General features: G+C 39.8%; 6 protein-coding genes across 6 annotated transcripts; 5 read left to right on the plus strand and 1 right to left on the minus strand.

Moving 5' to 3' along the window:
- The first annotated feature begins 8,068 nt into the window (after positions 1-8,068).
- LOC128382246 (rho GTPase-activating protein 21) lies at positions 8,069-53,706 on the plus strand. Its single transcript, XM_053342237.1, has 24 exons — positions 8,069-8,470; positions 14,970-15,158; positions 19,260-19,281; positions 29,710-29,802; positions 30,752-30,830; positions 31,201-31,255; positions 35,636-37,625; positions 41,075-41,221; positions 41,332-41,434; positions 41,555-41,591; positions 41,969-42,088; positions 42,691-42,990; positions 44,062-44,126; positions 44,269-44,417; positions 44,526-44,668; positions 44,845-45,003; positions 45,299-45,377; positions 45,499-45,572; positions 45,663-45,752; positions 45,842-45,967; positions 46,076-46,117; positions 46,577-46,682; positions 49,476-49,507; positions 51,058-53,706. The coding sequence occupies exons 1-24, from the start codon at positions 8,159-8,161 to the stop codon at positions 52,759-52,761; spliced, it is 6,216 nt and encodes a 2,071-aa protein (XP_053198212.1). The 5' UTR covers positions 8,069-8,158; the 3' UTR covers positions 52,762-53,706.
- A 3,625-nt stretch (positions 53,707-57,331) lies between these two features.
- apodb (apolipoprotein Db) lies at positions 57,332-60,386 on the plus strand. The gene is made up of 4 exons (XM_053342551.1): positions 57,332-57,442; positions 57,837-57,958; positions 58,516-58,601; positions 60,154-60,386. The coding sequence occupies exons 1-4, from the start codon at positions 57,332-57,334 to the stop codon at positions 60,384-60,386; spliced, it is 552 nt and encodes a 183-aa protein (XP_053198526.1).
- A 1,841-nt stretch (positions 60,387-62,227) lies between these two features.
- otos (otospiralin) lies at positions 62,228-63,887 on the plus strand. The gene is made up of 3 exons (XM_053342606.1): positions 62,228-62,285; positions 62,781-62,804; positions 63,694-63,887. Exons 1-3 carry the CDS (start codon positions 62,228-62,230, stop codon positions 63,879-63,881), a joined length of 270 nt encoding a protein of 89 aa, XP_053198581.1. The 3' UTR covers positions 63,882-63,887.
- Positions 63,888-64,956: 1,069 nt separating this feature from the next.
- cops9 (COP9 signalosome subunit 9) lies at positions 64,957-67,596 on the plus strand. Its single transcript, XM_053342224.1, has 3 exons — positions 64,957-65,105; positions 66,002-66,074; positions 67,407-67,596. The coding sequence occupies exons 1-3, from the start codon at positions 65,043-65,045 to the stop codon at positions 67,442-67,444; spliced, it is 174 nt and encodes a 57-aa protein (XP_053198199.1). The 5' UTR covers positions 64,957-65,042; the 3' UTR covers positions 67,445-67,596.
- A 3,229-nt stretch (positions 67,597-70,825) lies between these two features.
- On the plus strand, positions 70,826-75,929 carry and1 (actinodin1). Its single transcript, XM_053342846.1, has 7 exons — positions 70,826-70,898; positions 72,956-73,000; positions 73,256-73,401; positions 73,914-74,321; positions 74,572-74,820; positions 74,931-75,143; positions 75,339-75,929. Exons 1-7 carry the CDS (start codon positions 70,826-70,828, stop codon positions 75,927-75,929), a joined length of 1,725 nt encoding a protein of 574 aa, XP_053198821.1.
- A 33,515-nt stretch (positions 75,930-109,444) lies between these two features.
- tmtopsb (teleost multiple tissue opsin b) lies at positions 109,445-140,208 on the minus strand. The gene is made up of 4 exons (XM_053342223.1): positions 139,821-140,208; positions 131,000-131,328; positions 118,096-118,329; positions 109,445-109,741 (listed from the first exon to the last, which is right to left on the minus strand). Exons 1-4 carry the CDS (start codon positions 140,206-140,208, stop codon positions 109,445-109,447), a joined length of 1,248 nt encoding a protein of 415 aa, XP_053198198.1.
- Between the last annotated feature and the right edge of the window lie 3,971 nt (positions 140,209-144,179).

Consider the following 144,179-nt stretch of genomic DNA (forward strand, 5'->3'; position numbering starts at 1 on the left):
TTGGTGTCAAATATACTGACTCATCATTTCAACATTAACATCAGTCCTTTAATAATTATAAGCAGTTTATCACAAATGCATGTTTTCCTCCTTTTAAACCTGCGTTGTACTGGAGCTGGGTTTCAAAGCCGTGTCGGATAAAGCACGTTGACCTTTTGAGATTGACCTCAAACAACCGGTTTATCTCACATCACTGTCAGTCTGAAAGGAGGATAACTGTGTCTTCATTAGCGCTTTGTGATGATTTGAAGCACAGAAGAGCTGCTGCCGAGCCTCTTTCTCCCATCACCTCTCCTCAACCATGTGGTATCTCCCTGAGGGGAAACTGAGCCAAGAGGAGAGAGATGCAATAATTAAGCATCGACAGAGAGGCTTATTTTGAGTTGGATTGGGGTACGGCTGTCATCAGAAACATATTTGCTCCTTTTTCTGCTGTCTGAGAGCAGCTGCTGAGGAGTGAATGAGCCCGGCGACTGAATGCTTGATTGGCAGAGGCATTTGTCTGCGAGTGTCTAGGGACCTTTGGAGACAATTGTCCAGATCAAGCAGGGCTCCTTCACCGGGGAGCTCGCTAATACACCAAGCTCCTGCGAACACCCCCTCCCCCTTTTGTGTTCCTCCCGTTAGTTTTTGGGTGAGAGTCCAACCCACAACCTCTCCTCACTGTGGCCACAGCTCCTTTTCTTGAAGGAAATCCCCTCTATTTTTTTTTCTCCTTTTTTCTCCCAGAAGTTTGACGGTGTATTTCTTTTCTTTGCTGCTCCACAGATGGTCTCCATAGCAAACTGTGAATTTTGGACTGTTGTTTTTGCCAGTGGAATAGAAGCGATGCACTAGCTCATAAATACTGTATGTCGTGGTGGGCATGAGTCACGGCGAGTTAAGCTGGTAGCTTTTGAAGTTGTTGCGTCATGACTTTTGTGTTTGATTTGGATACTTTTTAAAATGAAAACAAAGCTGGCGCCAGCGTTGTCCCCCAAATGCATGAGGGAACACTGTCAGTGTATTGTTAGTGGACTGTAGTCTTGAAGTAATTTGACATTTGTTGTAACATTAGACTTTTTTTTTTGTAGATAGGGTATTGGAATTAAAATTGTAGTACTGTATATAGTCATAGCCTTTCGAAGTCCAATATTTTGAATGTATGTTTATAATGAAATGATATTGAAAATGTGCAAGTTTTGCTCAACAATCTCTACTCATAATAGACCCACAGTCCAGTGAACAGTCAACCTCTTCACACTACAAAACACTAGGGGCTGATTATAGGAGCTGCAATGATTCATTGATTAGTTTATAGGACAGAAAATTGATTGGCAACTATTATAATCATCATTTCAACTGTTTTTCAAGCAAAATTCCTTCAATTTCTGGTCAATTGATTATCTTACTTGAGACTGTTAGTGGGACCAAAACAGTGAAATTGAAGAGCTGGCCTGACCTGAAAGACCTCTAAGAAACTGTGAATGCAATTTCTCTTCAGTTTTCTTTTTCCACTGTCAGGCAGCCTGTTCGTAATATCCCCCGAATGCAAACAACTTCTCTCATTCACTTTATTTTTCCTCCTTTACTGTCTTATTTTCTTCCCTCCAGGAAAGAAAGTTTGGCTCCGCACACCAAAACACCCTCCCTTCCTCCCTCCCTTCCTTCCTCCCTCTTCCAGTGTGCTGGCAGATGAGAGTGCAGTGAAATTGTATTATAGCCTCTCAGATACAGTACCTGACAACATCATTTGCCTCCTGGACTCAATTTGAAGCATTCGGGTGTCTGAAATAAGATCAGTGTGCTTCAGTATCTGCATGATGAGCTTGCGGGCAGCCTGCTACCTCCCCGCCGCAGTCGATGGTGGGGTTCAGACCCCTTGGTACCCCCTGAGGGCTGCATGAAGAAGGGCCTTTATGGGTGTGCAGCGGTGTGGGCGTATAGCGGGAGCAGTCTGTTCCCTGGCCCTCATTAGCCAGCCCTTTGTTACAGTAAGCCATACCTCGCGGAGCCCAGATGCAGCATGTCCAGATTAGATCTTACACCCGCCAGGAGTCCTGAAAAGCCACCCATGAATCGAACCTAATCCTCCTGCAAGACTTTTTTCTTTTCTTCTCGCCCTCTGCACCACACACATACATACACACACACACACATTCACAGCCGCAGATACATACAAGTTAGTCACACACGAGCACCAATTGGAGACTTCAAAATTACTTATTGTAGTTTTTAGAGCCCTGTCGGTGCCTTGTGTCTTTAATCCCCATCCAGAGATCCTGTCAGCTGCTTACAGACCGCGGGCCTTTTTTTTTTTTTTCTCTCCCCCCATTGTTACACAAATCAGAGCTGCAGATAATCATCTAATAAATCCTAGACTCCAAGATTTTGAGTGGATTAAAATGAAACGGCATCATGAAACAACCTGGTTTCCATTGTGTTGTGTTCTCCAGAAATGTAAACATCTGAGAAACGTTTCACAACTCGGGGGAACACGACTTTGGCTGTTAAGCTTTTGGGGTTTTTTAAGGATTTTTTTTTTTTTTTTTTTTTTGCTGTGGTGAGAGTTTGGCGTTCTGCTTGAAATGTAAATGTAAAACATTGAGCAGAAACTTTTACTTCTTACCAGTTCTTGCTACATTAAGCTTTTCCAAATCCACAAACTGGACTTGTGTCTACCCAATGGGAGGGAGGGAGGGGGGTGGGGGGGTTTAACACACCGCTAATGTGATTTCAGCTTAAAGACTCATGAGCGGTCTTTAAAATCTCCGCTCCAGTTCCTAAAAAGCTTGTCGATTTCTCCATCCTTGTCTTTTATTTCACCACAGCCGCAGTTTAGATGTTGTCTTTGGCCCTGCATGAGATGTTGTGTGAAGCCACAAGGCCATTTGCAGAATTATCAGCAGGGGGACTCCCAAGACCAAACTGCGCTGTGTCGGGTCCAGCCACGAGCGGTAACGCTGCAGAACGAGACAACAAAGACCTCCTAAATGTTACAACACATACTTAGGCAAAACCCCTCTCTCTGTCTACTGGTCAGTTATTCATAGTACCACCCTCCACACCCAGTGGTCGAATCTCACAGGCGTCTGTGGACACACTCGAGTCCATTTTATTGAACTGGATCACACTGGTACTATGTTATTGCTGTTTTTTTGTTTTTTCGAGATGGGCAGCGATGCTTACAATTTACACCTGTGTGTTACCTCATAAAGTTCTTCAAAGCATTTTCCTAGCTGGTGTTAAAGAGCTGTGGCTGTTTTTTTTGGGTTTTTTTACTGTGTGTTTGAACATGGCCGTCAGCCCAGTTAACCTGTTGCTGCTTTTCTCTGTTTCATATGAGAGTAAATTGAATACATTTGGATTTTGTACAGTTGGACAGCCAAAACAAGCAATTTGAGAACATCACTGCGGGCTCTTGGAAAATGTGACGGGTCTTTAACATGCTTTTTTGATTTTCTGTCATTTCTATTATTGTCTAATTTCTATAATGTGGGATGTCTATGTTAAACATGTTAAAAGTTCCAAAACTTGAGGTGAATGGATGTAAAATGATCTTCAGTCTGCTCTGGATGCTTGCAAGGTTACCTCTAATTCACCCATCACCCAAAACAGCCCATCCCTTCTGTAGCCATTGTTTCTAAAATTGTTGACATCTACATTTTGTCCTTATTTAAGATCATATTTCAGCTAGAACATGTACAGATGTATTTGAGATGTTTATATTTTGGGTAAAGAACAAGAAAAAGAAACAAAATCCTACTATTACAGGAGCTAAAACGACCTATTTCGGACAGAGGCTGAACTGAGGACCTGCATAAAGGACCAGTATGAGTTAAATACATTTTTTTAACTGTAAATCATACAAAGATATTCCAGTAGAGCCACAGAATTACATTTTTAGACCTGGAAATGTCCATGATACATCCCCTTTATGGACTAACTAATAACCAATTGTCATAATAATCATTAATAGAGGCTGAGTTTCAGCGGTAGTCCTATATTTGTATTTGTGTATGTCAGAAGAGACCTTCTCAAGTCTATTGTCATGATACATCTCTATAAACAGGCAAAATCCTTGTGTTTACAGTTATTTCATCAATATACCAGAATGTGACCTCTCTGCTTTACTCTGCAACTTCAGTACCATAGATGGCCTGAATAATTCCTAAAGCTTCATCAATCCTGCCCACACATTAAAACACAACCCAGTTTCTCCATTAGTTAAACAAACGGGGCACAGCTAAATCCAGCACACGCGCACACACACACACACACACACACACACACACACAAATCCTTCCTTTCACTTTTGCCTCTGTATTTGCACATCGAGCCATAGCAAGGCATCCTTAACACCAACGTGTGTGACCGGTATTACAGGATAACGGCGTTCCTTCACATCAAAGGAAGTCAGAGGAAGTCAGATGGATGGTCAGTTCCAAATCTCAGATCACACCCTTTTCATACTATATACAGTGATCCACACACACACAGATACACACACACACACACACAGAAACGATGAAATCACATGAGTGCCCACGGAGAACACCCCCAGTCCAGCGGCTGACATTGTTGTGGTCAAGTTTGTAGCCACGACAACGGCATAATATTTCTGGGCAGCATGTCTAGTTTTTGTGTCTGCATGGCACCAAATCCACTTCCTAGCCAAGAGGAATTCCATTCAAACTTCCTGCCTCGGGATCTTTTTTTTTTTTCTCATCATGTGTTTTAGATTTACAGGAATTTAGAGACATATACGATGTGTTTTGAAACAGTCTGAAATCTATCAGAGGGGGTAATATGTATAGTTTGGTTGGAAATTGTACCTGTAATACTTTGTAAAAAAAAAAAAAAAATGGAAGCAACACACAAATTCACTCCTACATGAAGCAGACTGTACGGTTCTCATATATAGCCACGCTTGTAAGATTTAATCCTTGTTTTGGCTTCTTCTTGTCAAGTGTCTCAACTGGCTTCTATTTCTGCCGTCTTTTCCATACAGAATACCACATGCTATATCGAGCTGAGTGAATGTGGTAACAAGATGCTCATAACCAAATGCTGAGAGAGAACATTCCACGACTGGGTTCCTGATGTTGTTTTCACGGTCGCTTGCTGTCTCGGATGGCAAATATTCCTCAGAATCAAAATAGACCGGTATTTACGTTTGCTCTGTTTAGCAGACGCTCTGATCCACAGCGACTTTACAAACCACGCCGGCTGTTGACGGACGTGCATTAGCTGATGTTGGCAGCGAACCAGTACACTTACGATTACGGGACAATCTGTCTGACTTCCTGGAGATATAGTGAGCTGTTGAAATGCAGAATGAACTAAAGATGGATCCATTGTCATGGATTTATTCAAAATTTAGTAACAGGCCATGTAACAGCACAAATCCCTGCTGTTGCTGTTGGAGCAGCACAAATGCTCCAGAGAATTTTGAGATGAAAATGTGATTAAATATTAAATTGATGTTTTGGCCCCGTTATCTAACAGAGAGGGAGAAAGGTATCAGCGCCGAGACCATCCAGCTCCCCATCATCTCATCATCAACTGCTCCTGAAATAAAAAGCAGTTGCCAAGCTTCTGTGGAGTTTGTTTACCTCTAAAGATTTAGGAAGTATTCCCTTGTGACACAGTCAGCCTCTTATGTAATACACTGCAGTGAGTTTGAAGGGAGGACAGGTGGTTACAGGTGGTTTCACTGTTTAGATTTGCATGTTTGCTTAGGCTCTAATTCAATGCACAATGTCCCGGTGCAGGTAAAGTATCACTGACATCCTCAAGATTCCAGCTGTTATTATTGGACACACTGAGAGTTTTAGAGATTAAACATTTAAGTTTGTACCAGTAGACTTCACCTCTCACTGACATGATACCGGTTGGTGTCTGTACGCAGATGTCAGAGCTTGTTTAGCACGGAAGAGAAGGCAGTAGAACATTTGTGGAAGTAGTCCACATGAAACTCCACAATGAGTTTATGAGGGACATGTTTGGTCTAAAATGTAGTGTTTTTTACAGTGCTTACAGGCCCTGCACAGCTGCACCTGCACAGTCATGTTCAATAACTCAATCAATCAGGTTTAAGTCGGGTGGGGCTGTGTTTGTGAATAAGCATTGCCTATGAAGTAATAACAACGATAAGGTGGTTATTTGTCCTGCCCTAACAGGTGCAACAAAACTAACATAAGATTAAGAGCACTGCCAATCAGGCAACATTGGTGATAACACCTGTGTGAGTAAGAGATGCTGTGAGCAGTATTTCAAATCAATAGTTTGCTCTGGTCTAAATCAGTGGATAAGTTTGAAAACTTGGTGTCCTTGGTTTTGTTTCTTTTTACACAGAAAATAATCTAATTCTGTGTTAGTTCAGTTCGGAGCTCGATTCATTCATCTGCATCCCATAATGCAATGTACACCTGGCTCCAGGAGCTGTTTAGCTCAAACTTGCAGGATACACCCTGCGGTTGAGTTGGATCAAGATCGGATCACATTCCCACCAACAAGCTGAGACCGGAGTATCAAGTATAGAGTATATTTCATAATATCATTGGATTTTGTGAAATCGAAACATCATATACATTCAGTTGAATAATCCAATTGAGATATGTGGCTTTTGCTAAACTAATGAATTAAATACCTGACAAATCTGACAAACTTCTTAGAAAATCAATAATTCCTAAAAGTTGTTGTGCTCGTTGGTTTGCAAACTTTTTCACAATGACCTGAAATATTTTACAAGTACAAAATCCTCAGCATGACGTTATGTTTACTGTTAGTGTTACTCACCGAGACTGTCTTTGATGTTTAGCGTGATGAGTGTATTTCCCCACTCATAAAACATTTACACAATTCATTTTTTGACAGCTCAGATCCTACATTTAAGTACATGTTTGCTTGCTAGCAGTCTTCTTTTTCCATGCTTTCATTGGCACACTGTTACATGACATGGACCGCTCTGCTCCTAAAATGTTGATCAACAAAACAGTGTGATACCAATGGCTGGAATTTACTCAACTCCTCTTTTAAAAATAATATCAGATCTTTATAAATCTCATATCCCCAAACATTACTTAAGACTGTTTCATTATATCATTTTGCGCTTTGTTCTGTCTTCAATCATCTGACAAAGGAAGTATCCCATGAAATTGTAACTTAATTATCTTTTTTTTTCTCCCAACATCTGTCTCTTAATTAGTCATATCTGTCACATGTTACAGATAGTTAGGCTACATATAAGATCCATTTATGCAACCGCTGGTATTCTCTCAGACCACCATGCCTGCCGTCCAGACATTAGTTCTTTGTAGATGCCAGATGAGCTGCAGGCATGCAGAGGTGGGTGGGTTGCTGCTACATTTTTCTGTCTTATAGATTTTAAGGAACCCATATGCTTTCTTATCTGCACGAGCCCCACTTGACTTGTTCCTCCAGCAGTGAAAACAATCCAAGTTATTCTTGTCTCTCCTGGCAGATAACAACTTGCCTGTGCTTTCTAAGTTAAAAACGTCTTCAATATTCCTTACATTTAACTTTGCCTTGTGTGTGTGTGTGTGTGTGTGTGTGTGTGTGTGTGTATATCTTGTCTTCCCCTTTCGTTTGTTCTCATTTTTTATTGATCAGCCTCGACACGTGAGCGTTGTTGTGAGCGTGTGTCGGGCAGCTTTAAAAACAACTGGCAGCAAAAGAGGTAAGCAAGAAAGAGAGGGAGATGGAGCAGAGACAGGAAAGGGAGAAAGAGAATTCACTTACGGCTGCCTGGTGTGTGTGTGTGTGTGTGTGTGTGTGTGTGTGTGTGTGTGCATACTTCAGAGAGAGTTTTGTGTGGTGAGTGGGTGGGTGCGTCAGTCAGTCGGCCTGGGCTCTCTGCAGCGCACTCAGCCGCTGTGCTCTCCTCTCGGCTGAGTGGAAACATCATGTGTCTGTGGGACGCCCAGAGGAACAGCCCTGTTTCTCTGAGCTGAGAACAGAACAAGCAGTAAAAGGCAGACTGAGGGAAGAAGAGGGAGCGAGATGGACTCAAGCAGAAAGTTGTAGTAGGCTACGTGGAGTAGACTTTCCTGGGTGAAGGACAGAGTAACCAAAAGACACAGAAACAGGACGGGTTTTGAGGATAGTTTTCATCCTTTCTACCATCTGGTTCTACCACCTCAGACTTGGCTATGCCATGCTAGCCCAGAGGAACGGGCTACCTCCAGGCTGTAAGCCGGTTCCTCTGAAGGACCACCCTGACTTGCGGGATGTGGACGTTAGCGCCGAAGGCTGCTGCTCCCTCTCTCCTTCCTCATCATCTGGAGGTTGTCCCTGGGCTCGGCTGGCCGGGGTGGACGGCTGCTTGTCGGAGCCGTACTGTCTTTGGTTCCAGCTTTTGGCCAGAGCCTACTGGGGGGAAGTGGAACTGGGGCTCACCAGTCCCAACCGCAGCGTGTCCTGGGCTCGGCTACGAGAAGCCTCAAGAAAGAACTGTGTCCGATCTAGGGTAAGGATGGTTATGTATGATGTATGAAAGATGGAGAGCATCCATGCTTTTTTTGACATTTTGAGGAGGTGCAAGGCAACTTCCTGGAAAAGCGTAGCAGTTTTGAGGCTTTTAGGAACAGTCTGACTCGCTATCAGTGTCTGGCAGAGACGTATAGGTTTACATGGGAAGCATCTGACAGGGGAGAAGAGGTTAAGGGCGGCTACACTTTGTTGTGCTGCAAGGAATTTTGTGTGCGTCATCCTGCTCTCCAGCGGCAGGGTAGTCCTGTTTCACTGACCGATATCTTTTGTAATGTGAGTGTGTCTGTGTTGGTTGGGGTTTTAGGTTTCGTTTATTGTTGGCCCCTGTGGTAGTTTCAGGGTGACACTTTGCCATACGCTGTCAGACGACTATATTGTTGTTCTTTCCAGCCCTACATATATGAGTCTATGTGGTGTAGCCTCCAATTAAAAAAAAAAGAAACACTGACTGTATGTAGTGTGGAGGCTGAAGCACATGAAGTCAGTCATTGTTCAACACTGGACCAAACTAGGGCGTTAAAGACATATTTTCCTATGTTTAAGGGAAGAAAGGGTGACTAATGTTAAAGCCTGTGGTCAGACAGGGAGAGAGATTTGGAAAGAAAAAGCAAGAGGGGAGGGAGTGAAAGAGGTAGATCCATGAGGTCAGTCGCCCAGGGGTTACTCACAGGCAAAAACAAAACAAACAAAAAGAAAAATACTGTGGAGAAAAGCTGAGTCAACAAGTAATGCCATTCAAATTCACTCAAAGTACAGATCTCATATACATAAAGAAGCAGGAGCTGGCATGCAAATGCACCATCCTGCAGGCTGTGGCACCATATGGCAGCACACAGATCAAACCCTCAGCATGCACAATGGCATCTGTTTTGATGAACAGATTGCATGCATAAGTGAGTAGTTCCTATCAAATAATTGTAGGAGCTTGTTTGGGTCAGATTTACAGTATTATACAGTTGAAGATGACTGGGAGGCATTGTGGGAACCAATAGCAGCACTGTCCTATACTGCTGCTTCTCTTATTGGATAATTCAATATGAGATATATAGATAGAGAGAGAGAGAGAGAGAGAGAGCGAGAGAGATTGGAAAATGAGTGTGTGTGTGTCTCAGTCATAGGACATTTGTGCCAAACGGCTTAGCTATTGCATAATACATTAGATTTAAAGCATGAAAGCAAAACTAACAGCTGAGTTGGACTGTGTCAGCTCCCCTCCTCTTTGCTCTCTGTTACATTGTGAACTGTTGCTCACTTCCAGGCCCATACCGCTGGGTATTGGTGGTGATTTCACCAGTCATACCATTAAGCCCACACCCATCCCACTCTCTGGAGGCCTCTACATCTGCTGCTCCCAGACAGGCAAGCAGAAGAGTCGTGTAGAGAGAGAGAAAGAGAGAGAGGGAGAGAGAGAGAGAAGCCTGGAGGATAAAGAGAGAGGGGTGGTGGAGTCTTTGCTTTGGATCCATACCTAAGATGTATTTTGGTAGGAGATGAGCCTGCAGAGAGATCTGGGATGAGGCTGAGGCTATTGGCAGGCTCTCGTAGCCTGGATTCATGATAGTAATGTTAGCAATAACCGCTAACGCACGCCCTGCGGTGCAGTGGTTCAGCCTGATCGTGACTTTGATGATGGATGTGACACAAGTCTCGATTCTCAGACAGCTCACAGCAATGGGAGAAAGCTGAGTGTCAATCTCAACGTGGAGTTATTGTACAGAATAATTCCTGCTGTGTGATTTACTTTGACTTAAGCCCTTTGCTCCTCTGAAGAACATAGGCCACTGACAAATGTCTTTCACCTCATTTGTTTGTTGGCAGTTCTTTCTGCCTGGACACCACTTCTCCAGCTGTTCCTGGAGAGACATCTTTTACTTGTTCCTGGGGGGGATTTCAGGGTTGTTGGGTGATGTTTGTGGCAGGTTTTCTGAGGGTGTGTCCAATCCAAACTCCACTTTCTCCTTTGGATTCATAAATCAGTGAGATCCTGGCTTGTTCTTTTCTACAGGTCCATATTGATCGAGATGTGTTTTGAGCTACTGATCTTCCTGACGTTGTTAAACATCAGCCTAGCCTTATTGATCCTGATTTTTTTATGTCCACATCTGTCCCTCTGGTGACTTAAGTCTTGTGGTTGACTGGTTGATTAGTTGGTCGTCCGACAACATTTTTATGGTCAAATAATCACTGTGTTACTTTCATAAGGATTAAAGTGCTACATCAATAAACCAGCAGTGGGAAGGACAGACTAACAAATCACCTGCGAAAACACTGCTGTTGTTTTAACATCTACGAACGCCCAACCTAAATAGTGAATCACTATTTCACCTTTAATTGTACGGGTCAACAAGAACGCTCTTGGCTACATGGCTTGGGTTGTGGAGTGAATCTTCATCACCTGTGTCTTTGCTGTAAGACCAAGTTTTGCCGCAGCTTGTGACAGCCTGTCCGCCTTCTCCTGCATTCGTATCTGTGTGTGAAAGGAAATTTATGTCATCCACAAAGCCAAAATCATCGAGCTACTCCCACATTGTCCGCTGAATCCTGTTTCTTTTTCCAGTCAGCTGCTAGGAGGAACAGGAATGGTGAGAGTAGACGTCCCTGATTAATGCCCATCATGACATTAAAGCTCTGGGAGAGCTGGCCAGCATGCTTGACTTGCATGAGGTTTCATCATACGAGTTCTTAATTAAGTTTATGATCTTTGTGGGAACTCAATAGTTATTAGGGCAGCATAGTGTTGTCCTGTGTAAGCTGTCAAATGCTCTCTGAAAGTCGATGAAGTTAATGTAGAGGGACGTGGTCCATTCAATGACGATGTGTAGTCTTACTGTGTGGTCTGTGCATGAGTGATCTTCTCTGAATCCTGCATGCTGGTCCCAGATTCTCTTTCTTGGAGACAGCTGAAGAGAGTTTTACTGGGTACAGGTGCCAGCTTGAACCACTATGTTTACAAAAAAACCAACCGACCAAAAAAAACTGATTATGTCACACACAAATCACATCATGTTAATCACTCTGTCATCATCTGAGCGGACCTCTCATTCTCCTTCGTATGTGTTAGTGTGAGTGTTTCTTGAGAGAATAATCATCATGAATTGAAGTGACTCACTATATTTTCTGCAGTTGCCATTTGAGACTGAGTCAGCAAAAACACTCCCCCCCCCCCCCCCACCCTCCACCTTCTCCTCCCCATCATAAACAGCTTTTGTTGAAGAAACTTTTAAAATGAAGAGTTTCACAGTCGGCGCTGAGCACGTGTTGTGTTATATGTAGGCATAAATGTAATGTTACACAAGCTAAAGCTGCCAGGAGTTTAACGGTTGTTTTTATCCTGCGTTAGTCACAGTAGGAGTGTAGAAGATAAGTCTGTCATCATGCAAACACGCCAAATAGCCCTGCAAAGCCCCAAATGTGCAATAACTAAAGCCATATGTACAGTTGTGTGAAGCTTGGGGCAGTACAAATATGATTTAAGTGGCAAACTTGATTATTTTGACAGATACTATAATCACTGACGTCAACCACAATTCAAAAACACATTCAATATGACTGTATTTTTGTCTCCTATCACCAACATTTTTACAGTTTTCATCTAAGGACACGAGGAATGAACTGTTTCTGTGTTTGCAGACAAGCTATACTGTAGATATAAATAAAAGCCTGATGTAAGGAAGGTGAAACACATCTAATGCCTTAACCAGCAGCTTTTGGTGGATGTGATGTAATTCTTGCAGTTCAGACACATCACAGTGGCAGAGGTTGGACTTTTCATTATAAATTAATCTGCAGATTATTATTTTCTCCATTAATTAATTGTTTAGACCATAAAAAAGAAGTGGAAAACATCCCAGAGCTCAAAGTGCTGTCCTAAAATTGCCTTCTTTTGTCAGACCCAAATCCAAAAAGCAATTATTAAAATAGTTGCTGATTAGTTTTGTTTTGAAACGACTAGGTAATTGTTGCAGCTCTATGATAATTAAATAAACGTTTAAGTAATATTTCAAGCCAAAAAGCCAAACATTTTCTGGTCCAACACTCATAATATAAAAATGAGTTGTTTTTCTTGGTCTTAAATTACTGTAAATGTAATATTTTGGGTTGTTTAACTATAAGTTGGACAGAATAAGACGTGATGGCCTCAAGGTAGACTCTAGGATGTTGTAATGGGCATTTTTACGTAATTTACTGATGTTCTACCATAGACTGTACAAAAGAAATGGACGTAACATCCGTGACGCCCATTGGTTTGTGGACTGCTGCTCTGAAGCCAATAGTTTCAAATCTGGGCAGCGACATCTTTAAACTTTCAGGTGCATGCTGGGAAAAATAAAAACACGGATTCTACTTAAATGGGCATGAGGCGGTGCCATGGGTGGAGCCAACAGCGGAGCGGGGAGGTTGCGATAGGTTGCAAGAGCTGGATCTTTAGGACATTAGGCAGTCAACCTGTCAATCACGACGTAGCCACGCCCTAATGCATACCCTGCTTTATCGTCAAATATAAAATCAGGGAGGCCAAAATTTCACAAATGAACATCATACTGCATTGAAGAAGGCTTTAAACTAGCGATTGAGACTATAAACACATTTTGAAAACGTTTACAATCAAGTGAGAAGTTGGTGAATTCTCCATTGACTTGTACTGAGACGGAAGTCCTTTTGACACCAAAACGATCGCCCCCTGGTGGCCTTTTGCTAGAATGCAGTTCTAAGTTACTTCCGCGTTGGCCTCATTTCAGAGGACCGGAACTCCTCGCCTGTGTTTTACTCACAAAATGTTTAATCCATTAATCTGGAAAGTAATTGGTAGATAAATCAAGTTTAAAAAAAATGTTTGTGTTGTTATGTACATGTAAGTACGATACAAGTATACAAGTGTTGTGAGTTTATGTGATTGCAGAAAGGAAACAGTTTCTCTGTGTTTAAAGAGACAGCACCACTTAAGCACTTGTAAACCCTCCACTGATAGTCATTGTGTAATTGCGACCTGTTGTATTGTTTGTGCTGACAGAAAAATAAGCACCAAATGTCAATAAATTTTAGTTGGAGAGCTCGAAACAACAGCAGAGCACTTTACTTGAGAGGAATGTTCAAACAAAAACGTTTTAGCCTTTTCCGCAGAAGTTCACAGTCAAGAACCAAAATGTTGAATAATTGATGTAGTATTACTCAACGCTGCACAACCCTACAAATCTGTCTTTTAACAGCGAGCCCTCTTGTTTACTTTGTCCTTCTTATTCCTGAAAGCACAGAGCCTCACCACAAAATGACACCTTGTTATTCAGCAGAAACAATCTACCCAACTCTTGATAACTGTGAAGAATCACCAACAGGGGGATTTCTTGTGTTTTTTAAATCAAGTTGATTAATAATATCTATGCTTAGCCATGGGCTGTTTCATCTGTGAAAACACACTTTTCATTATTTTAGAGTGAAAAAACTCTACGTAATTACCAGGGGTGAGGTGAACTGAGTGCTTTTTAGATTTCCTCATTGTGCATCATTTTAAAGTAGGGGTTCCCAATCTGGGTGTCAAGCCAACGATAAATCAGAGAGGAATGACAATGATTAAATTGAAAAGAAAAAAAATACATTCCTCTTACTTAATATTGTGTTTGTTTTTAAAGCATTCGCCAAGTTTTTTGCTTTTCTTTTTTTTTTTTTACTGTTAAATACTTGTTAATGTCACTCCATTAGGCCTCTAAAATCATCAGATCTTGAAAAAATGAAACTGCTCACAGCTCATGGACACACTTAAGTCATAATCTGCAATGAGGGGCACAAGTAGTAGTCACAACCCAAAAAATGAGAGTGAGAACCGCTAATCTGGTGCCATTTTTTGCATGAGATTGAGTAATAAGGGTAACCAAGAACATTTCACATGCTGCAAGCTTTCTTAAAGGGGATATAACATGTATTTTTGTGATTTTCTGTCATTATATGGTTATGATGTCTGTGTAGAAGTTCTAAAACTTGATGAAAACGTATTTACAAAATGGCAATTTGCCCTGAACGCTCCATTTGCGATATTATTTGAACTTCCTCTTCGTGATGACATCAGGTTGTTCGCCCCGGTTGTCTCCGTTGCTATGGTTGTTTTGCATTGTCCACTCGTATATTTCAGAACAAATTTGGGCTTGAATATGTATGGATGTATTTGAGAAGTTGATATATTTCAAGTAAAGAACAACAACAACAAAAAAAGAAGCAAAATCTTGACTACTACCGTTTGTTTTCATAGCCTCCGAAGCTGGTGGAAGTCTGCCGAGGGGGAAATAGTTTTTTTTTGAACATGCAAAGATATTCCAGCTGAGCCCCAGAATATAAACACAGACCTGGAAATGTGCATGTAATTTCCCCCCTTTCTCAGTTATGTTCTGTATCAACTAAAACTGTGTATGTTCTGCTTTCTGGGTATGTTTCAAGAATTAATACTGACATTCCTGTTTATTTGTCTCCCCCCACCCTCTTTTCAGGCCAAGCAGAAGGATGGACGCGATCAGAGCGAGGCTTCGGCTACGGCCTCTCCAGGTGCGGAAGAGGAACCTTTCTCCTGGCCGGGACCCAAGACGCTTCACCTGCGCCGAACCTCTCAAGGCTTCGGCTTCACGCTGCGACACTTCATCGTCTACCCACCTGAGTCCGCCGTCCACAACTCTCTGAAGGTTAGAACGTCAATCCTTTTTGCCGGAGCCCTAAATATACAAAAACATGTCTAATCCAATTTAGAGCTGAATAATTTTTTAAATAAGCAAAAAATTTCAGAGAGTTGGGGTAAGAAAATACACTCATGTTTCCAGAGTAAATAAACTTTTGTTGAATCAAGTGGTATAAGCTCGAGGCAAGAAGGAGGATCCACTTTAATTTAAGACACTGTCATAAAAATCTGTGTCAGCTGGGACATTATATTAGAAACAGATGAAATAATCCCAGACCACTGCCAGGGTTCTTACATTTATTTTAGGAAATGAAACAAGATTATGACACAGTTTAAGGTAAAATGGACTTTTGGGGTTGAAATGCATTATCGTAAAGCTCACAAATACCTCTCTACTGAGTTAGTAACAGAACCTAAAGAGAGCTGTTGGGTATTTTTCAATTTTTATGTTTTTTTTTTTTTACTACATCTGCTCTTGAATTGGGTCTGAATAAAAGCCTTTCTCCAATGCCACTTGAACTGTTTTGCTCTCTCTCTCTCTCTCTCTCTTTTCTCTTTGTTGATTCTTGTCCTCCACGCTAACTCTGGCCTCGCTGTCAAGGGCCCAGAAATTATAACTACTGGTCATTGCTCCAGATTGTAATCTTAAAATGTGACTCTGTGTAGCTTTTTAGTGTCCACAGTGATTAGAAAACATCAGATTTGTGTGACACCAGGGAAAAAAACATCATCAAAATTATGACTCTCAGCTGCTGTTAAAACACGACCTACTACACAAACACTGGTGCATTCACCGCACTCTGGAAATTCCAGTTTCATCCCGTTTTCACACTATTTACTAATCGCATACAGTAAGTTTTCATACTACACTGTTATAGATGATAGTATGAAGGAATCAATGTACTTAGAACTGCAAATTATACAATACAATATGTGTGCTGATGGACGTTGATCAAACTGCAGCTTTAGAAAGTCACTACTAATTAAACATAACAAAGAAGCATTTCTTCCAAAAGATTTATTGTAGAGCTATTTCATCACAATCCATTTTTAGTTTTAACTTTCTCCAGCTGTGAGCAGCTCCTCACTGTAGACAGTACTGTTCATCAGGGCTGCAGCTGACCATTATTTTCATTTTTTGCTTAATTCACTTCTTATTTTCTCGATTGATTGATTAATTGTGAGGTTTGTTAAATGTCAATAATAAGAAAATGCAGATGTGAAGTTGCCAGAGCTCTTTGTAACTTCTTAAAATGTCTTGTGTCGTCTGATAAACGGTTTAAAACCTCTAAATATTAAATTTACCATCATAGAAAAAATGCTTCTATTCACATGATTTTTAACATTCACAACATTTTTAATCTGTCCTCAAAAAACAACAACAAAAAGATACATCTATTATCAAAACAGTTACTCTTAAAAGTCATTTTGTGTTTACATACTACAACCTGTGTGGAACTGGGACAAAGTTTAGGTTATTTCACCGGTAACTATTGCAGACATCATGTAAGCATGTCTTTGAAGCCTAGACAGTACATTTTATAAGAATTATTGCTGACCATCATTGAAACTAGTCTGAGGTGCAGTACCCTGTAGCAGTTTAACAGTAATTTTATTACAGCAACGGGTGATGATCCCACCTGGGACGTTTGCCAGCTGTCCTCTGGATAACATCTGCACTGATCTGCCCTTTGGTATTAATCCTGACGTTATAGCACATCCGCCTCCTAATGGGCACAGAGCAGTACACACTAAAGGGCTTTAGGTAAATACGACATCATATTTTTAAACAGGAAAATGTGCTGGCGTTTGGAGTCTAAATCTAAAAGCTTATCACGGCCTCCCTCGTATTAGTTTTTGTAGGTGATAATTCAGGATAAGTTAAGTTTACTTTTCTCTGAAGTGTATTTTGACAACCTCTTCAGTTTTCACAGAAGGATTTTCCTTCAAAGTTAGCATAGTACGTTGTGTTTATAGCTTTTGGCTTTAGCTCTGCGTGTTGAAAGAGAAGCTAAGGCATGACTGTTTAAAATTTTTGTGTATTTTTGTGTAACCAAAGAGAGAGACACTTTCTCCCAGAGTCCTTCTTGGGTATCACAGTGTTGATTTGGACACTTTTAAGTAAATTTGGACCGCTATGTGCTTCTGTGATCTCTCTGTAACTTAATGAGATTTGATGGTTTTGTGGACAAGTTGGTTATCTCAGTGGTTTAAGATGCATACCAGACTAAATTAAAGCAGTAAATTCATCGTAACTAACTGGTAGGTCCCATTAGCCATTATCAGTTGGCATTGATAGAAAGAATTACATAACTAAAACAAGCTGCTGCTGCTTAGCAAAATGTGTGTCTGGCTTTTAGCTGGCTGTGTTCGCTCCTCTGCTGCCTTCTTATCATAAGACGTGATTCTGGGAAATATTCAAAACCTCGAATTAAATCAGTCAGGTCGCACTCACTGTAGATCCTAACCAGTTCTCCCATTACGTAATCGTGGCAGTCAACAGGAGAATAAGAGAAATCCCCAATCCTTGTACATTCATCACATTCAATTGTAATTACTTTTTAGGGTCTTGGATTGAAGCTCTTGACTAATCGCAGTTTGAGGATATTGGGGTTAGCTTGAAGAGGGTCAGGCGGTCTTAAGGAAAGCCGTGGGAGAGCAGGGAGTCTTAAAGGATACGTGGAGAACATGTAGTATGTGTCACCGATGGGAGTGTGGATTAAAGCGGGAGTGTAGATTTTAAATGGGGGAGCTCTGATGGAAATGAAGGTTTTGTGTGTGGAGGAAATGGGGCGAGGGGGGTAGAAGGAAAAAAAAAACACAAACATGGCTTTGAAGTGGCGTTTTTCGGTCCAAATTGGCACAGGGATCGCTTTGGACCACTCTTGTCCCCATCTGTCCTCTGCCACAACTGCTCCAATTATGTAGATGTGTTTAATGAGAATAAGGCTACTATTTTTCTCTGTGGATCATCATGTACCTCCTTCAAAGCTGATAAATGATTTTAGGACTGTGACTAACACTTCTTTAATGTGTTCCTTTTTGTTTTAATGAATTGATTCATTGTTCAGTTTATAAGGTGTCAGAGAATGCTTTATAAAATAGGGCTTAGAGTATCAATAACACATGTTTAATTTGTTTCTTTGAGATAATTAAGTGTTTATAGAAGGTTCATATTATAAGCAGATTATAGTGTCATAGCATAGATGACGGTTCTTCTTCTTTGTATGATTATGGAAGTGTTTTTTATATTTATCTCATGTTGCTGTTGTTGTTAGGTTGCTGTTTTCACTAATATGTTGCAGGGTTGACTGTAGAAATATGTGACTCTTAATTTTATTATTGTATTTTTCTTATTTGTGGCTCGATTGTGTCTTTTCTGTATGATTTAGTTTAGTTTTAATGTAAATAAAGAATAATATTGCAAAGGGTTGGTTAAAAATTCACAGCCCAAAGTCTCAAAGCCCAAGGTGATCGTTAACTTGCCAAAAGCAGTCCAACATATCCAAAGTACATATATGTGTTTTATAATTGGAGTTTTTTTTATGATATTTTTCAATATATACACAACATGATGAAACACAAGCCCACTTATTGCAGTAAAACAATGACAGAACAAACAGAAGAAAGAAAATCTGGGCAGACTTAGCTACATGTATTATAATAAAAACTTCAAAAATGATGAGGCATCATATATCAATAAATGGGGTTGCACATTTTCCTTCAAAAAACAATAAAAAAACAGATTGTAGGAATAATGACTTCTTATTAGGTTCTTTCCTTTATTAGAAAACTTGTCATTAGAGATTCAAAAGAAACAATGTCTGTCATCAATTTGAACTATTCAGCAAAATCTGGTTTTATCTGGCTTTTAATATGGCAGGAAACGCTCCGTCAAGTTGTAATAAAGCCTGAAAATATTCAATTAATAATGATATTAAAAAAGGAAAAGCAGCGATCCTTACATTTGGAGAGTATAGGTTTTGGAGAGCGGGATGGAGTGGGATGGTTTTTAAAGTGTGTTGTAATACTAGACTTTGACATGGTATGTTCAAGTTACTTGTTGTGCATCTACCTGACATGTACTGTTTCTCTGTTTCTCCTCTAGGATGAAGACAATGGCAGTCGAGGTGAGTGTGGAAACATGTAGCGTTTGTTTGAATTGCCGCATGCATTAGAGCTCTTGCACTGTGAGCTGGGACCTCAGGTGTTGATGTGTGATGAGAATTGCAAAAAGGACTGCGGCACAGAAAATAGAAATCAAATTAGGATTGACAGTCCATTACTCTAATTTATTCCGACTCCTTATAGATTGGAATAGATGCATTTTGATGATTCTTTGTGTCTGGATCTTTCTCATTGGTTTAAATGTTCATCTTTGTTTAATCCACAAGCTGATTTGCTTTGAGAATGATGGTATAAACCACATGTTGTAGGTGAAGTCGCCCTTTTCTGCAGCCTGTCAGGCATACTGTCTGCAGTGTGTTCTAAGCTTTTAGCCCAAGCTCTTCAGAGTGGCAGTCAGAGCCGCGCTGTTAGCTTGGCGAGGCCTCAGCATTCCTCAGAGCATCCGGCTCGTCGTTCCAGGCCCTCAGTATTCTGCTCACGTCTGCAGCCCAGCGTGAATGCAGGAGGATCGCTCTGCTGCTGCGCTTCATCAGCAGCCTTCTCAAACAGCCCATCACATTGTCTGTTTATACATACACACACACACACGGCAACACCTTTTTGGCGTATTGCAACCAAAAACTGCAACAGTGAAGTCTCTGCAGATCATCAAATGCATTTTTTCAAATTGATGTCGAACCACATCATGCAGGATTTTTTCAGTTTCTCATCGAAGCTCAGTGTTTCACGGAAACGCCAAATGAACATCTTTTTCTTTTGGTTTTGAAATGAAAGGAGAAAGCTGTTAGTTTGGCTTGAAATGCACCCAAACCTCCCCTACCAGGTGTGATTCAGTGAATTGTAATGGGATGAGTGGACAGTGAAAGTGAAGCATCCCGTGTTAAAGGAGGACTGGACGGAGAGCTTTGTGATGAATCTGACTCTTAAACAGCTCTCAACGGGAAATTGAGAGATTCCCGTAAGTGTCCCTCATCATCATCATCCCTCTTGGCCCTTGGTGTCACATTCCTCAGATTTACCCCCCCTTCTTCTTCTCTCTCTCTCTCTCTCTCTCTCTCTCTCTCACTCTCTCTTCACTCCTCTCCTCTCCTCCACCCCTACCCATCTTAACCCCTCCGTGTCCTCCCGCCTCATTCAACACAAGCCTCAAAACATAAAACAACACACACAGGGCTCCTGCTGCGGCAAGAGAAAAACCCTTCAGGGGGATTGTTCCCGGCCACACATTCTTGCATGGCATTATTACACTTCTTCTGAACTCCAAATTCCTTAATGCGACCCTGCCTGAAAGGAGTCATGTAAAACTCATCTGTGCTGATGTCATGAAATAGTATGTGGTGAGTGCATGAGAAGCATTCATCTCTACACTCGAGTAGAAGGTGAATAATGATCCTCGCCTGGAGAGCACAGCCCACCTCCCCTCCCACCGCTGCCGGCTGCCACAGGAAGTCACTTGGCTCACTTCCAGCTGATCATAAATCCTCCTTTTGCTTCTCGGCAGGCTCAGACCCAGCGGTGGTGACGACGCTGACAGGTAGTCGGGCATCAGTCAGAAACGGATATCAGGAACGGCAAGAATTTCCTTGTAAGGCCAAAACTAATAATGCACTGAAACAAGGGCCACAAAATGATGATATTAATAAGTACCATGTGATGATGTTATTTCAAATATTCAAGCATATTTTGCACTTGGAAATGAAGTTGACACAGTATGAAGCATAAAAAAAATAATCTTATTAAGTTTTATTTTTGGAGTATTTAGTGAATGTAGTTATTGGAGGTGAGCTAAGTAGTACCTGCTGGCCTATTTAATATTTTCTTGGAACTACTGTAGGATTTTTCACTGGAGTATAAGCAGAAGCAAATGTGCGTTACATAGCTCTGTTCTCTCCGTGTTAACATCCTCCTTTCACGAGCAGACATTGAGTTGATGAAAAGCAGCCTTTTTACTGGAAAGAAAGTACCAAATTATTTTTTTTCTCCTTTTGAAAGACATCCGTATTTGCTTCTTTTTTTTTTGTCTCTGGCTTTCATTATGTTTTATTATGCTTCATTACAAGAATGCACAAGATAGATGTACATTTGGTTGACATGTGATAGTATTCATACTTCTTGCATTCTTAAAATATGTTTTACAGCGAGGGAGAAAACAAAGACAAATGAACAAACAAGACTGTAGAGAGAAGAGAGAGAGGGAGAGAGAGAGAAGATGCTGTTATGACATCGCACAGAGACAAACACTGAAACAACCAACAACAGGAAAATGGTGTTAAACAGGCGTAAAAGAGATCTAAGCTGTGTTTTTTAACATTTAACATTCCGTACTCATGTCTACAAATTGTTATTGTTGCTACGTGACAACCCGACTCGCCGCTCGCCGCTCTCAAGTGTAGCAAATACGGCACACGCCCCAAAAAACATCCATAACATCATCGAAAAAACCACACAGGGTCTCAGACTGACACAGACAGATAATACATCCCATGTGCAGAGTTATTTTAATGTGGACACACACACACACACACACACACACACACACACACACACATAGACAAAGTTGCATTCTGCAGCTTTCTCCATTTTTTTCTTCTTTCTTTTTAGTGCCCCAGTCAGGTCTGTGATGTTCAGTGCAGCCTCCCCAGCGCGCTGCACTGCAGTTTATTTGTTTGACTCAGGGCCAGTGTGTGATGAGGCTGTTGGTGTTTGGAGAGAGACGAGGGAGGGAGGTGAAGGAAAGTGAGGGGGGGGGGGGGGGGCTGCTGACCGCATGTTGACTAGCTGGGTGTTGCCGCTGGAAACACTTCAAACCTCCAGAAAACATACAGACAGTCGTGCATGCGCTGACGTCGATGCACAGATAAACAAATGCACAGTGGAAACATAGACACCATGATATTAGTTACTCAGTGTGTGTCTCAAGTATGGATCTGTTTATTTCCTTTCACAGCGGTTGTGTACATACCAAGCAGCTTTTATCCCAAATCTTCCTCTCTATCTCACTTCCTCTCTTCTTCTTCTTCCCTCCCTCTTCTGTCTGTCTGTCTGTCTGTCTGTGTCTCCATTTTTTTTTTTCTTCAGTGTCTCCTGTCTCTCTTCAGTTGTGTATTTTAGCAAGTTGTTGAAGGGTAAAATCCGAATGAGGCATTTTGTGCTATGCTTATGAATCTGCTGCACCTCAGCGCTGCAAGAGAAGCAACATAAAAAATGTCTCCATCTGTTCAAATATTTGTTTTTCATTCAACGTGAAACACTTTTCTCTGCAGATACTGGCTTTATATTCCCCAACTCTTCTTTTTTTTTCTGATCACATTTTGGTTCGTTCCCATGAAGTTTGCAGAGGGAACGAAGCACGAGCAAACAGAATTCCCCTCTATTCTCCAGCTGCCTTTTTAACGCCACACCTTCTTTAACAAAGCTGTGCCCAAAATATTCATTTTGATTTTTTATCCTTTCTCTATTTCACATCCTTTCTGTCCCTGTCCACCTCTGTCTGATTCTCTCTCTGTGTCTGTTTTCCAACTACCCACAACAACTTTGTGAATTCTTAAAGCAACAGTTGGACATTTTGAGAAATACACTTATTCACTTTCTTGCTGAGAGTTAGATGAGAAGATCACTTTCATGTCTCTTCTTTAAGGATACAGCTAGCAGCTTTGTATAAAGACTAAAACATGAAGAGTCGCTCTATTCAAAGGTAAACAAGGTAAAACGCCTAAGAAATAGTCCTGCCTATAACCCCCAGTGCATGGATCTACATTGTTACACTTTGATTTTTGCACATATTAAACAAACAAGGTATGATGTGTTAATTGGTTACTTTCAGAGGTGCTTCTAAACAGAGCCAGGCTAGCTGTTTCCCCTTGTTTCCAGTCTGTATGCTAAGCTACGCTAACTGGCTGCTGGCTGTAGCTTCATATCTTCCCCACAAACATGAGAATGGTTTCAATGTTTTCACCTAATTCTCAGCCGCACAGTGAATAACTCTTAAGACCAGGAAACCTTAATGCGCTCTTGTAGATGAAAAAAGCAGTTACAGAAAAGGAAACGTCTTCCGGCATTCTTAGGAACGATGTCCGTGCTGATGAAGACCTTGTAAAGTCGAAACTGATTGCTGTTTTAACCAACATGCCCGACAAAATAAAGGCAGCTCATCTTCTTTGTTCTGCCACCACCAGATCTAGTTGTTTTAATACCTTGTCACTCTTGTATTGTCTCATTCAGGCTACAATGCTGCTAAAATGCTGCCTATATAACCATACACAATTAAAATATATCTGTGATGGGTCAACATCTGCTGACCAGTATATCGGTCTGGCTCTACTTTCTCTACTCCAACACAACAAATTCTTCCCTGCACTCGTCTTTCCAGCTCTCGCTCACGTTTCCGTCATTCCTACAACAACTCAACTCTCTGAAGATTTCAAGTCAAGACGTTCAATAACAGTCCGAGCCTGAAAGTGGTAAAAACAAGCACTTTTATTGGACGTACATTGACGGGGCGCATTTGCAGCCTGTTCACGGCTGTCAGCTGAAGCTCTCTCGGTCAATACTGGAACCATCGCAAATATTGTTGTCCCCATTTGTTACTTTGACACAAAACCATGGGAAAATAGGCTCAAGGTTAAATCCCCAAATCCCCAAATTTCCCTTTAACCTCCCTTGGTAAAAGTTTGGCTTGTTTTACAGGAAGAAAAATAACAAAACATAGATTTTTTTTTTTTTTTTTTTTGCTGTGTGGTCAAAGTAATGTCAGTACATATCCTCTTTCCCCCTGGGTGGATTTTGGTATTTGAAATTCCTAGAGGAAAAAAAAAAGTAAAGTACTTCATCACCTTCCTGTCTGTGGTGGAAAAAACACCAGATGTGTGTGTGTGTGTGTGTGTGTGTGTTTTTGTGTTTGTGTGTTTGTGTGTGTATCTGTGTGTTGTCTGTCTGCGATGAGCGGTCAGATGTAGCAGTGGTGGCAGACATGTGTTTCTACATGGAAGTGACTTTAAAATGATCCCTGTCCTTCAGGAATTTAGCCCTGCTGGGTGTTACAAGCACATACACAGATACACATGGCATTTTTAAGTGGTTTGTACACCTCATGTCTATGTTTTTATGTATTGTCTGTCTCTATTATTTCCTCTTTAACGGCCTGATAAATATCCTACTACGTGTTTTTTATCACTATCTGCGTGCCAGTAAGTAAAAAGACACAGCAGTACATAAATGTCTGAAGTATGTTTGAGCTAATACAGACAAACAATAGATTTTACTTTCAGGTCCACTTAAGGCCTGAAGCTTTTAAACACATTTCTTCCTCGGAGAAAGAAGCTGGCTCCGTCTTCATCACGTGACCCGAGTATGGAATTTCAATCACAGGTGGTGGTGTGGGTGGAGACTGTAATACTCGTCTTTGTTCAGAGACGGTTTTTGGCATCAGATGTGACTGGAAGTTTCATTCTGCGGGTCATGCGAGGACAACTGAGCAAAGTCCATCCTGAGAAAGACTGGGATAGGCACATGAAAATCCAGAAAATCATTAAATGATTGTTTGTTTTGGACGTTCTTGCTCCATTTAGAATAGTTGATCATAGTTCAGTATAGTGTATAATGGGGATCTATGAGGAGGGACTGCAGTTTTTTGGCAGTTGTAGCATTGGCTTCATTTTTCAGAAGCAGAAGTAGCTGCTTGTTCAGTATCAAACAGGCTTTTTCTTTCTGTGAAATACTTTGTTATAACTGTAAAGTGAAGTGTTATATAAGATATCTACTTACATTCAAGTATAAACTTAGAACTTTAACACATTAAGTGATGACAGGGGCTTTAAGGCGTATTGACGTACCCTCCCCCAGTGTGTGCAGAGGCTTCTGACATAAAGCTGTAGTTGTTTGCAAAGTGCAGCGATTACTGAAATGAGACCCGTCCATCTGAGACTGGCACCTACCTACAAGTCCTCCCACCATCTGATAAAGTCTATTGACTCAGTTCGTAAGGATGTGGGTTTGTAGAGTGTTTCGAGGAGGTCAGGACGGGGGGACGCAGGTGTTCTAGCAGAGTTTAGGTTTTCAAAGCAAAGTTTTGTTTGGACTAGTTTGTGTGTGAACCTGTACACAGTCAGTGGTTCTTCATAGAAAAGGGAGAAAAAGACAGAATTAAAGTATTTATTTTCATCTGACATCTTCAAGCAATCCTGTTTCTTTGAGCAGAATTTACACACTGTGCTTTTGAAGGAAGATGAAGTTTATAGATTTAGGCAAAATGTACTTGTGCTCTGACCCTCCTACACTCTGTGGGGATCTTCTTGTGCCAGGATCATGTGCCTCCCATTTTCATATTCCTCCTCTGGAGCAGACCTGACATAGATAACCATCTAAACACACACACAGTGTTTGAAGTGTTGGGAAAGTTGGAGGGAAAGTAGGAGAAAAACACCACTTCCTCTGTGTCCATGTGAGAACGGAGAACAAGCGACACATCTGCATAGGTTATACTCGTACATGTGTGTGTGGGCGTGGTGCTTGTAAATGTGACAGTGATACAAACGGTAAAGAACAGCAAGTTGGATGGAGAGGTATTACGCCAGGGTTAATGCAGTCAGTGGGCAGCGGGCCCAGCCCTCTGTAGAATAACATTATCTAACCCAAAACAACGGGAGAGCGGGGAGCTGGCCCACACAACCAGGCCCAGCTGTGCAGTCAGGGACGACAGCCAAACCAGAGCTTGTATAGAGGCCAGAGAGCAGTGCTGACACCCAGCCGCGGAGGTAGATGGCCATTCACTGTGCACAGGCTTTACAGTAAGGAGAAGAAGAGGGTCTTTTTACCTCATATGTAATTTGACATAAGTTGAAACTTATGAGAGATTTTCAGCTTTTTTTGTGACTGTAAAATCAAAAAAATGTGGGAGCTGTTGACAGATAGTTTAGAATTGATTAGTCTGTGGTTTTTTCACAAACCACAAAAAACTTGATTAGAAACTGCCTCAAAATTCAAATTCCGAAGAAATGGTGTTATCATTGCATCTTGGAAACTGCAATTACCAATTAAGGGTGCAATAATTGTTTCTATCATCAATGAATCTGCTGATTTTTATCTCAATTAATCACTTTGTCTATAAATTGTCAGAAAATAGTGAAAAATGCCCACAGTCCAAAATCTAAAGATATTCAGTTTAATATGACAGAAAAGCTTTAATCATTTTAGTTAAAAAATGACTAAAATCATTATTCAGTTATCAAAATAGTTGCCAATTAATATTCTGTCGATCAGCTAATCTTTGCAGCTCTATTATCAATATTGATATGTAGATTTTTGACTGATTATGTGGAGTCAATTTATCAAGTAGTTTATTAACAGAAAAATCAAGTATTTTGATATTGTTTCAGTCTTTCATGTAAAAGCCATACATTTGCTCAGATTCTGAAAATAATCATTACAATCATTAAAACTTCAGTAGGTCAGTTATTACAACCAAATGATTCTACTCATGCTGGTTTATTTGAGTATTGTAGGTGCTTGAATGGGATAAATCTGCCACATGAGTTCATGTAGCAGCTGAAAGAACCACCAAAACATAGTTAACTGTACACCATCAAAAAAACCCACCAACACAATGTAGTTCAAGGCCAAGTTCTGCCTCAAGCATGCCCTTACTTTCTAGTTGCACAACTTCTCCTGTGGTGTAAAATCTTATAAACATGTTGAGTGTTGAGGGTTTTGTCCATTAGTAAAATGTTGCCCTGAGTACCACCCAGGAAGAGCTGTGTGGTTACTCAACTCTTAACGCTGCGTTTTGGACCGACTAAAGTCATTTTGAGGCGGTCTGATGTATTTTCATTAATCCACGCAGTAGTTTATGCTTTGGTAAGACAGTTGGGAGCATTAAAAATATCCAAAGCTTTAGATTTCCACATTTAATCCCGCTCATCCAGCTGCAGGGCACGGAAACTTCCAGTATCCAATTTGTGCTGCAGAGTTGGAGCTCTGTGAGATTGGCTTTGGATTGGGAATCTGCCCAGTCAGTGCACATCCATATATACACACATACACACACTGAGGGGCATGTTCATGGTGGTATCATTTCTTGACATCTGTATAGTGTTTTTTTACATTTTTACGCATGAATTTATCAGTCCAGTTTCTCAACATGTTATGTAAAAATTGTGAAAAGGCTTACAGGAGAGCCAGATTTCTGGGCTTGTTTTCATATGTCATGTTTCTTGTCATGTGATCGGCCACCAGGGCATCCAGTAAGCTCATAACCAGCAAGAGAATGAGTGGAAATACAGTTCTGCCCTTCACGTTTTTACAGTTTTTCCTCAGTAAGTGAGATAACAGACATTTTATGTGCTGTGCTGCCTTCTGCTGGATCAAAAACAAGCCTGCAGGTGACATCTCAGCTGTCTGTGTGGTGGATTTAACAATGAATCAGCAAGTTAGAAAGCAAGTTTAAAAGCACAGACTTGCTGTTTGAGGGGCATCAAACCTGCCATCTTTCACTTTTCAGAGGATTTTTTCTAACATAGTGGTAATTACAACAGTCCTGTTCAAATAGGAGAATCAAAGTATTGCAGATGTATCAGTCACTTATCTTTTAAACATCCTTTAGAGATGTTGAAGCTATTACACCCTATCACACACTTAATCTGTATGTGTATAAACATTGTAGCTTTATAAATTCAAAATCCTTTGCAGTAACATTTTCAGCCACAGGAGGGAGCTAGTAGACCGGACTAGTGAATGTATTTCATATGCTGAAAAATGACAAGTGAAATGCTTAATGTACAACAGCCCATACTGGAAAAATGATCACTGATAGTTTGATTGAAGTATAGAGAGATTGATTTAATTTGTTTTATTTGATATGTACTTTACAGCAGCTGTAGGCTATAATGTTAGCAGTAGATGTTGAGTAAAGTGATGATTAAAAAGCTCTTTCCCCTCGTCACCTTTGAGTTGGTCTTCAACAACACATTGAACCCACATCTGCTCCAGCAGTCCAGAACACATGAGCAGCTGAGACTGAAATCTGTGTAAACGTGAGATTGAGCATTCATAAAAAGAGCTCCCTGAGGAAAGAGTACGATGCTCTGATATTCTACTTCCCCAAAGCTGAGGCCCCTAAGAGGCAGCTCAAACCAACTGAGATCTTCAGTTTTCGCTCTATTTCTCAATTTAATCCGACTCATTAGCTCCACATAATCACAATTTTTAAATACCCATTTTACGCATTTAAGTTTAGCATTGTCTTGGGGTGTTCTCCAGTCAGCCCCGTGCACTTCACACAACATGGCGTGCCATCTCTTTTTCTGCCACATGAAACCGAAGCCCCTTGTGGTTCAGCCGCATGAAGCTCTGTCAGCACACCGTGACCTCTCCTCGCTGTTCTGGAGCTCAGGACACATCTGACAGCGGAGTACAGTCAGATGAAGGATGCGACAGGAAGGACAGGATGGGATAGAAAGAGGAAAACGACTCATCCACAGTTGAATGATGTATTTCAGGAAGAGGAAGGATTTGTTTTCTTGAGTCACCTGTTTCATAAACAACTTTTTTTCTTTTTAGTATCCAATGATTCAAAAATAAAGCAAACGTGAGAAGTATAAATATAATTGTAATGATTGTGAATGGGTCCAAAATAAGATAAGAAAGGTTTGCCGCTCATTCAAACTCCAGTTCTAACTCAGCATTTTCTCAAGTACTGGAAATAATGACTTTTCCCCTGTGCTTTACTCTGATTACTCATATGAATAAATGCTTACTACATGCTCAGAGGGGCATAGCTCTGCATTAGGGCTGCATTTAATGATTATTGACATGATCTTTTAATCTGCTGATTATTTTCTTGATTAATTGTTTAGTCTATAAAATATCAAAGAAGTTAAAACATATTTCACAACTTCCCAGAAACCAAAGTGATCTCCTTAAAAAAGTGTTTGGTTTTTTTTACATTTACTATCATGCATGATAAAAACAAGCTGCAAATCCTCACATTGAGTTTCTGGAATCAATAGATACAGCAACAATACAGCTGCAACAATTATGCCAACTAAAATTCACATTTCACAGTTTTTGACATTTTATAGACCAAACAACTAATCGATCAATCGAGAGAGTAATTGACAGATTTGATTGTTGCAGCTTTACTGTGCATACAATTGTTGGGTTTTTTGCGTTTTTTTGATACATCATGTAAATAAGACTTTATATTTCGGCCTCAAATTGCCTATTTTTGCTTATTTAAAACCAATAAGATCCTTTGTATCAATGCTTCAGTGCAACCAACATGCCCATACAAACTCACACATATCACAATTAAAATACTAAGTAAATACGCTGACACCACAGTGTTGCTGCAGTTGCACTTTTCCCAATATGGCCTAGTTCTGCTCTTCCTCGCTGTGTGACCAATCGCCTGTGTGCATGTGCTTTCTCGTTGCCAGGGAGACAGCGCAACCGTCTGGAGCCAATGGACACCATTTTCGTCAAGCAAGTGAAGGAGGGAGGCCCCGCCCACGGAGCTGGACTCTGTACAGGTACACACACACACACACCCCCCAACACACACACATACATACACACACACACATAAGATAGACAGATAAGATCACCGCACTCCTTCTGATAACTGATAGATCTTAGGATTAACTCTCCATGTCTCACATCTGACCTTAAGAGCGCCATTTGATGCCAAGATTTCTTCATGTCTGTAGGTAATTCCACTTCCTTGTAACCCGCCAGGCAAAACAGATACAAGTTACAAAATAACAGATGGCCTCTTTGTGGGAGGTTGAACAAAGTGTAATATGCACACTGTTATTCCAACCTGCCAGAGATCCTGTATTTCCAAATCTCCCCCTTTATTTCTTTTCTTATTAACATGTGAATCATTTCTAATTTTAAGCAGCACAAGGATAAAAATACTTGGAACAAACCCGGTGAAAAAAAAAAAAAAAAAATCTGCTCCTTATGAATTTCCCCGAAACTGAGGCGATAAACGAAGCTTTGTGCAATGCACTGTCAGCATTATTGCCAGGTTAGCACTCAGTATTACAGGAAATGTTAAGTGGCCTGGACAAGCCCTCTAAAGCTGTCTGCTTTTATCTGTTCGCTCGCCTCTCCTCCCCTGGGACAAGAGACTACACTGTTTTCCCACAATTATCTAGTTCCTCTCTTAAAGTCACCTTGCCTCTCTTCCTGTAAGATGTCCAGAAAACTTGAATGGAGAGAGGTCCTATCATGAGGCCTTCAAATAAACAACTATTGGTGTTACTTTTCCCCTTTGATCTAAACACGGTTATGTGTTTGTGCTGGAAGCAGTTGCTCCAAAGTGGTTTTCTTGGTCAATAACCACATTGACTGGACTCCAAATCCTTTTTTTCAGAACAGCTGGGTGCAGAAACACAATTGTGCAGAGTTGATTTATCATGTTGCTGTTAGAAATAAACAAAGGGGATGAAATTTTTCTGTTGTAATTCTGCACAGGGGATCGGATAGTGAAGGTGAACGGAGAGAGCATCATCGGAAAGACCTACTCGCAGGTCATAGCCTTGATCCAAAACAGGTGAGACCGCAAGCTTTCTACGTTTAATTTCACGCTTCATTTTAAGAGAAAAATGCTCCGGGTGGGGTGAAAAATTCCCTACTGATTTGGACCGAAATGCTCGAGATTCCATCTAATCACTTTCCCGCCAACACTCCTAATAGCAACATAATGGAGACCAAGTCATTAGAGTAGTGGTAAGCCATTGTGAAACTTTTCTGGAGAAACATTTGGTTTGTTTATCAGTGACGAGCATGCATGTAACATTATTTCACTCTCTATTACAGTACAGCTATTTAATGTTCTGATGATGTTTTATACACTTGAGTCCACTTGGTTTTTTTTTGTCTCTCACTTTCTCTCTCTTCCTTGACACCCTTATATCCGTCAGCGATGCCTCACTGGAACTCTGTGTGATGCCAAAGGATGAGGACATTTTGCAGCTGGTAAGCATTCGTTCATCAGTAAATATTGCAAGTGCTCTCAAAAATGCATTGTTTTTATCCAAAGCAAACCACGCCTAAAAGTTTTGCAGTCATTTTTGGTTTTAATACTGAGCAGATATCCTTTTTTAAAATGTAGTTTATTTAAAGCCAGTCTCATTGGAATTAAATGTCTTCATCTGGCCATGAAGGGCAGATCTTGGCTGTATCTTGTTTGTTTAACCTGTATGAGAACAGGAAATTGAAAATTCACAAATTATGTTTTTAGGGGGAATTGCATGGTTTATTTGTTTCTCAGTGAGCATCAGTTTATCTGTGCAGTGTCTGTTGTTATATTGCTGCAGGTTGTCAGATATGTTTGGTGAGCACAGGTTTTAGTTTTCACAATGCAAACAAGTCTGGTAACCTCACTGCACCCAGCTGCACCCTACGCCACCTAAAAACCACAAATTGTCACTTTTACATTTCTGTTTATGTACAGGTTAAGTTACAACATGTTAGTTTATCTGCTTTATTGGAGTCACACAGAGCCAGGCTAGCTACACATCATGAATCCAGTTTTGTTTTTATTCCACAGACAGGAGTAGAGCTGCAAAAAATGTTCAATTAGTTGAAATGAACCTGCAACTATTGTGATAATCAAGTTAATCATTGGTTTCAGCTTCTCAGATGTGTTGATATCGTGATATTCTTTGCCACACATGATAAGAACTTGAATATCTTCAGGTGTGAGACAGTTGTTCAAACAATACAAGACGCCTGAAAGCATCAAATTCGACTAGAGTTATTTTTCAATATTTTCTGACATTTTATAGACGAAAGGATTCATCTAGGAAATAATCAGCAGATTAATCCATAATGAAAATAATCTTTAGCTGCAGCCCTAGACATGAGCTTGACTGACATTTATCCCCTGAAGACACTCTTGGAAAGAAAGAAAATAAGCATATTTGACCTAGTACTTTTTTCACTAGCAGCCCAGACAACTTTCTACTAAAGATAGAGAGAAAATGTCCCTTCACTTTACAGATGAGCTGCTCACTGATACAGTAAGTCTGCGTGAACCATGAAGAGTTCATTGAACTTTGAAAAGAGCAGACACTTATTTAATCATTAAGATGGGCACAGTTTGGCTCAGTATGACTGATGGATAGAGACGCTGTCATGTCCCTTTTTCTAATCGTGACTATTGAGACCGGCCTTGATCATCTAACTATAGTGTGGGGGCTCGCTGCCAAAAAATGTGAACCTCTACAGGCAGTGAAAATAACTGAGGCACAGACCCAGACTTCATTCCACAGCTCCACAGCCCCTCTGTCTGTCACACCGACAAGCTTAGAGATTCAAACAAGCAGCTCACGCCATCAGTCAGGGTCCAGAGCCCCACAGACGATAAAACAGCGCCAGGCTACGTCAAAACCAGTTGCCACACGTTATTCACCTCCGTTTGGAAATTCTTTCCTGAAGCAGAGAACTGAGTCAGATCCCACTGTGTTGCTAAATTCCACACATAGCTAGTTAGCTGGGCTGCAGCTAATGAAAAACCACAGAAACTTGCTTTTGGCATTTTGGAATGAATCTGAGTGCTCACAAGGCTGACGGCTTTCGAAAGACGCAATTAGCCCTTTCTTCCCATTGAAGGGAACATGAGTCAGAATTAATTTCTGTTTGATTTTCCAGCTAAAGGGTTGGTTTTTTTTTCTTGTACAGCTCTTTAGGATCTGAGTGCCGCGAGACAGATTTAGGGGTTCAAACTGTGGCATGATGCAATATATGCCTGAACATGTGCATCAAAGTAAAATTAAGGATAGTAGAGATGTGATTTCACTGATAAATGTTTTTCTTTGTCCTCATTATTCACACCCTTAGATGACACATATGTGAGAACAACAACATGATTAGATTTTCTTAGTATTAGAATTACTTAGTCACATAATCCTTATCTACCATACTCCACACACCTGCTCTGTTTGAACATTTTTATCCACAACTGTCCTTTTTTAAAATTAAGAAGATTTTGATTTTAGTGTCACTGTTCAAAAACGATGATTAAATAATTACAGCAGAGTCCAAAATTAAACAATAGCATTATATTGGTTGATAAGAATGAAATGAGGCATGCAATGAGTTGGTCATAAACACAGATAGTGTTTCAGTTTCTTTAAGCGCGCTCATGTTTGTGTGTTTTCTGTTTTGGGAGACATTGAGCCCACAAACTACCAGAGGGAGTGCAGCTGCAGTCAGCTGACTGCTCTCAGTACACTGTATATTTACTGGAGTGAGCGAGGGAGGAAGCCAGTGCAGATCAGGCGTACTGTTATGCTCGTCCAAAAGGGAACATAAGATAGAGCAGCGTCTGAAGAGATGAGCGCAAGGCTGAGAGGGAGGAAAGGAGTGGGCAAGTGTGATTGACATGCTTGAGAAACCAGAAAGGGGGAGTGACCAAAGTGAGCAGGTGAGAGTGACAGAGCAAAGGAAGGAAATGCTGAGTATGTCGAGAGAGTGAGAGAGAGAGAGAGTGAGAGAGAGAGAAAGAGAGAGAGAGAGAGTGAGAAAGCCAGCAGGGTGTATTTGACAATGTATTCTGACAGCAGTGTGTGGCATTACTAGAGGTAGATGAGGAGAAAGAGGAGGAAATAATAAGGATGAGCAGCAACTCATGAAGCTGTTCAGCTCTGAAAAGGACACTGCTGAAGTTTTCTTCTGTTCTTTCTTTTATCCTTCTATTCCAACTCCTGTGATGCCTCTGCTCAGCGCTCCTGTAGAAAGATGTATTTTTAGTCTGTGCTAAAGTGAGACAAGTTGCCTGTCTCACCTACATTGGTGGCGTTGTATCTCCCGTGTCTCTATGATCACCTGTTTACTTGTCTTTTATCCCCTTTTTTTCCTCTCTGCTTGCCTTTCTTTAACATGTGGACTGCAGTTTTCCAGGGATATCACTGCTCTGGTAAGAAGGGAAACTATACTAACTTATCTCTTTCCTTTTAAATTCTGTTCCTTACTGGCATTACTGTGATGTGTAGAGCTTGTTTTTGCACATCTAGAAGTTGGCAAATCCCTTTAAACCCCCAAACATAACTACTTCCTTCACAGTTTGTCTTCTGCATGCAGGTTAAATGTTTTATTTTTTTCCTGATTGGCTGGTAGACAGAAAGATGAGTGGTAAATATTTGATTCCAACTCACACATTTCTGCTCTGTACTTTCCAAAATTCAGGAGTTTTGTTTTCTATTTAACTGTATGCAAATCTAGAGGGCGGCACCAAGCAGCAGAAGTGCTGCTGCTGCTGCTGCTAGTGCAATTGTAACCTGACACCTTAGGTAGAGTGCTATCGATTTAAGTGCTACACCACAACTCTCTCCCTTTCATTTTATCAAGAGCTCGTGCACTGAAAGGACGAGGCGTGTTCAATATGCAAACAGGAGTTTTCTTTAAAGCCCTCCGTGGAGATCATTTACTGGAGAACGAACAGGGTTATAACCAGCTTGGATAAGTGTTTTCCTGCCAGGGTTTTAATCAAGGAAAGTATCATAGTTGTGAAAGTAAGAGCGGAGTTGTGGAGGCATGCTGACAGAAGTAGCATTAGTTGCCAGTGGCAGAAAGAGGCGTCCCCCATTCACCCTCTCTTCATGCCTCAGGGCACACTCTCCGGTACCAAAGGTGGGTAAATCCCTGCCAGTTTAATCCTCTCTTCTAGCTCCGCGGGTTTATTCCGGACTTCCCAGCCTTCTCTCTACTTATTTGCTTCCCTGCTTTTCCCTTTTTTCCCCTCTCTCATTGATGTCATACTGTAACATTTGCCTGAAACTGTCAGCGGTGTTGTGTTTGATTGTGGGATATAATACTGGGACACTGTCTCCTTTTAGCTTTCTGTTGTTTTTATTGTTATAGACGGGCTGATTCCAGCTGCCCATCTGTCACTTACAGTTCTTTGAGGGAATGCAATGACAGTGTTTGCCTTGCTGATAATCTCATCAACTCACACAAAGACTGTCGTCAATAAAAGACACCAAGGATTACTACTATGTCACTACTTTCAAAACGTGACCAACAATATTGCAACAATGCAGTTGAGGTTTTTTAGAATTGTAAGACAGATAGTTGTAATGGCTGAGGGAGTAAATGCATCATCTGGTGACGAATGTAGTTTCCAAATCAAGTAAGATATCTAAAGTTTTATTTTCAAGGTTGTATTTGCAGGAGTTGTTTTCATTGTTAAAGTCTGAAATTTCACAACATCTCTGAAGCGCTGCCTGTTTCATACATCATACGTTTTTTAGAAAATTGTAATGTCCCTGGTAAAATGTGATGTTCTCGCAGGTGACCGATTTTAGCCAACTTCTCAGCAACCGATGTGACATAATGTCCTATAATCTCTTGCAGGCCTATTCCCAGGATGCATACCTCAAGGGAAATGAGGCATACAGTGGAAATGCCCAGAACATCCCAGAGCCCCCTCCCATATGCTACCCTCGGATAGAAGTCAAGGCGACGGGCATGGCCCAGTCATCGGAGCCTGCCACAGTCGGTGAGACCCCTCGAGGGCCGGCTCAGGGACCAGGAAGATGTGGGGGTTCAACAGAAAAGACCTACCGGGTGGAAATCCCTGTTCCACCGTCTCCTCCACCCCAACAGGCGTCAAAGACTCAGACAGTGGCGTGTGTCTGTAATGAGAATGTGAGGACAGTAGCCATGCCCCCTGATCCAGTAGACAGGGGGTCCCGGTTGGCTCGGGCTGGCCCAAGTCACAGGACAGAGGAGAACCGGTACAGTCCTCAAGCAGACGCAAGTTCAGCAAGACCAAGACCCCTTATTCCATCAGTACCTGGGGGTGCACAGTTGCAGTATCCCTCTTCCCGCCCAACAGAAAGCCCTGTCTACTCCCCTTCCTCAAGTTCTAGACCTGGCGGGATCTATCCTGACACCTTAACCCCACCTGTACGGACACCTCTCACTCCTGCCTCACCAGAGGCATTCTCTACTGCCGTCTCCCCCAACACCAACCACTACTCACCCTCCCCAACAACTCCCTCCACCTCTCCACACCAGAACATTGACTGGAGAAACTACACCACCTATAAGGACTATATTGACGCTAAAAGGCTGCACACTTACGGCTGCCGCACCATCCAGGAGCGCTTGGACAGCTTGCGTGCCGCTGCCAGTTCTAGCTCTGCCTACACCCAGCAACGTACATCGCCTCTGCCTAGTACCAGTCAGAGAGGAGCACTGGGCTCTCAGGTCAGACGGAGGAGCACATCCAATGACCGTGGGGTTGATGCAATTAGCCAGGATACTGCCGTGGTAACTCCACTACGAAGTGCCTCCCAGGAGAGGCTCGGAGGTGGTGCAGAGAGAATGACACCAACCAGGAACTGGCCTCGGAGTGCTTCCCAGGATGCCCTACCTTTCTCTACCCCCACAGGGGTCGCCAAACCACGGGCGCGGTCTTGTGACTACCTGGGCAACCAGCCTGGAGAGCTGGGTGGTGTTGTCTCTGCAGATAGGGCAGGGTTGGATGACAGCCTGATGCTGTGCCGGGGAGAGGAAGCTAGAGCCAGCAGGCAGGGATCAGGCCTGAGAGCTTTACCTCATCTGAACAGGAGTCTCACTGGACAGGGGGAAGAAGGGCGAGGATTATCTAACTCACCTTCAGCTGCTCCTGTGTTTACTAAAGGTACGACAGATTCTGCACTACCATTAAGGACAGACAATGTCATTATGAGACCTTCACGTCTGCCTGTCAAAAACGCCATCTCAGACCCCTCACCTGCCTTATCCGCCACTAAAACCACAGACCCTCTTAAAGACCAAAGAGCTAACATAATCGGCAACCACCTAGGCTACACCCCTCCTCTGCATTTGCAGCTCAGGGGCAGAGCTGACAGTCTGAAAATGGAGAGCAGGTCAGAGGCTGGGTTGGCAGCCAGGTCCTCTTCTTGCTCTGGTCCCTCCTCTAAACTGCCCACGCAGAGACTACAAAGCGGAGTTGGTACCTCCACCACTAATGGAGCTACGACCCTAAAGCCAAAAGTCAAAGAAACCTCCAGTTCCACCAACACCCCTGTACGGACTAATGGGGGTCTTGCAGAGGGCGTAGAAGGACCTGATGCAACAGTAGTGGTCCTAAGAAGGGATAAAAACTCTGCCCTTCACATTCGCCCTCCATCCTACGTTCTAGCCGTCAATGACAACCGGGGAGGAGTGACTCATAAGTCACCACCACTGGTGAAGGCAGGCTCTGAGGATGGAGCGATGTGCTGGATGTCGAATGACAGCTTTAGGGACATGCATGTAAGGAGGCTGGGGGACACGCGACATAAGTCGGGCTCTGACAACTTGGATGACTCCCTGGATTCTATCCCCTTCATAGGTAAGACCACACTAATCTCTACATGACCTTTCTTTGAACCTTTGCCTGTTTCTATTGCAACTGCAGTGATTGGAGGGGCGGGAGATGGGTGCTTTGAACAAATGACACAGTATGTTGTTGTGTGAGGGGGGTAATGTTTATGCATGAAAGCATAGTTGACTCTTGAGGCATCAAGATAAAAAAATGCTTAAAATACACACTTTTGAATTTACTGTGGTAGGTCACTTCATAAATGAATGTTTTGACATACAATTGAGGCTGGGTATATTCATTTTATTAAAATAAATAAATAAATACAGTATGTGTGCATAGCAGTACCAGAGACAGTCAAATATCAGAAGTAGACTTTGAATGCTTGGATAGATTTTTGATCTGATAGTTCCTTATCTACATCAGGAAGTAGGTTATTTTTAGTCTTTATTTTATTGAGGGGAAGTTCCCATACAGGCCTCTTGTGCCAAGGTGAGAATAGCTGATGCATTAAGAAGTTTTTAATCCAACATTTATGTTCCTGAAACTAACACATTGGAAATAAAAGAGCATTTCATTGGCACCAGTATGAAAATGTCCCCCCCCCCAAAAAACAAGTTCTATATACATTGGATAGATATGACCAGTGGGTGTTCTTTCCAATCGTTAGATAATATGACATTATGTCATTTATTGGGGTGTTGTTTTTTTTATAGATAATTAAGCTTGTGTTATGAACTTAGGTCCTAGAGTTTGAAACACATGAGCACCAGGCAGATCTAATGAAACATGCTATTGGTTTTACAGTGGGGAATTGTAGGATCCTATGCCTTTGGAGCTAGACTCATTCTATTGACTAAAATTTGAGATACTGTATCTCAGAAAGTCAGGATATATAAAAGTCATGTTACCTAAGGACCAAATAGTGAGGGTATCTCATACTCTGCTGCTTTTCTTTGTGTGATCAGTTGCTTTTAAGTCCCACCTACATTATGAAAGTGCAATGCTAAGTGCCTCTTTAACAAAACTACACTGATGCTAACTGGCATTTGTGCATTCAATAACAAAAAAGTCATTGAAAATCAAGTATAAGCATGTCCACTGTTGCCCTGCTAATGAAACTACAAGGAAGCCTATTCATGTATATACTGGAGTCATCAGAGGTAACGGTAATGGTGTCATCCGTCTGGGTAATTCCCAGTAAAACCGCTTGTTTTAGGTCAAGAAGGCGATGTCATTTAATACATACTGTACATGACGTAGGTTACAGCCATAACCGACCTGTTATAGAGATATTTCAACTGTAAAAGAAATTGGTCCTTTATGCTATTTTGAACTCAGGATGACATTGTGTCAGGTGTGTGATTACGTGACATTGTACTGCAGGCAACCATGGTGTATTCAAATTACCGAAATATACAGTCACTAGATACACACACGTACACTCACACAGAGCTGCTCTCCAATTTAATACACCCTCCACCCCTCCACCCCCACCATCTCCACCATCTCCACTCCCTGAAATGTCTCATATATCCCCCAGTATTCGGCACTGTACAGCAAGAGAAATTTAAGAACATTGTACTAATGGAGTGTGACATAACGGAGAAAATAAGAGCATTCCTGTAGAAATCTGCTTCAATCAGATTTCATAGTACAGTTCCAAAAAATAAGTGGAACAACTGCTGTACATTAAGTGCCTCCAAAACATTTAGTGCTGGAAAGAGAATATAACTGGTACTGTTGAAGTACATGCAAAATGGCACGTCCCACTTGTTTATGATGAGGAGAAAATGTGTGTGTGTGTGTGTGTGTGTGTGTGTGTGTGTGTGTGTGTCTGTGTTTCTCAGAAAAGAGAAGAAAGGAGCGCTACTCTTACCAGCAGCGTTGGGAGTGAAGTTGAGATTGAAGTTGCTAAGAATTGTTTTAAGTGGCTTTTTGTATGTTTTTCCCCATCTTCAGCCAACTTATCAGCTGACATAACCTAACAAGCTTGAACCTGACCTTCCATCCTTAGTTGTGTCTCCACTGATGACTCATTACCAACCAATAGGAGCAGCTCTTGTGTTTCTCACTTTACCAGAACCTGCAGGATTTCGTCATTTCCAGCACAGTTTCCCTGTGTATACACAAACATTACCCACATTTTGGTTCTCCGCATCTAGATTATAGGTTGGATTAGATCCAATACCACTGCCCATTATTCTACGGTAAATGCCAGTAATCGTCACTGTAACATGAATGTTGATTATGTAAGACGGCTGAAGTTTTACTTTTAGTCAGAATGCAATCTTCAACTTCAAATAAAGGATTACAGTAAGAGTATTTCCAGTACGGTCGTAGTTGTCTGACATCACTGGTTGCCGCTGTTTACCCAGCAACTGGGATGGAGTTAAACAAACAAATGATTAAGAGAAATAGACAAATGCCTGGCTTTGTAAGAATTTGCCATGGGAGATGTTTTTGAGGTTTGCTTGGGGGGGGGGGGGGGGGGGGGGGGCAGGGTTAGAGCAATAATCTGTACACAACTAACAAGCAGGTCAGATGGTTCATATTAAGTTGTGCCATTGAAAGAAAAAGTTTTGCATCAGTGCATTGGGGTCTTGAGGAATTTAATCTCTTAAATGTCTATTATTCTTTTTGCCTTGTAATGGGAAAATTATATTTACTTAGATCAATTTGTTACAATCTCATTTAAAACCATATTACAACAGCAAAAATGAAGTTCTGTGTTAACAGCGATAAGGGACTTCATGTTACAAATACCACATTTGGTCTCAACTGTATGCCTGCATCATCACAGTAGCAGATATGATTCATTCCACGCTTCTCTTAATTTGTTTTTAGGGCTTGCCGTCTTGCATATCAGACGCTATGACACAGACTCTGTCTGTGGTGATGTAACGCTAGCTAGGTGACTACTCTGCATATGTTGATTTAAAGGGAACGGTTCGTGGCAGCCTACGGGAACAGAAACACTTATCGACTGGGTGACTGTATGTCTGTCTGCACCCCTTTGCTTCAGGCCCATGCACTTTTATCACAGCGTTTTATTACTGTTTGCTGAAATGCTTATTCACGTGTTGACAGCAGATTGGGCAGGTTTTTTTATTTGATGATTTCATTTACAGTATATTTCCTGACGTAGCCAACAGCTGATTTAAAGGGGACGCGACATGTTTTTCTGTCATAAATTTCAGATGTCTGGGTTAATCATTGGCAATGTTCCAAAGCTTTGTTTACAATGCTACCTCAACTTCCTGATGATGTTTGTTGTTTGTTGTTTGATTGTTCAAGCTCACCCAAAAAAGCTCACCCTCATTCTTTATTCACAGTTGTACAATACAATACAGTTGCTGAGTCCAAGACAAATTTCCCTAAGTGGGTCAATAAAGTATATTTTATTGTATTGTGTTGTAACCCAAAATATTCTCGTCTACCCTTGCTTTGTATCTAAATTCTTCTGTTTTTATCCTTAGATGAACCATCTAGTCCCAGTACTGACCAGGACAGCGCACACATTCCTGCCTCAGCTGTGATATCTGGAGCACCCATCATCACCACCATCCCGCCCAGCCCCCCTTCTCCATGCCCTCTCATTCGTCGCCAGCTGTCACATGACCAAGGTTTTTTGTTGTTTTTTTTTCTTTCATATTATGACAGTAAAGTCAATAACTGAATTTAACATTACAGGTGACTGACAGTTTCAAATAATAATATGACCCTCTCTTAATAGATTCTCTCCGTCTCACAATTATTGAGTCAGATTCTGGTACTAAAACTGAGCGGTCCAAGTCCTATGATGAAGGCCTGGATAACTACCGGGAAGAAAGCAGAGGGTAGGTTGTACTCACAATGGAGTGATTGCAGTGGAAGTATAAAAGACTGTTTGGGGGAGTTAAAAAATTAATGAAGCTGCAATTTTGAAGTATTTTTCTTGTCATCTCTCTTTCATTTAGGAGGTCCTTAATACCTGGTCTCAAAAGTCTGAGGAAGGTGAGTACAATCTGCATTTTTAATCAAACATAAGTATGCTTGCCAGCTCAGTGCCAGCTGTGCTCACCTGCCACATGCCTCGTTTATCTGCATTTCCTACTTTGAGGTTTTTCAGCTCATTAGTTCACACCCAGAAGATAAAAGTCCTCCTCTTGAAGTTTGAATATATTATCGAAAATAGGAGCAGCTCTCTCTAACCCTTTTACTTTAACAGACTAAATCGGTCTTTTTGGTAAATAATAGATTTTTTTAGGGTGTGGTTTCCATAATTTAAAATAAACTGTGCCAAATATTCACAGATTCACCATTTCTTTTAATATTTTAATTTCTTTTCCAAGTGTTTTCTAAGTTTCGTGTCATTTTCTAATGTGCCACAGGCGACAGACCGGTCGTCAGAAGACTCGGGCTCAAGGAGAGATTCTTCATCAGACGTCTTCTGTGACGCCACCAAGGAGGGTTTGCTGCATTTCAAGCATCTTAATACAGAAAAGGGCAAGGTGTGTAGTGTCTAAAGCCTCACATATAACTCACACCTGAACATCTGTGTATACACTGATAGACCTGACAGATAATGTATTTTTAAAGCGAATACTAATATTGATATTCTCTAAGAACAGATCCCTTTGATTTGTGGTTTCTAAAGAACTGTGACCAAAATGCAAACAATGTGCTTGTGACAGTGTTTCTAAATGACCTGAAACCTAATTTGGCATCCCAGACCTGCAATTTCTTGTTACTGATTAGCCAACACATACACCGATATATCCACAAGGAGCTATTATAAAAAAAGCAGATTTATTGGTTTAGTGCTTCCACACTCATATAAGTTAGGAAGTATAATGTGACCTACTGACTAACTTGGTTTTCTAAACATTAGCAGGGCTGCCCTTGTTTTGCAGAGAATTTGTTTTATTTACCTCCTGTGTGTTTCACTTGTTTGACCAGTTTGACCTCGTTGTATGAGGTCACATATTGTCCTCAAGGCATCCTCAAGGCAGTGATTATGTGTTATGATGGAAACAATAGAAACATTTCTGACCTGCAAGTTGTCACAGTCACAGTTAATTCCTTACCTGTTCATCGTGACCTGTTTCCACAGCGCGTCGGAGGTGGAATGCGCCCCTGGAAACAGATGTACGCCGTGTTGCGAGGCCACTACCTCTGTCTGTATAAAGACAAAAAGGAGGGGCAGGCTCATGCCAACTGTCAAGCAGTAGACGAGCCCCTGCCAATCAGCATCAAGGCCTGTCTGATTGACATCTCCTACAGCGACACGAAGCGAAAGAACGTGCTGCGGCTGACCACGTCAGACTGCGACTACCTGTTCCAGGCTGAGGACCGAGAGGACATGCTGGCCTGGATCAGAGTCATACAGGAGAGCAGCAACCTGGATGAGGAGGCAAGAATCACACATTCATAACTGTTGAGGCAGAAAATAGGCACAAAACATTTAGCCTCATGTATTTCAGTAATGGTTTGAAAAAATTATTTCACTTGTCAGCTCAGCCTCAGGCTCTTTATGCAGGTCACTGTCCACAGGGACATCCTCTGTTATAGTGTAACATCACCTACTGTACAATAGGCTATTGTCCATTTCATTGTCTGGTGTGTCCTCTTGACCTCCTCACATTGAAGTCATGGCCCACTTTGCTTGAGCAAGATGTTTTTTAAGCATCTTGTTGAACCCTTTCCATTTTATTTCTGTCACAGTGCAGCACTTCTCTGATGACAAGTTGTTGGCAGCTGTAATACTAATATTTCCTAATTGTTTTGAGTCCCCCTAATACCCATAATACGACTACTGGCACTGCTAAATGTGTTATGTGATCATCTGCTGATTTCCAACAGCAGGACTTGAAGCTCCACAGTGTGATGTTCTAAAAGAGTTGAACAGATTATAGCTTCTCATACAGGAATTTAAGGGTGTTTATTGTGCAAATGATTAACCTACTCATGCATTCATAAAGTTAAAATGTGCACTAAAGAGGTTTTGCTGAATCTGACCTGGAACCTAACAGAAAAGGTACGAAAAGGTTAGGATAAGAGCACTAAAATGTTGCAGGAGGTGCATCAAGTGTTGATTTAGTTAATTTTCTGTTGATTAACATTTTCCATTGCTATTCACATTAAGACCTATCACAAATGTAACATTATTGAGCATATAATGAGAAAATATAGTGGGTGTATCAATATGAATATGCTTACTAGACTGTGTCCTAGGCGGGTCTCCCACCACTCGAAATTGAATCCTGTGTTTCCTCTCTTTTTCATACTACGACATTCCAATGGTCTTACCTGTGTCACCTAATAGCAGCAGGTTATATAAAGATCCGTTATAGCCTGTTTGGGGGGGGGTGAGGAGAGCTGCTGCATCTTATATTTTAACCACCAGTCTTTTGTGTCTTCTGTCCATTCTGCTCTGCTCCCCTTTCCTTCCTCCCCCCACTTTTTTTCCCCTTTCTTTTTTTAGAACGCAGCCTTTACCAGCCATGACCTCATCAGCCGGAAGATCAAGGAGTACAACACCTTAATGAGGTAAGGGTGAAACGGAGACAGGAGGGGAGGTCCTCACACTTTTGGAGAACTTGACACAGTGCTGCAAAGGGGTTAGATCTGAGTGGATATCTTCCAGCTCTTCTTCAAGTTCATTTTCTGCTTATGTGTGTGTCTTTACCAGCCCAACGGGCAGCAAGACAGAGCCTTCGCCCAAACCGTCACGGCAGTCGCTAAGTATCAGACAGACCCTGCTGGGAGGAAAAGGAGAGACCAAAGCAGTGAGTCCACACTCGCCCAAACCGGAGCAGGAGAGAAAGAATATGCACAAAGGTAGGAAAGTGAAAAAAAATGTGTCTGATACAATTTTGCTACTTCAAAGCTCTCGAACTGCATTAAATCTTTCTTATATATTTTCATGGTATGTTACACTCTGCACAGATGACACCAGCCCTCCCAAGGATAAAGGGACATGGAGGAAGGGCATCCCGGGGCTGATGAGGAAACCTTTCGAGAAGAAGCCATCTCCTGGAGTCACGTTTGGAGTGAGACTGGATGACTGTCCTCCTGCACAGACTAACAAGGTTTTTGCTGATTTGATTTGTAATTAAACACAAACAATATTAAGTAGATTTCTGCAGATAAAATATAAAATCCAGCAGGGTTTTTATGTATGTTGCTGCTAATTTTTATTGCTATTTGCTCTGGATTTGGCCTTTATTGTGAGAGCTAAACATTTTTTGTATTTCTGTGTTTGTAGTTTGTGCCTTTGATTGTGGAGGTGTGTTGTAAGCTGGTGGAGGACAGAGGGCTGGAGTACACAGGCATCTACAGAGTCCCTGGAAACAACGCAGCGATCTCTAACATGCAGGAGGAGCTCAACAACAAGGGCATGAATGACATCGATATCCAGGATGATGTGAGTGGCCACTTAATCGATCCACTGTTGCTTGAATTAAACTCTGAGGTGGAGTTTCACATTCTCAGGTGTTGCCCTTTAATGTGTTTGGGACAAATGCAGCTGTGTGCAAGGCTGAATGATCTTTAAAGCCTGTTTATTTGTCATTGCAATCTTTAAATCCATATTTCAGAGCTACAGCGCTCTTAGAAATGTGACAAAATATTCGTGTGAGCCCAAAATGGTCTCACATGTTGAGTAGAAGTCCACATTTTTTGCACATTTTCTCATCATGCTCTAATATTATGTTTTGCAGAAATGGAGGGATCTCAACGTGATCAGCAGTTTACTGAAGTCCTTCTTCAGAAAGCTTCCAGAGCCATTGTTCACAAATGGTAAGTTGTTGTTATAAGGGTCCTGCACCCCATCTACTGGCCAAAAATGAGAACTACACCCATGCAGCATGTTGACTGTGCCTTACAGCTTTTGCTTTAAATTGTTAATTTTTACCTGCAGATAAGTACACAGAGTTCATAGAGGCCAACAGAATAGATGGTCCAGTGGAGAGACTGAAAGTGCTCAAGAGGCTGGTGAGTTTCTTTGTAATTTCTTTTTCATGTTAATCCAACGTGTGTCTACATGATTTGTAATATGTCTGTTTCTGTTCTATCTCCTTACAGCTTCATGAGTTGCCTGATCATCATTATGAAACCCTCAAGTTTCTGTCAGCTCATCTAAAAACTGTCGCTGACAACTCAGAGAAGAATAAGGTATGTGACATAATGTTTTCTTTTTTATCAGACTTTGGTTTCGAGTATATTGCAAATGCATAATTAAAACTTGTTTTCTTGTGTTGTAGATGGAACCAAGGAACCTGGCCATCGTGTTTGGTCCAACTCTGGTGCGCACCACAGAGGACAACATGACCCATATGGTGACTCATATGCCCGACCAGTACAAAATAGTAGAGACCCTCATTCAAAATGTGAGTAACAGATTTTTAAGTGTTCCCTTCATGGGTTTTCTTGAAAATTTAACCAATTTTTCAAAAGTAAAATACAAAACTTAATTTTTTTTTGTGCTGTTTTTCTAGTATGACTGGTTTTTCACTGAAGATGGCAACGGAGAACCAGTGGTGGGTACAGGCATCACTGCCATAAGATTCTTTATATTTGGCTCTCTGTTGACCTTAAAGACGCCCTCCAGACAAGCTTTAATTAAGGCTTGTGTCTTAAATGGTTTTATCCACAAAAAGTTTAATTACCTAGTTGAAAATCCTTCTTTTGCCGAGAATCTATGAAACAGAGAAAAAGGGAAGCAGAGAAACTTTCCACTTTCAACAGATGAATATAAAAACAGTCTTCTAGTGTCAGTGTCAGAAATTTAAGACCAAATTCTCTCAATGTGACTGATGCTACGATGCACATCTACAAACAAACCTTTCAGAATACGTCATGAAATGACTCAGAGTACACTGGCCGGCATGATATTTTGTAATTGCAGTGTTTTGAACAAAGTTTAGGTTATTGTATTTAAACTATCTTTCAAATGCAGTCTCAGTGACTCTTGATGTGTTAACTTTGTGCTCCTACAGACTATGTCCCATGAAGAGAGCGCAGTGGAGTCTCAGCCTGTTCCCAACATCGACCACCTGCTCACCAACATCGGTCGCACGGGAACATCGCAGGGTGAAGTATCAGGTAACACGCTGCCTTTGGCAGACCAGCTCTGTGGTGGGTTAACCTTTCTCTAACCTTTCTGCTGCTGAGCACTGTGGTCAAGGAGGGACCGGTGTGTGTGTCTGTGTGTGTGAACTAGAAACAAATGTTGATGATAATGCTGCTTCTTCCCTAGGCTTCCCCTTTGCTTCTTTGGCTGTTGCCATCAGATAGAAATGTCTATGGCTAACCATGACTCCAAATGCCTGTGTGGGTTTCAGTGGGCAATTTATTTACATCCCTGAAACTTGAAGGGATGCAATAAATTGTGAAGCTACTTCATTTGCTTAAGAGATCTACCCTCCCCCAGTATTTGTTAATTACACTTGATAAACTTAGATGCCCTTTTCCTTTTTTAATCATCCCTCTGCCCTTTTTAATACCCCTTTTTTGATCAAACTCTCCCCCTTTATCCTGCCTACTGTTGCACTAATACGGCATGTTCTTTCCCACATCAGAAAATAGATGTTTTTACAGTGAAAGGCGACCTCTGATTCCTCTGTCTCTAGTGAGGCTCTGTCGGGTGTCCTAAAGGCTTTCCCAGCATTCACACATACTGATCTTGACACAGGCCAAGTGGGAGGAGTCTATCACACCGTGATGTCACTGATGGATTCTATAATGTCCGTGATGGACAGCTGGAACTGTAGGAAGAAGGAGGATTGTTGCCCCCAGTGTAGCTGCCTAGTCTGCAGGAACCCGCAGTTCTTATAAGCGCAAGAAATGCCAAAGAGAAAGAAAAAAAAAAAGCAGTAAAACAAAGAAACCGTGACGAAAAAGGGAAGCGAAACGGCTACACGGTACTGTACGGTGTCCGGTGTTGTGGGTTTTCTATCAGAACATACCTTACACAGGCCGGTGCTACTGTCTGAAAGGCTCTCCGCTGTCTCTCCTCAATGTCTCGCAAGCTTGCCAACAGGAGAGATAGCATGGTATGGTTTCTACGTCACCAGTCAGTGTGCACTTGCATATCGTGCCATCATCTGTATTGCAAGGGGTGTATAGGGGGGCTCGGCTATGTCACACAAACACACAAGAACAAATTTTAGCTAGAAACGAAGGATGATAGAAGTAGATGTGATTTACAGAGCAGGTGAGGACTTACTATACTGTAGGTGTTTCTCTTTCTCATGTAGTGTCCTCTCTTTTCATATAGCTAGCCCCTCTGTGACTCCCCTGTCACTTCTCTTTTGTTTTTTTTGTTGTTTTTTTTCCTCCATAGCCGTCTCTGTCATCACCGTGTCACTGTTGTCATGGCAGCTCATGTCACTACATATTGCAACGTCGCCACTGCTTCGTCAGTTCAGCTGAACGGCATCGTCCAATATAGAAAGAGACCTAGAGTTTTTGTACCACTGATTGTGTTTTGGTATCTTTTTTGTTACATAAAAAAACACTTCTTGATGAAAAAAGAACATCTGAGTGTCAAATTGACAACTGAGGTATCATATTGACAGTTGACAAAAATTAAAACCAGCAAACTTAGCCTTTTTTGTTTTATATATAGATGTTGCTGCATTTGTTTTTCATTTATAAATAAGAAAATATTCGACACAGGGATCATGTCTACAAAGATAAATATCCCAACCAACAAGTATTCTGTGTGTTTCCAAAGCTATTATTCCTCTGTGTCATTGACCTGGGTGACATGTTCCTTCACAAGAATATTACAAATATGGTGATTTGTTTCGAAACAGCTCCGAAGACTAATAATGTTCACATTTTCATTCTCTAGAGAGTAGTTCTGACTTGCTGTGCTACATAACAACACCTCATTTTTGCCTTTTTTGGATAGTGAACAGTCAGGAAACAAATGGAGAAAGAGATTGGTATGACATACAACAAAAGTATCTAGCTTGGATCGAGTCAGGGACGTTGACCGCTAATGAGGCGATCCAGTGTTCTTTTTACAGTATGTACAAGTTCTTTGAGAAATTTACGATGGAAATAGAAAGTTAGGAGGTTGTGATATGTTGCAACACCGAAAACATGATTACTGTTATTAGTCTTTGGAGCCCAAAACACTTTGTGGTGAAGAAACATGTCACCCAGTGCAACAGTTTGGCTCACCAACGTGTTTTTAATCATTTTTGGGCAACATCGGAGGTCTACAACACAGAGGAATACAATATGTCAGGCTTTGGATACATACACGGTATTGTAAGAAAATCAGTTAATTGCTCGTCTGGCTCTTCTCATGTTGACGATAAGAAAAATATTTATCCTTGTACTTAAACAAAGTTAGTCAGTTGCCGTTCTTGTTTTGCATGGCATACTACTCACTCTCTTCCGTGCATTTATGTGTCCATTGCCAAAGTTGCACTCAGTATCACTCAGAAAGATTGGGAGTTGTTGATAACATCTTTTGTGTCAAATAGCTTTAAGATATGACATCTCTGTGGGTTTTTTACACGACTACACAGTTTCTGTTTAGCCTGTCTATACATTTATTTTACTTGGACTCGATGTTTTGGGAAAGAACGCTCTCCATGCCCTGATGTAGATGTGGACCTGAGTGTAACATAGAGCTCATCTGTCTTTGTGTGCAGCATGGCCCGTTGTCTGTTCATGTACTGTATGTGTATGTGTGTGTGTCACCAGTCTTGTCTGCTCTGTATTTTCACACTCCACATAATCCCTCTCATCAACATGGTTCTCTTTTCCTTTTTTTTCTCCCTAATTCATTTCCCCGTGTTGCACTTCCTGCAGTAGATGTAGATAGTAGATATTTAAAATCATCTAACATGTTTTTCTGTTTTTCTCTTTTACCTACAGATTCACCGACTAGTGACTCAGCTAAGTCAAAGGTGAGTGTGCGAACCAAGCGTCAACCCTCTCAGGGCCACTGGTAGTGTAGGATGACAGGAGGTAGGTGACCAGCAGAGGAAGCCTCTAATCGAGAACTTAGGTTGTTTCACCCTAAAAACACAATTTAAAAACATTCTTCATTTACCTCTAGTGGTATCTACACTGTAAACTTTCAGTTAGTTACGGTTACATGTGCTTGAGATGTTTATTTCCACCCCAAAACAATGGAGGTGCATTGTAGTACTCACAGCATTGATAAAGTACATTTACAATAAATCAGCAGCATTATCTCCCTTCAGAAACAATGTCCCAGTAAAGCTCTTTATACACAGTGTGATTTTAAACTTTACCAGATTACATTTTTAGCATTCAAACCAAAACAGTGATCGCCCAAATATAAGCTGTCTGTCAGAAATTAAGGAGAAAATTGTCATGATGTCATTGCCACGGCAACCCTTATCCTCATCAAAATTCGGCATTATCACAGGATACATTGACAGACACAACATACACATATGTTTTAAACTCTTTTTTAAGAAGTGGTCAAAGCTTCTTTTTTCACTGTTTTTAAACTTTCAAAACATGAGAGTGATGCAGATTGGGAGAGAAATTAAGAGCTGTTGCAGTTTTCTTTCTATTTATATCACAGTCACATGATTGCACAATCTGAAATAGCTTTAACTGTTATTGCACAGTGTGTAGTTATAGTGTGTAGTCCAAAATAACACACTAACCCCACCCTGTAAACACTGTTTATTGAAATTACTGTTCATAAAACCCTAACTGGGACATTATTTCTAGTAACAGATGATTGTGTTTGATTGTAGTTAAGATTCATTTTTCATTGTTGTGAATGCTACAAACAAAAATCCATTCACACACATTGTTTTAGGGTGGAAGCAGAAATCTCCTAGACAACTAAAACTATCTGCATGGCTACAAAATACTCAAGATTAAGTGAGACAATCTGTTGTTTGCGATGTGGGTGAATTGAGGTTTTGCTGTGAACAGTCTACAAAATAAAACCTACTGTACATCCGTTGAGCCGCAGCCTTTCATGTCAAAGGTCACTAATGCCTTTAAAACTCTGCTTTGTGACACATTAAACTAAATACTTGTGGCTGAGAAGCTCAGGATTATACAGTTGTTTGTGATGAGATGTTAGGGATAAATGAACCTGAATGTGTCAGTAGCAAAAGCAGGTGCCTTCACATCACTGCACTGCTGCTGTCTGGCTGCTTTTTTTTATTTAGAGCTCAGGCTCCTGCAGGGATTCATCAGTTCATGCTGTGCTACTGCTTCTTGCTTCTGCTTTAAGGCTGGCATGGATTCAATAATGTGCTCCCTTGTTAATGACACACCTCTTAATGTTCCTCTCTCTGTCCACTTTTTTGGTTTGTGGTGCTTCTCGGGAGCAGGTTGAGTACAGACTTAAGTTTTCAGAAAGCAGTGAAGGGTTCTTTTTTTCTCTGATGTGCTCTTTGTGACTCTCAGCTTCATAAATCCTCATTTTGGTACTTTTTGTTTTGCTCACTCTCCCTCTCTGCAGGGTTCCTGGGGCTCAGGGAAGGACCAGTGCAGTCGAGAGCTCCTGGTCTCCTCAATCTTTGCTGCAGCCAGCCGCAAAAGAAAGAAGTCAAAGGAGAAGCCGCAGCCTAGCAGCTCAGATGATGATCTGGATTCAGTTTTCCCCAAGAAGGAAATCCCTGGCCAGAAGCCGAACCATCACAGCCTGCAGACCGAGGCACAGAGCGAGACTCGTCCTAGCCCCAACACAAAACCCAACCCGAAGCAGCAAGTACGAGTAGAGGAGAGGAAAGAGAACGGGAGGACTGTTGAGCTGACACCTAAAGCCAAGAGAGATCATAGGAACTCCTCATTCCTGAAAGAGAAGACTCCGCCTAAACACCCCTCGCCTTCCCCCTCCCCATCCCCCAAAATCTCCTGCTCTCCCAACATCAAATACCAAAAAGCAACGGGGGGGAAGTCCTCCATGTCGGAACCCCCGTCCCAGCTGGATGAAAACACCTCAGACCTCGGGACCATGAGCTCCGGAGCATCAGTGCAGAGGTCACGGCCGAAAAAGTGGACAGGAGGAGTGTCCCCTGACCTGCCCGCAGGAGCATGCTTGGGACCAGGAGCAGGTGCGGGGGCGTCGGCCGGTGCAGAGGTGAGCTCCATCACCTCGGACTACTCCACCACTTCTTCCATCACCTTCTTGACTGGAGCGGAGTCGAACGCGCTCAGTCCAGAGCTGCAGGGTGGGGAGGAGGCAGACGACGAACGCAGCGAGCTCATCAGCGAGGGACGACCCATGGAGACGGACAGCGAGAGCGACTTCCCGGTTTTTGCCCCAGGAGGCGGCAGCAGTCAGTCCACGCCCTGCCCAGAGCAGAGTCAGGAAAAAAGTGAAGCAAAAGGTGGGGCAACTGAGGGGAGCACCACACCCAAACTGGAAGCAAGGCGCCTTTTTCCCTCACACAGAATGATCGAGTGCGACACCCTTTCCAGACGGTGGTCCCTAAGACAGAAAACCGATAGTGAATCATCAGTGGAAGGTGGCGTTGCCAGTGGGGAGCGCACTGAGGGTAGGGCGGAGTCTTCCACCCGACTGTCTCGAGTCCTGGAGGTGATGAAGAAGGGGCGGTCTACCAGCAGCCTCAGCTCATCTTCACGCAGCGAGTCGGAGCGTACCGAACCAGCCTGGCACCTTAAGATCACCGAGCGGCTCAAGTTCAGGTTACGCACATCTGCCGACGACATGTTCACCCAAAAGAGCCGTACCCCTGACGCTCGAGGTAAGAAGAAGAACATCCGGCGGAGGCACACCATGGGCGGGCAGAGGGATTTCGCAGAGCTGGCGGTCATCAACGACTGGAGAGAGCAAGGAGGAGTGGACCAGGCGGCCGAATTGTCGGCTCTGGACCGACTCAAACCCAGATGCTCCTCTCAAGACTTCTCCATCCGGGACTGGATCACCAGAGAGCGGTGCAAGGGCGGAAGCTCTGAGCCCAGCATCGAGGTCGCTCCCAAAGCCGTACCAGAGGACGACCACACAGAAGCCCAGAACGTACCTCCCGAAAGAGAGAGAGCCCCTCCCTCCGCCTCTCCGGGCGCTCAGCCGCTGACAGGGGAGCACGTTAATGGTAGCGGGCTGCAAAGCAAAAGCAAAGCCTCCCTCGGGGCGGACGCACACCCACACAAACTCTCTGGAGCACAAGTTGTCCGCTCACGGTTCTACCAGTATCTGTGAAACGGCAAGAAGTGGTCTTGTCTTGCATGTGTGCGAGGGCTTGGGTTGGGGGGGGGGGAATAAACATGAGAATGAATGCGTAATTGTACGAATGTGGGTATTTTAGCGAAGGTTACTGCACAATATTTTTTCTACAAAGTATACTTTATGTATCTACTGTACATACTGTGTATAGGCTCACTCGATTGTTACTGGAATAATGCTGAAGAGATGTTTTATGTAATTCCACTGACTTGTCGGCCGTACTGGAACAGACATGGAAAGAACAACGGGACTTCCTCCTAATGCAAGAATGTGACTTTGCTGTTGATATGTGACGATGTTAATAGGACAGACATGAACTCTGTGGAATGTTTTACAGCACTAATAAATTGACTATTACTGAAGAATCCGTTAGCGACTCTGCAGGAGGAAGCTTTTTTTTTTTTTTTTTTAAAGGAATCATTCAGTTCTTCCTATTATAAGCGGTATGAAGAATGTATAACTCTTTCGTATTTGGACTAACACTAGTTGCTTGTGACAGTATCGTCATTTTCAAAACAATATGTATGTGTTTTATTTTGTTTTTTTTGCCTGTACTTGAAGTATGTTGATATAATCGAGGGCTGCTTTCTGAGCTGCGTGCTGTGGAAAGTTTGTGTTGTTTTTTTTTTTGTTTTTTTTTTTCACAGCACAGTCACAACAGCCAGATATTAGCTTGAGGGATTGGAGGATTATTATAGTTTTATCAAATAAAGACTGAAAAACATAATGAAATGCTGATACTATAGTATGTAATGCTTGGTACAGTAGTTTTTATTTCCAAACTGTGTCCAGTTATAGTCCAAAAAAAGTAAGTTTTTACATATGTGTGAATTGTTTTTATCACAAAATAGAAAAAAAGTGCCTCTTTTTTTTCTTTTTTAAAACTGTTTTTACCAACAGTTGTCAAGATAAGAAGGAAATTTTAAAAAAAAATACATTTTTCAAAGATCATAATCTCACAGGCATTCCAGAGATTTCCCTTTGTTTTGGGGTCCTTTCTGTTTTATTCTTTAGTTTCTCACCGCGACATCAGAGCATTGAAATGTACATCAGTGTCTTTTTCATTGTAGTTTTATGTCATTTTTACCCTCCCCATCTGTATTTTACAAGTGCAGTAAACTGCATGGGCGCTTAAAACCTGGGAGACAAAAAAAACTTGTCTTTGAAACTGCACGAGACAATGTTTTCTGAACAGTCAACATCTCGCCTGTGTACAGCAGAACATGGGTGCAATGCCCTCCCTCAACAAACACTGGAAATAAATAATCTTTATTAGATTGTCGTGTCTGTTTGGTCTCATTGTTTTATATTACTAATCACAGCTGAGAAGAATAATAGACATCAAAATAATTTATTCCTAATTAATATTAATGACATATTCTCCCTTTAACTAATAAGGAGCCACAAAGTAAGTTACTTGCTAAATTAACCCAAATTTAAAATGCAAGTAAACTAAATATTAGAAAGGGTTAAAGTGTGGGCTCTCTGAAAGTTGACAGCTGTTTGTGATGTCAACTATAAAATCATATAACTTTAACTTACCACAACATACATATCGTTACTTTTAATTGAGCGTTTTTTAAATTGTAGTATTGCTGCTTTTACTGGAGTATTAATTAACATGAATACATCAGTCAAGGTCTTGCTGTATTCTTTCTTGGTGATTTTAATAATACGCTGAGCTAGTAGACAACCTCTTAGATGTGGGTTACAGCTTCTCACAAACATGAATTACAAGTCTATAAAATAACCCTTTTCTGTTACACATTAAACCTTAAATACTGTTCAGGTCAAATTTCACCCATTTTTGTTAACATTACAGAAGAGACAACCACAAACTGTTTCTAAAGTGACCCAGATGATGCAAAAACTGAATTATTTCAACATGTAGCTGATACATGGAGAGTGTTCGAGGTTATGTTGGATCTGTATTTATCCCAAACTGTTAAAATTCAGTTTTCCAGTTTTAAGTAACATAAGACTATAATTGTGAATCTTTTTACTCCATAAACAAAAAGTGTTAAACTTAAAGAATTGACTCTATGAATGCTCTGGCTAATGTTGAGATGAGCCAGATGAGTTAAAGTGGCTCCAAAACATCCACTATCCTGAAATAACATAACTAAACATTATTAATGTCATTATTTTAAGTACTTAATATATTATTATAGTTGTTATTTCCATGTGAAAGCAATTCATATACAATTATTTGACTAAGGATTTTGCTTAAGTCACAATTTACAAAGAAATGCCTAAAAAGGCCCCTGGTTAAATTACAGATAGATTCAAAAATTAATATCATTATTCTTAAAATAATATACTTTTTCTTAATTATATTGTGTCACTTCATCTAATAAAACACTCCTAAGTTTGTGTATGTGTGTGGGAATGTGCGCATGATGACAATTTGGCTAATGAGCTGCCTCGTGCTGCCAGAGTGACGTAACATGAACGAACTCCCAGCCTTTATTTTGACGGGTGAGCTCAAGACTCAGAGCCAGATTCTTTTCTACAGCTGCAGGACAGAGTGAAGACCTGCTCCTGCTGACATCGTCACACACCTGAGGTAGGTTTTTTTTGTCTTAATATTGATGGGAATTAGATTGAATTGCATAATTTGGGGGTAAATGTCTTGGTTTGTGTTTTATTGCAATATTAATATATATTGTTTTTAAATGATGCAGTTTTTTAAGGGGGACATACATGTTTGGTTTATACTCAATACTAAATTTGTATTTTTGTAATATAATATATAAAATTGTAACTAAACAGCTTTTTCTTCATCACAATCCTGAAATCTAATGATAAATAAATGTATGAAGGCTAATGTGTTTTTAAAGAAGCAGTCTAATGGCATGTGAGTCCAGGTGCAGTAGCTTATGTGAAACCTGCAGAACAGGTGTGACGACATGTGATGTGACATAAAGATGATGATACTCTACATGGCCACTGAAAGAAAGATTCTCCTGTCACGTTTTCCCACCATTATCTTGTTTTGTGTAACCATATACGCCCTGTCAAGCCTTTTACATCTGTCTGCGTAACAATACAAGTTAAAATGTAAATGCTTTCAGGTATGTACAGTACAGGAGTGCCTCAACCTCTACCATAGATTTAAGTTAGATAGGAATGATATGGGCTTTAAGGTTTAACCCTCCAAAGTGAACAAATACACACTACACAATCAGGCCTATAGTCACACATACGTATATTTTACATTTAGAATAAGAATTATAACTCCAATTATAACTGAAGCTTTATTGTGACAAACAGGGAGGATTTTGTCGTCATGTCATCTCGAATCATCCACAAATAAAAACCCAAATAATGCAACTTTAAGCCTTTGGAAATAATAATAATATAAAAATATCAATAACTCTACCAATGTAAATCATTAACTTGGTTCCTGCACATGAATAAAACTCAGACTTAAACCCAAAAATCTCAAAGTTCACTTCATAAAATGAAAAATTACTTTCTAGGGAAAATCTTAACAATACATAACATTTGACAAAAATCCTCATGTCTGAAATCATGAACAAAATGCATAAACAAATAAAAATCCTCAGCTTGGAATAATCAACTGTGTTTTAAAAAGTCCAACAGCTTTGTAAAAAGTGAAGAAAAAAAAGGGTTACATCAGTAGAGTGAATTATAGGTTTAAAGTTTAATTACTGGACACAATATATCTCATAAATCAATGAAAAGTCCATTCTCAGTGTTTGTGCACTGAAGGCTTCAGGTTTCCACATCACACTTTATTAAACCACATACTTAACCCTTACAGTACATACTATTAAAGGTCACATTTGATCCATTTTAACATTTGAGAACTGTAAAAACACCCTATACACATTTCTTCTACCCATACTTGTGCTAATGTGGCCCACAGTATACAGAAATGGAAATAAAATGCATCTTTTTCTTTTTTTGTGCAGCTGACATTTTTGAATATACAAATGTCAACATGTTGTATTCATCATATTCTATAAAATGTTCTCCTGGACCATATAATAGTTATTGTGAATGTCCTTTTTTCATAAATAAATAGAATACACTTCATTAAGGCTTAATCAAACATGTACTAACAACTGAATGTGAATTGGTGTAGAGGCTAAATATGAGTCAGAATATGAACAATATGTAAGGATTAACCACGATTGGCTGCAAACTAGTTATGATGTCACATGTCATGCTCGAAGGTACACATAGATAATGGATTTAAGGTCAGCACAGAGAAACTTTCCACTTTCCCGTGTCAAACATACGTCACTCTGCACAGTGAAGCTCAAACATCCAACTGAAGGAAGAAGAAGAACAACATATTTCTGAGTAGAGGGGAATTTTAAATCAACAATTGTACTTGCTACACTAAACTATTTACATCTAAATTATTGTCAATTTTACTCCCTTATTTCTGACACCTCAATTACACAGTAAAGGATTGAGGGTTGTTCCATTGACTAATTGGCCTCACAGGTTCAACCTTATCATTTCTGTCATTTTCAGTTTCTATAATCCGCCCTACTCCACTCCCGAAGGAGAGATGTCTGCTGTATATCTCCTCTTCCTGCTGATCCCTCTGGTGTCAGCGCAGACCTATCATTGGGGTCCCTGTCCCACTCCGAAGGTGCAGCCCGGCTTCAACCTTCAGCAGGTAACACATAAACACAAAAAACACACACTACACAATTCAAACATGTCACCTCTTTCAGGGGCGGATTTAGTGATTCAGGGGCCCCAGTCAGTGGTAGAAGAAGTAGTCTACTCAACACCTTTACCTCAAAAGTAAAACTATTAATTCTATTTTATATAATGCTGGACACTTTAACGACTAGTAATGGCCTATATCTTAAATTCTGAATCTATAACGTAACCAGTAACATTTTTGTGTCATATAAATGTACTAGTACAATGTTTTCCTATGAAGTGAGTATACCGTAAAGTGCTTTGGGGGCCATATTAAATCAACCATGTAGTTGGGGCCCCAGGCAGTGGCCTAGCTTGTCGGCCCCTGACCTTTTCACATGATTTCCCCTTTTTGCCAACAGTACCTGGGCAAGTGGTATGAGATTGAGAAGCTCCCTGCTTCCTTTGAGAGGGGAAAGTGCATCGAGGCGAACTACGCCCTAAGGAGAGATGGTACCATCAACGTGTTGAACATTCAGCTCTAGTGAGTATTAAGGGTTTTTTTAATTGATTTATCAATTTTTAAATTGAATTCAGAGCATCTTGCTATCTTTTTGTGAGAGCTTCTTTGTCTTGTCTAGTTCAAGCTTTCATGTGGAGAGTTAGGTAAGAAGATTGATGACACTCTTGCATGTGGAGGGTTTATATGAAACTGGCACCAGCAACTAGCTTAGCTTAGAAATAATAGCTAGCCTGGCTCTGACTGCAGGTAACAAAATCTAAAAGACGTAAAACACTGTAGCAAGTTTCTCATCTAACTCTTAGCAAGATAGTGAAGAAGCTTGTTCCTTTAAATCCATGCTCAGACGCAAAGATTCAAGACTCGATGTTTAAAGAGTGTTTTTCTTTTTTTTAAATGATTTATTTTTGAACTTGTTCATGTGTTCTGGGTGAAGACAGATTCATTTGGTCCTTCTCATTGCAGTGGTAGTGTATAACTGAGTTTTATGGACTCTGTACCTCTGCTGATTGGGTTGTAGCAGTTCAGTTAAGGGTGTTTAAAATTGTTATTCATTGTCTGTCCTCCTCTGTGTCTCCCAGTAAAGACAAGATAAGGAAGGCAGAAGGGACAGCAGTGATTCGTGATCCAAGAGAACCAGCTAAACTGGGCGTCAGCTTCTCCTATTGTAAGTCTTTGTTTTTGCTTTTTTTGACTATTGTCTCCTTCGACTGCCTCACTTCTGTTCTTACTTTTCCCTTAAAGTCTTCTGGTGCTTATGATTATTATTGTTAAAATTAGTTGGTAATTATTGTTAAAAATGTTGAATTGAGACAGAAAACTGGACAGAAAAGCAACATGAACTTTCTTTGCATTGCACATAGCTGAAGTAATTCAAGGGGACACATACCTCGTGAATGATGATGATAACGGCTGACACATGACGAAGCAGCCTCACTGCATTTGTAATGTCTATGACAATGAGTCTGTGTGTCTGTGAAAGCCTCGAATCATCATTATTATTTCTTCCGGGTCTTCAAATGTCTCAGCAGAAGTCTCAGTCCTCCGTGATAGTCTTCAGCTATGACAGGCAGCAACAATGATGAGTACAAGACAAACAGCATAAACCAGAAATACATGTCCCTAAAATACATCACAGCACCAGAGTGAAAACACTGCAGTGGAAATCATGAGTGAAATGTAATTACATCGACCCAGTAGTTGCTTGTCTAGAGAAAATATGTAAAATAAACAACGAATAAAACCAATGACACACCTTCAGTCCTAAAATAGCCCTAAAAACATTGACAGCATGTACAGTTTAAACAGTTAAAGAATAATGCTTTTACATTTCCAGTCAGAAGTCAAAGATAGAAACATTTCTCTCTACATCAAAACCTGGAAACAGACTCATGACCCTACTTTAATGTTTAATACAGTTTTTATTACTTTTTGGTACTTTTTGGATTACTATACTTTACTACTTTGGCATAGTTCTTCATTACACTTAATGTAGAATATTTGAAATCAATGAGTGGATCATTATAAAATCAAGGAGCCTTTTGACTGTTTTACCTGAAAACAATTAGATTAAGATTATTTAGCCAATTTAGTGTGATCCTTCATATTTTATTAACCCCATCTGTTTTGACTGTGCCTTCTTTCTTCCCTTCCTTCCTTCCTTCCTTCCTTCCTCCCTTCCTTCTGTTCTTCTTTCCTTCCTTCCTTCCATCCTTTCTTCTGTCCTTCTTTCCTTCCCTCCTTCCTTCCTTCCTTCCTTTCTTCTGTCCTTTCCTCCCTCCCTCCTTCTTTCTTTCCTTCCTTCCTTCCTTGTTTCCTCCCTCCCACCTACCTTCCTTCCTTCCTTCTCTCCTCACTTCCTTCCCTCCCTCCTTCCTTCTTTCCTCCCTCCCTCCTACCTTCCTTCTTTCCTTCTCACCCTCCCTCCTACCTACCTTCCTTCCCTCCTTCCTCCCTTCCTCCTTTCCTTCCTTCTTTCTCCCTTCCTTCCTCCTCCCTCCTTTCCTTCCTTCTTCTTCTTCCTAACTTCCTTCCTTGACTCGAGGACGACAGGAGGGTTAATAATAAGGTAGTCTTTATGCAAGTCTAATTTTCCTTTTCCTTTTTTTCTTTATACCTCTTTTGCTGTGTCTGTAGTGTACTACTGTGTTGTGTTGATGTATTTACAACTCTCCTTTAGAAAGAGGATTTACAGTCAAATATTCTATTTTATTTCCCAGTTACTCCCTACAGCCCATACTGGGTTCTGGCCACCGACTACACCAGCATGGCCGTCGTGTACTCCTGCACTGACATCCTTCGCATATTCCACATCGACTACGCCTGGATCCTCAGCCGGTCACGCTTCCTGTCTACACAGAGCGTGCTGTACGCCAAAGAGCTGATGATGGGCGAAGGAATTGACCTGTGTAAGATGAAAGCCACGGTTCAGACAGGCTGTAAGGATAACTAGGGGATCATGGAGACTCTCAGCCACCGGCCACAGCAGAGGTGACAGGGCTGGGCAGGTGATTGTGCAGTTCAAGAAGAAACTTACAGAAATTTCTCATATTCATTTTAAAAAATATATATCTATTACAAGGTTTAATTTTTTGATTTTTTACAGATGATAAAGGATAAATCATGTGAAGGGAAACATCAAATTCATAATATTAATAAAATCAACACACTGAATATTTGATTATTTGGTATAAAAATGTGTTTATAACTCATTTTGTATTAAATCAATATTGCAGTACATTATTACATTATATTAGTAACCAAATCTCAGTATAATTTGCTTTAAAAGTATGATCAAAGTATCATCTGTATGTTCTAACCTTTATATCTCGGACAGGTTAATATTCACAAATATAATAATACATATTACAATTACAGTATGTAATATTTTCTTTTTTTTCATATTCTTGGTGATGGAGGTGTGTTTTTCACATGTAAAATAAAGCTTTTTTCATAAGCAGATCTGATGGTTTATGTTTTTATTTGATGAACTGTGAGAACACATGGAGCCTCAGTGAAATCAGTTTCAGCCATATTAGTATTTTAATTATTAATGTATGTGAAATCTTCAACTTAAGCTTCACAATAAACATATATAACAAATCAAACCTTTTAACACTTAAACTACAGGAATTCCAAAACTACTAGAACTACATCATTTTTTTCACACTTGAAGCCTCTGAATGAAGCTTTATGTGTCTGTCATGATATTCTATGACTCCACCTCCTGCCCCCTCCCACCACACACACACACACACACACACACACACACACACACACACACACACACACACACAGGCTAGTAGAGACCTATGCTAGTGTAAGACCTGAAATATATATTTTTTTTAAAAAGGATTTATTGTGATTAGAATATATAAATATAGGCCTATTTTGGTGGGTCTATTAGATTGCTCTTAGATCGGTAGGTGCGTGTCTCACTTTGTGTGCAGCAAGCAGGAGGAAAAAGTTTTTTGAGAAGTGAAAATTTGGTTGTTACTGTAGAGTAGACTGGTTTATGTTGGCTGACAGTCTCTTGGTGGAGGTTATTTGTATATTTTCTAAATATTTAGATGTACAGTCTGTAACCAATTTAGGTTTAACACTTTAGATTTTTTTTTTACAGATTATGTAACATGTTTTACATTACTCTCTGCCTCAAATGAAATAAAAATGAGCTTAATGATCCTTTATAGAGCCTTAAAGACAGAAAAAGAAGATGTGGAAGGAAATGTGTAGTTTAAGGCAGAGAATTAGATCTATGTGCGACGTCTTCATCTCAGACATTGAAAAAAATACTTTTCACCATCTGAAAATGAAGCTCTGATTTAAGGAAGGACTTTCCTGTATTGATACAGTATAAACTGGGCAAGGCTTGGCTGAGCTTGGCTGTGTATATGCATGTGTGTGTGTGTGTGTGTGTATGTGTGTGTGTGTGTGTGTGTGTGTGTGTGTGTGTGTGTGTGTGTGTGTGTGTGTGTGTGTGTGTGTGTGTGTGTGTGTGCTGGAGGTCCACTGGCTCTTCCTCCACTGAGCCTCACACACCACAGACCACAGTGAACCAGCAGATGAACAGAAGCATCTCTGCACGACATCACAAATCATTTACAGGTAAATAAGATTGCACATTTCAGCTGTCTTCATGTCATTTTACTCTCACAAATGTATTGATTGTTACAAAGGAAGACATTTTTGAAGAGTTAGAAACAATTCTATTGCATAAACCTGGAGACTATATGAATATTAGAACTATAATCTAGAGGTTTATGAGTATTGTTGTGTGTTTAGGAGGGCAAGATGAAGTGTTTGGTCTGGCTCAGTGTTCTCCTTTGCCTCTTTGCTTGTCATCTCAATGGTGAGTTTCTCTTTTTTGTTTAATCTGTAAATCATATTTTAGTTTTAGTTTGTCTTGATTGGAACAGCTGATGCGTCTTAACAGATGTTTAGTTTGTTTGTCTAGTATAAACATGTACTGGTTAAGTAATAGAACCCAGTTTTATATGTGCATATACAGGAGCTTATCAAAATAGCTGTGAATCATGTCTGATTCTCAAAGATGGGACAGTGCTGCATTTGTTTTTGGCCACTGCATGTGTACAAAGGGGACTCTGTCTGATGATGAATTCCTTCTGCTTCAGACTGTGTGTGTGTGTGAGTGTGTGTGCGTGCGCTTGTGAATGGTCAGCAATAATATTTTGAGCAGCGAGCAGGTATCCTGCAATCCCCTGGCAGAAAGCTCAGTTTTTCGGACCTGAATCCCGTCTTTGTATGCAGGAGGCCTTGGAATGCTTGGGAATGCTAATTTTTTTTTTCTCTCTCTTCCTCTCTCCGTTCCTCCTCCTCCTCACAGAGGCCAGAGTCATCCCTGAGGGAGGTACAGTATATAAATTATTAACACATCTCCTTTTAGACACCTTCATATTTTGAAAGAAAACTAAAGACGCTTCACATATAGTGTTTTGTACTATTTAATTTTTAACCACTCCTCAGTCATTCTACCCTTAAGGCAGAGCGTCCTTTCATTAGAAAAACAGCCTTAAAACATTAACAAATGAATTAGCTGAGTCTTTCATTTCTGCTACTGTAAAATAACATGCTTTAAACATACTGGGCACATACAGAAAATGATCTTAATCAGCAGTGAATGCATAATGTAATAAAATGAAAGTTCAAAGTAACTGTGCTGCTGTTTCAACTTATTTCTGGATATAACAATACAGTCAAAATAGTTCCCAAACATAATTTTAAGGGCATTATTTTGCTTTTAGACATTATAATATTATCAAAATCACTGCACATTTTTTAATTTTCTCATCAGTATGTTTAACTTTAACCATGTAGATTAAGGTTGTTGTCTTTTTACACTGCAGGTACAGAAGCAAACAAAGCTTTCAGTGAGCTGTAAGCCAATAGTTACAGATACAGATAACAGAGGTTTCAGTAGACGTGTATATACTGCAATCATACTGTAGGACATGTTGTGTTTTTAGCTGCACGAGTGACTCTGAGTGGAAAAACTGGCTCCTCTCTTTTCACCTATATGCTGCAAGTTCACACCCTTTCACTGACGGTTATGTAAAGGCAGTATGGGAAATATTCAGCAGGCTGACTAACAATCCAAGTGCACCAAAAATTGTAACACATCATTAAATCAGCACGGAATGTAGTGAAGCTCACAGTCTGATGATAGGTTATACTAATACAGTGTACTAGTGTTTGAATGTGGATTTAACCTGCCCTTCCCTTCACTGCTGTGTATTTAGTGCCATATGATGAACCACCAGCTGTTCCCTACTGGCCTTACTCCACCTCTGACTTCTGGAACTACATTGAATACTTCAAATCCATTGGCGCCTACAACCACATCAACGAGATGGCCCGGGCCTTCTTCGCCCACCAGCACCTCGGAGACACCCTGGGATATGAGTCCAACATGGGGCATGAACACTAAAAGGGGGTTGAAAGAGCCAGAAGGGAGGAAAAGGGCTGAGGGAGAGATATTCAAATAAATTGTGAAATAAAAGCAGGAAATTAAATGAGGGAAAGGAAAGATGTTTTTTTTCTTTTCAAGCATAACACTGTGTGTGTTATTATAGCATAGCCACAATTAAACAGTATAGAGGTAGCCTTTTTGTAGGAATGTAACATATCTTCATGTAATGTGTAATAAATAAATCAAACATGTTTCAAATTTGTAATTATGTCTATAAAGTGATTATATAATTCAATAATCAATATTACACTGTGGGTCAGTAACAAGTAAAGGTTGGCAAGATGAACAATTAAAAAATATCTTTTAAATGTTTTAAAAGCAGCATCAGGTTTGTTGAAATGTACATTTTGTATTTTTATTTTAAATAACATTTGCACAATTTTTTAACCACTTACAGTGTATTTAAGTGGACATATACAAATAATTACTTTTTATTTAAATGATTCCCCAGATTAAATGTAATATTTAGAACATTTGTATTCCATTACCTTTATTTAATAGATATAGTAATCATCTAATATATTATGTGAAAATGGATTAAAAGCAGAAATGTTATGTTGGGTCCACAAAAAAATAATGTGTACAAGGTATAAATACGTTTATTTTCAAAATTTAACCCATTCAATTAATTGTATTATTTTAATTCTTTATTCTTTGTTGGACAGAATATATAATATTATAAACAAGGCATATACACACAATCAGACATGGTCTCAGAAAATATTTACATTTAAGTAGCTGCAATCATAACGATAAATTCATTATCATAATTGTTGGACACACAAAAAAGGTAATTGGCCAATAAAATAGGAGAATTTAATCTTATTTCAACCCAGTAGATGGCGGTAATGCGACAATTTGGGTGCAAACCTCAACTAAACCAACGAAATAGAATATTCCTTACCTAGGACGGCGAAGGCAACTAGTATTAGCCAATCAGAAGACGAGTAGGGCTGGTCATAACTTCTTCGCCATCCTAGGAAAACAAGTTGTCTACCCGGGCACAGTTTAATGTTGCACACACACTGTTTTGTTTACAAGACGAGCACAGCTACTACAGTTAGCCACATCCTAAAATCTACAACATCTTTTAAACTACACAGCTGATATTAAATCATAATGAAACCTGCGGTAGACGAGATGTTTCCTGAAGGAGCTGGTCCCTACGTGGATCTGGACGAGGTCGGTTTACAGATTATAATAGTAGCCATATTCAATTATTAACATGCTAGTTTATGCTAACAAGCTAGCTCACCTAACGCTATTTTTATTTTATTTACAAGCCAATGTATACTGGAGGTGCAGATTATTCGATGAGTCATTAGTTGCCAATTATTCAATTAATCGCCAACAATTTTGATGATCAATTTAATCGTTATGAGTCAAAGAAATGTCAGTTTTCTGATTGCAGCTTCTTAAATGTGAATATTTCTGGGGGATTTGTTTTAGTCCTCTATGATAGTTTACTGGATATACTTTGAGCTTTCGTAAACGGGTCAGTGACAAATAAGGGTTGGCAAGATGAGCAATTGACAAATTTATTTTAAAATGTCTTAAAAGCAGCATCAGGTTTGCTAAAATGTACATTTTGTATTTTTGTTGGTTTAATGTCTTTTGAAATGACATGAATTTGCACCATTAAAAAAGCTCCTGAAAATGTCAAATGGTGTAACCACAAAGGAATGATCAATATTAAATATTTTATCCACCTACAGTGTATTTAAGTACTCCCATATTATCCATGTAGTAACTTGGTCTTATATGTAGTAAGTGCTCAAGATAGTTGTACTAGTATTTCTATTTCATGCTGCTTTATACTAATACATATCCAGGGTTGGGAAGATTACTTTGGAAATAAAATAAGTTACAGATTACTAACCCTTTGTAATCCCAACCCCAACATTTTCATACAGTATCAGTCAAAAGTTTAGACACATCATCCCTTGAATTAGAAAGCGTGTCCAAACTTTTGACTGATATTGTAAAGTAACACTGTTTAAATGTGATATACTGTCTTTATAAATACATGTATTCTTTGCTCATGCCATTAAAGTGGTTGTAATGCTGTGTGTTGACAGGCAGGGGGCAGCAGCGGTCTGTTAATGGACCTGGCAGCGAATGAAAAAGCGGTGCACTCTGATTTCTTTAACGGTAAGTCCGTCTGGTCTTCTGCATCTTTTCAGGAATGTGTGTGCGGTGAGGTGAGGAAGAAAGCTTGCAGAGATAAAAGGAAACAGAAATCTTCTTTAGTCTGGCACTTACAAACACTACATTGTCCGTTTAATTATCCCGTCTGATAGAAAAGTGTTACGGGAAGAAGTAAAAGCCCTCTTGTGTCTACTTGCGTTGCATTATAAATTGTCTCCCATCTTTCCATTTGCTTGGAAGTAGACACAGGGGATTTTAGGCATGAATAGCTGCGTTTACCTGCTTACATTATGTGATCTGAACATTCCTGTAATGTGATATATATATCCAGCATCATTTGAATGAGAAAACCAGTTTCCCCCTTAACAATTAAAGAATGAACAGAAACTTGATGAACACAGATCGATATCCCTGTAAGAGGGTTGTATAGACTATAATTAAACTTGAATTGAACGCCTGTCTTCTCACTGTGTTGTCAGCCAAAACTCTCCAACTAATTAAAAAATAAAGGTTTCTTGTGGAACATATGAACTTAAATGATGTGGAAGGAGAGGAGCTTTACTGTGTGTGTGCAGTTTCTTACGTCAACAACATCATCTTCTCACAATAACCCTCAAAAATCCTCTGTTGTCCCCCTATAAACAACAATTTATGTACACGTGAACATATGCAGAGGACACGCCGAGGAAAAAAAATTGAAAAAAAACACCAAGCTAATCTGTTTTCCGTCTTGGAGTGCTGGCTGTAGGCAAAACAATTTTGGCTCAGCAGCACATGACCTAGAAAAAAAAAAAAAAGAGCTGGTAAAGTGAGTTTATGGCTGCTGTCAGACGGAAACGCAGCGGGACACCACGCCAGTCAGCTGCTTTAAACACACACACACACTCTCATTTAGATCACTTAGGGTTGTTAACAGTGCAAGACTGACAGGCTGTAACTTCACAAGCAGAATTAGTCACGTCTCACGTACCACATATCCCAGCTCATGGTAATAAGAGGAGATTTGAGATCCACAAGTGCTCTTCATACTGATATGGTGTGCAACCGTGGGGCACAGCTAGTACACATAGTCAAAAAGACTGTCCAAAATACACTTGTACATCATCGCAGAGCCTCTCTAATGGGACTCTGCAGGCTTAGAAACATATCTTTTTATATCAGCAAAACATGCTCCGCTAATCAGGATAAGATTACTCAGCGGCAAAAGGAAAGAAATAGCTTTATCTCAGCTGTTATTCATCTTTAATTATATATTTCTCTGTTCTTATCTCCTTTCTTTTTGCCTCTTCTTTCCATCTTGTGTTTCTCCCCTCTCTCTCTCTTTCCTACCCGCAGACTTCGAGGATCTCTTTGATGACGATGACCTGCAGTGACGACAACAACCTAAAACACCTGTGAACGTTTCTGTGAACATGTACATATAAAAAATGGGCGCCGTATTCTGACTTCAAGTTCTCTTCTTTATTGTACAGCCCCCCCCCCTCTCCTTCCCCCTCTACCCCTACATGTCACTCACCACTGTGTTAAAATAAAACCTTTTTGTTTAAAAAAAAAAAACCCATCATGGTGAACCAGGTGTCTTTGAATTCTGAGAATCATTTACATTCCAGCTTTGGAGAAAATTATGAGTATGGTTTTGGCGTCGTCGTGTTTGAATCTGCTCCCGACTCTGGATTGTAGGTTTGCGGACTCTGCGAAACACCTGTTAGCAAACGTAATTACATATGAGATACAGTGTTAACATGACCACTAAATGTTGAGTTGGGGCACGATGAGACAAGAAAAAAAGGTACTGCAAAAATGTGGAAATGCTTAAAAACAACAAAAAAAAACCTAGCAATTGAGGCGGTCATGTTTGGATGGTAAGACAGTTCGATGTCAGGTCGGCAGTAATTGAGCCTGCAGAGATGAAGTCAGCTCTCATAAACAAGTGAAGTCTTTGAAAAGCTGTGATTTGATGCTACTATTAGTTTATAACACGTCTTGTGCACCTCAGATGAAATATCAACTATCATATCTAAACAAATCACATTTTATTATATTCATTTTACATTTTCTATTATATAATGCAGGCCCACAAAAAACCAGCTGCATGTGTAGGCTTAAAAGCTACAATGATAACATACATGTAGACATACATTACCGCCTACACATAGCACAATTGTGCAAGGAACATTTACCACAGAGTGACAGAACTGACATTTCATGGCCTCAACATTTAATATATTCGGGCACTGATGTCGGGGGAGGTAATGCCTGGCTCGCAGTCAGTGTTCATCTCAAAGGTGTCAGATGTAGTTGGGGTCAAGTTTTTCCTCACCAAACTGGGATGTGCAATATAAGCAAGTCATACAATGTCACTGAAACAGGAAAGAGCCTCAGTTTGCAGCAGAACCCACAGAGCTTTAAGGCTTCGTAGTATGAGCACTGGAGCCTACATGAGGAGAGTGTTTTCTTCTGAAGTTAGAGCAGTTTTGGTTGTTTTGCATAATAGATTAGTGTGTTTTTCTCAGTGCTCTTCTTACTGATTTGAAGTGTGTGTGCCACACTTATTAAAATTTAGTGATATTTGAATCAGAATCAGATGACAGTAGTAATAGTGGGCGGCTGTCACATATGATCACACCACACCTTGACATGTTCTTCCATCTTAAACTCTTGATAAATTTATACTAAGGAAGTTTTCTTCAAAAGGTTTGTCCATATTAATATTTGTCTATTATATGTTTTGTTATACAACAATTTTGTTTTTACCAAAGAAAAAACACAGTAGACATAACCGCCTACAAAGATAAAATGAAATAAAATAATAAAACATTATAACCAACTAACAAAGATTCTTCCAGTTTTTAACATAAAAACCTTAAAAGTATACTACGATTTTAAGGGACTGTAAGACCAGACCTATGAAAGATATTGCTAAAAGTACACACATAAAAAAAGTATATTAACTACTCAGTTTTATGAAGGACATAAAAGTTTGTGTGTGCTTAAATGAACACTTGCATAAGATTATTATCCAAAATTCAATACATCTAAGAATAAAAGACTAAATGTGTCTAAACTGCAATTAAATTATTTTTAAAAAATAAGTCTGGCCCTTAAAAAAACACACATGATTTATTTAACTGATGTTTTTCAATGTCAAAGTGTCACTTTCTGCTTAATCTAATATAATGGGACCTGGACATGAACCTCATAAGACTACTGAGTCTCATAAAGGAGTTACAGAGAATCAGTCAGATGTAGTGATATTGCATCATTTATCACAACTATACAGCTTTTTCAGAGACCTGCTGAAACTTCTGTCGATGTGTGCGTGAATGTGTGTGTGCGTGTGTGTGTGTGAATGTGCGTGTGTGTGTGCGTGTGTGTGTGTTAGAAGGCTGGCATGCCTGAACACAGTTAAAGTGAGGAGGAAACTGTAGATTATCAAATTCCTCATGTGTAGACCAGCTGTCCCTTTGTGTGTGTGTGTGTGTGTGTGTGTGTTTTCACATTAAGACAGAAGCTGTGGTTTGGCCCTCGTTGTGGTCTCTGAGAAGTGCTTATGTGGCACCTCGGCTCCCGCTCATTATTTCCTTATGTTTTTACTTCATCTTTCCCGCTTTGTCTTGGTTTTCACTTGCTCAGGAGTTATTGTTACATCCACAAAAACAGATACAAAACCTCATTTAAAACACGTACCTTGAAGCATAAATTATCATTATTAAATTTCTTAAATTAAAAAACTGCTCTCACTCCATTTCTCCACGTTTCCATCTATTTACTTCAAGCCCTCCCACCTTCCCTCTCTTCCTGCCTTTAATTACGGTGCCTCCAATTGGTCCGATCTTTCGGAAACTTTCAGCCAATCAGGTGTCTTCTTGAGGTGGCCCTAGACCCCCTCAGGTGGTCCCTGTGTGCGTTTTTCTGCGTGAGTGTTAATGAATGCTTGTTGGGTGTGTGTTTTTGTGTCAGAGATGATGGGCTCCGTTTAAAACCCTTGCCCGATCCCATCATCAGGGCAGTCTGTCAGAAGGGCCGCAGGGACAGGTTGGACCAGGAGTCTCTTTTATACAACACACACACGCACACACACACACACACACACACACAAACACAGACACTTAGTGTTTGAGCCCAGGTGGACCTGGCCAGTCGGCTTCAGCAAATTGACCCTTTGGATCTGCAGACAAACACGCCGATAGACTAACCACAGGTAAGAGACCACTCCTGCATGTTCAGCTTGTTACATTTAGGTACTTACCAAGGGATTCAAGTTCAGGTTGAAGTCAAGTTTGACCACCAAGAAACACTTGGTTCTGGTTTTATGATGACAAACCAGTGGCTGCAACACAGCCGGGAGCCTTGTGGCAACATGTTTGTTTAAAGCTTCAGAATCAGACTTCACTTCCAAGCTGCAGGGGTCACTTCCAGCTCTCCAGGTCTTAGGTTGTGATCAGGGTGGACATTTAACACTTCTTAACAGTTTTTTTCTGGACTGCTGAGTACTCTTGCAGGTAACCAACTATTTTGGAGCTCCTCTTAAAAGAGCATCCAGTCACAGTGGCAGATAAACATTTCAGTTTCTTACTCTGGGTGGTTTGATATCTTTGCAGTAGTGTCTTGAGTACATTAGATACACATGGGAGTATTAACAGAAAACTTCAAATTCAACACAAAGCTCAGGAGAAAGATGTTTTGTGTTGTCATTTTAAGATGTTTTTGACACCAGTTGTTTTGGTTTCGACAGTAGAAGAGGAGGTGAAGTCATGGCTGGACGACGGAGAACCAGTTTCTCTGGTGTGATCATCACCACTCTGCTGGTTGTGATGTTGCTGCCTGGTGAGTACAAAGTGGGAATTGGTAGGGATCATTCATTACATAACCAAGGTCATGTCTTTAAGTATATCGTTACTGCAATCCAGGTGGTTACTATGTTTGAATAAAAAACATTTTTATCAAAGCACAACTAATGATGTAAGTTGTTATGAAACAAAATCAAAGAAGACTATACATTTTGGTTAGGTTTTGATCATAGTGAATAGAGAATGAATCATATAAAAGTTGAGAAATATACCAAATTACCTCACTCTACTTTGGCCAGCTATGAATCAGACCTGCTTATTATAGGGATGCATTGAAGAAAACTGTCAGCTGGAGACACAGCAGTGATTTTCCTCTTTTTAATGGTCATAATTTAGAGCTTTTATGCCAAGACAACATAGGTACAATTTGATAAAATGGCAAAATGATACAAGGTATTTTTGTAGTCACTGAATAATGAAAAGGCTTACGTAAAAGTAATTAAACATCATTCAAACCTCGTGGACAGTAATCATGATTTTGATGGAGCTATTCTGTATTGTGTATCTATTATGTATGTTTTCTGTCTCCTTTTTCAAAGCTCAATTGTATAGATTTGGGAAACCATTAAATCCTATAATATCTACACATAATTAGATTTCTCTTACATATGCCCAAACAGGATGATACTTTTCTTCCTCATCTTCCATAAAATTACTCACTTAACCTACAATCTTTAGTTTCATTCTGTTTTTTTGCTCCTCTGTTTGCGTGAACCTGCTTTTCAAAATTAATTTGACTTGAGTTATAGCTTCACAGTCATTTTCAAGGTTTGTTTGTTAAAGCTAAAGGTTAGCCACACTGTCAGTTCATGGACATGGACTCATGTCATTGCCACACTTGCTGAAGGTGGTCGTAACTCAGACGTGCTTCATATATATCATTATATGGCTTTCTGACACAGCCTGTGATTGTCATATATCATCTAATGCAGCAATGTGAAGACAGGTTGCTCCTCCACCACCTGGTTCTAGTTTGCTTAAGACATGATTGGCATATTTACAAGGAGCAGGACTCATCTTTCCCTTTAAAAATGGTTTTCTAAATGACACTTAGTGAGTAAAAAAATAGGAGGAGGAGGATGAGTTTCTTTCATCGTTCCTGGTTCTGTAAAAAATTAGTACCTGTCAGCATCACCTCCTCCTTTGCCCTCTTAAAGCTCTGCTGTTTCCAGATGTGCCCGCCAGATTTTTTTCTCTCCCTTTTACAGGCTCGTAAAAACAGCGGATACACTGAGACAGCATCATTTAGCCCACCCTCCTCCTCTCCACATCTCTCCATCACTGCGGGTCACCTTCACTTCTCCCTCTTTCTTTTAATTCTGTCTTCCTCTGCAAATACATACCTTTGCTTGTTATCCTTCCTCTGTGACCTTAAATGCTCCAATGCACCCAGCAACTCTCTGATTACCCCATCAAAGCTTATCAAAAGTTTTTTTAAATCAGGAGATTGATGTTTTTTCCCTCACTTCCGACACGCGCCACGTAACCCTGAATTATCCCCCCTGGATCTCTCTTTTTAAACCTGTCGTCTGTTCCCCTTCATATTCTTCCTCCTTCTCCTCCTCATCCTCTTCCTCTCCCTCTTTAAAGCATTAACACCTTTTCCCTGTGGAGATGAAAGAAACCGGGAGCAGAGCTGAATTCACTGTTCCCTCAAGCGCATGGGGTCAAACAGTACACATACATATGAGCACACACACACACACACACACACACACACACACATACACAGCAAGCAAGTGCAAACACAGCTCTTTGAAAACACAGCATGAGGTTTGATGTTACAGGCTCCTATAAAAATCTACAAAGAGCTGCAGTCACCAGCCCTTCAGGCAGAGCCAATTACCCCTGCCCTATTTAATGAATGATATCTGCCTGAAAGTGTTTGAGGTTTAATGTCATATATTATCACTTGTGTATTACTAACACATTTAAAAAGTCAGAATTGTGAGTAAGCAATTTCCAGGATTTTACCCCAACTTCAGCAACTTAGTTTTCACATCTGTTTTTGTTTCTCTGTGTCTGTTTTTATAGCATTTTTGTCTGCTGGACCAATTGTACAGAAGGCCAAAGGAGATGGTAAATATGTGATTTTTAACACATTGGTTTCTCAAAGGTACACAGTGCCAGGGATTAGTTGTTGAAAAATGAGTGTCAACAGCCATGAAAGATGTCTAATGTGATATAATAATGTCTGACCCTCAAAACATAATGAGTTTGAGTCCTTGAATTTAATGTTATAAACTTTAAATGGCCCTCGAAAGTCCTTGAATATGATGTTGAAGTTTGGAAGCCTTAGGATCAGCAGTGACTTCCCTTTTTTTCCACCATCAGAGGGAGAAAATGTCCAGGGGAAGGCGGTGGCTGCAGAGTTACACAGGAGGCTGATCCGCAACCGCAGGAACATCAGCTGGTACAAACAGCACTCTGACTTCTGGGGCTGGTACAAGTTCTTCACTGACAATGGCAACCAGGAAGCAGTGAGTAAACACTATTATCTTTGGATTTTTTTCACTAATACTAAGTTCACAAGTTACTTTATCTAATGAAAGTCTGAAAGTGACACTCTTTACATTTTAGCTACTTTAAGCAGCCAATGTCACCTGCCCAAAGAATCGATTAGTACAGGTGTAAAGTTTATAGAACTTCCCAAATCACTATCTATGTTATTAGCATGTCCCAAATGAATCACTACAATATTGTATTTGACAAATAAGCAGTGCTTTTTAGCTATTTTGTAGTTTATTGCAGCAGGAATTTCATTAAATGTTTCTATGAATGTTTTAATGTTTATCCTGCTGCTAAAACGTATCATAAGAGTCAACTATCAGCTTTGAATTCAAGCTGACAACAGCTGCTGGGCATCATTAAGAAGGAGACATTTAACAATCCTTTCAAGGCAACAATGGATATTTGTCTTTGTTCTGTTGTTTGTTTCCAAAATGTGCCCATTCATCATCTGACTGCCTCACCAATAAAACTCACAACTCAGGTTCAGGAGATGGACCGCATCTACCTGGCCTACCTCCAGAACAAGAACCGTGCTGAGGGACGTCGCTCCTACAAAGCCTACTTGCGTCACCTGGGGGATATCTACAAGTCCTGCGCAGATTCTGATGACCCCAACTGCGTGTCATCATATACCAGCAGGCCCAAACCTAAAGCTGAGCCACCCAAACCTGCACCAGTGAAAACCTGTGACCCAACCAAAGATCCTTACTGCCTGTATGCTGCTTTGCTCCAGGGCAAAAGCCCATACCAGCCCCTGGTAATCCCAGTTGCCCCCCAACCTGCTCCAGTTAAGGGCCCAGCCCCTCTGTACGTCCGTTCTGCTCCAGCAAAGGATCCAAAGTCAGGGTATCACTACTACGCTCCATCTTCAGCACCTTTCCTTTCCAAGGTATGCCATTAGACAGCATTGGTTTATTATTATTACAGTATTTTGTAACTCTGTACAGTGTCCTTGAGTGCTAAGAAAGGCGCCTTTAAATAAAATGTCTTATTATTATAATGTACTATATTTTAATGAGGATTTTAGCAGCTGCTTCTAGGTGGCTAGATGTGTCTCAAACAAGTATCTTTAAACTGCAAGGCAAAGTTGTGTATCTAGCCTTAAAGATATAATGGTACCATCTCGGACTCTTTTTCAGGAGCAGAAGGCCGAGCTGCTGCGTATCTGCTCTTCTGAGGACACTGAGTGTCTGCAATACCATCTGAGAGCTGCCTACGGGCATGCACCATCCGCCGGGTCCCTCCCTTCCTACGCCCACCTCGGCTGTGACCCAAAGAAAGACCCCAACTGTAAACCCAAACTGGTGCAGAAAGCCCCCTCTGGTGTCTACCTGCAGTACCCCAACTGTGATCCACGTGATCCCTTCTGTGCCTATGCTGCCTCCCTAGTGGTAGGATTGATTTATTATATAGATTCAGTCTAACAAATTTGCATCCTTGTTTTTTGTATGTTATTTGAATCTATGGCATGACTGTATCTTTTAATCTGTCCCTCCAGGCGCCCCGTGCCCCTAACCCCCCTGCCCCTGCCGGCCCTGGATCCTGCAACCCTCTGTTTGAGGATAACTGCAACCCTCTCACAGCCACCAGATTTTCCACTCCCCCAGAGGCATACACAATTGAAGAGAAAGAGGAGGCTGCTGCCATACGTGCTGCCCCTTCGGATGCTCAACAGTACAATGACCCCTATGCCATGTTTAGAGATGCTTATGCTAATGCTAACAGAGTTAATGATCCTTATGCTATGTACCGCCAGGCTAGTGCTCCAACTTCTCCTCCGGCTAATGACCCATATGCAATGCTGCGCCGATACATTGCCCAAGCTCAAGAAAATGACCCACATGCTCCACGCATGGAGGCTGCTCCAGAATCTAACCCCAATGATCCTTTCTCTGCAATGCATGAGGCTGCGGCTGCCATGCATCGTCGTGGTCCTCCCAACCCCAGGCAGCAGTACCCTTTTTCCCAACCCAACTATGAGGAGCCAGCCCGAGAGGAGCGCCACCCTCTGGGTCCCCCAGGTAAAACCAAGGAAGGCTATGACTGCTTCATTGGCTACGATCGTGACTGCTTCCCGGTGAAACCCACCGAGCCTCGCTCTGGAGCACACCGCCGTGTTCCCTACCAGGCAGAGGCCTATGAGCCCCATGTGAATGCTGATGGCACCCGCAATGGAGTCCTGGAGCCTTCCAACCCACACTGCGACCCAGAGTATGACCGCGACTGCCGCCTGCGTCGCGTTGACGGTCAGGCTGAGCATCACGCTGAGGAGGATCACAACCAGGGGGCAGCACATAGTGAGCAGCAGCCAGAGCAGCAGGAACAGGAGCAGTATGAGGCAGAGCCCTTCCAGAGTGGCCAGGAGGAGCCTCACATGCCCTACCAGCCACTCTCACAGGGTATGCCCAGCATCCAGGACATACTGAGGCGCTATGGAGACCAGTTCCCTGAGCAGGATGATCACAGAGCTTATGGAGATGACTACCGCAAGAAATAAATACGCTAACACACATGCATGCAGATGGACATGAATACACAGTCCTGTGCGTTCTTGTAGCTTAGCCCTTGACCGTCTCACACAGCGCACAGAAAATCTGAACTGGACCAGATATGGGACCGGATAAGTCTATGGACCCAATGAATGAATCATAGAGGATGTCTCCACCTACATTCACACCTAACTTACAGTTGTAGGAACACACTTACAAAGCAGAGGGTGTTCTAGCAATATTGTCATGTCTTTAGCTGCTTTAGACCTGTTGCTTTGGCCTATTGCTTTCCAGTTTCCACTTCAAACCACTCGAATGTGTAATGACTTCTCAATCCTCAGCTTTGCTTCTGTATCTATGTATCTCCCCTTTTTTACTTTGTTTGTTGCTTTTTGTCAGTGATGGATTATGTAAAGATTTTTTTTTCATTTTGGATGTTCTAATAAAAAGCTATAGAACGCTGTTTTTGCATTTCATTTATTTAATCCTATAATGTAGGCATAACAATCACAATTGTCCATTAAGGCAACATGAGACAATGCTGACTTCCGAATTATAAAAATATGTTTGGTTTGTTAAAAGGTATATTTTTCTGACAGATTTTGGTTGAAGCACCACTTTTAGGACAGTAATTAAAGATCCAGCTGGTTGGTACCATACTTATTGAGCGATTCACAAGCGACAGATTAGATTTCCTACTATTGCAACCATCAACACATTTCTTCATAGATCTGCCCTATCTGGTAAATACACATGTCCTTACAGGTTCTTACAGGACACGTGCATTTAGGAGATAGGGAGGATTAGAAGATCAATACTACTATCTGTGCAGTAAATGTAAGACTGCAGCCAGCAATTTATCTTATCTTAGCATGGTAACAGTTAGCCTGCCGTTCTCCAAAGGTAAGAAATAAAATAAATCTGCATATAGATAACTTTAATGTGTTATATCCTATTTGATTAAAATGCATACACACAAAAAACACAACAAAACAATTTGCTGTCTTGCAGGGGGTTAGGGTTAGGGTTCAGGTTGCTCCCCTTTTTCTTGGCAGCTAGTAGTTGGCACGCAACCAGAGCAGAGACTCCATGCAGCAGTAACTTCCTCTCAATTCCATTTTAAGGTCTAATCTCAAAGTTCTTACATTGTGAAGTCAGGATCAAGATGTTTAAGCTTGGCCCGTCAGCCAAATCTTCAGACGGGCCTGCAATGTGAGTGTTTTTAAAAGGGGTTTCTCTTTGCTCTCCTCTTGATCCTCAGCTCTGCTTGCTCTCTCAGCCAGCTTCAAATACACAGCATGAGGAGGTACACAGAGAACAGAGGCTCGACCTTATTGATCCAAGAGCTCTCAGACACATTAACAGCAGCAGCTATTCAGACATCCACAGGGAAGCTCTTCTAGTGTTTAGACGGTTACTGAAAACTTTCGACTTTGGCTTTCTTTAAAAAATAATTCAGTTATAATGATAACAGATATCATCATCGCTGTACTTCATCTTTGGCAGGTAGTTTGTTCTCTTCTTAATCAGTGGATGAGTTGGTAAATTTGCTGTTTTTTCCTCTTGGTGCAGTGTCTTTTAACACAGACAACATTCAAGAGAATCAAAATGTATCAATGTATTCAAAGTCCATCCAGTTACAGGAGCCATTTAGCTTGAAACATGCTTAGTATGACTTGCATGTCAGATCAAGGTCTGATGACACTAAATACACTCTACTGAACTAGCCGGTCTTAATGTGGTTGTTTTGGACTGCTGTGTTCAGATGTGCCTAATCTGAATCATACCAAGAACGAAAAACAAACTCAGTTAAATTAAAATTAAGAACATTAGTGTGATGATGTGGTACACAGATAAGGATGGGAAGATAATTTATAATAAGTTTGGAATTTAATTTGGGTTTGGAAGGATGCCTATACTGTATATGTCTCTACATTAGGTTTAATTTGAGAGGTTACTGAGGACAATATTTCCCATCTCACTGAATACTGCAATGTGTAAAAATGTCTGTTTATTGAAAGATCGACAGCTGGCTCGTTTCAAATGTCCTCATACTTCTTGTGTCATTACATATTGGTGTTAAAGAGAAGATAAAATAGAGGGACAAAGCAGTGAATATCTCTATAAAAATGTAATTTCTGCCAAAGCTAAGCTGAGCTTTAAACTGTTTATTTTGAATATTTGAATATACCAGTACTGGAGAAAAACATAAGACAGGGGAAGATAAGGTAGGGTGTGGTACTTTCCTCTAAATATTAGAAGGCTGTATATAAAGAGCTAAATATTCTTCATGATAAGCTGCTTGACAGCCAATATGCTTACTGCACTCATAGTGATTACCTCAGTTTTTATTGCAAACATCACCAGAGTTCATTAGTCATTTAAATCCTGTTTAAGGACACAATTAATAATCAAATTGGGCTCTGCAAAGCCGGATAAAAAATGGTTACTAATTCAATTCAATGCCTGTCAGACCTGGAATTTTACCAAAGATAAGTTTATGTAATTTAATTAAAATGTCAACTGTTACAAAAAAAGCCTATTTGTGTCTTGATGAACAAACTTTTTTTTTTCTTGTTTTATTTGTTAGTGTAAAAACTATTTGGAGGTTATTATGATGTTGGAGATAGAATTTGCTCAGTCCCAGAAATGCCAGCCCAACCTTTAACGCAGTTGAGATAACGAAATTCAAAAAAGTCAGATCTGACACACGAAAAAGATATTTTAGGCAACTGATAATAAGAGGAAATGATTTTTTAAAATTTTATTCTGGGATCCAACTTGTCTTGAAAATACAGTATAACCAATGATAGACAGGAAAAACATTTAGCTTTTCAATTTGTAAGTGACACCTTAAAGAATAGCATGAAGTAACAGTAATAGATTTATGCTGATTTTATTTAAATCTTGTAATGGTCACTCCTGCATACTTTTAATTTCCAAAATAAAACTTCAAACCCCTTTTATGAGGCTCTAGCTTGTAGTAATATGAACTAAATTTCCCAGTAAGTGTATTTTTGTCTGTGTTTGTTAGGATTTATTTGATCCTTTGTGTGTATATTAGTTTTTCTGTGTTTGTCTTATCGCATCACGTCACTCACAGCAGCCTGCAGTCTTCTGTCTTCACTCTGGATGTAAGTGGTAAACATACTTCTAAAAAAAAAAAAAAAAAAAAATCAAATACGAGGAGTTGGTCTTTGAACTTTTTACTGAAACAACTGAAAACCTGAGGAAAAAAAGTACTGGATAAATCAGACAATAATACAAGTCACATGTTTTCACTCTTATGAATCAGGCTCAAGTCATGATTCATTTACCAAATCATATGGACCACACTTATTGTCTCTTTCATTCGTAATTGAAGTAATGCTACATCATTCAGAAAAGATGAGAGCTGTTAGGAAACAACTTGTCATAACTTATATTAAGAATCAATGTAAAGGCAAGGGAGTTCCAGGGAGGTTTGAAGAGCAGGTTTGGTTGGAGTAAATTTAGTTAAAAGGTTTATGGTCAGTGGTTTGCCAGTGTGTGTGGTGGATGACAAAAAGCCCATGAAATGTGGAGTCATTGTTGATTTCAGTTTCTGCTCTTTCATCATATACCTGAAAGAGCAGAAACTAAATGTAGCTCTTGTTTTCAAAGTTGTAATTATGTCTCTGGTCATTTTGATCATGAATCTGAGTGTTGCCCCATTTGACCTGTGCTTTTTTTCTTGTAGGAAACCCCCTCATGCCAAGGAGTTACTGTCAATTTGGCCTGACAGAATTTCCACCGCAAGTGAACTCATGACGGCACATTATTGATTTATCCCCCTTTTTGTTCACAGGGCTGTTTATTGTCTCTGTTCTTCTCTTTCTTTTATCTGATTTTTTTTTTGCTCTAAAGGATATTGCGTCTATATGAAATTAAATTTCTGATAATATCTGACAAAGCACGAGTGCCTGCGGTTTATCTTGAAAATGTAAGAAAGTGACTGCTTTGAGACAACTGACTGGCAGATGGTTGAGGACGCATTCAATAGCAACATCAGTGAATACATAGACTCTGTTATAGACTGTATAAATGAGTGTATCAACAATGTTGTTCCAAAAGTCACTGTCTGCACCTGCTCCAACCCGAAAAACCCCGGATCAGCTGAGAGATCCACATTAAACCCAAAGTGTGGACACCGCCTTCAACTCAGAGGACCCTGACGCATACAAAGCAGCCAGTTATGACCTCCGGAAGTCCATCAGGGATTTCAACGGAGTCTACAGGGAATCCCAGCTACATGTGGAGTGGATGCTGCATCATTACAAAGAAAAAACAGGAGGTGGAGCTCGACATCGTTTAGGCTCAGTTTGATGCAGACAACACAGCACAGGGAGGCTGCCATGTTGATCCTAGAAATAGTCAATGTGAAAAAGTCCTTCAAAAGAATCAACACCCGCAAATCTCTGGGACCAGACCATATGTCAGGCCAGGCCTCTCAAGGGAGGGCACTGATCAACTGGCAGAGGTGTTCAGCAACATCTTCGACCTCTCTCTTACCCTTTCTCAACCAGGAGGTCAAAGCTTAATCTTGAAGCAGTTCTTTGCGTTTCCAAAACCAAAGAACTGGTTCTCAACCAGAGAGAACTTGATAAATCCTTTGCAGATAAAAAGACAATAAAACTCAAAACCAGGACACATGAACCCAAATGAGAGACTATACTAGATCCATGACCTGATATAGTAATCCTTAGTGCAAAATGAATTAAATGATAATTAGACTGAAGAGATTTCTACCCATAAATGAAAAAAGCAAACCAAAAAAGACATTTCTGATATAATGTTCCAACTCAAAAACTGGAGAGATAAATGAGGAACTCATCTGTGATTTTGGCTCAAGTGACCCTTTAAGACCCAGAACTTGCTGCATTTTGTATCCACTATTCAACACTGAGGGGCAGCATAGAGTCAGTGAGAAGCAAACTGTGACTAATGAGGCTTTAATTAGACCAGACTACTGTAACAACTTTAGAAAATGTCATATAAAGATAAATTCAATGACACTAATGGTGGTCACGATGTTTAAAATGTGTGTTTGCACAAATGGATTAGGCTTGTGTTTCCTTTCAAAGAAAGAGGGTTCAAATACAGTACTGTAAAGAGAGAATAAACAAACACAGCGCCGTAAAAAGAAAAAGCTTGGGGGGAGGTGGGGGGGGGTCTCTGTTTTTACCCCTGTGTTCAGACTCCTGCAGGGCACAAGACAGTAAAAAAGGAGTAAATCAAAGAGAAGACAGCATGAGACCATCTCCATCCAAGTGGATGAAGAAGTGAGTGATGGCAAGCGTCTCATCTGTGTATGTATGTGTGTGTGTGTGTGTGTCTGTGTGTTTGTGTGTGTGTGTGTGTGTGTGTGTGTGTGTGTGTGTGTGTGTGTGTGTGTGTGACAGAAAGAAATCCTCACTCCTAAATATGTCCGAGTTAGTTTGCCTCCAGCTGCTGACAAAGTCATACCCCCTGCACTGTCTGACACACACACACACACACACACACACACACACAGCACATTAAAAGTTGGGACTCCCCCTTGTGGCTGCTGACGTTTGGGTGGAGTTGAGGTGAATGTCAGTCACTGCTGCCACTGTCAACTACACTCAAAAGCAGATTTTTTTGTTGAAGACTAACAATAGATTTCACTGTCAAACTAATTACTGTCATTAATTAATGTCCTCTACACGTCTGTCCTCTCATTAGCTGTTGTATTTTTAATGTATTTTTTAATATTCAAGACACTTAGTTCTATGTTTTCATCGTGAAGTATAAATTAGGACTATCATGTAATATTTTGATAATGGGTTCATTTATTTTAATACATTTTTGAAAAAACTAGTGTTTGGTTTCAGCTTCTCAAATGTGAAGATTTTGCTGGTTTTCTTTATCACATGAGAGGACGTTTAATATATTAAAGTTGTTTTAACTGTTAGGGTTAGGGTAGGTGTGTGCTGTTCTTCACTGTGCATTTTCTATCACTTAATAAAGAAAATGGTTGATTAATTGATAATGAATATCATCATCAGTTTTACAGTCCTATTTTCCTAAGTGAAGACAGAAGCAGGCGTTTGTTTGAAACAGGCTTTTATAAAAAAAGGCCTTTTGTTTCATAAATGCTTTTTAATGTTGAGCTTAACATTTTTACGCATCAACTTCCATCAGAACAACAATGAAGCTCTGCCATTTTTGTCACTTTTTTGGTAAGAGCTTGTCTTGTACTTTTCTTACACGTTAATTGCGTCTACAGTATTTTAATTCTGGCATTTACTTGAGATTTTACAGCAGTAAACTCTGACAAAAAAATCACTTTCATCCATGTTTATTAAACCAGTCAGTTTGATCGTATAACTTTGAACAATACCAAAGGGATACTAAGGGTGTAAGATCTAAAATGTTGGAGTTCAGCTTTTTACAAGTCAGTTTCCTGCCAGTGATCAAAGTTAAAACCAGAATTTAATTTGGGCGAATACAGGGTCACAGTAGGCTTGAGCTTTCCTTCATCATGTGGTCCATGTCTGCCAGCGCACAGATAGATCTCTGAACTGACAAAAATGAGAAAGATTTTAGTCTTGTGTTGTTTTCACCCCATTTCTTATTGTGATACAATGCAGCAATGTGGATGGAAACATTTAAAATGGAAACCAAAGATTCCACATTTTTGTTGTCTAAATGGCTCTAAAAATGGATCCAACACTGTCAACATGTCAGAACTTTTTTTTGTCAAACTGTACCTCAGTGGAGCTGATAACAAGGTCAGGTTGCTTTAATTTTAGCTATTTAAAAATACAATGAAAAATAGATTCTAGTAATTAAATTGCCGCAGAATGTCAGAGAAATCCTATCAGACTAGATCATTCATATGATGGACAGCAAGATATGATTCACAAGCTGTAATGGTATGTCAGCATGACGCGTCACCTAAAATAAGGTGCTACTTCTGTCATCATTTCTTCAGAGCTGGCAACTGGTAAGGAAGAAGGAAGCCTCCAGGGATCCACTCCTGCTCGTATTTCCAATTACAAAATAGAAAAAAGTAGAGAAGAAGTGAGTCCAGATAAGGAAGAATGAGCAATAAAAAAAAAAAAAACGTTGGAAGGGGGGTAGAGATATTGGATATTGGAGAGAGGGTAATAAGACACAAAAGAAGATGGTGAGAATGGGGGAGAAAGGAGAAGAGGGGAGGAAAATGGTGTGAAAGAGAGACACAGCAGGCTTCTTGCTAAAAGGCCGAGTTCACTGAGAGTCTCGTTGTGTAAGAATATTCCAGCACGTCATTGCTTACAAGACATGAAGTGAAGGAGAAAAGGTTTGGTATTTAATTATCCACTTTAACCTTCAAACAAGTCAAGAAAGGAAAATAATGTGCGTCACAAAAAAACATAATGTACTGTATTATCTGTGCATGTTAGTGGTGACTTGATCAGCAGTAGAGGTGGATAAAGGTCACATATAATGAATAATATTGCCCTTTTAAAACAGTGAAACTTCTTCAAGGCTTCTTTTATCAGTTTAATCTTTCCTCAAAGAGCCCTAACATATATTAGTTGTAAATGATTTCACAGTGACTTCCATTAAAGTCATTTCTGCCAAATTCAGTTCTAACTCATCTTTATTATACATTGTGGTCATTTTTTAAAGGCTAATGAGTGAACACATTTGACCCTAGCATGTATGCTGAATCTTCAAGGGCAGTATAGGGAAGCATTCCACTTAAATTGTTAATTCATGCATTGCACTGATGTTTTAGGAGATGCTTCGCCAGTGTGGGAAAAAGGCAGCTGTGTGACAACTAAGCACAGGTGAGCTGTATGATGAATATGAATTTGATGTGACAAGTGTAACAATATAGCCAAAACAGTAAGAGGGCTCATATCATTAACAACACTCAACCTTCATTCAAACCAGTTGTCATTAAAGCAAAAATAAGATATTAAAGATTAGATTATTATAAGGATTATAAAACAAAAAACACTCTCTCTGTAGCAACTTTTCTGACTATTCTCAAAATGTCTCACTATAGGAGACTTATGATGATTCAGAATGGAATATATATATATATGTAGATGTATATATATATATATATGTTTGTCTAAGCAACATAAAGCAAATTAAATGGACATTTAAATAAATAATGGACAGAAGGGGTGTTAAAAGCAGGTGTGAATATAACGACAAGAACTGAGTACATGACAGTACAACACTGAAGCCTTAAAAATATGGCATCTCCCTCCCATCACCTGTTTTATTTGATTTTACTTTGACATGATGAGAATGATATTGCAGGGTTAATATTGGTTTAAAGCAATGAATTACATGAGTAGCAAAACATCTTTTCTGTATTAAAATGTAATGTTTATGAGTGACATATATATATATAGCAGTATGACTCGTGCTTTAAGGCACCTAAAGATGCTTTTATACATATGGAAAAGAAACATCTTCATTTAAATGTACGCAAAATGTCATATATCTATGTATGCATGCTTTATATTGGTACATTTGGTTGGTTACTATAGCAGTATTACTCAAAAAGTCACAGTTCATTCTCTAAGTTCCTGTTAAGACGTGAATCTCATTTTAAATAAGATACAAATGTCAAACACCTCAATGTAAATTATTATTTAAATATATCTTTTTTGTGGCTTATTTGCTTTTATTCAACAGAGAAGCAGACAGGAAACAATGGGGAGGAAGAGAGGGGCATGTCATGCAACAAGCGTCCCCAGGCAAAGTTGAATCAAGGACGTTCTAGTTATGTAGCATGGAATGATGCCCAGATTAGATCTGTTTCTGATAGAAATTTGTTCTTTGAGAAAAATTCATCTAAGAATCAAAGCAGTCATATTTTACTGAGACTCACCAAAAAAAAATCTTCTAACAAGAGTAACTTGAAAAAATGGAATTATTCATCTATTGGTTTTATTGATTTGACACAAAGTTATTCATGAAGGCTGAATATGAGCCTTAATAACTTGTGGAGACAAACGTTTTTTGTAGTATTTACATTTTGTCTAACTAAAGATCTAAAGTAGGAAGACACAGAGCAAAAATAATGTTGATGTGTTACTTTAAAAGTGACTAGATATATAAGAGCCTCATGCATACATCACTATATGTAGATTCATCTCTGCTCACAATCAGGAGGTCAGAGGAACACAGAGTCAGCGATTTTCAGAGGCAGATTTACACAAGCTCTATATCTGCAGGATTAGACTGAAGAATAGTTCATAATATTAATATAAGGGGATTTGAAGGAAACTTTTACCTTCCATATTATTCAGTATTTTTATTCATTTCTTGTCCCAGTCTTCCACTAACTTCATAGTAGCTTGACTTTCCTTGGCTCTCGGTCAAGTTCATACACTCTAGAGTACGGGTCATTTTTTTAACACTCTGCACATTTTCGCTTTTTGAAATGATTGATGATGGTGAAGCTGAGAGGCACCAACGTTTCTGCTCTCCTTACTATGTTGCACTGTAAAAAAAAAAAAAAAAATGGTGTCAGATTTTTATATCTAGTTTACAAATATAGATAAATAATCTTGGAAAGCTGCATTTGCATTACGTCCGTAAAGATTCACAGTCAACTAGGTCATTCAGGCTCGGGGGGGAAAGTGTACTGAGAAGTATGAATTTAAAATACCAACAACAGCAACAAAAAATGGTAATAGTAACAAACATGTTCAACATTTTCTCATTATGTTGACAGAAAATGTTTTTCCGGCATTGTTTTTCCTTCTAAACATACATTTAAGGAGACAGGATTGCCTCTGGACCATGATGCTGCTCCCCATCTGGTGCTAAACCTCTCCAAGTTCTCCCACACCACTCTTCTTCTGTGGGTGCTAGCCCACAGAGCAGTGAAGAGCAGCTACTTCCTGCCTCCAGGCCATTGTCAGACCCTACACTTCACCACAGCCATTTTTTTCATCTGCCTCTGGACATTTGGCCATCCTTTCACTCTGAGGTCCTGTGGGTTGCTCAGGGCGCTCAAAACTTCTCTTATCTGACCCACTGACATTTTGGACTGGCTTACTTCATTTTTGTAGACAAAACCTAGCACTAACCATTGTCTCCTATTTCCTAAAATATAAAACCCTCAAAATCACTGAACACGCCTCCTAATGAGGATTAAATTACACCATTTTTTGATGACGTCTAGCTTGTTGAAAGCACCTATCGTAAGCCACTTTAGACAAAAAAATCTTCCATGAAATAAATCTAATAGAGAAAATGTCTCAACATTACAGTATTTTTTACTTGTACTATATGCAAATGGGGTTTTTTTTGCATTGTGGACATTTACTACTGAAGACACTGGGTCTTTTCTCTCTGTAGTTCAGTCATTAATGTTCTTCTTGTTCCCTGGGGTAACAGAGAAAGTCTTCTAACAAGGACAAGGAAAAGAAAAACTGGAGAGAAGGAAGAAAGAGATACACAGAGAGAGGTGCGGTTGGATTTTCTTATCATTGAGAAACAGGGTCGCTCTGAGACAAAAAGCCATGAACTAATTTCATACCAAATTTACATGAAAATTACTATTAATTACTTACAGATATTAGGTATGTTGGAAACAATTATACGATCCACATGCAGACTTTATTATGTAAATGTAATTTTGTTTCCGTTCCCCCATGTGAGGCGTACGCGTGGTTCATTTGGTTGTTAGCACTTGAAAAACAAACCCAGAAAGAAAGAGTTGGCCCTCTTTGTTTCCTCCTCTTGCTGCTGTATAAACTTGGTGATTAGTTGGCTCCAGTGCAATGTGTCGCTTGAGGGCCATGGCTCTCGGAGGCAAGCGGCACGGAGCGGTCGCCTGGCGACAACTGGCGACAGGTTGCAACCTTGGCGTGATAGATGTCCCCACCTCCCGCTGACGTCCTGGCGATGCTCTGGTGTTTATCTTGCTCTGCTTCGCCATGAGCCCTCATTCATCATGCCGCTGCTCAAAGGGGGCTGATCCCTTGCAAACAGCGTGTCTGATTAAATATTAATCACTTTTTAAAAACACTGCCAGGAGTGTGTGTTCATGTACAAAAGTGTGTTTGTGCTGTTTTTCTTCTCAAGTCCAGTTTGGGTAATGACTGTTATCCAAACTTGCTCCATCTAGCAGTGGAAAGTAATAACATTTGCTCTGCTTCCCTCTTTATGTGCGTCTCCTTTTCCACATTTAATTAAAGCAAGAAATGCTCTGAAAATTAAATCTGAAGGGCCATGAAAGCGGAGCAGCTATTTAAAAGGCGTGACAAAATCCATTCTAATAAAATTTGTAAGCATGTGTGTCTCTGTATGATGTTGCAGTGTCTCTTTCTGTGTACATTTTCCAAACTTCCCATGTTTGGCCATGAAACTGCCATCTGGAGCCGTGCCTCAGGTTTGTGTGTGTAAGTGTGTGTGGACATCTTAAGTGGAGAGAGCAGCTGTTTAACAGCAACAGATGGCTCCTCCTCCTCCTCCTCTCTCCTGAGGCCCTTAACATTTAACCCTTAATGGAGAGAGGAGGCAAAGGTAACTGTTATTTAAAATTATGTAAGGAGGGCAATTTTGAAGCATTTAAAATAATCATTGCCTTAAAAAAAAAAAAAAAAAAACTCCTAAATTTAGTTTGACATGTTAATTCGGTCAGTTGTTAAATAAAATCCTGTGGTTTGTGTCAAAATGTCAGATCAACAGCACCTTTTCTTTTTTGAGACTGCATTGACTTCTCTCTGATTTTTTTGTTGTTGTTTATTTTACACACATATCTACATAGAGTACTGAGAGTCACTGCTCAGGCTGGAAATGAGCAGACATGAGTGAAGGTTTGGCATCACTGACTAGTGACACTTGAAAGTAAAATATAGAGGAAAGAACAGTATGGGGTAAATTAAATTGCATATTTATATATTTTAACACTGAGATGGAGCAAGACATCACAATGACTGACCGTTAAATATTAAAGGAGCAGTCTGTAGAACTAGTGCATCAGATTTGGAAAAAATGAATAAAATACTCCTATTTAAGTAATTTAATGAGTTTAAAATCCTGTGAAACTAAAATGAGCCATTTATATCTACATAGGGAGCAGGAAATCAGCTAAAAAAGAACAAAACTCTTCTGATAAAATGATGATCATGTTACACCTCACCAATTATGATGTCTTGACGTACAGTATGCCGTGCAATCAAGTCACAAGAAATTAAAGACGCACAGCTAAAAAAAGCTGCATCCTCTTGCCAGAGACTGAGACCGTGTAACTAAAATATTTTTATGGAGGACAACAATAACATCTTGATTAATGGAGACGTTCAGAACAGAATCAGCAAACAATGCGTCACTGGAGTCGAAACAGCAGTGAAAAAACATCCAGGTGAGTTCTACATTATCTATGAGGAGAAGTTCCTGTCAACATTGGCTTTGAAAATACATCATGGTTTATCAAGCAGTCAACTGCTTCAGCTTGCTGTGCTTAGCATGGACATAAGAGTTGATGGGTTTGAACGGCCAATTCACAGTATTTTCCAGACTTGCCAAAAGGCAGTCAAAAGGAAGGAAACAGAGTAACTGCCCGAGACTGAGAAACTGCAACTAGAGTAGCAGAGAGAGATGCTTGAAAGGAGCTGGCTGATTGAGAAGTGGCAGAGTATGCTGGCTGGGAAACAGAGGATAGCTTGCTGGACACCAGAAAGGGTGAAGAACTGATGAAAAAGCAAGGCTAGGTCAAAATGTAGTACATGGCTGGACTGTGTGCAAAATTGATGCCAGTTTGTTATAGGGGTAGTGGAAAAAGTAAAAAGAAAATGAAAAGCATGCATCCTGGTATTAAGTTTAGTTATAAAATCCAAACGCACCACAGAGCATCTCTCCTGCCAACTAATGACAGTGCTGTCAGAACAGTCACTCATAGCGGACAGTAAAAGAGAAAAAGGCAGAAATGCTGGTATGTGTCTGTTTAAACAAAGATCTATTTTGCTTATTTGGAGGCACGACTGTAAAAGTTTAAAGCCCGTCATGTCAGCACATCCTGGGGTATAATGTCAGTAAATTTGAGTAAAATACAGACTGAGGGTTTATTTCAAATTCCCACAAGGTCCCCAGGTAATACTTGTCCCATGCAAATAGAGCTATAAGCGTTGAAACACTCCATGATGACAGAAATAGAAAACCAATTAATTTTGAAAGAGCAATGGCTGGGTTACTTCTCAAGTGATTGTTTTTGGAAGGGGGATAGCCAATGGAAACAAAGTGCAAGCAGATTAACTGGTGTTCTGCTCCAAGGAGGTGTTTGGTGGCTTTAGAGGAGAACTGGAAAGGACTAAGCAGGAACTGGAAGATGGCTAGGAGGTACTGGAAATATTTTTTTTTTCCCAGCTGTATGCAGCGTGAGTCAGTCATGCTTAATTTTCATTGCATTTTGCCCGTTGAGCAGCACTGTACCCTTTATATTTTAGGATTCCTGGAAGCCATATTACTTTTTTTGCCTCATGAGCAGCACTGAGTGTTGTTCGTGTTTTCCGGCCACACAGTCACATCACAACTCTCATTCAAGGTTAACAAACAATGAAACAGAGAGTAACAGCAAAGTGCAATGAGAGACAGAACAACCTCAATCAGGCATGACCCAGAGAGAATGAGAATGTTTTTATGAGGAGAGGATAAGCAACAGCATTTGTCTTCATCCTTGTGATCAGCTACAGGATGGAGGGAAGGACAAAGGTGAGAGATGATGGATAGAAGTGAATGGCAGGACAATAAACAAGTGTCACGTGGCTCTGCTCATGTTGCATGTGGACGCCCACGTGTGGATTAGACATTTCCACATGTGTCTATGTGTGATGAATATTCTCATTACTCAACATGCCCTTTGACTTTATCGGTGGGAGTTCATTCAGAGCTCCCAAGAAGAAAAGAGCTCCTAAGAAGGAAAGACAAACAAAACGAGTGAATGGACATGCATGAATATTGAACATGCATGTGTATTTAAAGTCTTGTTTACATATGTGGTCACAGTTTTTTCAAAAGACTAGCAGTATGGCCAATACAACAAAGAGGTAAGGACAATGAGATAGGAAAATGAATTAACAGTGATGAGATATACAAAAACATGTTTACCACCTTTTAGTTGTTGTCAATGCCATGGATGCAATGTGAGAGAGCAAATACAAATAAACAGGTTTTTTAATTTTCATTTTGCCCTTGTATTCATTGTGGCTTCATTGTCTTTTATACCCAAAGAAATGATCCTGTGAATGTATCTGAAAATGCTGTATCTACTGACATAAACACACATTTTAAAGTGCCAGTAGCCCAATATACTTTGTAGTCAAAAACAACTGGTGCATATTGGGAAACTGTGTGTTAAAAGAGCTATATCTTCCACAATCTTTCTATATTGAAGTAAACATACTCTAATTAAAGCTAAGATGTTGCACTTTAATGTAGTATCCATTATTTTATTTCAAGTGTAATGTGCTGAAGTACAGAGCCTGAAGAACAAAAAGTGTCCAAACACTCACTGTCTGGACTGTAGGTGATAATGGAGAGCAGGATGGGGAAGAATGGAGATTTAACAAGCTGAGACTTAAAGTCTGTCCCACTCCTTAGCAGATGTTGGCTGCAGGGCACAGTTGTCTTTGTGGACCAAAAGGAGGACGATAAAGAGATTTAACACATTATTATGCTTCAGAATAAGTAGCTGTTGAATTGTTTAACTGTGTCTGGAATCCCTTCTTCTCCTACTTTTCCAACAACCAAATTGAGGAAGCCACATCTGACATGTTTATTCTGAAGCATCAGACATACAATGTCCACTTCTTGTAGCTACTGGCCAGGTGTGTAAACTATATTTTCACATTATAAAAAAGGCAATATCAGACTTCCCCAGATTAGTATGAACACAGACTGAGCGGCAGGGTAGAAAAGAACACAACAGGCAGGGGAGGGGAGGCAGGAATATTTTTCAGTAAAGGAGACGGATGTGGGGAAGAGCAAGTAAAGCGTGAGAAGCAATGAAGTGTGCTATGTACTAATGATCACACAGGGAGGTTAGAGATAAACAGTGAGCTTAAGCACTGACAAGAGGTGGTTATATGAGGGGAGACAGGGGAAAAAAAGACTAAAGAAACTCCCTGCAAGCTCTCCTGTTTTATGCTCAGAGTATAAACACACAGTTGACTGTATATGTTGTGAATATATACTGGTCAAATGATGAAAAAAAAGACATTAGTCTAGACATGTAGACATTAAGAAGAAGTCACTAGAAGATCATTTGCATCAGATCTCCATGCTAACAGAGTAATGAGACATAAAAGGATGAATATGAGACTATTTCACTGTAAAGGATAATTACTACTCAACACAAAATACAGCCAGGTCCAGCGGTTGTGATATAATTTAAGTGCCAAAATTAACGGAGCAGTGAATGAATACATGACTGCTGACCTGAAACCAATGGTGGGACCAGCAATATTCATGGTTATTTTTAGTTTATGGACCATGATGTAACAAAGCAACATTAATGAGTAACAGGTTACACAGAGATGGGTATCGAGCAACAGTACTTAATTGGTACCACTTCCTGACTAGTCAGTACCAAAATATTGATTTCCTCCGGGATAAATGGTGCCATTAATGTTATTTATGTAATTTTAGTTAATTCTAAGATAGCTAGCGTAGGTGGTGGTAATGCACCTTAATGCGAGTTGTCACCAGCTGCCCAAAGGAAGAGAGAGCTTGCCTTGACTTGTCAGGCTCCAAGATAACGTTATCTTCTGCCTTCTGCTTAGAAGTGGTGAATTTACAGCTCATAGGCACTTAATACAATATAGTCTCTGGCTTTTGTTTGATATCATCACAATAGCTCAGAGGGCTAACTTGGCCTGTTTTTATCTCGTGAATGTTATGGTATCAATTCAATAACTGTTCCATACAAGCTCAATGAGTCCTTTAGAAGTATCTATAAAGTCAGCTTAATTCTTCATTTCCTGGGTTAGTTCCAAAAATACCACGTTATGTTGAGAAGGTGTCTATTTGTACAGTGTCACACACCTAAAAAGTAATTTCAGACAATTAAAATTGTAATTAACACCTGCTACTTCTCAGGTGTGCAGAAATGTCTTTAATTTCTGCAGAACAAGTGGAGGTAGGCTTATCTAATACATTTAGCAAAGAGAAAATCATTTCACTAACTTGGACCTTATGACCATATCTGAACCATTCTACAAGTTTCCATTGTCTTACAGTGTCCTCAACTGTCTGAAGACTTGGTCTAATCAGGAGTCATATAGGGGTGTGGCAGAAAAATTCAACATCTCAAAATTTTCCATGTCAACATATCGTCACTTTTTCCTCCATGGTCAGTACGCATCTGTCACATCACATTTCACAGCCTGATATCCAAATACAGTCTGTGCTGTTGATGTATGTCACATTCCCATTGCAACAATCCCACAGGCTAGTATAACAGAAAATTATATTACACCATCCTCACTGGATGTTTTGACAATGAACGGCGTTTCTGTCATGTAAATGTAGGTCACCCTGGAAGTTGGCATGTTTCCAGAGCATTTCACAACACAGATGTTGCACGGCTACTGGAAGAAGATCCATATGTCCTTGTCCCAAAGGATGCAAGTTATCGTCATGACAACTGTTGAAGCTCTGCAGGGATAATGGTCACTTTACCACTGTGCCACTCGAGTTGTTTAACAAAAAGCTTAATGAAGCTTGTTTAACCACTGAGCATGATTTTTGACAACAACATTCAGGAAAATTAGGATGCACATTCACACTTACCCCTAAATTCCACCGGATTTGTGTGCGGTCCGTCTCCGCTCCGTTTCCATTCTAGTCAATGTGTGTACTTCCACCGGCTGCCGAATGGCTCCGTCATGGATGCGGAACGGCTCCGGCAGTCCGGAGGCCTCCAGAGGACATACGCAAAGCTTCAATTTTTGTGTTCACAGCGGATCATATTTCCTAGGAAAATACCTTGAAAACGACAAAGCAGATCAACAGGTCAGCACCCCTACTACTCCTCTGAATGGATGTGTTGGTTTTGTGGTTATCTATATAGAAAGTACATCCTGCTATATCGCGCAATCATCCATGAATTCGGGAGATCTTGTGGGTCCTCATGGCTCCCGCTGCCCGCTGGAGCTGGGCAGAGCGGCAACACAGACGGAGACGGTGGGTGTTGACAGACAACGCAGCCGAAATGCAGCGCAGCCGTTCAGGAGCGGATCCGTTGGAATTTAGGGGTTATGTCCTTTTTATTGAATCTTTCCTCTTTGCACATTTTTATGAGCTAGTGTGCATTATACCACAGGGTGACTTGAGGTCAAATGTCAAGTTTATCCAGGACATCAAATACTACTACCGCCTTGTAATATTAAATGAGGCTCTGAGGCATCAAGTTAATTACCCTTTGATTCAAGTGTCTCTACATCAAGACCACTGCTGTGCCTTCAAGGGGATGCTCACGGCAACTGGATGGTAAGATCCCAAGTGAAAACAGCAGGGGATCTTTGAGTATCAGTACTCCCTTGAAGCAGTTATTTTATGTGAATGTTAACCAGCAAACCACTGCTCTTTCAGTGGAGTTTTTCTGTTTCTTGATGAGATTGATCAAAGACAGACACTTAATATCTAAAATATCTTGGTAAATCATTTTTTGTTGGTGTGCGGCAATCTTCTTTAATTGGGTCAATATTTGACACATGCATGTGAGCCTTTTCTTTTCAAATCCTGCTCTCTCCTTTTAGTCTCCTACACATTGGCAGTTCTGCCCTCTCCAGTGACTCCACAGCAGCTGTCCACCTCTCAGCATGGGACTGGTCAGTGTCGTGACTGGGGTAGACGGGTGTGGAAATAATTGTGCTCGATGGTGTAGCCCCCACCCCACCCCAGAGCCAATAAATATTTCATCCATTTGCAGTAAACGGACACAGTGGAATTCCAGTCAAAATCAGACACGTACAAAGTGGTGTTTTCACATTCGCTTGCTGTGCTAAATGTACCCCCTTACCGGTGTTGCAATTATGAGGAACTGACATAGCCCTGTAGTTGAGTTATGGGTGGCAAAATACTGAACAGGAAAAATAGAAGATTGATACTACTTGAGCAAACACTTACTGAGTAATTTTCAGAGGTAATTCTGCCTTCTACAGTTGCATGAGATCTGTCTGTCATTTTTTCCTTATTTTTTAATGTCTATCCTTTGGCAATAAAGGCTTGCTATTTTGTTCTGATTGAATTAGTGTTGCTACTGTATGTGCTGGTTGGCTCAAGTGGCAATATCCTGTGTTTGACATCTGTAAAAACATTCATATTTTATTCTAATCCTTATGATTACAAACAAATGATCGCTGTACTTGTCTGGAATTTGTGGCATTCTGGCTGGCAGGATGGAAATGAGGCCAAGCCATCTGAAGAGGGTGACTGTATGTTTGTTTCATGAGTGGGGCACTGGGAGAATGTAGCCACAGAACAGACTGGGCCCAAACCTGAGTGTGGTTGGTGGAAACTATGGGCTAGGGAATAGGAGGGGGGCAACGGGCGAATGTAGCTTCAGGCTGGGTTTGAACCTTTGTGGGGGAGATGGAAACCCTGGGCTGGTGAACAGGATGGAGTTCTGGGTCAATGTTGGAGGTTGAGGAGTGGGGAAGACTGGAGGCTAGGTGGCTTTACTATCCAAAAAGAAAGCCAGAGAATTTAAAAGTAGTTGTCCAAATTAATTTAAATATTCATGTTCGGCATAATAAAAAGGAAAACTTCCTTGATTGTGCCCTGCAGCCAAAACCAGATGCCTTGCCTTACATACCAGATGCAGGTGCATTACAAGATATTACCACACACCTGCTAGAAATGAAGCAGGTCTGTTGTGTTGGAGCCCATTACAATTGACAATAGACTGTGCCCATCTACGTGATTGCTGTTGTGTGTTTTGAAGATTTTGCTGACGATATTGTTCAAGAATATATTCTTTTGCTTTACTGCAATTGCCCAATAAAACAACAACAATATATGTATCAGGGATATCAAGATGGAACACTTTGACCTGGTTGATGTTAAAGTTGTGAAGTTAAAACTCTCAGGAAAGTAGTAACAAATCTGTTCCCTTGTCCAATTTCCTACCTTCCTTAATAGCATTATTTTAATTATGTATGTGGAGATATATCCTCATAGTAAATCTGGTTCTAGTTGGTTTGCCTCATATCTATACAGTATATAAATAGATATGAGGTATATATCCATATCTTTTTGTATCTATAGTTGACTAGACCTCCAAAACTATGAGGTTACCTGTAGGGTACCACAAGGATCAATTTTAGGACCATTACTTTTTAATTAGTACATGCTATCCCTGGGCAGTGCCATCAAGAGGTACAGTATCTCTCTCCACATCTATGCTGATGACACTCAGCTCTATGTGGCCATGTCTCCTGATGATACTGCCACTTTTCAACTGTATTTTAGATATGATTTGACAGGTCAACCAGGATAAAACAGAAGTACTGATCATTGTTTCAAAGGCTCAGACAGAGAAATTGGCCTCAACATTAAACACACTGGACTCAACCCAAGGAAAGAAGCAAGAAATCAAAGAGTCATTTTTTAAAATCTGATTTTAATTTCAAGGCTTATGTTTGGGTTCTTTCTCTGAGCAACACAGAGAGACTGATGCACACTTTTGTGGTGGTTGTTGCTCAGGAAATTGAGCAGGTGCTCCACTTATCCCTCGCTCCTTCAGTCTGCATGTGTCCTTGGGAAAGATACTGAACCTAAAGGCTGTGCCATTGGTGTGTGAGTGTGCATGAATGATTAGACACTCTTCCTGATGAGCAGGCATCAGGTCTTTGCCATCAGTGCATGCATACGTGTGAGTAAATGGGTGAATGTTGGCATGTAGTATAAAGCATTTTGAGGAGTCGGAGGACCAGACAGGCTTTGTATAAAGTCATTTATAAGCAGCAGACTGGACTATTCTAACACTCTCCTTTCTGAGCTAACGAAGAATACAATTAATCAGCTACAATTAATTCAAAATGTTGCTGCAAGCATGCGGACTAAGACCAGGAGTAAAACACATACTACACCTTTACATCTTTACACTGGTTAACTGTTTTTGTATTGATTTTATTTTATTACCTTATAAAAAGGCCTTGTACCAGACAACCTCTCAGAAATGCATTTAGTTTATGAACCAGGAAGGCCCCTCAGGGCGTACTCACACTAGGCAATCATACCGTGCCCAAACACGTTTGCTAAAGTCCGGATTATTTGGCTAGTGTGAGTGCAAGTGTACCGTGCTTGAGTACGGTACACTTCCCTGGCCCAGTACGGTTGGAAGAGGTGTGCTTGAGCACGGTACACTCGGTCACGCATGCACACTAGGGATTAGCTGAGCCCTGGTCATTTCAAGAAACACTAAATGCAACAAGGAGACATTATGCATATATGGGTTCTCAGTCCGACCATTTCTTGTGTATTATTTTATCATTATTAACGCAAAAGACTCAACTCAATTTATGTCCATCGACATTATAATGAATAGGCTATAGGCTTAATATTAGTTTGCATTCAGCATGCTGTGTGGACTTCATTACATCTGCTGCACCGCTGTTACCACAATTATGTAATGGTAAGTTTATTGTCTGTGACTGTGACCCTCATAAAAGTAATATTTTACAAATCTGCATTATATAAACGGAATTCGTTAAAGTAAGTCATTTGGCGACTTCAAAGTCATTCAGTTAAACTACGTCTATTCCTGCGAGCGTGAATGATCACTTGAAGTGATTGAACTTTCTTACTTTTACTGGAGGAAATAGTTGAATCAGTACGTCTGCATTTACTAGTCTTTTTTACACAAGTATCAATCACAATCAAGTATACAAGTAGTACTTTTGCCACCTCTGCACACAACACAAGCATGACTCAGAATGAGCACACGCTTACGTACACACTGCGCAACGCATGTGTCGGAGGCAACCTTGCTTGAGTACACTTGGGTTTGAGATAATGTGTGTGTGGGGAACAGGGGAGGGGGGACATTTGTGCTTCAGCACGGTATGGATCAACTGGCCCTACTGTGAGCGCGCCCTTAGATCCTTTGGCTCTTTTTTTTTGCTGTTCCACCGAGCAGAACAAAAACCTTTGCTGATGTTTGCTTTCAGCCGTTACACTCTGAGCTGCTGGAAAAGCCTTCAGATGAGCTGAAAATATAGACTTTTTAAACATGAACTAAAAACCAGCTTTTTAGTCTGGCTTTTATGTAGTGTTTTATAATTGTATGGTTTTATTTATTTATACTTGTACTGTATTTATCATCTCTTTTTTATTCTGTTTTATCAAGCAATCTGTTCTACCATCATTTTACTGTTGATCATTGAGATAACATTTTACTATCATCTATTTTGTGTAGTATTTTGTAATATTTACCCATCTGTTATTGTTTTTTTTTAAGGCAAGGCAAGGCAAGGCAGTTTTATTTATATAGCGCATTTCATACACAATGGCAATTCAATGTGCTTTACATAAAACAGAAAAACATGTAATTTGAGAAACTTAAAACATACAATTAAACCCCCCCCCACCCCCCCCCATAATAAAAACAAAGTACAGAAAAATAGAAAGACATAAATAAAATGATTGCAGCATAAAATAATAAATTAGCTTTAAAATCATTAAAAGGACAAAGAGTGCAAATGAAAGATTAAAATGTAAAGTGCTTTAGAAGAGCTCAATCGTAAGCACAGGAGAAGAGAAATGTTTTTAACCTGGATTTAAAAATGTTCACTGTTAATTGTTTGTTGTAAATTAGTCTCTAAATCAATTTTTTACATCCTTAACTTTGTCAGTGTCTTGTAAAGCACTTTGGATTGCATTTTATCAGTTTGAAAGGTGCTACATAAATAATATTTGATTAACTGAGTGATTGAGTGAGTGATATACTGTGTGAGGTGTGAAATATACGATCTAATTTATTTATGGTTTTTTGTTGTGCAGTGATGGTTGTCAACAGAATGAAGCACCTAGCATCTCCTTTGCAACAAAACAGGCAAACGCCCATAATTCATTTGAAGAGGCTAGATCTTCAGGGGTCCAGCCGAGACACAGTAGAGGTCATGAACTCTCCATCATGCACCACGGCAACGGTGTATACTGGAGATGCAGGTTCAGTCGTGCATGTATGTACTGTATCATGAGGCCAGAACAGAAAAAGATCCAGATCTCAACTTTGGGCATGTCCACATCCTGGAAAACAGAGGGAGATCCAGACATCTAGGGCCAAAAAGAATCACCCCAGCAAGACCCCCTGGACATTAACTGAACTCAAGTAGCATACAGGATTTATATAATACATAGATGAAAAAAGGCAGTTACTGTGTCTCTCCCTTCTCCTCCTTCTCTGTCTTCTCTCCCTCTCACACACTCTCTTTCCTTCTGTCTCTCTCAACCCCAACTCAAGGCAGATGGTTTTCCACCTAGAGCACAGTTCTGCTTGAGGTTTCTTCGTGTTAAAGGGGGAATTTTTCCTTGCTCCTGTTGCCAAGTGCTTGCTCATGGGAGAAGGTTGGGTCTCTTCAAATTAAATTGAAGTGTAAAGCCAGCATACCTGGGCAGTGTGTTTCAAAAAAGGATCCCAGAGGTTTCATCAGTTGGATCTGTGATGACCCACTTGGTTGCTGTGAAGTGGATGAACACACTTGAGGCTGCTGTCTGCTCTTCAATCCACAAGACATACTCTGCCTTACTCAGAGGAGGCTCAAAACATTGAATGATGGGTGGAAAAACAAATTCATTGAATATCCAACACCTCTCACAGATTATTATAAGTACACGGGAGGTGTTGATTTGTTTGACTAACTGATCCGGTACTTACTCTACACAGCCATAAACAGCTTCCTTCTTTACTAGGAACTCAGTGAGAAGCAAAAGGAAACCCATGACCCACAGGGCCTTCATGCAAGAGCTGTATGGTGTCACAGTTATGCCCCCCACCCCCATCCCATGACAATATCTGATCAACCCAACAAGCAGCAGGGCCTTATATGGACGCGAGACCTGTGTACACTGAAGGCAGACCAGGCAGGTTCATTCAGTCTACGTCCTGCAAGTGTATGGAGTGTAATGTGGTCCTCAGTCTCATTCCAGACAAACTGCTTTCATGCATGATACAAATTACTTTCTTTTATTAAAAATGGATGGAAAAATCGAAGAACTTCTTTGGAAAACATGTAAATAGAAAACAATTTTAAAAAGCCGTAAGTCTTGTTTACTATTCAAATCACACTGAGAAGAATAATAAAGTTCTAAGAGATTCCATTTTTCGCTTTGTTTTTTCTTTTGTCCTCATGGTCATATAACTATTTATACATTCATGTGACTTCCTGCAGCATACATATTCTGATAGCCCAGGTTGTCGTGAAAGAAAGATGTGTTGCGCATTGCAGGGTTGAGGTTATACAAGGAGACCAGGCGTAACATACAAAGATAAAAAATGGCTTAGACCTCACTTTTGATATATCTGTCTGTTATTATTCTTTGGGACTGATTGTTCTGTTTAGATATTCAATTTGTTCTCAGGTCGGTGTTGCAAAACAGATCTTGGATCTCAATGAGACGTCATTAAATATTAAACTTACTTTAACAACTAAGTAATTCTCTGAATGTAGGTTTTTCTGTTCTTATCTTTGTCCTCTTTCTCGTTACCTTAACTTCTCTCACTCACCCTCCCTCTCTGTTCCATCACTCTCTTCAATATGTATTAATATCATTTTTTTAAGTATAATTTTGTTTGCCATAAATAACCTGATTTGTCATTTACTTTTGGCAGATTTTCAATACCCATAATCCTACTTCCTTATCAAGAGCTAATACGCTCAGGGTGGAGGAATCAATTTTCCACCCTGACAACATACCAACAACCATACATTTTCACTGCGGTTCTAACTGACTGAGGAGTGGCTTTGTGACTGATTCCTCATCAGCAGAAGCTATTAAAGTGTGTGTGTGTGATCAGTGTCCGCTCTGTGTTCTGGTTGCCTTGTCTGTCTCAGGTTGCATTTCAGCAGAGCCTCTTTATATTGACAAGGAGAAGGCAGGAGTGCTGTGCAGAATGAGGGTCATTTGTTAGTAGGAGGTCTCGATCCTTGTGAGAGAGGTGGTGCTGCACTAATGTGAACCTTCACTCAGCAATGTAAGGTGAAAAAAACTCTGTGAGATATGAAAGCATGGCTGGTGTTCTGACTCTCCTTGCCAAAAAAAAATATTCAAGGTGAAAAAAGCATAGAAGGGATTTAATAAAATGAAACATAGATGGCAGACACAAGTAAAACTTCAACCAAAAACAACAGATACTGCATCATAGACACTATTCTTGTAATGGATGCAAGCAAAATCCATGGATGGTTTAGCAAACTCAAATAAAAAATCACCTTTTGCAGTCACCAGATCTCAATCCAGTTGAACACTTATAAAAGATTTTTGGACTAACATGCAAGACAATGTTCTCCAACACCATCTCCATAAAACCAAATGATATAATATAAAATTTCATCTTCAAATCTATTTAGTGATATTTTTATTTGCCTGTACTCTCCTTCAAAACCATCTTAAACTCAATAAGATTACCTGATTTGATAAAGCTTGTACATATAAATTAAAGAATATCTTGTTGAGGAATAGTGTTTATCCCTCCACAGACTTGGCGAGGAGCACTGAAGCCATTCTGAGGCCTCGAGGTGGCCTGACTTCATACCAAGACTCTTCATGTCGCTCTTTCCTGTGATTTTTCCACCATCTCTATGTTTTACATACAGATAAAATAGGTTTTGGGATGTTACGTGGCATGATTGTCAAGTTTTAATGTGAAACTGAAACCATGTCAGTGTGCTCACAACCTCCAAAAACGCAAAATAAGCAAGTTAAGGTTTTTGAGATTTTGGGATATACCATTAACATTAGCGAAGGGGAGGATTCAATCCACAAAAAGCAAAAATGACTTTACTTTAGCAGAAGCTCAGTGTCATTAAGGATCACTTTTGATTGATTTCATCATTTAACCACTTAACACACGCCCCTGTTTTTTATGTTGTTAGCCTAAACGACATGCCCAAGTTGTGAGCAGCACAGATCCCACATAGTTTGAGACTCAGAGATATGTCTCAGGATTCTTGTAAAAGTGTGATTCTGTGACTTACTGACAAAGAGTGGCAGAGGTTACAATGATGGGGTTGTTTACTCGCCCATAGGTTTGCCTTTACAATGACATGTGTACAGACATTCAGGGACCTCTCAGCAGGATATCGACACAATGAGGCCACAGCCACAGGTCTTGGCTTCATGCAGTCCAAATTTGGAGTTAAAAGACCAAAAGATGAATTTTTCAGAATTATTTTTCAACAGGTATGTCCATGCGTTTTCCTCAGGTCCTTTTTGGAGACTCCAAATGGACACTTGGTTACCAAAGCTGTATAACCACAATCAAACACCTATAACTTCACATCCCCTTTGCCTACAATCAAAATCTTGGTCTCTAATGAAAGCTGACGCCATATTATTATTATTAATATTATTATTATTATTATTATTATTACATATAACCATATTTTTTTGTTTGGCCATATCTATCTATCTATCTATCTGTTTATTTTGCTATAAGTCATATGTCAAGTCGAAGAAGAACCAACCGTGTACCAAAAAGCCGAGTGCGTAATGATATATGGTTCAACTCTTTTACACACCGGGCGCACGCCGGTTACGCTTGGAGTTTGTTTATGGACAGCCAAACTAATAGCTTAGTGTCACACCGTTGGAAACCTCAGACTATTGGCTAAAAGGTTATCAACTTCATTTCACCAAATATTTCCATAGGCTAGAACAGCAGTCAATCAAAGCCATGTCGTCATTGTTGTCGGTCACATGTCCTCATTGGCTTTGGAGACATGTACTGCCTAATCCTAAACACCGATTGGCTTGTGTGTGGTGTCGTCAGAAGCAGAAGAGGCTCACGGTCGTAAACATCTAGTCACGTGTACTCTGAGATGGACGTGCAGGTCAGGAAATGACGTAAACGGACCGTGTATGGTTTGTTATTTGTGTTATTACGTTACGTGTTGGACTAAATACATGGACATATTGAGGAAAGTATTCCGGTTTTATGGAAACGGATTTCATATTTCACAAGAATGGATATTTGGCGAGCTGTACAGAAAGTGCTGAGTCATAAGATGATCGTTGTGGATAAAGAGAAGACTTTGAAGGTATGTAGCATTATAGCTTTTCTTACTTAGCTCAGGGGCTAGCCGAGCTAATCGCTAATACTATTACGGCTGTGAGCAACCATATAAGTCGTGAGTGGTCCTGAATGAATCAGGACAATCTAAGCTTTCCAACAATGTACGGCATGAATATATATGTTTAAGGGTTGGTGTTTAAAACATCCAGAATAACGTGTGGCTACCTCCTAACATCCGTCCCGTCCCGTAGACGGAACAGCGTGCGTTAAGTGGTTAAATAACTTTCATCTCATGACCAAAGGAAGAAAATAAGGCCAAAAAATTTCTGTAACACCCACTCTAATCCTCTTCCAATTTAATCCACTTGATAGAGTGGGACAAGCAGCAGCTGCGGCTCATTGAGCACCTGGTTGATGACACTGCAGCTAACCTGGCGTCAGTTAAGAAGTGAACTAAAGTTGTTTATTTCATTTTGGTTTGTTTTTATAAGTCTAGTTTATAACTCTGCACAAAAGGATTCAAAAAATCTCATTAAAACAAAATAAATTACTTAAGACCCACTTCCATGAGCAATTAACTGGTTTAAAGTGCCAACCTTTTAGAGGACTTGGAGAGCCAAACAGGAGAAGTTATTGTAGCTTATTAGTGGTTTTACACCATCCACTTAAATTGAACTTCCTCTGCCACAAGTATAGACCACTCCACAAGAGAAGCATAAAACTTAAGACATTTATGAGACAGAGGCCAGTAGTACCAAAACACCTTTTTAACCCTTGTGTTGTCCTCTCAGGTCAAATTGACCCCGTCAGTTTTGACTGTTCCTTCTTTCCTTCCTTCTTCCCTCTTTCTTTAATTTTTCCTTCCTTCTTCCCCTCCTCCCCTCTTTCATTTCTCCCTCCTCCTTCCATCCTTCCACCCTTCCTTCCTTCCTTCCTTCCTCCTGTCCTTCCTCCCTCCCTTCCTCCCTACTCCTTTCTTTCTTTCCTTCCTTCCTTCTCTCCTTACTTCCTTTCTCTTTTCCTCATTAATTCCTTTCCTTCCTTCATTCCTTGCTTCCTTCCTTCCATCCTCCTTTACTTCATCCCTTCCATCTCTCCTAAATTCCTTCCTCTTTTCATCCTTACTCCTTTCCTTCCTTCCTTCCTTCCTTCTTCCCTCCCTCCCTCCTTACTCCTTTCCTCCCTACCTTCTCTCCTTACTTCCTTCCTCTTTTCCTCCTTAGGTTCTTCCTTGACCCGAGGACAACAGGAGGGTTAATAAACTGTGTGAACTTTTAACTTTATTAACAATTAAAAAGTGTACAACCGATAAGTGTATAAAAGCTGCAGCAGTTTAACACTTAGGTAGTCGATACATCACAGAGTTTCTAGCTTCACCTGTTTCACAAAGAAAATTCTAGACATTACACAGAGCTCCTGAATAGACTGGTGGTATGTTGACATGTTTTATGTGTCTGTGTCTGTGTGGGACCCACATAAAACTCACACGCATGTGACTCACACGCATGCACACTCACACAGACAACACATACAAAGGTAGTATGGCTAAATTCTCAGCTCTGGTTGCCATTATTTCAATATATCTTGTTGTTCTCTGTCAGCCAGTAAGGTTCAAAGTCCTTTATTGCACCTTTAAATCAAAACAGGCTTAACTCAATTACTGAAGAAATGACATCAATAGTAGACAAAGTAAAACATAACACATAGACACAGTTTGCATGGCAACATGTTCTTCTTCACACCTGTAGATTAAGAGTTCTCTAAACAATACAGATAATAATTGTAGGCATGTAATCCCTCAGTTAAAGACAATAATAAGAATTACAGTAGAAGAAATTCAGTCAAGTGTCCAACCGCTGAGCTTTATTGGCACCTTCTCTCCTACAAACTGTTCGACCCACTTAAACTGACATGGACCGTCATTCTGAAAATGTAGCGATAATAAAAACCAATTTGAAACTCACTCTCTTTATCAAGCCACTAATGAGGATGCATGTAGTGATTTATCAGAGATACACGCGCTCACTTGTCCGATACGGCTCCTGGTAGGATTGGATTTGGGTCCAGTCACAAATGAGATAGCATTGTGATGTGAGGACATTTCTGCTCAATCCAATTACAAGTGAGCCAGTGGAGGGGACGCGTTAAGGACATGCAATATAATCAATTGTTAATAATGGAGGTGTTCTCCTGTGGTTTCTGCTTTGCTAAGTGTTTTCTAGCAACAAAAGGACATTGGAAATGAGCTCATTTATCTTTTCTGACTCATCTTCAGTGTGTGTGTGTGTGTGTGTGTGTGTATGTGTGTTTGCAGACAAATGTTTATCTACATTTGTTTGTAATAGTCCTTGGAGGGCTCCTGAGTAAAGGACTAGTTAATTTCACTCATTTTGATGTCTCAAGAGTGTACTGGATGTGCCATATTTACTGTATGTTGAAATTGATGAGCTTTGGGACTTAATAAATGTTCATTTGTTGTGTTGTTTAGACAATACACATTAATATTACTATATAATATTATATCATTATTTCCCCACAAACAAATGAGTAACTACTAAAATGATACTACTTGGTCAAAGGAGTTCTTTGTGTCTGTTTGCTTGACACCAGCTCTACAAGACATGGTTACAATATTAATAATGCAGAACCTGCCTTAATTTATGTTGTATTTCATTGGTTTAGTTGCCATAATCTGATAAACCCTCCAATTTATAAATCTATTACTCAACAGGGTATAATTGTATTTAATTGTCTCACTTGTGCTCACTTACAGTATAATTAGAGTCTCTTTTGATTCACTATCTTGCACAGCTATCACCTAAACTAGAATGAGAATGTCTGGCAAAGTTAGCTCATTTTGACTTGGAAATCAAATGCATTGCAACAGTACAATCCTACTTATAGCAGATTTAAAGTCTCGCTGGAGTCAGTGATGCAAGCAGGTTCATTCAACATATGCTAGGTAAGCTAAATTGCATATTTCTCACCTTTGTAAACCGTCAGACTCCTGTGTGCAATTACAGACTGTGACTGACAACTTAAGCATGTTGTGGCAGACAATCAGTGACAGATTTAACTGAACCAACTCCATGAATGCATGATTTTTGCATGATACCCAGTTGCTGAAAGAATAGTAAAATGATCATTGATAAAAGCTGCTTAAATATAATCATCTATAATCACTGACTGAATACTGTATAAGTTTAAAGACAAAAAGTGGGGTAGTGAATCCATACCTTTGCTCCCCCTAAATGAATAAAGGGGATGCATTTGTTCCACTTGTTCCATTGCTCAGGCATCTATGTTACCGTATATATGCAGTATAACCTACAGCCGAGTGCAGGAGAGATGCAGGCTGAAGTTAAAATGATGATGGCATGCAATCAGTGATCATGTCTAACAGCATAAGAGTATCCAGTTGTGAAGTTTGTCTTTAGTCTAATGAAAGGGAGGCTATCTTTGAGGCTGGAGCTGCTGCTATCACAGAAAGGTTTGGTTGCCATGTTGGTAATTATTCAGCTCCTCACCTATTAAATCATGTGTTAGTTCATCAGTTGGATCTCTCAGGCGGAAAAGGTGTACAAGGATGGGTGACATATCATTTCCTGCTAAAATTAAACTTGACCGTGCTTCAAAAACACACGCACGCACACACACACACACACAGACACAGACACACACACACACACACACACACCTACCTATAAACAATCAAGTAAAGACACACACCATTTTGAATGTACCAAACTAAAAATATGGACACAGCCAGACGTGTGGGCCTATGGGTGACACCAAGAAATGAGATTAGGGTAATTCATTCTGTGTGGTGTTGTGATCAAATTTGAATTGTTGGAACATAGACTAAATCTCCTCTGTGCAAAATAAACAGCAGTGCAATAAGTTCCTTTTTTCATATTAAGCTAATGTTAAATGGATGGTAAACACTTAAAAATATGTTATATAACCAACTGGAGCCAAGCAGTGTGTACTTTTATTGCTTGCAATTTCTCAATATAGTTTGATTAAAACATTTCAAAAAGTGAGCACTGTGTCTGTCTTTGGGGAGGGGGTTATAAAGAGAGTCACAAGGAAATGAGGGGGAGAGAGAGAGATCGTCGTTGCAGTTATGTGGCATGTGTCTTAACCAGTAAGCTACCAGGGAGCGCCACGAGCACTGTGTCTCGACAGTCTATCACAACAGAGCAACCATATACAATGCAGTATTATGTAAAGGTTACTGCAACTAGTTGGAGATGTCTGGAAGTGATAATCAGTCCAAATTTAATCTGTTTGATTATATAATATGTGTCTCTGCAAGTGATAAGGCCATTGCTGGTTCACTCCTTAGTGTTTATAATCACATCTCAGACAGACAGACTCAAACACACATAGAAACACACACACACACACACACACACAGACAGAGAGAGAGAGAGAGAGAGAGAGAGAGAGAGAGAGGAACAAAGCAGGCCCACTGTTAAAGGTTTGACATATTTGTACTGAAAGATTAGGTCCAACTTGTGCAGTTTTCCAAATTACAAATATGTAGACAAATTATGCAGCAGGACTGGTTTGGGTGATTTTTTTTCTTCTTTTGTGGAAACTTATTATTGAAATCCATGACTGTGAATCCAAGCTCGAGGCCAGTGGTGGAAGAAGTATTCAGGTCGTTGACTTCAGTAAAAGTAGCAATGTAGTAAAAATACTCACTACACAATACAACTAAAAGTCCTGCATGAAAGATCCTACTGAAAAAAAAAGTACATCATTATTAGCAGCAAAATGTACTTAAAGTATCAGAGAGGTGGAGCTAGTTTGAACTACTTTATATACAGTAGTTTAGTTCAGTGGTTCCAACCTAGGGTGCAGGCCCCTCCAAAGGGTCACTAGATAAATCTGAGGTAATAACATGACCCATGACTACACCTTTGTAAGACATCAAAAAGGTAAATATTTAACAATGTGTTTTATTTTAAAAGCTTGTTATATTATCCATTATGTCAAATTGTCACCTGAAAACTAACTAAAGCTGTCATATAAATACAGTGGAGTAGAAAATACAATACTTCCCTCTGAAATGTAGTGGAGTGGAAGTATAAAGTAGTACAAAATAAAAATGAGTACCTCAAAACTGTGCTTAAGAACATTACTTGAGTACATGTACTTAAAACTCTTCTGTGGACTGCCTCTCTGTCACAACACGTGATGAAGCCCAGACAAACTTTTCACAGGTATGTTAAATATGCTGCATGCTTCAATACCCAAAACACAACATTTGGGTGGAGTATTACTTCCAGATTAAAGGTTTACTCTGAGCCCTCAACGCATTATTCATTCATGGCCGTCAGCTAATATTCCTTTCTAGCCCTCCAGATGCTGCCTGTTTGTCACCGTGACGACGGCTGTAATTTAGAACATTAATCTGCCTCCTTTCTGTAAATAATGCCCATGTTAATAATTAATGGATTAATCAACACATTTGAGTATGACTATGAGGAAAAAGAATGAGACCAAGAGACACTGAGCTCCAGTTTCTGAAAGAAGACACACACACACACACATACTTTGGGTGAAGTAAATAGACAAAGACCAAGGCACACAAATCTGTTTGTGACATGATTTCATTTATCTTACATAAGAAAAGAAAAATACATTAGGAGACACAAACACAAAACCACATTTTCACTGAACAGCAGCTTCAGAAACATCTACACAACTTAAAATGGTGAAATCTCTTTACATGTCCCTCATAACCTTGTGAAATGTCCCTTTAATGGCTTTCATAACAGTCCCAGCGTTGATGACAGAGGACCTATATGCCGCAAAGTGTAAATAAAGGCATAATAAAAACCTTGACAGTTCTAAATTGCATAAATTGTTGCTTTACACCGCTAACAAACCTTTAATTCTCTGTATCAAATCTTTAAATATCAGCCATGGAAATGGGGTCAGGAGAAAACGCTTACCCCCTTCTTCAACCGAATTATTATCTGGAAAAAAGAGAATAATCCTGCTAACAGTAGCTACACATTGAGCTGACAAAATATCTCATTGCCCTGTTTACAAAAAAACCCATCACCATACACTTTATGAAATCTCCGCCAAAGAACGCTATGCTTCTCCAAAATGTTCCTGAATTATTTCTCAGATTAAGAGAGAACATGATTTAGTTATGTAACAAATATACTTCATCAATACAAGAAAAAGGCTTGACCTATTTATGTTGATTTTTTCTATTTCTTTTTTTTTTTTTTGTAATAATTGAATTACAGGGGTGCGGCAAATGCAATTTCACGTCTTCCTCCCTCTCCATCTGGTTCCTCTGAATCAGTAAAGTGCTATCGTGCTTAGTTCCATCGCTAACATGTTAATACCGACCTAATAAACATGACAATTGTCGGCCCACTGCGAACACACTCCCCCCCCCCCCCTTAGATGCTACACAATGCACATTCATTAACAAATCTTCCAAAAATATACACATCTGAATTCACAAATAAAGGGTTTTAGTCCAAAAACACTTAATTTCCAAAACCTTCACTACATCAAATGCATCTTCCTGTCCTCATAAACATTTAGTATTGTAAGCAGATCTCTCCCAGCATGAGTAATCACTTCAGTACTAAACCACTATGTGACTTTCTTTCATCATTTTGTAAAAGCAGGCTTCATTTTTTTTTGGCTCTGTGTAGGCTGCGTTCTGTCCCTCGAGCCCTAACCCTAACCCTTTTTTCCAGGCGCCAAACTAAAATGATTTGTCCCGATGCACAGAAGCAACAGCCACGCTTTGATCGTCTTTTACACCAAGACTAAAACTACACAAATTTTGTTAAATGTTCATAATCTTGGGATGCCTCCCTCTGGGGCCTTTTTTTTCCTTAACTTCAGGCAGAGGTAAGTGAGCTTTAATGCAACATTTGTGCTCTTGTGTGATGGATGTGATTATAGCGAGTACATTCTAACGACACGAAGCACTACGTTTAGCCCTAGTCTTCATGTCTACCTCCTGCTTTGTATACAGTGCCTCTGGTAAGCAGGGTGAGACTGGCAAATGCATGTGTCCCTGTTTGCTGACTTTACAGAGCAATGATAATCTGTTGAGGGAATAAAATACCCCAGCTTGTATTTAAGACTCCCACTGAGCTTGTTTATTTTTTTTATTTGTTATTTTATTAAGAGGATTTTTTTTCCCTTAATTGGAGACCTGTGCCCCTGCTCATTGTTCCCTCTCCTTTCTGAAAATGTTCATCCCCTGTTGTTGTTGTTGTTGTTTGGCAGCTCTTACTCCCTGTAGTGAGCCACGAGAATCAGTTTGGGTTTAGGGCTGTTAGCGGTAGTAGCATGAGCGTGGGAAACGACAGAAGCCGATGGAGACAGAGTCACGTTGTTGGCTCCCTGTGAGGATACGTGGATGGAGTTGGGTGTGGGAGCGATTGAACAGGGGGCGGCGGCGGACACGTGGTGCTCTTCCTGGCGGGCGATACGGAGCGTCTTGGTCGCCGCCCGCGAAAGTGTCTTTAAGGATGAGCCTCGCTCGGGGGCGGAGCAGCTGAGCAATGCCATGAAACACCTGTAGAACTATAAAAACACACATATATGCAGGATTAGTCTAATTATTTTATAAAGGTATAAATAGCAGTGACTCATAATGGTCATTATAAGACACATGATTGTAAAAGTAGTTATTACTTCATCAGAAAAGATACTGCAAGTGAACAAGACTGCAGATTATTTATTTAACCTTTGTGTCGTCCTACTGGATCAAATTGACCCCGTATGTCCTCCCTCCCTCCTTCTCTCTTTCTGTCCTTCCTCTCTCTTTCCTCCCTTCCTCCTTTCCTTCCTTCCTTCCTTCCTCCCCTCCTCCTTCCTCTGTCCTTCTTTCTTCCCTTCGTCCCTTCCTCTTTGCCTTTCTCCCTCCCTCCCTCCTTCCTTCTTTCTTTCTTTCCTTCCTTCCTTCCTCCCTCCTTTCCTTCCTCCCTTCTTTTCTTCCTCCCTTCTTTTCTTCCTCCTTCCTTCCTTCCTTCCTTCCTTTCCTTTCCTTCCTTCTTTCCTTTTCTCCCTTCCATCCTCCCTTCCTTCCTTGACTTGAGGACAACAGAAGAGTTAACAACACTTTGGAGTTTCTAACATTAATTAGATTGATTCATATGAGTTGAATCCTACAAATAGACTCAACAAACAACAGAGAAACAGGCAAGTAATCAATTAAAAGCACATGATAAATTATTAAAGTAGTTCACAGTGGTAGTAGTAGCAGAATGGACATTTTAATAGTAGTGGAGCTTAGGGAAAGTTCAGCCAGGAGGAATCTTTTGCATGCTCAGGTCTGTAGTTTTATCTCTAAAACCATCTGTCATTCCCATTCGTCATGCATGCTCACTCATAATTTGCTTGCTGTCATTGCCCGGGGGTGTTAATTAAGATGTCAGCTGCTCACATCAGCTGCTCACATCTAACCAATACCAGGATAAGACACATTCACTGTCAGCCTATGGTATTGTGACGGTCTTTTTAAAATATGTTTTCTCCCTCTCTGCTTGAGTGCTCTCAAGGTGCCGTTTTGTGCTCCCCACCGCCTCTCCCCATTACCACCCAGTACTCGCACATTCATCAGTTTATCAACCTCATCAGCCTGATCAGACTCAGGAGAAGTCATCAGCCATCACCACCAGTGTCTGGACTCCATAGGGTCTTTATCTAGCTGCTGCTCAGGACTGAAGTCCCTCAAAAACAATATCTCCCTGTAGAGTCTAATCTCCAAAGACTCTTGTCAAGACATCAATATTATCTGTATAATAAACAATTATTTCGCTTTAATCACTTATCTCTCCTGATTGAAATTTTAGTAATTGATGTGATGGCAATAAAAAGTAATGATATCAGTCAAGGTACTTGTAGAAGTCGTGGAGGCACAGCATTAGTAAAAGTCTATGTGATGATAAAACAATAGAAGTATACACATGACTTTAAGACCCCCTACATATTTAATAAATGGATTATAATACATGATCTGCATCTTAATGTGTTTGAAACCATGTATTAACTGTTAATTTACTAGTAATAAATGATAAATGATGAGACTTATAGGAAGAATGTGTAGGATTTTCTTACTAGATAGTCATAGAAATAGTGGCAGTTAAAAAAAATAAATAAAGTAAAATAAGTTAGATAGGTAATATCAAGGTCATAGTAGCAAAATAGTAGTGGATGTGTCAAAAAGTAGTGGTAAAAGCAGCAGTTTTAGTAGGAACAGTTTAGTTTAGTTTATTTGGATCCCCATTAGCTGTTACCCAGGCAACAGCTACTCTTCCTGGGGTCCATGTATGTTGTGTAGTAGCTGCAGTCTTATAGTATAAGTTAGGGATATAACAAGGTAACAGAAACTACAATAGAAAGTAAAGTATATGGCAGCATTATAAGTACCTGTAGTAGAAGTAATAGCACTTGTTCAGCATTAGTTTTAGTAGCAAGTACAAGTGTATCAAAAACAGTAGTGGAAAAAGTAGTAAACCTGCAGTGGCCGTAGATGTAGTAAGTAGTAGTTGTAGAAATAGTAATAGTGGATCAAGTAGTATTAATACTTAGTATCAAAGGCAGCACACTCAATGGCTGTAGTCCTAATAGTATCCAAAATAGTAGTAGGCTATTGGTGACAGTAGAAAAAGGAAACAGCAACAATTTATGCAATACAAATAAAAGTAGAAGTAAAAGCACAGTAGTACAGGATAGCAGTAATTAAAAAAAAACACAAATATAGAAAACCTAGTATTGTAGTAGTTGGTTAATAGTGTGATAACAAAGTAGCACTAGAGGTAACAGTAACAGAGGTAGAAGAACTAGTAGAAGTTGTAATTAGAGTAACACTAATAGGCATTGGGATAATAGAAGTAGAAGTAGCAGCAGTAAAAATAATAATTGTAACATTAATTATAATATTATGTAACAGCACAGTTCTGTTGGAAATACATTAGAGATAGACACAGATAAAGAAATGAATAAAGAAATGATCATTTATCATTTAGATCCTTCTTCTCTCCGTCATGTTGGGAGTCCAGCAGGCTGCGTGCTCCCCTGGATAAACGTAGTGTACTTAGTATACTCTCCGGTTCCACACGTATACTTAAAGTCTACTACATTTCCCCAGGGTGCCGCAGATCAAATAGGCATGATTGCATGAAACATGACAACTCTCATATTACATCATCATAGGGAATAATTTCCTCCAGCATGATTCCACCCTTTGAAATAAGTGATGTGCAGTGACTGATATGCAAAACGAGACCAGTTTGTAGGGCTTTTTTTTAACAAGAGATATTTAAGCACTTGGCTGACAATTCATCATATATGAGCCAATTATTTTTTATTACCCAGAAGGAAGATGCTTTCAAAATTAGTACTGTTGGTTTAAGAGAAAAACCTTCAGGAATGTGTGAAGTTGGAAGTGTGTAGGAGAAAAGGATGCAGAGGAGTAAGAGAAGCAGGAGGACGAGCAGACGTCATCAGGGATTATAGCTGATATCAGGCACAGATTGAGATCTTAAGACTGAGGAATGACCAAATCCTCACCTGCCACTCTTAATCTTTGTGTCTTTCAGGCAAGCACACACATACACGCATGATAAAACTGTGATGCATTTGTGACATGTGTACCTGCAGTAAACTCAGAACCAGGCGAGTGATGTCACATTAGCCAGAATATTAACATGTCTCCATCCACCTTTTTAAGCACTTTTTTGGAATAATTTACTTTATTTAATGGGATGATAAGAAGATACAAAGCCTTCCTGTCATCAGAGTATGTGTCAAGTCTGGTTACTTAAAGGTGCAGCACGTAGAATTTAGTGGCATCTAGTGGATGGATGACAAGTATGTTTTAATTAGTGTCTGATGCAATGCACCTTAGAATGAGCCGTTTATATCTATAGGCTGCCATGTTTCTACAGTAGCCCAGATCAGACAAATCAATCACTAGCTATAGGCAAAGCCGTGCACTAGCCAAAAACTCCAGCCCTAGTCCAGACCCAGCCCAACAAAGTCTGAGACCAACACCAACATCACTTTAAGCTCTCTGTGATGCACACAAACGTGAAGCTAATCTGCTGAGCCACACACAAAACATTGCTCAAATGTTCATGTTTTTGTTATTGAATCAAACTTTTGAAGTGCTTACTTCCTACTTACTACACTAACACTATAACTTATAATAGGCCTCAAGCATAACTACAATTGCCAATGACAAATCTAAACTTTTATCTATTTTTTGTATGTTACTGTTCTAACAATTTTCTTGCCTCTTTTAGCCTTTTTTTTTGGTATTCTTTATATTATTTTGTGTTTTGTAACAGGTAAGGGTTAAAAAGTTGTTACCATTGCATGGATAGAGAAAACCTGACACATCCAGTGGACCCTGAGGACATGCTTCCCCCCAGGAGGATTTTGAAAGATATTTGCCTTCAAAGCGCATTTCACTTTATTTGCATCTGCTTGAAAATGAACTCCAATAATCATTATGGGGTTAAAAAAACACTGCATAAAACACATAGAAGGAATCAATAATCAACACATTCATCTGCAGCCAATCGTTTCAATCTATTTTGGTTCATCTGTAAAAAATAAAAAGAGTATCCAGCTCCACATCTGTATTTAAGCTCTAAGAACAGAAAAAATGCAAATGTCTTTTGGCAGCTGTGGATGGAAAATATCAGCTTCAAATGAACACCCACCCATTAATCCATCCATCTGTCTCTCTGACAGACAATATAAAGCTGAAGGAGGAGTGCTGACATTATACAATGCATCTAATCTAAAAAGGTCAGTTGTTTGAGCTGTTTTTGAATAACATTATCTTTTTTAGATAAAAGCAGATGTAACTTTTTTTACCCTCCAGAAATTCTTCTTTTTGATGGTTTCTTTCATTTTTAATTCCACACAACACACATTAAGTTATGATTAGTTATGCAACTACGAATCGATTGATAGCCTGTTAAAAAAAAGAGCCTGTTATAATTTTTCACAGTCAAAGATGATGTGTTCAAAATGTCTTCATTATACTGACCAAAACCCAAAATATTTAGTTGCAGATTGATTTTTGTTGGAAGACTAATCAATCATTGATGCTCTAACTGTTAGGGGTGGATGAAAAAAATCTATTCACTTGAGAAACAATCCACAAATGTTAGAAATCTAATTTCTAAACATTATTTAATAAAACAGGCAGGGGTTGCTATGATACTAAATTAGTATTATTCTTGTACATTATGTTACTATTTTTTTACTATATGTTTTACTACTATTGTCTTTTTATTGCTTGGGTACTTACTTATTATATGTATTGTTCTTTATTCTTTCTTTCTGTCTTTATTCTATTCTTTTTATTTATTTTTTTGCTATCCATTTGCTGCTGCAATAATGCAAAATTCCCCACTGTGGGACTTATAAAGGAATATTTTATCTAATCTTATTTAATAAATAAATAATTACATCACATCACTCTTAGGTTAGCAGAGCAGAGCAGCGATATCCAACGGTAACAAATGAGACTGGCTGACCAACACACACCGCAGCATTAAACAACTTAAGCCAACTCTGAAATAAGAAAATAACTCAATGCTCATCGTGTTTTACCTAAATCAACCCGACCTGAACACACCAATCTCTTAGGTAACCTATTTTGAATTACCTTATGTATGAAATGTACCTTATAAACAGAACAGAATAGAATAAATATAAACTTGCTGTTTCTTGGTGCTAAATTAATTATGTATAAATACATGAAAAACATGCCATGATTCAATTACTTAAAGCTGATGAGGTAAAAAAAAAAAATTAAACATAACCAATTTGAAATATATAAATACTGGAAAACTACATTCACAGCATGACAACCTCATTGCTACCGTTTGCAGAAATGTGCTAACAGCCGTAAAGGTGTAATTTGTTCGATGACAGCTCAGGTCCGGGGGCGTGAATCTGTGCAGCGCTTGAAGTCTTCAACTCGCCTCAACACACTGCTGCCATAGTTATGGGCTGGGAGGAACTGAAGACTGAAAGCGCCACGCAGTGTGGCCTCCAGCACGTTCCCCTGTGGCACTGAAAGTTCAGTTTGGTAGCTTAACACACACACACGCACACACACACACACACACACACACTGCATAAAACTTCACTACAGCACTACCAGACAGAGCGCAGTGGAAACAAGTCAATCATCAAAGGAAATTAAATGTCTCACGAGCTCAAAAGTGACAGAGACAAGCAGTCCAACAGGAAAAAAAAAACCCTGAGAGACAGACTGAGGTAGAGGCAGATAAAAGAGACAGAGAAAGATAAAAGAGTGTGCGTGAATGTATGAGAGAAGAAGGAAAGGTCACCGCCACAGTGTGTCCTTCCCTGATAGTATCATCACATGCTAATCAAAATCAAAGCTACGTTGCCTTTTGGAGATTAAAAAAGAACTTTCTACTCTTCCTTCCCGTCACCTTTCTTCTTTCGTACCTTGCTTTCATCTTTATGTCCTTCCTTTAGTCCGTTGTTTCATCTATTCACACTCTTCCTACCTTCCTTCTCTCCTGAAAGCCCATCCTTGCTCCCTCCTGTCTTTCTCGTACACTTTTTAGACACTGCCTTCTCCCTACTGTCCTCTTTTTCCTTTTATTAAAAGTTTCTTAAAATTGTTTCCTTTTTCTTTCTTTCTTTCTTTCTTTCTTTCTTTTCACTTCCACTCACTAGTTAACCTTTCCTTTCCTCCTCCCACCTTTCTGTCTTCTCAGTGTCTGTCCAATTTAATTCCTAAAAGCAGCCCTCCTACATTACTTTCCTTTCTTTCTTTTTCTGTTTGCTCTATCCCCTTCCTTTCTTCTGTTTCTGCCATTTCATGTCATTTTTTAATCTCCTAAACTTTTGTCTCTTTTTTTTCCTCCTCTTTCATTCTTGACCTCTCCCTTTGCCCTCAATAAATTCTGTTTTCCTGTCCTTACTTTTTCTCTTTTTCTCTTCTTTCCTTGTCATCAGTTGGTCAATAGCACTGAGGGTGTCAGTACGCTCCGACTGAAGTGCTTTTTCGGATGATTGAGCAACGTCTAAAACTGCCCCAATTTCACCTCCAATCATAATGTGGTTTGCTTCTTAATCCTTTAATTGGATGTTTGAGCTTTTGCTTGTGCAGAGTGATGCATGTGCAGAGTTTGTTTTCACATTCATCTGCTAAAGTGGGAAAGTTTCTCTGTGCTAATAAAACCAGTTTGAAGCCAATAATGGGCCAGTAGCCTACTTACACAATGATGTATTAATCCGCATAAACACTGCATATTTATAATGTGTGGAATTTTTAATGAGGAAGGAATTGTAGGGGTTTTAATGAGATAATTGAACATGTCTGGTGATGATCTTTAACTTCCAAACACCACAACCCTCTTAATACAGCGAGTAAGGTCTGAACATCATCTCTCAAACTCTTTTTTTCATTCTCTATACAACATCAGTGCTTTGTCAGGGCTATAGATGCTTTCCATGTGGGACTGTCTGAAAGGGTTTATCCTTTTATTAAAACCATTATTGCACCTCTGCCCTCTCTATGACAACAAGCTTTTCACCTCACCATTAAGCGTGGCTGGTCAGAAAGGCCATGAACACTTTTGCCTTGATAACATGCTTTGCGTAGCTATTTTTAAGCATCTGGGGTTTGTGTTAATTGTAATAATCACACTATATTAAGAGATGATTAGATAAAAAAAGAGAGTAACTAATAATTATGAGTCATTTATTGAACTGGAGAAGCCATACTTTACATCTAGAGGGGGTGAAAAACTGTAAAATGTATTCCCTGTCAAAATGTCCAAAGCAGAGTAAAATCATGCATGATCAGTCCTCTCTGTCATGCTAATATTTGGTTACAGTAATTACACTAATCTACTAATGACTGTGGTAATGATTTATTGACTTTGAAGTTTGCTCTCCTGTCATTTCATAAGGCCAGAGACATCAAGCAGATTACTTCCTCTTTTTGTCATTAGTGAGGGGAAGGGGGGGGGGGGTGTCTCGTCTCCCCCCCATGCTGTGTCCTTGAACATCAGTGACGTATATCACAACCTCACAAGGGGGGGGGGGGGGGGGGGGGTGGACTGATGTTCGTTGAAGCTGTTATGGGTTTGGCACCATGATATTAATGTCACACCTCAATCTTGTTGTATTTTATCTCTGACTTTGTAGTGGGATATGTGGATGTGTGTAAATGAGGAGCCAGCAGATGGAGAACGAAGTTTGCGTGCAACTGTATTAACCTCCCCTGGGTGTGAAGCTCATAATAGTTCATTTACAAGGGAGAGTAGATTATTAGATCCGACCTGTTGTTAGACAAGTTAGTTGATGGCGGTATCAAATATATTTTCTATTTGTCAATGTATCTCATAAAAGCAAACAGTCAAATGATCCAACTAACAAGTATTGTGTGTGAAGCCAAAGTTCAGGAAATTTTGGCGTTTATTAACTCGGGTACTGTACTTTATTTTGAGTCAATCCCACATGAACTACTGTGGTACATACTAATAACAGCACCAAATGTTCACCAAATGGTTGAAATGGTTCCCCAAATGCATGAATATTACTTCTGTTTGAGTATTGGCTGTTTAAAGCAATAACTGAGCCTTATTTTAAACTGAAACTACACAATCTGCTATTAAGGATTCACGTGAATGGGTTTAATACTGAGAACTATTTTTACCAACATACACTACAGTTTGATCTATGACATTACGCTCACACAGAGACTGCTTCTCTGATTTCCATCTCTCTCCAATCCAGATTGTTTTACAATAACAGAGTAGGCATAAAACACATGGGCGGATACGGCAGGAAGACACAGAGACAGATGGCGATTGAAGAGGCAGTAAAAAAAATGAACCGAGTAGAAACAGTGACAGAAAACACCTCACCTGTTTGTTCATGAAGATGTAGATAAAGGGGTTGATGACGGTGGAGAACTTGGCCAGGAGCGAAGGTGTGATGCTAGCCTCAGGGGTCAAAACATCATGGGGGCCAAACGTAGCGAGCAGAGCCGCCACACCGTACGGCAGCCAGCAGACTAGGTAGCAAACCACCATGGTGACGACCATCATCAGCACTCGCTGCTCTCTGCGGCGGGTCACCACCGAACTCACACTGCGGACCTGAGGGAGAAAGAGGGAAAAAACCTTTATTGATACGCTGCTGTAATTCAGAACGAACACAAATATGAGCTTGATTGTATTTTCTTCTTTTCTCTTTGTTGTTGTTGTTGTAGATTGCTTTATTTATGCATCTATATTTTTTGTGTATGTGTGTGGGTTTGTACAGATGAGTATGTATGTGTGTGGGTTTGTACAGATGAGTATGTATGTGAGTATGCATGCATATTATGTATATTTTTAGGTTTCTAGGCATAATTCTGACCTATATGCAAAAAAGGGGTCTGTACACACATTTAGAAGATTGTACAGATGCTTTTAATCTATGCAGAAGTCATAACAGTAAAAAAAACACAACTGTCACTGGAAGTAGAACAGTTAACCCCTCCTGTTGTCCTCAGGTCAAATTTGACCCATTTTAAAACATGTTGTATTTCTTTCATCCAATTGCATGAAAGTCACATGGATGGTTCCATCATACACTCTTTGCAAGTGTAATTATCCCTACGTTCATTGAATTGGGTTGATGCTACTACTTGATGCTTTATAAGCAGTCAAACCAAACCAGGTGTGATTAAAAGCTGCGATTCAAATATATGATGGATTCAAAACAGTATCCTGACTAAACATTGACCAGTTGGAGATAATCCATTAATATATTTTCCTCTGATCTTTAATTTAGTTGAAACTCAAAAAGTAGGTATAGTTTAATTTATTGACCAAATATGTGTAGTTGCTAAAAAGGTCTAACACAGAATTGGATGATAATCTATATTTACACTTTATTAACAAGCAAACCAGTCAAAATTGACCTGGGAGGACTAAAGTTGCACAGTTGATAGGAAGACAACAGAAAGGTTAAATTCATTAATCAACCTGCTGTGTTACTTCTTCTATAACTGTTTAGTTTGGATACATTGTGATTGAAGAATTGGACATGACGTCTAATTTATCATATTCTGAAAAGCATATTTAAGGTTACCTTGCGAGACAGCTGGATCACAACATCACAAGAGAATTCATCTCGTCAGGCTTCAAGTCATGCGCTTGTGTCTGAACCCCTGGTGGTCTTATGAGGATTTTCGCGTGACCTCATGAATCTAGCTGCCTCGCAAGGTAAGACAGTGATAGATGGTGATAGACAGATGGTTCATACAATCACCTGCCAAGTGTTTTTTTTTAAGTGCCTGCCCTTTTTTCAAACAGTTTCCAAGAACAAATTCTCAGATGGTTCTGTGTAACAAACCATCTGGCAGGCTTACATTTAAGAATCCATTGTAACAGTATTTTCTATGCATGTTCCATCCTCTCCTTGCAGGTCAGTTGTTCTTATACAATTATTTTTTAACCAATATGGACAACAACTGGACATAATGAAAAAACACAACTGTGACATCCTGCAATATAGGACTGCAACTAATGAGTATTTTCATTATCAGTCCACAGTCTGTTTTTTGGTCTAAAAAGCCTGAGATGATGCCCTCAAATGTCTTTTTTCCCTCCCAATCAACAGTCCACAATCAAAGATATTAACTTTACTGTCATAGATGATCAAATATTCACATTTGAGAGACAGGAACCAGAGAATTTGGACATTTTTATCTTAAAAAAGGACTCCAAATGATTAATTGATTACCAAAATAGTTGGCTGTAATTGAATACTTGACAATCAATTAATTAATCGACTAAGCGTAAAGTATGAAAAAGTTGTTAAGGAACTTTCTTGAAATATTGCATGCACATTGTAGCAGGGTTATTACATGTGGAGAAACCGCACATTATATAACTCCACAACTGTGTCAGCATGGCGTCTATCAGTATCCGTGGTGATGGCTGCTTCCTGCTTATTGCAGTGAGAATATCTTCCAAAGGTTCGTGTTTATTAAACACTCAGGCTTCATGCAGAGCACCTCACAGCTGAAAGTGAAAAATAATTGTGTTTTTTGTGTTTGTTTGGTTTTTTTTCCCGACGTGTGCTCGACTGTTGATATTAAACTTCTTCTGAAAAATGATCCACGGTGACTTTTAAAGTTATTATTACGAGAACAGTCAGTCAATTAAATCAGTGACTGAAAAAAGCTCATGGCAAATGATAAGCTCAAACTCCAGCCTTCAAAACATCACAGAAGACTGATTGATAGTGTCAGCGACTGAAATCAGATTGGCATTGATGACATCCACTTTCTTTGTAGTTTCTTTAATTATACCGGCTCGAAGGGGGACATCCTCCAGGTCCTACTGCAGTGGACCTCCCACTGCCTCCCAGATGGAGCCTGCAAGCATGAACATGCCCCCTGCTCGAGTCCCTGCTGTATTTTCTTGTTTACTTATTTTTGTATTCCACAAAAATGGATTTAAGGAACAGTCTGAGCCGTAGTTTTTGTTCTCACTGAAGCAAAATCCACTCTACAAAAATGGTCACGGCCTTGTAGAAAGGGCTAAGTCACCCATTTGTTGCTTCTTCTGGAAACAGCTGCCTGTCAATACTGAGCACCCGAGTGAGAGCAGAAGAGACAGGATCAATTGATCAATCAATAGACTGACAGACAGATGCACGGCAGTGGAAAAAGCAAACTAAATCTATTGAAATGCAGGACCTGAAAGGTTTAAGTGACATTTATATCAGATCTTCTCCTACAAACATAAATATTCCATTCAGTATTGCAATATTTTAAAGTAAAAAATAAACAGATGAGAAACTGATGGAGACGATTCAGGCTGTAATGTTGGGCCATGCAGCTTTCTTTAAGTTGAGTCTTTGGACGCATGTATCTGCAGCCAATTGTAAGAGTTACAAGTAGAGACATACCCAGCGCTACTGAAGCCAACTCTCCTCTTAGAGAAGTAGCTATTGGCTGCTCAAACAGTCCAAAAGTATTGTGCAGTTGTGTTTATGCATGGTTTCCCCATTTACACGCAGTGGTTAACATAAAGCTTCTTATCTGTATGTGTTTTCCAAGTGGCCTCAAAAGTAAAATCAGCACTGGTTAAGTTTTTAAAAAAGTAGCCTTAAATGCCCTAGAATGCAAATTTCCACCTTTACATAACCCTGCTGTGCGTGGTTTCTGACTAAATTTGCAAATGTGTCTTTGCCTAACAGCTATTGTTGCTGACAATTTCATGGTTCAAAGGTTCATTCTGATGTTTTAGCCCTTTAGTTACATATTGCACCCCTCGTCCCCCCCGAGGATTATATGAAAACCATTTCCAGTACAGAAACAAAAAAATGTGGGATGGCTAATCCAGTGCAGAAGCCATATTTTGTTGTAGTATGATTGTTAAAAGGGGCATAACATGCACATTTCTAGGTCTATTTTTATATTTGGGGCTCTGCTAGAATATCTTTGCATGATTTATAGTTCAAAAACTCTTTATGTGTTAAACTGGCCTATGCAGCCCCTTATTTCAGCCTCTGTCAAAAACAGGTCGTTTTAGCTCCTGTCTCTATAAGGGCCCCCCTCTGATGAGCTGATTGGTCATCTTCCAGAAACTGCTCCTTGTCAGACTTCCACTGACACTGGAGGATACGTAAAAAAAACAAACAGAGCCAGTTGGATTTTACTTCTTTTCTATAATGGCAAAAAATAAAATTAAAAAATAGCTTGAATGTGCCAATTTTAAACATTCGCCTTTTCCATAAGGTCTCAGTTGTTGAGCTGCCACCTTTTGAACAATGACTTGCAGAACTAAATCACACAGCTGTCATCCCGTCCATGTTACTCCGAGCAAACTGCACTCTCTCAATCCTGGCGACAGGTGCTGAGTCAGCAGGATGTCAAGGATGTTTTAAGAATATTTCAGACCTCTGCCTTCAGCTATATTCTTAATGGCAGAGTACAGACGGTATAAAAATAATAGATATAATATGACATGTGTCAGGTCAAAAAAGGACCTGACACATGATGAAGGACAAGGTCCATCATCTTTCTGGTTTGCCAAACATCATTGATGCTTCACATGGGAGCATCAGGGTACCACAAGTCAATAAGAATAAAAGATAGTCCAATCCATGCATTTATTAGCCTTCCTTTTTCATACATTTGCTTTTTTGCTGAGAGTTAAATGAGAAGGTGAATAAAAACACTCCATCTATCTTTTCATCTAATTCCTGGCAAATAAACATATTTCCTAAAATGTTTAATTAGTTTAAAGATGAAGATCTAAATGTATCCTCTAATTTAATATGAATGAATGCATTTTTAATTTTCCTGTCACGCCATTATAAATGATCCGTCTCACATGACAGTTGATAGTTAATTTCTTCATAGTAAAACCATTTGTGGTCAAATTTTCAATTCAAACCTCATATGCACTCATCCTTATACAATATACAAAACCTGAATAAGTGGGAGGGCAACATCCTATTTGTCCATCATACCGAAGGGAAGAACTATACGGAGACAGAATTTGTTCTCTGCAGAGCTTGAAAGTACACCCTGAATCTTGAGTCTACACCTTAAATTGGCCATGCATAGGCAGAAAGCTGAGGGGCCCCAGGGGCTGCACAGGCGCCTTGAAACATGGCAGGGGGTATAGATATTTAATGTGTCAGAGCTGCTGTGTTTGAGCTGTTTTCAGTGAGCCACTGAGTTCCTGTGGTGCCTGAGTACATCCAGCTCCATACCAACTGTAAGCGTTGGCAGCAAATGTTCCACAAAATCTTTTCTCTTTCCCTTTCTTTACCATGTCGATCAGTTAACATATTTAATGTTTAAGGACAGTGAGGAACATAAAGCACCTTCTTTCTCATTTTACACATTATGCCTACTCTGCTCCACTGGAGAGAGAGAGTAAGATTAGAAGTGATAGAGTGATATTTGTTGCTGAAATCAGCGATAACTGAGACTGGTGTAAACCACAGGGACAGACATGGATATTAGTGAGGGGTCCCAGGATGGAAAGGTGGTGAAAATTAAAACTTCACAGTTCTTGGAATGCATGTCAGATCATCCTAAAATGCCTGTTCGAAGTTTGGCTCTTGGATTATTCTCAAAAAGTTCTGCATTCAATTTTCCAAAACATAAAAAAGACTAGAGGAGTGAAGATTTTGTGGAACATTTACTGCCAACACTTGCGGTTTGTACGAAGCTGGATCTACTCAAGCACCGCAGGAACTCACTGGCACTGAGTAGAGCGCATATCCTCACCAGGTGTGTCTGGGGGCATGTCGAGTTTTAGTTTTCTTTAAGATGCATGGGATGGTCTTGTAACTGAGTGTCCTGTGTTTGCCTAACTGTATAAAATAAATCCAAACTTCTCAATTTAAACACTGTTATTTATTTATAACATTTAATAAAACTCTATCCCTACCTCCCACTCCTCTCCTTCCCTGAATTGTCCCTCCAGGCTCCCTTATAGTCAAGCAAAGCTAAACAAAAACTGTTATTCATCTTGTATCGTGCCTTACTTTTGTGAATCATAACATATCGAGTGTGGATTTAGTCTGCAGATGCTCCGGTTCAAGATGAGATCAAACTTTTCCATGAATTTCACTTTTTGAGCCACAACAAAGGCCAAAATGTGGCCTGAAACTTGTTTTTTAACCTTGCTGATTGACAGAAATGCACTTTGCTGCAGTAGTTGAGTACTTGTGGCCCTTACCGGCCATTTAAGAGGAGTGAGTCAGCAGTCAATGGTGGTATAAAACCTGCTATAAAATCGATTTTTCAAAGTTGTGAATCATTGCAACAAGAAGGAGTCATAAATGTATACAAAAAAAATATTTGGCTGGTGGGTCCAGCAGTATGTGAGATTAGCTTCAGACAGGTGCACACATGGATAAACACACACACACAAACACACACACACACACACACACACACACACACACACACACACACACACACACACACACACACACACACACACACACACACACACACACACACACACACACACACACACACACACACACACACACATTTAATCACATTCTGCAAAGCCCTGCAGATGAGTTTTTGTATGTATGGAGATGTGGATGGAGAAAAATGCATTCTGTGTAAGGTGGGGTATTATCCCTCCACCCCTCCCAGGTCACCTTACACCTTGACTGCTGAAAGGCAATACTAAACACATGCAACCAGAAACACACACACACATATATACATCCACACATATACTGTATACATAGTATGCAGATAGCAGAGCAACATTAAACACACTGATGCCAATCTCGATCACCTTGAACATTTCCTCTCGTCCTCTTCCACATAAAGTCCAGTTCTTCACACACATCTTCACACAACATTAGATAATACAATCATCATATCATAACAAAGCTGTGAGAATGATTAGGATGATTACCGGTTCATTAACTGAAGTAGCTATCTGAAGGAAGAATCTGGCAGTATGTTTCTTTTAATGAGTTGAAACACTTGTTAACTTTTGGATGATTGCTTAATAACCTAAACTGCCACTAGCAATAAATTAAAGATTATAATCAGTTCTGTGTGTTGTTAAACTGTGCCGGATACAGCTCCAATCAACCTGAATCACCCGAGTCACTATAAATATGTGAGACAAATGACAAAGACAGTTGCCTAATTGCCTTCATTTTACTTAGAACTTAATAGCTCACCTGCTCACTTGGACCAGATCAAAATATTCTTACCAGTATAGTGTTGCATCATGCACTGATAGAGCATATTTAGTGATATGAGAACACATCAAATGGTTTCTTTAAAAGATTTGGATTTTTTATTTTTTTAAGATACTCAGTGCTTAACAAGAGACAGATCTGAGAAATGCATAGTTCAGAAGGAAATTAAATTAGATTAGATAAATTAGAATTAATAAAATAAAATTGATCAAATAACATTAAAAGAATAATAGAATAATTTGGGAGTAAAATGGAAAATGAATTGTCCTTTTTTGACCTAAAAGTAAGCATGTACAAGGATACTAGTTAAAGGCCCAGGTTTGATCCCTGAGACTTAGTAGAATGAATTGTGGAAGATTTATCGCCACACACAGTCACACAAAAGGTCCTCAGAATATAACCAAATACCAGAAAACATATTTAATTCAGTTTGGAGTATTTCTAGCAAAAACCACCACCTTTCTGGTGTCTACAACACTCATCGGTATCATTAAAAACAAAATGATAAACAGATCTGGCTACCAACCTCACAAATTAAAAAACCACAGCCGTGACTCTTCCAATTAACTTGCCCATCTCTCTTTTCTATGTTCATTTTTCCTCCTCCATACACCTACGAGTGGCCATCAGCATACCTGCCATCCGCTCTGATCTAAAACTAACAGCAAGCAAACAGAGTCAGAGACTTCTCCCTACATCTGGCTCTGCTTTTCCTCGTTTCCTCTGATTAATTAATTCAGATTGCTGTCATCGGCTAAATAAGCAAGTTTGAAGCATCATTTTCTCTGTCCCAACTCCTCCTTTCCTGTTCCATCTATTTTAAAGCGTTTAATGACTTACAGCAGATGTGAAATCATCTGCCGCTCTGCACCAAATGAGGAAAAGCAGCCATCCTACCAGTCTAAAGGTCAAATTCAGGCTGTGAAGGAAAGGCCATCCTCTCTGAATGAATTCAGAACAAATTAGTTTCAGGTGTCTGGTATGATCACTGGCGGGAAATCATCTTGTGCACAAAGACATTTAAACTAAAACTCAAGAGCAAAACTTCTCTCTGATTAAACACAAATCACCACTGCCGGCTGAAACGTCTGCAAGTGCTTTTCTCTTCCATAATCATTCTTGAGTGACATTGATATTTTCCTGTTTGCCTGAGGTCATTTGAATATATTTCTTATTATGGACTCTGTTCAATCAGACTGTCACTTAAATCCTGAATGAACTTGAAAATAGTGCAAGAAAAAAAGTGAATTCCTACCACTAACATAATAAATCATCCACGACCACTAGAAATAATAAATTACCCACTGAAATGAGTTTGTAGAGAAATTATAAGTATGCTTTGTAGTAATATACATTTTTGCACAGCTGATGAAATGCACGACAAACAGACACACTTCTGCTCCAATTTCTGCTAGTGAGAGACAACAGTGCAGTAGTTGCTATATTGATGACATTTCAACTAATCTGTTAAGTTTTTATAATATCATTAATTCTATTTTTATGGTAACCCTGCTCAACAATACATAGAAAAACAAAAAGTTCAGTGTGCCTGCAGGCATGGTAAACACCCACAGAGGCATGCCACATGAACCAGCAAATGGTGTGGTAAATTCAATTCTTGTGCAAACAGCAACAACACATCAACATCCAACACTTTCAGACACAAAGGGAGTGCAGTTCATGGCCTGCAAAAAAACACATTTAACCATCCCACACAAAGTGAGGAGAAAATATTGGACACACAGGCAAACAGTATGCTCCGTGTGCATGCTGCCAAATATATTAACATAGAGTATAATTAAATTTAGGGCAAAAACAAGTCCTTTTTATCTCCTAACATGATGGTCAATTGTTTAAAACCTTCCCCACATGATCATTTTGGCTTTAAAACAGTCTGGAGTTAAGGACACTAAGTCCAAAAATATCATAATGAACTTTCAAAACCCACCACATATAATTTGCGTGTAAGTGTGGAATGTAAACTCCTCCTCGGGTCATTAAAACCTCCGCATTCCCAGAAACAATATGAAGACATGCCCTCTGTGTCATTAGTGGCAGCTACTGTACAGCCCTCGTCTTCACACACACACACACACACACACACACACACACACACAGGCATACAGTTCACAGACACACAACTAAATGAAATGATGAGTTTTTGTCTCCTGTGATTAGTCGTCTGTAATCCTGTCATTAACACCAGCCTGGAGACAGAACTTTTGTGCTGCTCTCTACCCCCGACCCCTAACTACTACTTTCAGCTTTCTAATTCAAGTCTTTGAAATTCCCTCAGCTCCCATCCGAAAATACTGTTCCCAACTTTCTTCTGAACTATTATCTTGTGACAGACAGCTTATAATGTTGACAGGATGGCAGAAAATCACAAAAAACATGATATATGACTTCTTTAATATATGAGAGAGTTAGGGTGGGGGAGGGATAGCGTATCAGCACGGTAATAGTGAGAAGTAAGAGGTTATACAGACCACCTTTTACACCTGAATGACTCTCAGTTAATGAAGCATGAAAAAGGCAGCTGACGCAAATCATTAAAGTGCAAGTCTGACTTCAGTGCTCTCTCTGAACTAAGAACAATACACCATAATGTTAGCCTGGTTAGCTCTGTGGATTGTGGTAAGAATAAATGAGCAGGACAACTGAGCAAACTCCTTCTGCTCTCAACAAGCAGGACATGTGGTTGAAAGCTCTGGCAAAAAATAATGTGTGACCACAGGTCAAAGTGCTGTCATTATAATCCAATATCTTTTTTTCTTCTTCTTAAGTTTAACCCACTCCCGGAACACAGTTGATCTAAAGTGTTGTATAATAATTAATTGGGATCATTCTTATGCAACTTATCATGTGTGTAAAACTGTCATTACAGTATCATCTGTAATCCTCAATTACATACAACGTTGAACTTGTCTAATACATGTAACACACACAGATTACAGCTTTAGGATTACTGGTGCAGATATAGACTTTAAAAACAGAGACGTGATAAACAATGATTGAGTCGAAGTGTTGCTCAGCTTAACTACAGTACATGCATCTGCAGCTCTTTATCCAACCAATTCACTTGTTTAGCTTTCTCCTTTTCTCCCAAAAATATATGATGTGCTTTTTCTCTCCAGTTGCTTAAAGGTTCTTTGTTTTCAAATGACTTCCCACCAAAAAATTCAGAAAATGTACTTTTGTTGTATGTTGGTACTGTCAGCTAACATCATATGGCCTTGTCACAACTGGTTTTACAGTAAATGCTTACATGATGTACCACACTGCCTTTACATTACAATTAGCTTACTAAGATCCCCATTAGCTGCGGCCATGACATCAGCAAGTCTTCCTGTGGTCAGACACAATCAGAGGTTGGATTTTTTTTAAAGTAGATTTTTCAGGTATCTGTACTTTACTTGAGTTCGACTTTTTACTTTTGCTCCCTACATTTGAACACAAATATCTGTACTATCTACTCCTTACACTGTCAAAACAAGCTTGTTACTTGTTTCAACCCTGCCATCATAAAAAGAAGACATGACGTGCAAATAAGAAATAGAAAACTGATCTCTTTTTTTTTTCTTCTTTTGGTTTGTGCACTCCCTGTCAACCCGCCCTGGGCAACTGCTCATATCAAAATTCGCTGGAAGAGAAGTCCCAACAATGTGTGCAGACAGTGCAGGAATATGACAGCAGCAGGAAGACTCCTGCCACATGAACACATGCTGTGCACTGTGCACAATTTACAGAGGTCGATTATAATGGCAATCTGTGACAGTGAGTGAATCAGTGAGGACCGATTAACACGATTAAAAGAAATGACAGGAAAAAACACATTAACGCTGACAGCCCTAATATTTATATATATATTCTGTCTGAAATGTGACATGCAGCAAAATTAGACTGTGTCCACTGATTTATTTCTGTCAAGGTTGTTAACAAAAGTGGAAAACTATCCTATTTTGTGTGCTGAGAACCTTTTTCATTTTGCCGAGTTATCAAAAGAGGTATTGTGTATCATCATTCACTTTTACCAGAGTCTTTTTTTTAAGTGTCTGTACTTCTACTTAAGTACAGAGTGTTAGTACTTTTGCCACCTCTGGTCACAATGCACTTATTGCTAAGCACTTGCAGGAAATGATTAGTAATAGCATCAGCTTAATGCAAGAAAATGACCTCACAGTAGCAAATGAGCTGAACAGACAATAATAAAGAAAGTGTGTGGAAGTGTGGAACAGTCATGTTTAGCAGCTAGATTAGTGAATCTCTAATTATTTACAAGGTCAAGAACCAACTTTCACGCATATAAATCAAAGGTGCATTTTTTAATTAGGCTGCAATGCCTCCAAATATAGGACAACTTTATAAGCGTGTTTGCAATCTTTGTGGATAGTAGTTTCAGTTTCAGTTTCTCTCTTTGCTGTACTTGTCTTTCAAACAAAATCCCTTTTATGAGTAAGGTGAGGGAAGAAATAAGACGTTCACACCCGAAACGAAAACATCAATTATTTCTAAGCTAGCATGCGTGCCCTGACAAAAAACCTGCACCTTGTAATGAGATACCTTATGTGTCTACTCACAAACATTCACCCTTTCTCCTCAGTGTATGTATAATGAAAGTCCTATCATTAAAGTTTCATTATGTTATTCAGTTGGTTACAATCTGCAACCTCACTGCTAGACACAAGTAATAAATCCAACACACTTTACTTTTATGTTTTTTCATGCTAAACACGGAGCTGGTGTTAAAGTTAGATTGCTGGTAAATGTCAAATCTGTGCAAGACATGAAGAGCATGAAAAAATGCAAGAGAAGAAGAAGTAACTTGTTGTTCACAGAAGTTTATGGGCAGTTTGTTCATGACTGTAATGCATGAATTGGATCATGTTTTAACTACTTCATTTATCAGAGTGCCAACTGTTTTTGCAAGTAAGACATAGCTTCATTAGTTTGGAAGGAGGCTAGATCTGCAAGATAACAAGATTATGAGATGACGTGAGAATCCATTTTGTCAGACTTCAAGTCATACGCTTGTGGCCAAACGACTGGTGTTTGAACCAATCTGCATCCTATGAAGAACTCCTGGCAGCTATGGGCATGGTTCAGGTGTGACGACAGCGAGAAGTGGCTCCTAAAAAGGTTAGTTTAGATGCTGCTATAGACTCAGTTATATCAGAACTGGAAAGTATTTAAATAAATATATAGGTAGCTACACTACTTGTTAGCTTTCACAGTTCCTCAGACTGCAGCTCGTTATTGTGTCTCCTCTTTGGCGCTCTGCTACTAATGTCATACGCTTCATTGATCTGACTGGTTGAAGATGACTGGTTGTTATCTGTGATAGACGGTAACAGATAGATGGTTTCGTCCAATCACCTGTCAATTAGTTGGGGGGGGGGGTTGTGTTTTTTACAGTGCCTGCCCTTTTCCAAACAGTATCCAAGGACAATTCTCAGATGATTCTGTGTATCAAACCATCTGGCACATCAGGTTAATGGCTTCAGACACTTCAGAGAAATCTTAACAGTGGCCCGGAGGTCAGCAAAAGTGCAAAGCTGAAGAAGACAAGAGAAGAAAACTGGAGCTGGCAGCTTTAATAGATCACCTTGTTGACATGTCAAAGCCCATTGGGGATTGCTGAGATCAGTTGACAGTCAACTGATGTGTGGCTTTATTTTCCTCAGGTTTCAAATGTATCGACACATTGTTTCTTCTCTTGTGTATGTAATGTCTTGCAGCCCCAACACTGAACATTGAGACTGGCTGGTGAGTTACACTTACGGAGCGGTTGAGGTCACAGATAACAGTGACAGTGACAGTGACAGATAAGAGAGCACTGCTGGTGTACATTCAAAGCACTTATGAATACATTTTCTTTCTGGTGTCTTATCTCAAATCTACCCTGAAGTGCTTTTACTGGAACATATCCTGACATCTGCAATTTATTTTAATAAAAAACAAAACTGCTCAGGGATATCTAACTCATAACACACAGCATTACACTTTTCCCAAAGGCTAACTTTCTCACTTTGGAACAAGCTCCATTATGTAACATTTAAATTTACAGAATCTCACCTGTCTGATGGCGTGCAGCAGCTTACCATACGAGTAGACGATGACGCAGAATGGCAGTACCAGGCAGAAGGTGAACAGGCAGATAATGTAGGAGATATTGTTTGGCGTGTGGGTCTTCCAGTCGACTGAGCAGGTGGTACCGGGACCCTCAGGCCCGTATCTGCTCCAGCCCAGCAGCGGAGGGATAGTCCAGGCTACTGCATAGAGCCAGGAGAAGCAGATCCCTACCAGCGCTGGGCGAAAGTCTCTGCTGTCAGCAATAGTGGTCGCCATCATGGTGCAGTAACGCTCATAGGACAGAACGGCCAAGGAGATCAGGGAGACAATGCCTGCGGAAGTTAAACACAAAGAAATACTTAACACACACACAAGGTAGTTATTAAGTGTCTAACAAAAAAAATCATGGCATGATATCTCACATTATAAAAAGGAGCTGAACTGCAATATCAACTAAGCCTTACCACAATTGGGGCTTTAGGAAAAACACTCAGCAGCTTTTCTCAAAATTGGAGCTGAGGGAGCTGTTCAAAAGTTTGGACACACTTTACCATTCAAGTAAATGGAAAAGTGGTGCTTTATATGATAGTAAGATTTTTAACGACCGATGAACTGATAATAAAAATAATTGTTAGTTGTAGCCCTGAACTTAAATTTCTTGTATTTTTCTCCAATCTCCTCAAGATACTGAAAAGTAACACATTCTCACTTTCTCTTTTGGCATTTTTTGCTCGAAACATTACTCAGTTGTATGACATAAATAAGCAACTTTCTACTTTCACCATTTCTTTTCAATAAAATTGGATCAAATTGTAAGCCCTGAGGTGTGATTTAAAGGATTGTCACATACTCAGCGGCCATATTATCTCTTCACAATGAAACAAACATGCACTGAAACACTGATTTGCATCGGAGTGGAGCCAAACAGAAGTAGAGCTGTGTGTAGTCTTTTTTTCTATACATTCATTGCTAATTATTAAATCTGTTGCACTGGAGTGAATTACTGTTGAAATAAGTGTCAAATCAAGGCTAATCAGCACATACTGGCTAAAGTGATGGTTCAGGGGCTCTTTACTTCCATCCACACTGAGTCTGAGATGTTGATTACACACAATCACAGCAACACGATGTGTAACAGAGGTCCCTGATTGGCTCACACCCTGGCATGCTTGTTGTGGTCACGGGGCTGGGGCCATGGGTGCACAATGTACTGAGAGCAACAGCAACAGCAAGAGTCTTAAGAATAATGGAAATGATTTTGTGTTTGTGAGTATCAGTGTGAAAGCTTTGTGAGTGTGTGTGAGTGTGTCTGCGGTTGGATGAAGAGGGAGTAAGAGCTCTCTCTATTCATTACTGATGCACTCTGGTTATATAAAGCCTGTGAACTCTACAAGTTTATCCATATGGGTCAAACAGATAATTAACGTACTGTGTTTAAAGGATGGCTTCGTGATTTTTCCACTGTCTTAAAGTAATGTTCAAGCAATATGAACATGGAAATAGGTTTTGCTTTCTGTAATCATTCCTCCTGTTCATACTGACCATTAGAAATCTTCTACTCACAATGTAAGTGATAGGGGACAAAATCCACAGTCCTTCATTTGAGGCTTAAGCTGTCTGTTAGTCTTTTGTGTTGAGCTGCAGTCAAAGATATAATAATAATAATAAATAATAATATGTCTAATTTGTACTACACTTTTCATTCATAGTGAAACTGAAATTGTTACAGTATTAAAAACACAGAACACAACATAAATAAACCTGGGGGTGTGTGATGCCCTCAGAAGGTTATGAAGCATAATGCAGCGGAGCAGGAGGGTGGACCCCATGGTGTGGAGCTTAATACTAGGGGGCCTGGAGGAACAACCTGCTGGCAGATCTGAGTGTGCAGGTGGAGGTTTGTAGAATGATGCATGTCCGTTGATGGATTTGTATGCGAGAAGCAGGATTTTTGTAGTCAATCCTAAAGCTTACAGGCAGCCAGTGCAATGAAAACAGAACTGGTGTCATATGTTTGTGTTTTCGCTCTCTCATCAGGATCCTGGTAGCTCTGTTATGAATGTCCTGGAGCTTCTGGATGCTCCTGCAAGGGATCCCTGTGAAGAGTTCATTGCAGTAGTCCAGTTTTGAGGAGATAAAGACATGGACAAGCATCTCTGTATCTGACAGGGTTCGAGAAAGGTGATGTTTAGAGATGTTTTTCAGATGGTGGAATCATCAAAAGTCAGCTGAGGGTCAAACCGAACAGCCAGATTAGTAGCCAGTTGTCAAAGGTGAGATGAAGTATGTCGAATAGCTGAACCTGCTGGTGAAAGTTTGTGCTCATCCATGCTTTTATCTTCTCAAGACAGGACCATCCACTTCATTTGGCTAATTTGGGCGGCTAAAGCTTAATATTAGCTTCAGATAAGCTTCTGAATGTCTTTTTGCGCAAACTGTGGATTGTGGATTTTAACCCTTATCTAAATACTCCTCTAAGTTCACTAGCTAGTTGTTAACTTTGTCTGTCTGCAGATTGGTGCTGAGCAGATAGCATACTTTAGGATATTAAAGATCATATGCTGAAAACAGCAGTGGAGTGTTACAATTCTCTAGGGGCCCATCTCACATTACATATAAATGCCTGGTCTGTTATTAACATAAAGAAATTGTGCAGCTTTAATGTTCTGTTTGCTTGGCCTATAATTGATTTAATGATCTTGTGATTGCAAAATAAGATTTTCATTTAATTGTGTTATTGCCTATAATCAGCAAACCAATTGATTTAAGTAATCATGGGTAAACAAACCTTAAAGATAACTACCCACAAGGCCTTTCCAGCTTTCTGGAGTGGATTTGTTTTAATACAAATGGTCTGCTACCTCAGCAACAGGGCAGCTTCTCTTAACAGCAACCATTTTCCCATTCATTTCCTGTAATAATTGCACAGTCTCTACTCTGAGCCTGGTGGGGATTCGGGAGCATATCTGTCCCAAATGTTGGCTTTGATTCAAACATGGCCCACTTTGATTCTCCACCATGCATTTTAATGGGTTTTTCACCTAAGGCCTGATTCTTCTTCGCCCCACTCCGGGGTGGCACAGAATAGATTTATGGTAAAATGGATGACCCAATGTCCCAGACCTGAGTCAGCAAAGGAGGTAATCATCCTTCATTGTCTTTTGCTTTTTTGCTCTCTCTCTCTCTCTCTCTCTCTCTCTCTCTCTCTGCATTTCGTCTTTTCTTTAGTTTCTCTCTCGTTCCGTCTTTCTCTATTACCCTTGTGCTCTTTCTCTCTGCATTCCTCTTTCTCTTTTACTTTATACCCTGCCTCTGCCTCCTTCCTTGTTTCCATCTCTTCCTCTCTCCTTTGTTTTCACGTCAGTTTCTTGGGTTTGTTTCTTGGAGTATTATCCAGTTGCTGTCCACTCAGCTGGACCTCCAGGACAATCAAGTTTGTGTATATGCGCTTACTGCAGGTAACCAGTTTACAATTCTGCAATAATTTGATTTATTCAGCATCAGGTAAACACAGAAACCCTTTTCTATAATCAGAAAAGAGGGTTTGAAAGAGCCACTGGTGGAAAGTACATAAGTAAATTTACTTAAGTACAAATTTGAGGTTCTTGGACTTTCTTTGATTATTTCCATTTTATACTTTGTACTTCTACTCCACTATATTTCAAAGGGGAATACTGCAGTTTTTACTACATTGCATTTATTTGTTACTTATAGTTAATTACCTTTTTTTCAGATCAAGATTTACATGGAATAATATATTTTCAATAACTTGTTTAAGTTGTTTTTTTATTTGTTATGCACTTTGAGTTGCAGTACTGTGTGAAAAGTGCAATATAAATATAGTGTACTATGATTGTTGTTATTATTATAATCATCATCATAATAAAAAACATTATAGGTATAGGTACGATGCAGTACTATTTCTATTAATCTACCAAAAGTTTCTGTTCATTCACTTATTTATTAGTGATTAAAAAACCAAACAATATAATACACTAAAATAATATAACAGAAGCTGTTTACAGGATTTGGTGGCGTCTCCCCCTTCCAAGTGTGTAGAACAACCAATGGTGGTCACGAAACTCACAATAAACACAAAGGCCCTCTCTAGAACCAGTGTTTGGTGTGTCCTTTGTGGACTACTGTAGAAACATGGCAGTGCAACAAGGTGGGCTACATGGAAGAAGACGCACTTCCTGTGTAGATATAAAGGGCTTATTCTAAAGGTGACAAAAACACAACGATTCTTATTTTCAGGTGATTATACACTGATTAATATTATGAATATTATATTCTGTTTCTGGAAAGTTTGCCGCCACTAAATTCTACACACTTTAAGTAAATTGCACATAATACTTTATCAGCAAAACATGCTGTACTGTACTTTTATATAACTTTTCTTTCAATGACGTAACATTGTGAAGTCAGGGCTTTTATTTGTAATGGACTATTTTTAGACTACTGTATTGTTACTTTCACTCAAGTAAGGGATCTGAATACTTCTTCAGGCACAGGAAAGACCTCATTTCCCAGCTAGATTTCTTTCAGAGGAATATGATATCAATGGGCGTGTATACGTGTAACCAGGTTTTCAGTTGTTTTTTTGTGCCTGTGCAAGACCAAAAAAAAGAAAAAAAATTAAGCGAGGAAAAAAGTATGGCTGTGACAGTTGCATACTGGAAAGATCATAAAATGTAACTTCAAATACGTTTATTTCAAATCCCACTAACACTTGAAATTACACTAAACTAGCCTCTGTGAGTCCACATCCACAACGGAAAAGTTTACTTTTCGCCTAAAATTCAGATACATTTGTGCTTCTTACTGCACGTTCAGTCCAACATCAAACAACAGTTATAAAAGGCTGTTTGTTATGACTAATACACTTAATATAAGGGTAGAAATCTTATCATAGAACCACTGTTTGTACTGTATATAATGATTTTACAGTAACATGTTAACATGTTTCCCAATCTCCTGTGTAATTTGATCCGTTCTTGTCAGCCGGGTTCATGTGTGCATGTAAACATACTCCATGAGTTCTTCTTTATTCTAACCATTTCCTCTGAAGTCAGTTTAAAAAGTGTACTCTTTTATCCTGCACCTGTTATCCCCCTACAGCATTATGATGGTGGATAGCTTGTGTAGGAGGGAGGAGAAAAAATGTCGTCATGAAGATCTAATTCCAGTGAGAGTGACCCGGGGCTTGATTACCAGCTTTCCAACAGTGCCTGAATGCATGGTACAATAGCTCCAATGTTGTCTTGGTAATTGCAGCGGGGCGGACAGTGTCTCATTAGTAAATTAACAAACAGACTGGATTCCATGTTTGTTCTCACAGGGCAGAAGGTGAAACCATAGGTCTCAGCTCCTTTTGCACTTTAGTCCTGCTAAACTGAGTACATGTTTCTTTTTTTGTAGTCCTGCCAGTGACATAATGTGTCTTATTAGACTGATTGAACAGTGTGATGTGTACTGCTGGTAGCGTAGTGATAAGTAAGTGTTGAAAGAAGCCGATTACATTTGTCTCTGTTGCTTCTGTTTCCTTTTTAGGGTATTATAAATATCTTTGGTTATCTATAAACATCCTAATCATTTGTTTATAGAGAAAACATTCATAATCACACTATGTTATGATTTCATGTTATCTAAAAGAGGAGAACAAAACAGCCACAATTTAATTTGTAAGTGAAGGATGCAATATTTTTTGAATGGTAGGTTTCATTGTAACCATTAATCAGCATTGCTTACGAACTGAAAGCCTACCTTTACTGTCAAATGTAGATGACCAGTGTATTAGTGTAAAACAAACTGGTTTACAAATTTCAAACAAATGAAACTGCAAAAAAACTTCACTTTTACAGTCCTTTTTTTGTTGCATCTCCCTCTCTTTTGTCCCCTTCTGGCAACTGATTGTGGGACTGCAGACTGAACAGGACAACATTTGGACTACTGTGCAGCTGCGGCTGTTGTGGCTGGCATGTGAGGAAGCTGGCGTCGCTTTTGCATGAGAGAAGTCACATTTCCTCCATTTTCTCTATGTCATCCTCCTTTTGTCATACTTTCACTTTTCACAAATCATACCTTCCACTCAACTGAACCACCGTCTCACATACTTTTTATAGTCCTATGAATGCTGCCCTCCACTACGGGGAGGCCTATGCACTACAATCACTATGATGATTGCCTGATAATTGATGGGGATTGATAGGCAGTTCTCGTGCCAGTGTGAAGGTCGCCCCTTGAGGTCTGTCTCCACTGTCCTAATGACAGAAATACACATACAGTACAGGCCAATCTATAGCTTCAAGATTCCACATAATCACTCTTTACCTGAAGGAGGCTATGCAATTTAAGCTAAATCTCCACCACAGGCTGCTTTTTTTTCTCCAGTTAAAGCAAAATCTAGAGTGAACTCTGCAGAGTTCAGACTCACTATTACATCACTTAAAGGGGACCTGACATGATTTTTGTATTTTTCTGTCATTTTGATTTTATTATAATGCCTGGTGTCTCCATTAAACACAGTCAAAAACCTCCAAAACTTGGGGTAAAATTCTACAGAGAGTCAAAAGTCGCTCCTTTAACAACGTTTTTTCTACTTTTCCAACTTGCCCACAAGCAGCCATCCGTTCCTTAGTCTTTGTTTCTAAGGTTTTTACACAGGTTGTTCACATTGTCCACTTGCATTTGGGGTCAGATTTGGGCTAAAACATGCACGGATGTATATGAGAAGGCCACATTTTCAATAAAGAAGCGAAAAACAGAAAAAGAAAAGAGAAAAAGAAGTGAAATCTGACTGCTATTGTTTGTTTATGTAGACTTTAGATCCAGCTAATCAGAACAGACTGCACTCATTGGGAAGGAGCCTGTTTCAGGTTGAATTTAGGGGGTTTAACAGCGAGTATAAGATGAATGAGGATTTTTTTAAACAGTAGAGCCCCAGAATAAAAAATATGGAACAGAAAATGTGTATGATACATCCCCTTTAAAAACCAAAAATAACACTTTTCTTTCCATCGGACATAAAAGGATCTAAATTAACTTTAAAGGAAAAGTTATCATTCTTAGATCAGTTCTGCCAAACTACTGCAATCAGTCACCAAGTGCTGACATCAATCATTAATGGCAAGGTGCGTATCTGTCACCTCCAATAGTCTTAGAGAGCTAATGACTAGATCAGTCCAGAAATCAATATCTAAAACGTCTAATTTAGGTCTTTCTAGCCTTTGATCCTCTCACGTAGTTTTGATCCTATTGCTTGTTTATTCTTTGGCTGTCTAAAGCCGCACTTGAACATGCTCTGCAATGAAACACTGCAAAATTAATAGCGAAAGTTCTCAGTTCATGGATAAACTGTAGATTGGATATGAATTGTTCATGTCTTAGTGTGAATGTCAGTTTGTTGAAAGATGTGCTTGTAGCATCTAGGATTGTATTGGAAAGCTGTTCAGCGCCGTCAGAAGCTGTATAGTGGAGTCATGGAGGGATTTAGTCAGAGTCCTTCTGTTTGATTGAAAAAGATGAGAAGAGATGAGCAGATATACTTTGCTGTAGGTCTATAACCCACAGAGAAAACACCTGATTTAAAAGCAGACACTTGACTCCAGAGAGCGGTGAAAGTAACAGAGATAGATGATGACAAGGTGAGTAAAGACCAATATAGATCTATATTGTGAGTCTATTAACAGATTGATTATTCGCTGGTTTCCGCTCAGTCACAGAGGGAGAAATGTCTAAATTCAGCAAGACTACGAGTACGCTGACTACACAACACTCAGTCATGATCTCTCTCTGGTTTTGTTTACTCCAGTGGCCCGAAAATGAGGATATTACTATCTGAGCAGAGGGGGTGAAATCAATCAATCCTGAGCGATAATCAGAGTGATTGTCCTGAAACTAAAAAAAGGTTTAAAGTTTGATCACAGCATTGTCAACAGTCCTGCGTGTCCAAATTTTAACAAGACACAGAACCTCTAAGGATCTAGATAAGAGTCTAACAAGAGGAGACTTATTATGTAATATGATCAGAAATGCTTTTTCCATGTTTCATGATTTTTTTTAGAGTTGATTTCCTCTACAATCCATCCTCCTCCTCAAATGTTACCTCTGGGACAGATTGTACTCCATATTTTTCTTGAAGACTCAGTTTGAAAGCTGAGCGTGTCCAGTAAACAGCAGTGGGAGCATATAACACAACCTAATAGGATTTTAATTGAAATTGGAGAATGAAAGAGGTTAATAAGATTTTAATCATGGTATGTTTTGAGTGAGTTGCCCATTGCTGCAGGCGATAATGTATATTTTCTTCATGACACTGCAAGCTGCTACAGCATGAAAATGAGGTAAATGTGTTGTATGAAGTAACAGGGCAAACCAAGAACTTCAAACCCTTAAATTATTGTCAGTTGTCATGTTTTATGTGTCTAAAGATGCCACATTGTGACCCTTGGGGCTCTTGAAATCGTTTTACATCGTTTTGGATAAATGTGCATGATGTGCAGAAATTGAATGTAAGAAGTTAGTAACGTTAGTGGGATACAAGCTATTTAGCCTACAGTTTTTGCTACATAGAGGGTTAATATATTGATAAAAGAAATTGGATAAAATCTTAAATTACGCATCACTGCCTCTATGACTGACCCTGGAATTAAGAGGCAAAATCAATATTTAATCTCTTGTTAGAGGTGAAAATGAGTGAAATAATAAGACAGAGAAAGATACGATTTAATTATAGATTAAATGACCTGGAAGGTGTTACTTTTGCTCATTAAACCTACAGTGACTCATGCCAAAGGGGAAAAATGAATGAATGCCGGCTTACCTAAAAATGCGTTAATGAACCCGTACCAAACGCACCCAGCGCGCCCGATCAGCCACCGCCCCTGGGTGCTGGCTGCGAAGCTGAACGGGGTGCCCAGCATGCTGACCAGCAGGTCGCTCGCCGAGATGCTCACTAGCAGGAGGTTCATGGGCGTGCGCAAAAGCCGGTACCGGCAGAACAGCGTGAGCACCAGAAAGTTACTGAGGAACCCGAAAGTGCCGATGAAGCCGAGGCACACCGCCACCACCAGGTGCCCAGTGGGGCTCAGGGATGGAGGAGGCAGAGAACCGGATACCTCCTCGTACGCATCCGTCGCCGTCGCCGCCGTGCCACCGGCTCCTCCCCCGGGACAGTGCGCACAGCTGAGGCTCACGTTGGAAACGATCATACCGGGCTGAGCCGCGAAGTTTGGACCAGCCCGAAGTTTGCACCGCGGGATGAAACCATCCGGTCTCGGTGCCTCTCACTCAGTCAACCCATCTGGAGAAGCGAAGGCGCACGGGGGAGTCCTCTGCTGCACCATGTAACAGCGCATGTATCAGCTTAATGGAAAGATTATAAATTTCTAAACGCTGGGTTCCCCGGTCTACGAGAGCTACTTGGCGAATGAATGAGGTTTCAGAGAGCAGATGCCAGTGTCATGATAGATCCGCCCCTCCGCCGTGCGCTCCGGGTCCGCCGAGGTGCGCTTCTTTTCCTGAGCTTTTATCACCCACAGCGCCTTTTAACGCGCTGCGGGACAAAAACCCTCAACACAAGGCGGCGGAGATGTGTGTGTGTGTGTGTGTGTGTGTGTGTGTGTGTGTGTGTGTGTGTGTGTGTGTCTGTGGGCATGCATGTAACACTTTTCAATCAAAACTGCACCGCCACTGAAAGCATTGCATAACGATGTTTTATTTGGACGGAGCACACACCAAATTAAGTGAAACATGATCCACAAACTGTGTGTGGCAGGTGCAAGCTCAGAGTGTGTTTCTCCTACATTAGCTTGTGAACATCTTCATTATCATGTAGAGAGACACACTTTTAATAAATAACCGATTTCTCATCTCTGATGGAGGAGCAATCCATATGATGCCTGTCAAGAGATCAGTATGTTATAGCCTGAGGGATAAGGGCTGCTTTCTTTTGAGCTTGTATTGTATCTACTATTTTCTAGGCTAATCATTATTTCATGATAAGATGAGGTTATTGGCTGTTTGGGTTGCAGCTTGATGTCAGGGGTCATGAAGTCTAATTACCTGGAAATTAATTGTATCCTGGCTCCTACAGTCTGTCTTTCTCTCTATGCAAGTAGCCATGTTCATTTCATTTCTCTTTCTTATTCTTATTTGATGCCCATGTCATTTCCTCTCCCTCTTCGACAGGAACACATAGACTCACAGTGAACCATTTCAAAAGGAGTTCATGGTTGTTATTCAGTCTCAAACCGGGGGGGGGGGGGGGGGGGGTGGAAACCTGTAAGACTGTTATACAAATGGAGTGTTTCCAGCTCTGCCACCTTAATGGTTAAGGTTTAGTCAAGTTGAACATTATGACTGAACAAATAGTCTAATCCACCTGCAAAACTGTTTAACGGAAATTAAAGAGCGGATGCATTAATACTATACCTGCAGCTTAACAATAATAAGACAGTAGTGCTACTAATTGGTCCACACTGTGTAACTGAATAGCTCAAGCACCAGCTGGGTTCCTCAATTCTGAATGCAACACATTCTGCTAGAAATGAAGGTGTTACATCTGAATCTAACCTCACTTCGAGGAACAGGTTGTCCAAACATTATTTTTTACAATTAAGAACAATCTTCAAAGTGAAATCTTTTCTGTCCTTCAGTGATCTGGGAGAAGGTTATACATGCTTTTTATCTTTTCCAGATTTGACTATTGCCCTGCTTTTAATGGGTATTAAGAAAAAGGTGCCATGTGACACCGGTTTTAGCCTTCACATTTTTATGCTTGATTGCACTACTAAAGCCCAACTGGGATTAGCCCCAGAGTAAATAATAGACCTTGTAATACTGAGCCTGGATGCATCATGTATGTGTGTCTGCAAATATATTTATGTGTCTGTGTAGATTTGTATTCACGTATATATTTATATTGTTTTGATCCGTTTTATTTGTTTTCATCAGTTTTTTGTTGAATTTCATTATATTGTTTTTATTTGACTTTATGACGTTTTCTCATCTCTGTAATATTCTCTGTAGGATTTTATATGTTCTTTATCTTCCTCAGTGCTGTTCTGTCTGTTTTTATTGACTTCTGAATCACTTGTAGCATTTGTTTTGAATGCTGCTATATTCAGGGGCGTATTTAGTCATTTGGGGGCCCAAGGCAAACCCAGTCATTGGGGGCCCTCCACATTCTCGTACCGCACTGACAAAAGTTTTATTCTCACCTCAACACAAGGTTTTCAATGTAGGCAGCAGCAAGTAGGTTCAGCCTGGATACTGTTTTATCTTGTGTTACTAAAAAAAAGAAGACACCACAAAAGATAACAAGGTCAATTATGAGAACAAACATTTTAACAGTATAACTTTTTTTAAATCAAATTTACCTTTTGTCTTTCTTTCCTTCTCCCTTTTCTCTTTTTCTTTCTCACCCTTTTTTCTTTGCGATGTATTCTTCATCTCCTTCCTGTCCCTTTTCCAATTTTTCTCCTTTGTGTTCTTCCACTTTTTCTTTCCTCTCCTCTTGTACCATCAGGTCATATTTGTTTGTTTTTTCCTTCAGATCATGTCTGTGCATGACAGACTTAAAATTATCACACTAAAATTTGTTCAGTGAATAATATTTATCACCAAAGATTTTGAATCAACTAAAAAGTGTGAATTTGAGAACATTCTCCTATTTCCTGAGCTAAATAAAGTCCTTAAAATCTTTCTTGAGGATTATTATCTAACAAGTGATTCATCTCAACGCTTTTACTGTAACTGATAAGAACATTAATCAGCATTTAATATAGTTTACCATTTCAACGGCTTTAACACTCACATCTTCATGACGAAAAGGGCCACTTGTGCCACTCTCCACTTCATCTCCTCCTCAGCTGACACTCAGCAGTGCTACTTCTGGCAAGAGTGTCTGGCTTGTCCAGTGTTTGGAGGGTTACTTTTAAAATGTATCCCCCTACAGATTACTGATTACATGTCCTAAAATGTAATCTGTAATGTATTCCCCTTGGATTACTCAAGTAAAGTAATGTATTATAATACTTTTAGATTACTTTTAACTTACTTCAAAATCGTCCAGATGAACATGTTTATCTGGGACGCTGATTTTAGTTAACACTAGCTTATTCCTGTCTTCAGAGAAAAAGTTATGCAAATACACAAAACACAAATGTGGCACATTTTGTCCTGCAACTGATACTATTTAAAGAAAAATGGCATCCAAGAGTCAACGTTCTTCAATTTATTTTACCTTTATTAATTTCCACAGCTCAGAAATTAGGGAAATTTAAATTAGATTTTTTATTCTTAAATATTGATGAATGAAGAAAAAATTGGGCTCCAGCAGAAAGTTCAAGACCTCCAGAAAGTAGTGCAGTTGGCTAAATCTGTCACAATAGCACAGTTCAACCACTAGATGGAGACAAAAACTGTGTGTTCGCATTGAGGACGACGAGGCAGGTTATCTGCAATTCATCCCCCATGCCATGTAAGTAAATGGAAACTGGCTTGAATCGACTCAAAATGATCCAGAGAAGTTGGAGCAGCTGTTACGAAATATTAAGCTACCAGACACAACTTTTAACCATAAAAAGGCTTAATAATCCAATAAATTTTTGTCAAAATCACCAAATCTCTCCTCACTATCCGCTAGCTGTACCTTTTAAGGGCGCACTGAAAAGAAAAGTCCGGTCTCAAGACACAGGCTGGTCTCTGAGATTCAGCAGATAAATATGTGACTCGGAGCGAGCCAACACAACAATGCTCCAGCCAATCAGAGACAGGAAGCGTTAATGCGCATTCTGCAAAGCCCAAGGTTACGTGAGTCACTTTTTTGTACGTCCAGTTCTTACGCCTTTAAAAAAATTTCTTTATACAGTATCTGCACATGACAACTGCAGTATGGGTAAGGTTAGGGAAATATCATATCTTTTGTTTAATAATAAGGAAAACTACTCCATATAATTGGACACACGTATTATATTTAATGATATTACGTTTTTAAAAATTTTAGAACAAATATGACTTAAAATGTACACAATGACATCCATGTGATAAAAGCACATGTTCAGCTAGAAGAGGTAGGACATTAAAAGGAGCTTACATAAAGATCTCTCATTTATCATAAACATAAAGGTGCAGCATTGATGGATATGGATATGACAGGAATACTGGGCTCCGTTATTTA

The sequence above is a fragment of the Scomber japonicus genome, chromosome 21 (genome assembly GCF_027409825.1).
Source record: "Scomber japonicus isolate fScoJap1 chromosome 21, fScoJap1.pri, whole genome shotgun sequence".
NCBI lineage: Eukaryota > Metazoa > Chordata > Actinopteri > Scombriformes > Scombridae > Scomber > Scomber japonicus.

Coding starts and splice junctions, on each gene's coding strand:
- cops9 (XM_053342224.1), top strand. CDS start 65,043: ATGAAACCTGCGGTAGACGAGATGTTTCCTGAAGGAGCTGGTCCCTAC. Junction 65,106..66,001: donor CCTACGTGGATCTGGACGAG/GTCGGTTTACAG, acceptor GTGTGTTGACAG/GCAGGGGGCAGCAGCGGTCT. Junction 66,075..67,406: donor GCACTCTGATTTCTTTAACG/GTAAGTCCGTCT, acceptor TCCTACCCGCAG/ACTTCGAGGATCTCTTTGAT.
- and1 (XM_053342846.1), top strand. CDS start 70,826: ATGGCTGGACGACGGAGAACCAGTTTCTCTGGTGTGATCATCACCACT. Junction 74,322..74,571: donor CAGCACCTTTCCTTTCCAAG/GTATGCCATTAG, acceptor ACTCTTTTTCAG/GAGCAGAAGGCCGAGCTGCT. Junction 75,144..75,338: donor CCATGTTTAGAGATGCTTAT/GCTAATGCTAAC, acceptor GCAATGCATGAG/GCTGCGGCTGCCATGCATCG.
- LOC128382246 (XM_053342237.1), top strand. CDS start 8,159: ATGCTAGCCCAGAGGAACGGGCTACCTCCAGGCTGTAAGCCGGTTCCT. Junction 19,282..29,709: donor TGAAGACAATGGCAGTCGAG/GTGAGTGTGGAA, acceptor TCTCGTTGCCAG/GGAGACAGCGCAACCGTCTG. Junction 45,378..45,498: donor AGAGCCATTGTTCACAAATG/GTAAGTTGTTGT, acceptor TTTTACCTGCAG/ATAAGTACACAGAGTTCATA.
- apodb (XM_053342551.1), top strand. CDS start 57,332: ATGTCTGCTGTATATCTCCTCTTCCTGCTGATCCCTCTGGTGTCAGCG. Junction 57,443..57,836: donor CCGGCTTCAACCTTCAGCAG/GTAACACATAAA, acceptor TTTTGCCAACAG/TACCTGGGCAAGTGGTATGA. Junction 57,959..58,515: donor GTGTTGAACATTCAGCTCTA/GTGAGTATTAAG, acceptor TGTGTCTCCCAG/TAAAGACAAGATAAGGAAGG.
- otos (XM_053342606.1), top strand. CDS start 62,228: ATGAAGTGTTTGGTCTGGCTCAGTGTTCTCCTTTGCCTCTTTGCTTGT. Junction 62,286..62,780: donor CTTTGCTTGTCATCTCAATG/GTGAGTTTCTCT, acceptor TCCTCCTCACAG/AGGCCAGAGTCATCCCTGAG. Junction 62,805..63,693: donor CAGAGTCATCCCTGAGGGAG/GTACAGTATATA, acceptor CTGTGTATTTAG/TGCCATATGATGAACCACCA.
- tmtopsb (XM_053342223.1), bottom strand. CDS start 140,208: ATGATCGTTTCCAACGTGAGCCTCAGCTGTGCGCACTGTCCCGGGGGA. Junction 131,329..139,820: donor GTTCATTAACGCATTTTTAG/GTAAGCCGGCAT, acceptor TAACTTCCGCAG/GCATTGTCTCCCTGATCTCC. Junction 118,330..130,999: donor TGCTGCACGCCATCAGACAG/GTGAGATTCTGT, acceptor TTTCTCCCTCAG/GTCCGCAGTGTGAGTTCGGT.